The sequence below is a fragment of the Chaetodon auriga genome, chromosome 15, assembly GCF_051107435.1.
Source record: "Chaetodon auriga isolate fChaAug3 chromosome 15, fChaAug3.hap1, whole genome shotgun sequence".
Taxonomy (NCBI): domain Eukaryota; kingdom Metazoa; phylum Chordata; class Actinopteri; order Chaetodontiformes; family Chaetodontidae; genus Chaetodon; species Chaetodon auriga.
Genome location: NC_135088.1, coordinates 7,670,966 through 7,815,144, shown reverse-complemented (window position 1 = coordinate 7,815,144; position 144,179 = coordinate 7,670,966). Strand labels below are relative to the sequence as shown.

Below are 144,179 nucleotides of genomic sequence, written 5' to 3'. Positions count from 1 at the left end.
TGATGATGTCCGTCATCCCTCCTTTTCTTCTTTTCTCTCATCCTTAGTCGCTGCTCTCCATCACGTTTCTGTTTCTACTCACTTGCACTTACTGGCTCATTCTCTGTTTCTTAAATTCTCCTTTCAGCTTGCCCAGCCTTCCCTTCACTTCGCAATTCATCACTGTTGCCTGATGTATGCACCGCTGTGAAACTGTGTGATTGACATATGGAAAGGTCATGTAAAATGTAAGCATGAGGGACAAAACTCAAGAACTAGAGCTCATATTACAAGGTTGGCAACAGCGCCTTGTACAATTACACCTCCAACCTGTAACGTAATGAAATTGCTGAATTTAATTCTGTATTTTTTTATGTTTTTTCTTGAGAAAAAGACATTTTTACAAGTGTGTTATATTTGAAATGACACTGATACCATTGCTTTGTAGCTTATGTTTCTGATTCTTCAGGGAAGCATAACTTGAAAGTTGAAAGTGGCCTTCTTTCATGTTTGAATACACGATAAGCTGCCTTTCAAACATGAAAATGCAAATGACGTACCTGGCTTTTAAACTTTCTCTTTCTACTTTTTCTTTTTCATTATGTGCTTTCATCATGTTCTTACGTATTTGGAACAATAAACTTCAATCACTGCCCTGCATATCTGGTAAATTGAATATGTTTCACGCACCCTGGACACCCTGCAGTTGAAATAATTACAAAAACATTTACACTACAAAGAGGAGGAGGACAGCTGTGTAATACATATCATTCATGTCAAGGCAAATGTGCTTCCTGATGGCGAGTGAACTGCATGACTCCGGCATTGCAGAATTGAAATAGCTCAATTAGTATTACAGCATCTCAGAGTAAAGGAGGATTTGAGTGAGTTTAGGTGTTTTCTTATTTTAAATATCAAAGTCATGGCCTAGCATTTAAAGATGGCAGTGTTTAATTCGCATGGTGAAAACATAATCTTTCTTTTGCTCAGACAGGTATTCTATCTGTTTTGCACAGAGATACTACAGAGAAGAAGAGTATTCCATGTCACATTATCTCACATCATCATCCTATCTGGTCTAATCTCTCCGTGTGTCACGTTTCCATGGGGATCATAGCCAAGCTCTCCGGGACTCCTGTCAGGTAATGGAAACGTCTCTGGCACAAACACGATGCGAGTGCGTTCTGAATGCAAAACAACCCGTCTCAGTGTCCAGCCGTCAAACCGAGGGAGGATCCGAAACAGTGGTTGGCGAGCATCCACGGACTGACAGAGCAAATCAGAGCAGACCTCCTGACGTCCTGGAGACGGCAGGAAAGTGACATTTAGATTTGGCTGCTCGCAGAGTTAAACTGCTTTGGATGTGAGCACATGGTCACACACGACCGTAGATGAGAAACCTCAAATGGCATCATTTTAGGACGAGCGCCAACGATGTAGGCCGTGGAATTAGAAGGGGCTCAGTAAACACATAAATAAGATTCGCAAATATATATGACAACTTCTTTCCGTCCATATTTTCATTCCCTCTACTTAACCGAACTAAAAATCAAATGGAGGCAACTTGAATGAACTTATCTTGTACATTGTTGTCAAGACTTTTATAAATTCTATTCATTTTTCAGAGATAACCGTGTTTATTTGTATTTTCTTCTGCACTATTGTCTATGTATGCTGCATGTCCTCATCTAAACAGCTCACACAAGGCATGAAGTTGTCAGTTATAAATGATGGCAGAGCTTGTGACAGATTGTCAATAATACAACAAACGGTAATTCTGGTAATGGCAGTTGGAGAAAATGTCTGACACACTTATCAGTGGCTCTTAATTTGATACATTGGTCATGACAGGATGCATCTCAAGCTGTGTATTCACCTACTGAGTCATACGTAATTACTCCAATCTTGACATTCAGATGTCATCATCATTTTTGTAAAGACAAATGACCAAATACTTCATCTTGGTTAGGGAAATGGCATGATAATCAACAAGGTATGCACCAGTTAGATGCTACAGTAATACTGTTGTTTTAATCTGAAGTCCATTAAGAATAAATGTTTTTTAACTAATGTACTGCTCCCTTCAGGCTGACTGTGGTGGCACCCTCTGTCCTTTTTTAGCATAGCTTTGCTCTGCACCAGCAAGTGCAGAAGCAGAGACAAGTTAGCGCAGTAAAGATTCATTTCCTGTATCTGTGTCACATGACACTGACTCACCCCTTGAGGTCCTCCGTCTATTCACTCCCTGTCTGGTTCTTTCGCCCCCATGGTCACCAGAGTAATTATTGGACCCATTTTTCATAAGCCACACATCTTCTGCACAATCTGACACTAAAATGGCCTTTTCAGACAGACAAATCAGGGGAAAATTAACTTTGTTCATGACCTTTTTCTGTCCCTGCAACATATTCCTGCAAGATCTGGAGTTAGCATATTAAGCTAGCAAATAACAACAATAAATTTGTATTGTATCTAGTGACAAGCAATAGTCCATCAGTAATGTGTTAGTGTTAAACTTGCCAAAGGGGGATGGTGGAGAGGCAACTGCGCCTACTTAGGAGACATGAAGTGTATACCACTTCATACCATTGGTTTAGCTTGTTGTTATAGAGCATCTTTTGCAGAGGCTAGCTGTTATTTCCATATTCATTAACTTTTCATTCAGTCCCTATAGAACATACTGTACATCTGTGAGTACAAAGTTACATAGTTGATTTACTTACATTAAATATTTAGCTTCAAGCTGTTAATTCCTTTATGACCCTCAACAAGCATAAATATGTTAAGATGCTAATCGCATTCACATGTCAATTGGGTTTTCAATGTTGTGTTAGCATCGCTGCATTCGCCAGCTCGAGTTAAATGCTGAGCAGTTGATGACATTATTATAGATCCCACTGCATTTCTTGACAAGACCCACCCCTCTATGCCTCTGATTCGCCATACCCTGATGTTCTTACCTTAACCCTAACCATTCTCACCCCTCAAACCTAACCAACCCAAACAGCAAAGGCAACCAATCAGAGGCAGAGTGAGATCCATAATAATGTGTTGTAGACACATAGTTTTGAGTTTCATTTCATAAATTGTGCTTTGACCCAAATTTTCTTATTGTTGGTTTTCAGGCAAATGCAACAGCACAGAATTCCTTACATTTCCCACCTCAGTTCATCATTGTTACCCTCACACCTTTCCAAACCACTACACTGATTTTTGAATGAAAACCCACACAAGCTCTTCATTTCTTGCTTTCTCTTTTACCAGATAGACAGATGAGATTGACCACGCCAATGAACTCAAAGTTAAAAAGTATGTCATGTTGTCCATGAGTGACCACTTCCTAGCATTCTGGGCCTTGCAGCTGTCTGTGGCCTGGTCTTAATCAGTCTCTCTTTGGGGTGGAGACAGGTCACTTTAATCTCAGTGGTAAGTCATGCTGACCTTTCATATCTCTGATGCAGACCTCTACATGACCTTTTATGAAGACTGCAGGATGTGTCTCTCACCTGGCAGACATTTCTGGCAAGAACAAGCAAGAGTAGGTCATACCAGGGGCACGACACGATGGAATTTGGCCTTCAAACTGTAGAGAATATAGATGCAACCATCGCAGAAGTGCCAGGTTTTCCTGTCTTTTTGTACTGTCACCATCTCTGCAGTGAAGCCAAAGAAAAGGTTAAAGCAAGGTGTTTCTGACATGCCAGAAATTAATAACGTTGGGGCATCTTACTTCCAAAGCAATTACTTTTTTCTGATTAATTGATTAATTGTTCAGTCTGTGAAATGTCAAAAAGCAAAGAAAAAACGGTCCATCACGAAGCCCCAAGTGACAAATTGCTTGTTATGTCTGATAAATGGCCCAAAACCCAAAGCCATTGAATTTACAATATAAAACTGAGCAAAAGAGCAACTTCAAACACTTCAGAGGCTGGTAAAAGATTAACTAATTGTCAAAACTGTTGTGCCCACTCACTTTGCATTGTAATTTGTCACTTCAAACAACAGTGCAATAAGAAGTGCCCCAAATGAAATTTATTTTTTCACCCAGCCCACTTCACTTTGACAAGCTCATTGCACTAAAGATTACAAACCTTGACTACCTCAACCGTTACAAATTTTCATTGATTTTAATTTTCACACATATAACTGCGGGGCATACAAACTGAAGCACAGGAAACTCAGGAATGTCATACCGTATTACCTTGACCAAGGCGTACATATGGATGAAAGAACCTCGCAGAGCAAGCTAACACAAAACTGCATGGAGCCTTGCGAACGCCGAGATGTGGGGATCTGACAATGACAGGCAGCTAGTAATGGACAAGAGAAGCTTTAGAAAAATTATTTCCACAAACCTCCTTGTTCCTGTGACAATTCGTCTCTCTCATGACCAATGATAGTGTTTACCTTTCCTCCGCTGAGATGAACAACACGGCAACTTTGGGATGTTGTCGTTGATTGACTCTGGCAAGGAGCTGTTATGGTGGTGAATAATGATATGGAGACAAACACAGCAGGAGAAGATAGAATAGAGGAAGTCGGATGCTCTTCCCTGCATACATATATCACTGCATTCATGTGGGTGTGTGTGTGTTGCGTATTTGCAGGACACAAACACATAAGCACAAACGTATGAAAGCAATGTAGAGAAAGAAACTGTTTAAGACGAAAACAAGTATGATATATAGCAGGAGGATTTCTATGCCTCTTACCTTTTACAACCCAGGAACATAGACTGACAGATAAATGGATGGCTGCAGGAGTCAGAGGCAGAGTGTCAGTGAAAGAGCTGGGACATCCACACTCACAGGGTGCCAACTGAAAACGCCGGCATCTGCCAGCCGGCCTCATGTCGGCCTGTCTCTTTTACCCAGGGAGAGGTATTATTTATGAATGCCAGAGTTGTTTATGCACTGCAAAATAACACCCTGAGTGGGTCAAAATGAAACCGACACAAGAGTCTGTGATGGGTACCATATTATTTTCATTACATCTCCCAAAGCCTGAGCTGTAGCTGACAAAGAAAGTGATGTGAAGTTAGACAAACACTGTCTGCAGTTCACATCAAACTGCAACATGCTGTACTTTGACTGTGGTCATAGTTATACAACGCAGAATTGTGGCTATTGAGCTGTGAGCGCTTACATAAATGCCAATAAAATTATATTACCTCTATTACTGATTTCTGGAAGACCGTTCTTCACTGGTTTTCTCACCTTTCCAGGGAGGCCAGGTCAGGGTCCACTGCAGACTCATCTTGGTAAAGCTGCACTTCCATATTAAATGATCCGTGTCTGCAGAAATTCTTGTCAGAAAATGTGCGATGATGAGATATTGCTGAGCCAAAGGCAGAACACTGACAGGCTGTGGTTTTTGAAATAGGATTCTTTCAATCGCCCCTGGAAATGGCAGCTATGGCTGGTTTATTTTCCCAGATAAATACGCTCCTGCAATACAAAAGAATACACGCTAGCTGCAGTTCTAACTTGTATTTTCACTTCCATGAATAATGGCTTTAATCCTCTCCATCTCACTGGCACTCCAATTAAATTTTATTTAAATGCGGTGACATTTGACACCCTTTGAAATCCCTTGCTTAAAGTGTTAATCCTGACTTTTTTCTGCTGGCTTGAACTGAAGCATGTGCACTCTGTATTCCTGTGTCTGTTTATGCTGAGCCCTGACAAGGCCCATTTTTTGGCGGTCAACACATTCAATTATGCTGTTTTGCTTTGCAAAGAGTAAAGGTGTCTGGTTCTGTCAGGGTTTTCTTGTTCGTCTTGTTCCATGTGCGTTTCATTCAGATTTGTCCGCTGAAAATGTGATTGTGGTGAACATTTCTCATGATTAGAAATACAAAACCACTGCACGTACCTCATCACATCACAGTCTGGGCTTATTCTCTGTAGAGTTTGTACAAGTCCAGCTTAATACATGGACTTGCAACTTAGAAACAACCAGAAATCTAATCTTTATGACTAAAGGTGGAGGTCCGAGTGGTGCCCCAACCTGAGAATAGCAATTCTATCTATTCAGCTACAAACACTTGCACGCACAGATGAGCAACGAATTCAGAATGGAATATTTTCACAGTGCAGCAAAGCTTCTATTACTGCCAGAGTGGGCATCTTGATTATTCAGTCTGTTGCATCTGCACAGCAGGGTTCCTCTCGGCAATGCTCCTAATGGGCCACTTATTATCATGCAGTATTCTAACACCAGTTCAACTGGCCTGCACAGATGATTGCAGTGCTTTGTTGCACAGAATGACAATAAAATCTGCCATTTTACATTTGCTGTTGTTTTTCCTTTTGATAAATGGCAAGTTATGCAACGAGACACAATGCAGAGGTCCATAATAACGCTGCCCCTGCTCTAATGTGAACTACAAGGAAACTGTACATCTCATTTGCCCAAAACGTCAAATCGATATCCAGCTACATTTAAAAGTTAGATTTGAACAAAATGTAACAGACCTTTGACGCTTTCTTTCACCAGCAACTCTTTTTAATTATGTCCATGTTTGGCATACTTCTTATTTGATTATCTGACAGCATAGATCCTGATGTCATGCTTTGCGGCAGCCAGTTCCTCATTTTTAGCTGTCAGAGCTTAACACAGAGCTGCTGCAGCCTGTGGCAGGTCTTGTGCTGCCTGGGTCTGTCTCACAAATAAATCATGAGGGAGATCATTGTCACAGTTTATGCATGTATGATTATTTTCATATTTCTTTGCAGACATGACTGGCCTGGTAAAATTCATTACTGCAGTTCTCCCAGAGTGCATTGTTGCAGACGGTTTGGGTTTTGTAGAGCCAGATGACCTTGAAGGTGTCTGGAAGAAGGAAGCGTCTTGCTCATTTCAGACATAAGTAAAACACTATTAAGTGGCCAGTATGTACCTTCAGAAGTGCTTGTCAGGTGGTGAATAGCTTCAGAAACCTCCTCCAACCACAACTTGCTGACACCAGATTATGGGGGGGCTGTATCCAACCATTTCTGTAACTTTCGGACATTTGCACCCACTTCACGCCCTGACCGGCCACTTGTGTGGAGGTGAGAAAGGAGCCAGCGTTTGAACTTCTCTCTCTAGCTCGATTTCTGTCACTTTTAACATGAACTATCAAGTGAACACTCGAATGCTTTCCAGGAGAGACTGTAATCCCCTTATTTAAAGGATATACCATCTCCTCCTGGTCTGCGATGGCTGGTTTTTCACTCCACCTTCCAGTGTGGCTGTTCAGAACAACTAAACCTTAGATGTTGTTAGATAACAAGTCATACAAATTAGTCTTGTTTGAGCATTACCTGACCATGAGCTGTTCCTCTGTACATCCCAAGGTTACTGATAACATGCACTCAGTTTTCATTTTACTAGATCCACCTAGCTATTCCTAAATGCAGTGCACAGCTAATATTGCAGTCCTGCAGGAATCCTACCTTTACGAAAGTATAAGTAGACTTGCTGAAACTGATTTAAAGGGATGTTAGTGCAATTTTATGGTCAATTTGGAGGCTGTAATTGGTGCTGCTGTTAAATTTTATTGTGCTATACTGGGGTTTATATTTGTTATAGTTCAGTGGACTTTTTCTGTGAACCTCTGCACAGCATCAGTGTTACCTCCTGAAGAAGTGAGATTTACAATCCTGCATAAGAATTCCAAGTCAAGTTATCAATTCTTGTCAACACTTCACTGAACCATGCGATGGGAGTTCAGAGTTTCTTTCAAAAGACACACATTATTCATCTCCATATGGTCCGGCAGTTTGTCCCAAGCAGTTGACCACAGGACCAAGGCTCTGTGGCTCAGGCCCCCTCAGTCTGTGCATATGGCCTCTCTGGCTCCGCTGGGCTCAGATGATACACCAGCCACTGCCGCTATCCTGCTCACTGCCAGGTAACACCCACCCACGGACACACTTTCACCGAGGTCGACGATAGCATGGAAACTGTGGTTGTTTTTCAGCAGTTTTGACTCATGCAGTTTCTGTCATGTTTTCGTTTATTTGCCTCAGGCGTCAGCCCCGCAGCAGGTTGTGCAATTGGTGTGAAACACTGTATGACGGAGACACGCTGTAAGAAGCACTGCATGACTGCAGCAGAAGCATCTGTGTTGTTTTCAGGTCAAGTCATTCTGCTTTTGAGTTAAAGAAAGTAAATTTTTCAAGAACTGCCATCCAATAAATGCTATTCTCAACTTTCGCCACTGATCAAAATTCCTCCGCTGAAATCAGCCGTACACATGAAATATGCTGTACCTGACTTTAGTGGACTGTATTGTGTAACTGCTTTATTGACTCAATGAGTCAGGCAAGTACCAAAAATAGTCCTTTATTAACCATCTCCTGCTCAATCCATTTATATAAAGAAATCAGTAAGAAAGGGAAAAGGTGTTCAGCCAGATTCCAGTAAGTTTTTCTAAAGAAAATCAGATGTAAATAGCATAAACATACAAAAACAAAAAAGATGTATGTTTGATGTTATTGTGTTGTATGAATGTGTAATGATGTTTTTGGTACCTCCGTACGCTGCAGGGGCATCAGCAAGCTCTTCATGCTAATTTGAACACACAGCACGGCAAGAGGAAGGGCTGTGAGGTCACCGCGGCCATGGACACATGCTGCATGCCCAGGTGAAGCAAATACCCAGAGAAGAAAGCTAAGGTAAAAGTAGCACTGCTATCAATAAAATCAGCACATGCTGTGAGATGAAGCCTCAAGCTGTTCTCCTCGTGTCAGTCATTGCTTCTAATTAGTGCACATTTACAGGATGTCCTGACACACTTTGACTGAGCCCACGCTGTGCCTTTTGATTACAAACAGCCAGTGCTGATTGCGCTGAAAAAACGAGATCTGACCCATCAGCGCCCTTCTCTCAGCCCAGCTCGCTCACACCTTGCCACACTTTTCATGGATGTTTTTGGAGGTAATGAGGAAACTTCACCAGAGGCAATTAGTGAGTCCATTATAACAAGCACTGTCTCTGCCACTGCTAAGGATTCTAATGCTTCTAATTCAGTTAATTAGTATAAACTTTAATGAGTAATACCCAATTAACTCCTGAGCAAGATCAATAGAGCCAATGAGTTATCAATACCATTAGCTCTTAACCTTTCAGTTGAGAGGTTGTTGAAGCTTAGAGGATAATCAATGAGAGTGCATGTGTGTTTTCTGAGTCTAATACAGGGAATGCAGCAGCTCCTAGTTTATTTTGGAAAACTAACAAGGGCTGTAATGTCTTTTCAAGTTTGGCAACATGCACAGCGTTGAGCAGTTTTGATCATGGTGATTTGAACTCAATATATCCAATCATCCAGCATATAAACATTACCTTCATACAGGGTTTTAAACCCTTTGTTCCTAAATAACTGTTATTGCCATACAATCACTTCCTGCTCCAGAGAGAAGAAAAAAGCTAAATATTACCTTCATTACATCACTAAATATACATATATTACAATGCAGACTCTTATATAATCTATTGGAAAATGTGTTAGAATGAAACCAAAAGTCTGAGACAGAGCACAGTCTCTTTCCTGGATATAAATATTGGTCTCTATGTGGAGTCACTTCAAAAGTGAAAAACAAACTCCACTCTTATCCAATAACATCATGACAGAGTTGAAACAGCTGGAACAATTTGATGGAGGTGGAGGAGTTGCATGATATTAGTAAGTCTTTCAAGTCATGATAAAATGAGCTAAAGGGGATAATTTAGCGCACGTTATTGATGTTTGCCATCAACTCGTAGAGGATGACTGCCACTCTTAATGAATGTCCTCTGAAAAACTGAGCTCCCTGAAGTTCTTCAAACGAGGTGTTAATTTCAGGGCTATCAGGAGAATGATCAGAGAATCCAAAAATGAAAGTCAGTTAATTGACTGAGATCATCGCTGCTCTCCGTTGAATAATATGTATTCATTAACAGAAAGCACACAAAATACTGTATGCACACACATGTAAACACACTGTGAAACAAACTGGTTTCTCCATCTGTAGCTGTCTTCACGCAGTCTGTGCATACGTCCACTTCCAGACCAGGAAGAGATAAATACTCACAGATTTAAGAGATATTTATCCACTAGCTAGATTAAAATAGATGAGGTTCAACATGATGGGAAGATATTAAAGAGACACAAACATAAATACTTTACAGTGTACATGTGTACAGACAAATTGTTTTGGAAGTAACAACTTTACTCTGAAGTCCCCAGTCTACTCCCAAACAAGTCATTATGGCCTTCACCAAATTAAATGTCAATAAGAATTACAGTGCAGAGAGCAATAAAATCATAATAAAATAGGAACAGCACTCATTTTAGTTTTGTCACAGCATTCATCACTGAATGTTGTACTCATGCTAGGCAATGCAGATTTTATTCATTTTGGAATGAATAAGCATAAGTCACACCACCAAGAATACACCCTCTTCAGTACCGTGCAGGCTTGTTAAGTTGCTGCTAAAGCGTTCTCCTTCAGGAGCAGCTGTAGCGAGCTTGCATGTTCATGCTGGTTATAATGTGCTCCAATGGCAAAAAGTTTTCAAAGCTAAAAACCACATGAAACATAGAAACTTCCCAAACTGCTCTTGCACCAGAGTACCTCTTCACTGTCCATTCGTTTGCTCAGTTTGTTCCAAACACCACTGCAAGAAACGGCTAAATACGCCGCTTCTGTCACCTGCTAATGAGCAAGAGTGATTGCCTGAGGAGCGAGCCACAAATGGAAGCTTAATTTTTTAATAGCATAATTTTTTATTTTGACGTGGGAAGGGCCCAAGTGATTTCCAGTCACAAGGCTAAAGTACAAGTGAGGTGACAAGTCCTTGGAGTTAAAGTGAAAGTCCAGTTGCAACACATCAGATTTGTGACTGGTCTGGCACACACACGCAGTCTCACGTTGTTGTGTATGCAGAATTTGGCAGAGATGGAATCTGGTCACGTCCTGTTGTGGCTGCAGTTCAAAGAGATGTAACTGGCTTTGCTTGCTGTGCATGTCTCACTTCGTGCTCCACCTGTTCCTTTGCCCTAACACCACACTACGCTGGCACAGGATGCACGAATACAGTCACACACAAACATGCACTTTCATGCACACACACACAATCTCGTGTGCACAAGCGAACTCCTGCATATGCTCATATAGACAGTACATATGTACTATATACACACACAAACACACTCCCTGTCACAGACACACAAGGTTCCCCTTCCCAACCTTCAACAGCTGCGACAACAGGAGGTTAGAGGAGTAAAATAAATTAACAACATCTGCAGACTGCAGATTAATGGGGGAAATCATCTGTAAATTAGGCATGGAGCTTATTCATCTGCTCATCCATGCATTGAGGGGAGAGAGAGATGCAAAGTCACAACATGTAACAAGGCAGCCAGCTCATCCTCTGGAATATTTTGAGTGTGTTAATTTTGCAGAAGCATTTTTAATGCTTTTAATGTCGCATAAATTCTGATTTGTTTCCCCATGAAGTGGAAATTTTCTCTCAGAGCTGTTTAAATTGACTTGGTTTTATATGAATACACCATGAAGAAATGTACTTACGCTGCGAATAAATGTACTTAGTCAGTATGGAAGAAAAGATGATTTTTCTCATTCAAAGTATTCTGAATTAGAAAACATACAGTGCGTGCAGTGTGATCCAGTTTACTTGAGGATGTGCTGAAATGGACAGCCACATATGGCAAATTAACTCAGAGAAAACATTTTTTACTTCTGTAAAGATATTCACTAGACACCAACCTCCAACATCAAGTACCCTGAGGATGCACATTCATTTCCAAAATGTCCCGCTTTAAATAGCAATAACTGCCAACAGTGTGTCCAAGAAATACTTCAAAAATATGTCTAATATTACCACCATCTATTTGTCCTTGTCTGTTTATGTGTTCGACAGTCCACTGGTACTTAGTGAAAGATCTCAATGCTTTCTTCAACACCGTTGACCCAACTATCCCAATTTCTTCCTCCTCCTCTTAAGCGTTTGAGCAAACAGCCGAAGCTGTGACGTGCAAGGACGTGTTTGTGACGGCACAATCATCCCTCGTCATCATCCACAAAGCTTTTTGCAGCTAGTGGAAATTCAGGGAAATGCATTAAAGGCTGAACAACATTGTGTAACTTTCAGTGCATACTGCAGCACTCAGACTTTATTTCACTCGGAGTTCGCCCTCCTTATGCTTTAGGGGCAAAGACTGATAACCACGACCTCTGCCATTACAACTGTGACTCATAATGTAACTGGAGCAAGCTGCCACTCAGGAAAGGGACTGGAGTAGCATTACTGTCGAGCAGAAATGGGAGATGTCATCTCTTCAAATATCAGTTCCTGAATAAAGTTCTTCACCAAAGTGATGTATCACGCTGAGTAATGCAACTGAAGTAGATAATTTGAAATGACCCTAAAATACATGCAGCCCAGAATCAATGCTGAACACTGCAGATCTCTGTGGAGAGCTCTTCCTCTCTGCAGTTTGATAACAAGACAAGCGTTCTGGTGGTGTGGCTGGCCTTGTTTCACCTTTGTAGCTGTCCAGAGAGGCCTCAGTCAGGCAGTAAATTAAAGCGTTTCTTCATCTGGGGATCCTGCTTTGAAGTCGGGGGGAACATCCACGCCAAACCTCACTCAATGTGGGTCATGTTCAAAGTAAAATGGGGCATCACCAGCAGTAGATAGCATCCATATGCACTGCATAAGAAGTAAATCAATTAAGCTTAGTCTGATTGATTATAGGTGACTGATAAACTAATAAAGAGTAATAAGAGCTGGTGTCAGTCAGTCAGTCAATCAGTCCAGATGAGTTGAATCTCTCTGATGAACTGACTTCGCCCTCCAGGCTCCTGCAGGCAGAGGCCAATGAGTCCTGCTCAGAAAGGGTCGTCACACAGGCTACAAATAGTGACAAACTGACTTTGCCCTCCAGGTCGGAAAGAAGATGGGTCAGGTTACGGTTCATTTTGGGCAGGGGATCAATGTAACAGTGATAAAGACATCTTATGTCTGGAAAAAATAAAATTAAAAGCACAATATCCTACATTAGGTTTGGCAAAGGTTTTCTTTTTCGCTGCATGTGTTGTCTGTCTCTCCCTGTCTTTGTGTGGCTGCGTCATGCAGGTCGCACCAACAGGATTGGCTCCACCTGTCCGCACCTCTTCCTCATCACCTGAGCACACCTGAGACTCATCAGCCAATTACTCACCTGCTCTCCAGTATTTAAACCCTGGCTCTGTCTGTTGTGGGCGGTGGTAACAGTTGTCTCCAGTTTCTGTGTTTTTGCTCGCTTGATCTTGCAGCCTTTGGGCCCCAGCTTGGAAAAACATGACAGCCTAAAACAAATGACACCAAAGCTGTTCGCACCCCAGCAGTGCGTACGTACACTCATTCTTTGAGTTCACTCCTGCAGTCCGGCGTCCCTCAGCACATGTGGACATAGTCCTCATTTGGGCTCTAAACCTTCAGAATCAAAGTCCTGGGCAATGCTCACCTTCACTCAGAGGCAGAAAAACCATCTATGATTCTCAGACTGGTTCTATTCTGATGAATGCATCCATTACTAAAAGATATAATGATCTAGATTTCCCATGTTTTAATATTAACTGTATAAACATTACAGCTGACTATTTAAATAAATATGCGCGGGTTCATTGTGACAAATACAAAACACAATTATCTCACATCACAGGCAGGAATTTGAGGGAAAGTATGCTGAAGATTAATTGGATGAACTAAACTGGTAAGAAGTCAGCACAAAATAGGAAAAATAGTGGTGTTGTTGCTCTTCTGATTAAAAGCTGTTGTGCAGACTTCTTAGCAAAGAGCAATAGATCATCTATCATGAAGAACCAATAATTGTTTAAAAGTTGGAGGTAAAAAGAGTAGAACAAATAATAGAAGATAAAATGAGTTACATCCAGGACACAGAAAAACTGAAATATGCATTTATTTCAGCACGTAAGAAATCCTGATTTTAATTAAATGCTGCTGTTTCAGTTTGTTTCAAAAAGTTCAGCAAATATAACCCCACCCCGTCATCATGCCTTTGTTATAATTGTTATCGTAGAGCTGAATGTGGAATAATATTTTTTTAAAGTGCCAAAGAAAATCATAAAATCATAGGTTTTTGCACATTTTGCTGGTCATCTATCCGGTGTGCGTCGCTTGGGGCTACGATTTGAAGGTGACACTAATGTGCTTTAATTAAAATTTCACACTAAGAGACTTTACCTGACAAAATAAAGACATGGCAAGCACAAAATATACTAACAGGGAGAGAAATTATTCCCCTTGTTTGCATTTTACTCTCCAGCTTTAGTTAGAATCATGACTGCAGATCCCACTGATCATGATTGCACATTATATTTCTATAAAACTATCCTGTTATCTTTGTTGTTTTACTATAGAAAACCGCCACAACACCACCTGGCCATCAATATCGTGAGGTAATGATCCAGCTACGTGCGTACAAGCTGGAAGATTGATTATAGTAACTGGATCAAAGGAGGAAAAGTCAAGATCTCATGGAGTGGCTGAGTGCACACTTGTACAAATAAGACAATTATATCTGACACACAGAAATGATTGCTGTAAAGTGAAGGACAATGTGGACAAGCCAGCCGTCCACAGGACAGAGTCAATGATGTGTTCAGGCAATTACATGCTGTTGAGTGATTTACATTTTCAGGTAATATGGCGGTGGCGTAGAGACGTCAGCTATGTATTTATTGATAAATGTTAAAAATACAGAGAAAACCGAGGCTGCGTTACCTTCCTCTGTTACCTGTAGATGTAAGATGATTCTGTGGATCTCTTCACGGATTGTCATTTAATTCACTTTTTCTTTAAAATGTTTATTATCATTGACAGTATGGCAGCTAGTTTTTTTACTGCTATTCTTCACTTCCATTTTAACTTTATGTAAATAGGTCTGAGAAGTTAGTCCTGAAAAACAGTGGCCTGAAAAAACCTTACAGGATGATCCTAGGATGGTAAAATTGAATTGAATTGGTACTGTGCTGTATTTGAAAGTAGGCCTGTGCAGCATCTCCCACTCAAACTCTAAACTCTTCTAATGACTGCTTTTCACTGTTTTTCACACCCCCAGTCTTACTTGTGCTGAAAAAGACTGACAAGCAAGAGCGCTGAAACTGGAATAGCGCAGTGACTCAGCCTCCACATTAAACTTTCACCATAAAGAAATAGACATATTAGCATAGACCCTAGAAACGGGTACAACTCTTAGGCTTCTATCAGGAAATTCAGCATCATTTGTCTGCAAATCCATCTGCACGTTTGTAAAGCTGGATAGAGGTCCCATCGTCCCAGAGTAATGCATATCGAAACGCGGCCATTTGTCCAGTTTTATTGATTCTGCTGTAGCACCTCAAGTCTTTATTAGTTGGCACATAATTTTCCCCCTGGCTTGGCCTGTGAAAATGAGCCACAAGCTTAGCAATGGCCTGTGGCCAGCCACCGCCTTCTTGCAGAATAGGCAAGTAGCAAGGGGCCAAGCCATTACCATAGCACAAATTGACTTTGACGAAATAATTTCAAACTGAATACCCTATGAGATTTTTTTTTTTTTTTTTTTTTATCACAACATTGTCAGTAAGAATCTGAATGCATTGATAGCAAAATCGGATTACACGTATACAAAGAATATTTTGGGTTCATGTAACAGGGTTTTAGTGGCAGTTTTGTGTTTAGAGCGCATCCTCCTCAGCAGGTCGACTCTTATCGACTGTGGCCATGCAGAGCCAATTATATATGTGGGTCCATCCGTTACAGCAGGTCACACTAGAAGGGTCAACATCATCAGTGTATTCCAACCTGTTCATCTACCCATCTCAGCATGAGTCTAGGCTTTAATACGCTGTTTAGCAGAGAGTGTGATATCATCATTAAATAGAGATTGTGACAGCCATTGCACATTTTGACAGTGTCTTAAAGCATGTCATAATTACTGTTGTAGGCCTCCTCAGTGAAAAAGGTAAGGGCCAAGCTAATTATATGGACCCTGAGCATATTGATCTAGTGGGAGAAGCTTTCTAATCACCGGCCTCATGCTGATAAAGTGTACATGGCGGTTGAAGTCAATCTGTCAATTCCATTTCAGGCAGTATGCTGTTCTTGCTCCACTGAGTTCTCCTTAGGTTTGCTCCTGCAGCAGGAATCTCATTTTAAAGTATGCAATCTCCATGCTTTGCACAAACTTGAGCTGAATCATGTTCTGAAAAATGTCATCTTGATTTAAATCTGTTCTTTTTCATTGTAATGAAAAGTGGTGTTACAACTCCCCCTGTTCCCACTGCTAATGAGAATACATGGCGGGAGTAGTGGAAAACTTTCGTCCTTCAAGCAGGAAACTGAAAAATTCAAATTAATTCACATAAAAATGCATGTAAGAAATGTTCCGCCTTCTTACTCTGTGCCTGGCTGACCTTTATTAAATTCTGTCTGCTGTGGCTCTCTCTCTGTCATCTCTGTTCATTATTTGTCTTGCCCAGCTTTGCCCTCGTTTTTCACTGCTGTGCACTTTCAAATCAAGTTTACTTTGAATGAACTGTTTGACGCTAATAAGCCATCACAAGATTTTGATGAAAAGGAAAACCTGAGCAACTTTGTATTCCCTCGGAGTTCAAAACTAATTGCCTTTTAATTGATGGCTTTCAGCTTTAGTGCAGCTTGTTACATTGTCTGCTTTCTGTCTGTGTTATTCTGAGGCACCTTGGTCTTGTGGGCTTTGAGAGTTTATGACATTTCTGCAACTGTGTTACTATAGCAAACACAGAGGAGAATTTCACATGAGGGTTGCATGGCAGACGTTGGTTTGTGTTTAATGCTTTGGTTTCCATTTCCCATTATCATTTGCGTGAAAATGCACAGATACACAGTGCAGTGTTAGAGTTCACTCAGCCCTTAATATTTTGTTATATGGCTGCAGAAGGTGCTTAGGAAACTTTCCTTTCTTTTCCTTATGTTTAATCATTTCCTCTGAGATTCCTCTGCACTTGAAGACACCTAGACTGTGTCGCTTCTCTTGTGAGAATGTAAAGCCCGGTGACTCCAGGTGTTGTTCTTATTCTCCTTGTTTAACAGTCAGGACACGTCAGAGGAGACATGGCTGATGTCCTGAGGTGACAGGTAAAGGTGTAAATCGGAGGGCGGTTTCAGAGATCATCTCCTTGTTGTTTGTACAGCTGTATAGAAGTGAGCACCAACGCCACACTGTGGCCTCTTTGACTGACTTGTTGTCACTCCCCTGCTGTTGGTGTGGACATAATGTATGGATACACTGGATTAGCGCAGAGCAAATGTTTTCTGAATAAATAATGAGCAAAAATCTCTGTTATTTCTTATTGTCACTGTCACTGATCATTAGAGCACTCTCATGCAAAGACTGCATAAATGGCATCCTGTACAGTTAAACTTTCTTTCAACATTTATGCTGCTAACACTGTATCCTCTTGCATTAGTAAAAGCTCCTACCCTTTCCTGTGTGCCTGCATCTGTCTGAGGTTTACATCTGTTTGACTGAGTGCATACATGATTAGCCTTGTCTTGGCGTGCCGTACTGTGTGCCATGTGTTAGCATATGCAAGTGTGTTGGAAATCATACGCATATGTGCGTGTCTACGAGGACCCTGCGCCCCGTCTCTGCAGGCCGCTGGTACACTGGCTCCAGTGTCTGGTGGCAGCTGTCTCTCTGTGTGTCCCTGTTTCAGGTGACATAGTAGCTTCTCATGTCATATCATTGTTCTGCTTCAGCGCTCAGACACCAGTCTTCTGGCTCAGCTGCTCACAGTGAGACCGGGTGGCTCTCCCCAAAGAAGGAAGGTGCTCCGGAGATAAAAACAAGAATGCTCATTCACACGCCAAGCGTGGGAGATGTTGACTGTGTGTGTATTTGTTGATGTACGGGCGTGCACGTGGGAATTTGCATGCCTGAGTGTGTGTGTGTGTGTGTCTGTGTGTGTGTGCTCTCTCCTGTATCCTCCAGTATTTTGGGATAGCTGTCTCCAAAGCTCACAGCTCACAGTGGGATGAGCCAGAAAAGAAAGGCATTCACTTCTATTTCTATATTATCCTACCCAAGGGCATGTGGATATAATGAATACATCATTCTGTTATCTGGAGTGAGCAGTATACTTGCTGATACTTTTTGCCAAGTGGACTTAAACGATTTCGGGAAAGTTTCACATTTAAAAACATGTACAGTCCTCCCTTTGTACATTTAAGTAGTTTATCTGTGGCCTTCTGAATTTCTTTTGAGGAATTAAACTATGTCAAGGTGATCTCGGCTGATATCCCTCCCAAAGTGTTACGGTGTCCGTGTGTGCGCGCGCGCATGTGTACGTGAGAGAGAGTGCGATGGCAGTCTTTTGAATACAGAGTCATATCAAGGCCCATTCACAGATAAAAAATGAGGGCTTAACTTATTCCTATGCACAGACAAAGTTGTGAGTTCACTAAATTCCTATTAAAATGGATTTTGAGAGGAGGGCACTGGAGATTAAAAATAAAATGGCACTACATTTGCATTGGCAGGTGATGTCCTTGGCACACATTAAAGCTTACACATCACCCCAAAGAAAAAAAAAAGTCCATGATCCCTCCCCACACACGCTCCTGCTTCTCCGTTCATATTCAGTTACCACACGCTAATTTTGCTCAATAGCCCACAAGAGCAAAACACAGCCTCTTCTTGACACGGTCAGTTTACTTTTGAAATTGTTTATTTCTCTGCCTCTCCTAACTTTTTTTGCAAAATACACACTTTATCTTGGGACCCAGAATGTCTATTTCCATACAAATTAAAGTTTGACGGAGGCATTTCAAAGCAAAATAGTGGTGTGGTTGGGGGAGGTGGTGAGGGACAAGCTAAGCCTATGAGAAACTGGCCCTCTCGGTGAGAGAGGACTCGAGATTGGGGCACCCGGCAATTCATCAGTGACTAAGAACGCTGTGATCCATAGCAGCCACCAGCATGCAAATGTTCCTCTCCTGACTGGATCTGTCACTCTTCTTCCTGATGTCGGTGCATGAGGGCGCCAGTTTAATAACAGATGTTTCGAGGAAGACCATCAAATTTAACTTCCTTGTGGCACTGATGAAGAATACATTCTGACAGTTGTATTGCACATCAGTAAAAGCAGCTCCACACTCATAGTCTTGATGCAGAATGTAAATAAATGTAGAAAACACAGAGAAGAAGAAGACTCTGTTCCTCTCATTATTTGATCAGTGACAACGTCGCACTTATAGACTCACATACTTAAAGAAGCGTGTACCTGTGAAGTCTGGAGAAGCTACTGAGGTCCTGTGTTTGATGAAGCCTCAAACAGCTGCCATACTGGTACAGTATTCCCAGTTCTGCCATTATATAACTGCATTAATACTGACTGCTGATTTACATGAGATGAGAATCAGTAAAACATTTGCACTATAGCAGAAACGCTGTGTGTGAGAAACACAAACAGAAGAAAGAAGGTAGGAAATGTCAGGTCTCCATGATGGCTTACAGCATGTGTCGTGATCTTTTTCATATCCTTCTTGTCATATCTCATTCCTGGGAGACTGTCTACTGGAGCCCAGTCCAAGTCAGGAGGTTAGACATTTGGATTCAGCTACAAAGACAGTCAAAAACTATTCGATATCCTATTGTGTCACGTCCCTGTTTTCCACATTAGTGCAAAAAGTAATCAAACCTTTGCAAACTTGCACTACACATTTGCAAAACACCCATCAGCCCCCAAGTGTTCAATGTCAGCATGCATTATGATAAGCTGAAGAAAACAATCAGAATGTGGTTAAGGGCTTTGACTTTGTTGGTCTGTCTCTCCTTATCCAGTTGGCACTTGAAGCTTCTTTTCCTTCATCAAAAGGCCTCTCCTCCCTCTTACTCTGTCTCTCAGGATCTTCTGACAGGCAGATGCCGCTCAAATCCCCAAGGTAAATGTCTTGTGCATTTCCAAGTCAAAGGAAGAGTTCCTGTGCAGAAAATGTTTCCTCTCAAGAGCGGCTTCAATCAAAGCTGCGTTAACTAGAGCACTGATTCAGATCACACTATAAAGACAGTATACTGTCCTGGCGTTGGCTCATATGAAGCTCACAGTGATGACATAGGCTGGGATACTGCTTCTCATATTACTGCATGTTGTATCATCTGCATGTTATATCATCTGAGGAGGTTGAGAACAGAGGTTCAGTTTGTTTTCCATAATTAATTGTGACTGGAAATGCTTATACTTTGGGTTTCACCTAAGCTTGTTCATTACTGCATGTTCCTCATTGCTATTCTGTCCAAGCCTTTGTAAGGGATTTAGGATGCAGGGAGCAAACAAGAGATGGGATTTATGAGAATTGACCATACTTTGCATCACTTGTTTACCCAGCTCCTCTGCAATAATGCAACCTGTAGGAATGTTAGAAAGCACAGCGTCTGTGTTTTGGCCTAGAGCAACGAATCGGCAGGGAAAAGAAGCGCCTACACGATTCATTGACATTCTGCATAGATGATCGTTATCGGTATTATTGTTACTTTTTGCTTCATATTGATTACAGCACAGGACACAGCATGCTGAGAGGTTTGCGCAGATCTAAAATATAATGGCAAACAGGACAATTGAAAATAGACACATTTTATGAAAGATATGAACCTAATGGTAGCTATGGAGAGAGAGAAAAAAAAGAGGCTTCTGTAGACGTGACATGAAGCCTCTTGCTCAAAGACAATGATTTTAAGACTCAATACGAGATTAAATCACATTTCAAGACGGATGCTTGAATGAGGCTGCACGAATGAATGCATGTGTTATTCCTGCCCACATTTACGCTAACCTAGACTGTCACTTTGCTCAGTTCTATGGATTGGGAGTAAATGAAGAGTGGGAGTAATCGGATGGTTCAACCTTTCCAATTAAATGATAAGAAGGCCATCTGCTGACAGGTCTGCATGTTAAGAGACTTTCCACTGACAAATACAACACACATTTCTCCCTTCGTCATTGTTCTTCATCAAAAGTAGCCCAGGGGTGAAGGTTATACGGGAGAACGTCTAATGATGTGTGGACTGAATCAATCTATTTCCCCTCCTTAGTGGCTTTTCTCAACACGATAAATGGAGAGGGCCTTCATTTCCCATCTGTACTCCAGGTGTTATGTTAATGTGTCAAGGAATGTTTGAAACCAAACACATATCAGCACAGAACTTCCAGAAGTTAGCTAACCACTTCGTCCAGGCAAGGCAGATTTATTTATATACGTATAGGTATTACACTTGAACTTTACATTAAAATACTATGGCAGCATGTGTAGAAAAATCTAATCATTGGAAAACAACTCCACAGTTACTTATTAAGAATGGATTATGAGTGCTGGTCAGTGGCAATGAAACTCAGAAAATGAGACTTGCATTCTAACTAACAGAATGTATTTTCAGTCTGTCTGATACTCATGCTGGCACACTCACCCTCACCCTTTATGCTCATAGCTGTGACCTGGCTACAAATCTGTTCTCCAAAAGCATTTTAAAAACATGGTACATCAACAGTACCTCTGCTTTCGCTGCACAGCCAGCACAGATGAGATGAATTCAAATGAGAGGAAAGACGTGAACGTCCAGCCAATCAGTCCACACGGACTCTGACCTCGGTTACAAACGTCACTGTCCAAAGAACCATCTGTCCTACCAGCAGCATAGAAAACTCTGGTTACTTCAATGTATTTGGAAATATATATGGTGCTCTTAAAGGATAAAGTTGGTGATATTTTATTAACTTCATGTAGTGTTGTCTGCAACCAAAGCCTGGTAGAGCTTATTCTTCTGTGCCATAGTGCTCCAGTGTTGTCCAATAGTATTAGAAACACATCAGTGAGTCACATTGTTACACTGGGTGACATGTTCCTTCATTAACATGAAAAATGGGTCTAATATGAGTCAATCCCACATACACTGTCCTGCTGTTTTAAATACTCTGTGGAGCAGTGGTCGTCAACCCATCGATCTTCATCAACTGGTAAGTTTTTGAAACTTTCCCTACAACTCCCTAAAATAATAGAAAAATAAATGCAAAAATGCATTATGTCACATTAATGTTCAGTTTTTCTAAAGGCCACTCTCTGTGTTTTGATCCAGCTGTTGTATTTCTTTAGCATAGCAGCTGCTGCTTTAAAGTGACAGATGAGGTAATAGAAGAGTACCAGTACATTAACATTAATATAGGGCCCATGCTGGTGATAACCTGCGAGGTAGGTAGCTAGCATGGCAGAGTCTCCATGAACGAAGGTAAAAACATACAATTTCCATCAAGAATGGGAAGAAGAATCTATTTTTAGCCTGGTGAAAGACAAGTGTGTACATATGTTGTGCCACCAAACACAAGTACTGTCTACAAGAGAAAATCTGGAGAGGCACCACAACAACAACGATCAGAAATTCAAAGACAGGTACCCCCCAAAGAGCACAATCTGTGCAAAGAAAGTTGACAAGCTAAAATCATGGTTGAAGGCCCAGCAATCACTTTTAACAAAACCTGCTGCACAAAACAAGGCTGCTGCTGAAGCATCATTTCATCCCAGTCACCTTTTGGCCAAACACAAGAAGTCACAGATACCAATTTATTCCAGGAAGTAATGGCCATTACCGACTGTTTTAAACGTCCTCAGAACAAAGACACCATCAAACCGTGCTTCATGGTGTACTGCTTGGCCCTTCAACAGTGAGAAAGAGGATCGAGCCATTGTCAGGAGACAAGCTTTAAAGGACTTGTCACTCTGAGTATTTGTCATTACAGTTCGATGAAGTTTTCTGAGATTCTACAACAAAAGGAGGACTTTCTCGCTCTTTTGCAAAGAGAGTGTGTGCAAAAAGGACATCCCCATTCAATGCGCAGTGTGCCACTGGTTTTATAGCACTGTGCCATAATGATCACGATTTTCTTTGTGAATTATCACTGATTCATCAGGAGCACTTATTCAAGGCATTATTGAATGAGTTGATGCCGCTTACGAAGACCTACTCCTCTGTTTTCTGACAGACGTAAGATTAACACACTTAACAATGAGCTCCATGGAAAAGACCAACATTTGGCCCACATGATGCAGTGAACGCGTTCAAGGCCCACCTCGGTGTATGGACCACACATCTCAAGAATGGGAGATTGACACACTTTCCAAACCTGGAAAAACTGTCACAGGAAATCAAAAACATGCTCACCTGGATAAAGTGGCAACAGAGTTCAATCAGCATTTTGGAGAGTTAGACATCATGGAAGATATTGCTGCATTCATCTGGAAAGCGTTACTTCCCATTGATATAATACAGGTAGCAGCCAAATTCCAGCAAGAATTTTCTTTGCCAAGTGACGTAGAGCTGAAAGGTAGATCAATGGACAGTGATTTTGGGGGACTTGTCAGCAGGGAGAGGTTTCCCCTCCTCACCATGTGCACTTAGAGTGAGTGTCTACTTTGGATCCACTTACCTCTGTGAGATGGCATTTTCACAGATGAAAATAATAAAATCAAAGCTCAGGAGCTGCCTTACAGACATCTCACACACGGCCTCAGACTGGCTGTCTGTAGCTATGTGCCAAACTACAAAGCACTCACAGGCAGCATTCAGTCACAGGCATCGTACCGACTGGAGTGAGTAACACGACTGCAACAGTTTTTCCTTTCCGATGGCATTGTGAAAAGCATTGTGAAAAGCAATGCTGCATAAGATGCAACATAGAACTGCACTTAGATTAATTATTTGCTCACTGAGAATTTTGTTTGCACATCATAGCTCTGCTTTCTAAAATGCTAATGGTAAATGTAACTTGCATGAAGCTTCAGTGGATAAGCATTATTATTCCCTCATACAAACAGAAAATAGACCATATGGCTTTTGTTTGCTATTTCTGAACTGTAAGATTTACATCTTACATACATTTTTAAAAGTATTAGCTTGCAGCCTGCGGAAAGCCTTCTGCTGTATGTTTTGTGCTGGTTTCTAGATGTTTGGTGGGCTACAGGTACAAGTTCAGAGGTTAAGATGACCAGCCTTGAGAATATTCAAAACTGTGATTAAGAAAAGCACTAATGTATCGAGGACATCCAGCCCAGTTTCTGCCTCTGCAGCCAACAAATGTGGCTTGACTCCGGGGCCAAGGACGCATCCTTGGTTTTAAGGTCAGCAGCTCTGTTAGTCTGTCGGCCTTAATCACCTTTCACATTAGCATGTTGGCACTGCTGGGGATCGATCGCCAGCCTACACTCTCCATGTGTTCCGGCCTTTGTTCAATCACACTTGCCTCGTTCGAATCAACTGTAATTTATTTGTCTTACAAGCAGAGGAGATGCATACCAACCCAACTTAATCAGTAACGGATCGATCCCTTACGCTTCCATCACAGGCTTGCCTGCAGGGGAGGCGGTATACAAGCCAGGAACAGATACAGCTAGAGCAACCACGCTTTGTTGTTAATACAGGGAGTTAAAATGCAGACACTCTATATGACCATATTGTCTATGGTGATGATTTCTGTTCAGAAGCATGAGCAATGGTCAGTTGCTGTTAAATTAATGACAGTTCTGCACACCTGCATCAGATGGAGAAGCAGTAAATCTTCTTTTCTGCAGACATGTGACTTTGTGTAATTCATCTACAAGAGTACGCAACCGATATTTTACTGGAAAAGTGAAGCATTAATTTGTTTTTGTATAATGGCATTAAGGTCCTGGATTATGCATTTTGGAAACATGCAGCTTATTCTCAGACTTCCTTGAGAATTCATTTACAAAGTGCTTTCTTTTATGTCTCTACAGATTCCTTGGCTTTCATTTTGACAGTTTCAACGTTTTCGTGTTCCCATATGGATGCCTCACCATCTGCTGCGTCTCCGCTCTGTACCTCAGCCTACATATATCCACCTGTCAAACACGCACAGTGCTTTTGACAGGCGGCCCAATTTATTCTCATACAGCTTCATTCCTAGAAAACTGCTTTTAAGGTACAAGGGAGAAATTGGTCACGCAGTTGAAGTTATGCAGTTATGGCTCTGTTAAATGCTCTTATATGCATATTGTGTGTTGTTCTGCTGTGGACCTATTCTGTGAACGCTACCAAACAGATTCTCCACACAGCATTGCCTTCTCTGTGACACAGGTTACACTTCATTTACACAACATTCATGCTTTTATTTGAGTGTTTTACATAATTATGTGTGTCCTTGTGTTGTGTTTCTCTTTGCACATTCAGAGGAAGTAATTATGCCAGAGAGCCACAGTTCCTCCAGAATGACATTTCATACAGAAAAATGATCAATTTATGTTCATTTTTCTTGAACTTTTTGGTATATATGCATGTGTGTGTGTGTTTGGAGCTCTGTAGATTAACATTTTACATTAGTGCCGCCAACACGTACATCACTACACAAGCAGCATACAAATAAGTTCTTATGTGCGGCACATGTACCATTTCTAGTTGCATCACATGTAAATTAACCAGCATATTGTGTGATGAAGAATTTATGAACTCTTGACATTTTAAAAGCACTTCAATCAGACAGTTGGGATGAGCTCTGATCACATCAGTCCCTGTCCTCCTCTTAAACCCTAAAAATGCAGGAGACCAGGTGACTTTCAGGATACTGAAATGAAAAGAAAAGAAAATATGATATACATAAAATAGAACAGAAATATAAAAATGACTCTAAGAAATGTTGTGTTTATATGGCCATATCTAAACCTAAATCTAAACATGGTGAATAATTAAATGAAGATATCGCCAATAACCTCAGTGGTGATTGTACAGAGACCAAACAGGAGGCACAGCAGTGATAATGGACCAGTATAAAGTGTCTTATGCACATGTGCCAGAAATAACATAATATAGTCCAGAATAATATAAAATAGAACTGTGCAATGTACATGATAGTAAATGATGCCTAACCAGTGATGTCTGTAGTGCAAAGAGGTGGCACAAGGGTGATATGAGGTATGAGTCACAAAGTGTCATAAATACTATGTGAACAGTAATAGTTTGGCCACTTGCATCACACATAAATGGAGAACTCACTCAACTCAGAGTCAGCCATCTTAAAACCTTATATTATTATTATTATTAAATATTTGAAATGAGCAAATAAATTCCCTTTTAAGCACTTTAACAGTACTTATGAAGCAACACAGTATGAAATGAACTCCAAAACTTAGTATATTTTGTATTTTCTTTCCTAATTGGCACCGTCCCAGCCATGCAACACACTCTAGTTCAACACTAGCTTGAGTTAGACAGTGAGACAGATTAAATAAGTAGCCAAGCTGAACTGTTTGGATGCAGTACGTTTGCTTTTGTGATTCAATCGCTGAGTAAATGTGACAGTCTTCTATAGTTTGAGTCAAAGTGTAGTGCGCCAAGCTAGAAAACAACATTGTTAGTGTGAAGCCCGCAGAGCCTGTGTTTCCAAAATCTGGTTGTATCAACCCCCTCAAAGAGGATGCTGTCTGTGTTGGGATAGAAGCAGCAGATCACTTGAATAGGCACAGCAGAGACATCATTTGAATGTCATTGTGTCCAGTTAGGTGACACTGGAACCTAACTGGCCAATTAAAATGTTCAATGGGACTGAGCAGCACGTTATCTTGAATTCATACAGCATTTATGTATTCAAATACATTTACTTTTGTGAGCATGTCTCCAATAGTGCATGTGTTTGTGTGTGTGATTAAGGCTAACTGGCATGCTTGGATGTAGTAAGTGATGGCAATATGGGATGCATGGAAGCATCAATGTTCCCTGTAGAGAACCAATTAGATGGCAGCCTTGGGAACGCTCAGAGCCATACGTTAGCTTGCCAGCATGTAACAGGCCAAACGTAGGAGGGGGGCCTTACTTTCCACTCACACACAAGAACACACACTCCCAAACACACAGAGCGCGGCGCACAAAGGCACACAGAAGAGCACATATGCACCAGCCATAAGCAAATTGCCATTTTCAAGTGTCAGTGCAACTGTTTTCAAGTGGTGGCTTGAGGTGAAACACATTTGCAAGCTGCTCTTCTCATCTCTTTATGTTTTGATGTTTGAGGGGTGCTTAAAATGTCTAAGGCTTTCAAGAACACAGAGTATTCACTGCTCTAAAGTTGTGTTAGAGGAAATGGATCTCAGAGAAGGCTGCAGACCAGGAAAATGTTGTTAAACTCAGGTTGTTCTACTCTTTGCCACAGTAGAAGAAAGACAACTATGTTATCAGATTATTCTGTATGCATTCTGTAGGCGCGATTTAGGCAGGGTGAGAGAAGCAGGGTCATGATGTCACACCTCGGGGATGGTGGGGCTGACTCATTAGCCACCAGGAGTCTCACCTGTGGGGAGAGATTTCTGGTTGAGTTGTTTCAGACACGCCACGAGGAAGACAAAAGCAAGATATGTTGGGGACGAAAGAAAGGCAAAAGACTGAACATCCTCACTGAAGAGCGGGCAGGCCCACTGGACCGTAGGAGAGGCTCCTGAGGAGGGTCGAGACAGAGACAGAAAGCAGGAACTGTGACCTGGTGATGAGTTAACCACACACACACACACACACACACACACACACACACACACACACACACACATCCCTTTGATAGGAAAGGTTACATTCATCCAGGGACGTTTCGGTCACATTTTCACCTCTGATGCAGGACAAAGGGACTCAACACAGCAAAGTAACAATGGAATACAATAGAAACTGATTTATTTAAGTTAGGACGAGGAAAGCTGCTCAGCATGTCGTGTAATGGCTTTCCATACCACAAGCAGAAGTTCGTATAGCATTAGCTTTTACAGACTCAGCTACAGATCTCCTTACATGTGCACATACATCACCTTCTGTAATACATTGTTTGATTGAATATGTACCCTATACTGGCTATCAATGCTGGCCTCAGTCCCATTGAGGCCAACTCAGCCACAGGAAGGAACTCTGGCCATTCTGTGCTTCAGGCAATCTATTCGACTGTAGGATTTTCCCTTAAATCCTCTATAATTGAAATCGCTTAACAGAGTTCTTTAGATTTACACACATGCACAAACACAGTTAAGGAAAAAAATCTGTTAACTAATGTTGGTGTAATTGTACGTGTGACATTTTATAGAACCGACCCTCTCCCCTCTCTGTCCTCCATGCATGCTCAGTTGATTTGTAGTCGGCTGGTAATTAGTCAAGCAGGTGGGAAGTCATTAAGGAACAGACGCTCGGCTCTAACCAGGGGAGAAACCCGAGCAACAGAAAAGAAGTTACTGTTGTATGGAAGATGTATATGGAGTGCAGTCACAATATCTGCTATCCATTTTATTAGGAGCTGTATTTATTGAGGAACTATCAAAGCATAAAACACTCTGGCAAGAGCTATCTATAATCCCAAAATAAACATAGATGTTCAGGTCCAAACAGTATCACCAAGCATCTGTGTTCATTCTCACTGTGTGTTTAGACTGAACGCAGTGAAACGGCACAGCTGCATGCAAAGTCAATGGACAGACGCAAGTGAATGTGAACTAGCTCTAGGCAATGCAAAATGTTCCAGCAGTGAAATGAGTACAGATTTTACAAGATGAAAATTTGCTTCCTGTTCAGTGTACATTCACGTTGAGGAGCTAATGCTCCTTTGCACTGAACAGAGTCAGTCGAGTTAATCCCGGCATCGGATGAGAATGCCCTCTGGATCCCTCTCAGTGGAGTTATCCCAACCATGCGGTAGACCCGCAACACTAAGGAGGGATTACACACCCTACATGGCCTGGGAACACCTCAGGATCCAGGAAGAACATGAGGATGCGGCTGGAGAGATGGACATCGGAGCTCCTTGGCTTTGCCTGACAGTGATGTCATCATTAAATTATACATGAGGATCAGTTAATTAAATTATTTCCTTCTGCAGGCTAACCTTGTCATGCACTGCATTAACAACAGCTGTACGTGGATGTTTGGTAGTCATATATAACACCTGGAAGATCAACGTCGTCTTCCAGGCAAAATGTTGAAAACTACTTTGTAGGATGTCAAATACTGAATCACAGTACGGTACCTGTTGATCGTGACACCCTACAGATACTCAATGGCGTAAATATCGACAGTGCGACTGGTGCAGCAGCAAGAAAATATATTTGAGCAGAGGCACATCGTTTCTCCTCCTGACTGTGACCTTCAACCTTCGCAGCATCAGAACTGAATCTTTCTCAGAACTGAACGCACTTTAGATTCTGCAGCTCACAGCCGCGACCCAACGCTGACTGTGAATCAGTTTACCTCACTGACGTTTCTTTCCTGTGTAACATGCTGCAGGCAGTGAGGGAGATAACGTTAACTCACATTGATCTTCCATTTCAGTTCTTTTGTTGGCTGATTACTGGGGAGGCTTATGACCACGGGCTATTACAATGCAGAGGCCCAATGTCAGGTCTAACTCGAGGCAAGGCAACCACAATTATCTAGAGGGGCTCTGAGTGCAGATCATCTCTGATGTTGCATCGGACTTGAAGGACACTGAAGGCAAGTTGCCTCTGAGGTGATATGAATCAACATTTCACACACAACATTTCATGAGCATTGTCTCTTGTCTCCTGAAATTTTACAGATATGGCCAACAGGAAATATGACCTGGCATTAGAATGCAGCAGGATAAAAACCACACAAAGCCATGCACAAAGCTCACTCGTAGCATATTCATACTTTTATTGAAACTACAGTTAATGTCTCAAGAGAAGCAGCAGTTATGAACTCACAGAGAATTATCATTTAACTTTGCAAGTCCCCTCTACAGAGCATGTATCTTAGACTCTCTGCTAATGCATTCACCATAGCAACTCTATAAGGTGATATTATGTCAGTGTTGTGTTCACAGGTTGTTGTGCCGCTTCTTGGTGGCCAGAAAAATCAGTTAATGCATGTTGAAAGCATTTACGGCATTCAAAAGAATCCCTTTTTCTTCTCCTGGCATCACAACATTTTAGACCTGCCAGGAATGGAACAAAATATTAGAGACAGAGACTACGGCTCTCTCTCTTGTCTGCCTCAGGAATCAAATAGGACACAAGGATATTTAGCTAGAGGGGAATTTAATCTTCCACAGAATGCTCTCAAACTATCACCGAACTCACTTTGCGGGTCAGATGAGGGGATGGAAGCTGTGAATTAAATTTTGGCATAACTTGTTTTTTTCAGGCAGGACATTTGAATGTCATGTTGCTCAGAGCGGCGTTTCCGCTTCACCGCTGCGGAGCATTCAGACAAACACTTTGCTGACGAAGCAGGTGAAACTCTCTGATTCATCAGAGCAGATCTGGCATCGGTTCTTTTCATTAGATTGAATTGGATTCATCAATGAAAGCTCACTCAAACGCAGTTTTGCACATAAAATTATCTGCCTTTGTAACATAGTATAATCATTTTATAATGTCAATCCAGAGACAACAACCAAATCTCCCATCCTCCTCACCACTTCACACACACAAACACACAGTCACATGGCTTGATCCAGATGCTAGTCAGTTACAGTGGTTCCCACTTACCATGTCAGAGGCAGCGCTCATCGCAATCTGTCTCTCAAGATGCGTCATGACAGCTCCTCCAGTCTGCTCTGGACAATGTTCCCTTATGATGTGAGACTGAAGGAGGTGGAGAGTTGCCAGAGTAAAGTAGCACAGAGAGAGATGATGTGAAATAGCTGATACAGAGGCACAGAGATGGAGTTCTCAGTCCTCTATCTGTTCAAAAAAAAAAAAAAAACAGGTGAAAAAATGTTCAACATCACAAGGCTGTATGTCACACCAGCAATACACGTCCAGGCAGGGACATTCTTCTTTCACTTGGGGAGGAAAAGTTTATGGTCTTTGTGCTTGACTGTGGTTTCATTGGAGGAAATTGGTGAGATATTGGACTCTCCATCACGTTATCTATCTTACTTGTGGTTAAAGCTTTCAGACTCACACTTGAGAGATGTGACAAAAATGCACAAACACACACATGCACGCACCCATAAGACTACAATGCACTGTTGGCTGAGACTGTGGACTAACGTCTAGGCACCACGGTGAATGTGGTTTGTGTGATATGACGGAGGATGTTAAAGGATAATTGTGGTTTGTTACAAATTTAGTCTTATTTTCCACCTGACCTCCTTGTTACTCCTTGAACATTACATAAAGAAGTAAAATAGTGAACATGAGTTCTCAATTTACAGGTACAAAACGCGATCCACGGTGACATTTTAAATAGATTAAAATTTAATTCAAAGAACAACAAGTACTTCTTATTCCACTTATGCCAAATTCAGGCTGCACAGTAATGGCCCAGCCTCTCAGATATGGGTGCCTGGAATAAAAACATACAATACAGCCAGTCATTTTCATGCTCATTTTATTTCGTGCAGTGGAAGACAACCGAGGCAGCATCTGGGATCCCTCTCCACTTACGCTGACCCACAGGAGCACAGAGTGCTCTTCACCCACAACTGTAAACATGGCAAAGCAAAAGAGGATTAAAGCTTCGTTTCAGTGCATGCGTAACCATTTGACTATCACGCTCAGGTCAGGAGCATTATACTAAATAAATCACACCTGTGCTTTCACTGCTGAACTCAAAATGAGGTGATAATGTGATAAAGTGCTCTCTCAGGTGCCCTTCCAGTGGAGAAAACATGAGGCAGGGCAGTGTAAGGTGCCTTTCCAGTGGAAAAAACTTAATAAAGTGCATTAATGGGTGCCCTTAAAACACAGAAACACGATACAGTGCACCCTAGGGCGTTCTTCCAGTGGAGAAAACATGACGGCTGCTCTTATAGGCTGCTCTTCATACTACAAAATGAGTTGGCCTCTATGTACCTCTAAAGGGTTAAGTAGTAAAAAGTTCTCCGTGAGCTTTTTGGTGTAGTAGTTATGATTTAAATCTGACTCACATAATAAAACAATTTCTTTCTTAACCAGGGTTTGGGGCAAAGCAAAAGAAGATTAAAGTTTCATTTCAGTGCATGTGTAACCATTTGACTCTCACCCTCAGGTCAGGAACATTATACGAAATAAATCGCACCTGTGCATGCACGGCTCTGCTCAAAATGAGGTGATAACGTGATGAAGCGCTCTCTAGGGTGCCCTGCCGGTAGAGAAAACATGATGCAGTGCCTTATAGGCTGCTCTACATGCTAGAAAATTAGATGGCCTCTATCTACCTCTAAATGGTTAAAAAGTCAATAGTTCCCTGTGCTTTTTGGTGTCGTAGTTATGATTTAAATCTAGCTCGAAATAAAAGTTTCATTCTTAACCAGTGCGCTTGTGCTCCACCACACGCAGCTGCTCCTTTATTGTTTTCACCCTTGCCCCTCAGACACCTTCTGCATACATACAGTTTGTACGCTGCACACCCACATAGTCACCCTCTTTCTACCGACCGGGAAGGACGAAGACATAGCTCACCTTTACTGCTGAGTGACGATGAAAGGTTCATTCATAAAACCCTGATTACATACGTAAGCATTTGTTGTGGCTGCTGTCAGATGGAGCAACAAATTTTTTCGCCCCTGGCACTTTAATGATCACCTATGTATGTACGCCAAGTTGTGAAAGACAGCAAACTATGATCGGGTCAGCCTAGTCACAGTAATTCATCACTGTACTGTTCATAATGTAAATATGATATTATGGCATAGTGCTGCATGGTTTTACTGTTAGATTATTAACAAATGTGGCTTAGTTAAATGCATTGTACAATTAATTTATGAACATTTCACTGGCTTCAGTTTTATTCTTTTATTTGGATCATCACACTGCCATTTATTATATTATTGGTATTTGGTTACATCTCTTTTTACAAGTGGAGTCACAATGCAAACCTCACTCATGAAAAGGTAAAAGCCCTGAGACGTGTGACGGACATTGTGGATGATAATACAGGATTACAGCATACATAAGATTAAATGGGAACAAATTTATAAATCAGGGATTATAGGATAAAGCGAGAAAGCATAAGAGAGGGAGAAAGAAGTTGAGGAGAGAGAACAGAAATGAGAGGTTGTTCGCTGAAAGGAGAGAATAAGGCGAGTAAGAGAAGCTGAAGGGAGTGAAGACACACGACAGAGTAAAGAAAAATGAATGGAAAAGACATTAGAAGAAAGATGGAGATGGAGGTGTGATTGACTAAAGAAATATGTCACCTAAACTACAGGAGTAAGAAAGTGAAAGGAGCCAAATCCCTTTGCTCGCCGTCCTCAGCGAGTGATGAAAGTCATTTCGGTTTTACAGCCGTGATGACATGTCCCCGATGCCCACAGTCAGATCGATCAATGTGCACGGGGGTGCACAAGTGTGTGGTTATGTGTGAATGTAACCCATTTACAGTCAGCGACCGCCCTTGGAGTTTGTGTCTGTAATCCTCTTGGAGTGTGAATCTGTAAATGTGTCTGTAGCATGCATTTATTTTTGTCTCCTTATTTTCATAGGTATTTCTAGACATGCAAGACACAGGTGTCCTCAGGAAAATAGAAAAAAAAATCTATTTTGTTAAAGGTACATTTTTAAGGTGAGGAATTGGGTTTAGGAGGTATATATTTTCTTGACTGCCTTATCTTTGCCTGATGTTCAAGTCTCACATCTTCTGTCTGCAGAGCTTCACCCTGAGAGCTTCAAGCAGGGCTAAAGAAATACACTACAAAACACTTGATGCCTGTAAAGCTTATTGCTGGTCATAATTAAAGCAATGCAGAGCTTGAGCTTATTAACATTTCTGTGAACTCAGAGGACACTTTTCAGGCAGATTTTAGTGAGTGAACCAAATTGAGAGGGAAAGAAATGGAGGTTGCATGGGGAAAGTAAGGTTGACATGTCCCCTCGTCCCGGTGGAGGCGATGCCCTGGTGTGAGGGCTAAGAGAATGCAGTCGATAAAAGTCAAATGTTTGTCTATTTTACAAGCCTGCAGCCAGTCTTGGCTTATGTGTCTTTGTGTGTCTGCTTGTCTACCAGTGTATTCCTTTGTGTGTGTGTGTGTGTGTGTGTGTGTGTGTGTGTGTGTGTACCGTCCCCTCTTTTTTTCTTTCTAGGACGTGTGAATGGACTTGTCATGCTCCTGACAGCCTCCGGTGAGCAAGCCAAGACGAGGGCCCCTTGTCTCTTTGTTTTTTTTTTGCCTTTGATCTGCCCCACTGTCTGGTGAAAGGGTTGACATGAGCTGTCACCCTCCCCTCCATTGCTGCACATGCTCCTCCAGAAGAGCTCCCAAACACCTCAAGGATCACAGAGTGACACAGAAGGACATACGCACAACACAAGGATGCACATTTATATCTACAGAAGCAGCATTCACACATGAAGCAATACAAGGGGACGCACTCACAGGGGTATGTGTTAGGGTGTGTTCAGGCATCAAGCAGCAAAGACAGACACATGCACATACAAACAAAATTAGAACGGAGATGAAGGTAGACAGCTAGGCTGCTGACTGACAGGCTGCCTCGCTGACAGCTGGCGCCATTCAAGATGTTAGTGGGACTCACAACCAGGCTTGTTTTGACTGGTGAGCATCTGTGGCATATTCACTCCCTTGGTCTGCTATGAATGGGAAGCAGGGTGTTGCTGGAAAAGAGCAAGAGAGCTCAGCTGCCTTTTCCTGGGTAAAAGTTCCAATGATCCAACCAAACATCCGGGGGCGTCATGAAAGCCAAAGTTCTGATAAGGGGCAGAATTAGAGCGGCCCTCACTCGGAAAAAAAATAAAATAATGATGCAATTTTTTTGCAATGTATTCCTAAAATGCAATTAAGTGTATATAACTGATTGCATTTCCACAAGTTTGAAAAAGGGATTGATGCTTGACTAACCACTTCAGCCACACACCGTTAAGCTGCAGCCTAAATCTCCTCCAGCATTCATGCGCGACAGAGCGCTGTGTGTGTGTGTGTGTGCACACCTGCTGTTGTGAAGCGATTTCATCCTGCAACTTTTGGAAGAAACCAACGCCATAGAGAGAGGAGGTGTGTGACTTTTTGAGGTATGATCTGTGACATAATTACAAGAATGTGTTTGACTCATAACATAAAATGATCACAAATGCATATTCGGAAAAATAATACTGAATAAATGAGATATAAAATAAAATAGAAGTATAAAAGATATCAAAAATCAGGTGGACCATGTGCCCACCAGCTTTAATGGGCATGATGTGTCTACAAACATCCATTTTCTCCGCATAGCCGCTCATGTAGTGTGTCCAAAAGTGATATGTTTCAAGCTCCAGCATGTCCTTTGGTGTACTCTTCCAATCTGTCTTGCCCAGGCCTTCATCCAAAGGCACTCTCATCACATCTCTATGTGAAGGAACAACCACTTGCCTCACCTTACCTCAACCATTAACGAGGCCTCCATTGACTTTGTCATTTCAATTTTTTGCTTTATTCTCCTTAATTGGAGGTCCCTCATGGTCACAGACATTTGGTGTCACTACCTTGAGTTACCTTCATACTAATGCGAATTTCACTGTTGCATTGCATTCAAAGCTTCATGCACAGTATAACAAAATGAAGCTCTCAACACATGAACATTTTCACGCATACTATGTATTTGACAGCGTCACACTCAATTATTTTAGAGGGAATTGCACTCACTATTTGCCTTTAGTGTATGGCACCAGAATTGACCCCTTTTTATTTGGTGACAAGGACTTCACGGTCAAATAGTTTCCATCTAGCATCTCTGGATGGCGAGGTCAAAGGATAAAAAGCCTCATAAAGTGCTTTCTGCAACGGTGAGCAAGTCAGGCAAAAAAGGATGATTTGCATACAGCTAACCTTTGGTGTAGCAATTCCCGGGAGAGACAGTAACAAGTAAATTGCCTGTTACAACAAGTTAACTATGAAATCACAAACAAATCTCTACATGCACATTTACACCCCTCTCATTGTGTGTCAGTGTCCTCACATTTTCTCCTCTCCTATCATTTCTCTGCAGGAATACATCTGCGGTGTTTACCTGTCGAGCGGTTTGCTCCATTGAGGCTGCGTGTGTTTGCAGCGGGGTGCCGAGTTTAACAAGGTACACACACCGTCGAACTTTTCAACTTTAAACAGAGCAGGTTTGTCTTGTCTCTGCCTCCAATTTTCTAAAATTAAGTAATCATGTGGAGGATAAATGAAGGAATGAAACAATGAATCTATTATTTAACTTTTGTAATAACAAAAAAAAAATCCCTGCAACCATATGCATTGCACAGATGCTTCCCTACCCCAACTACATCGTCCACTAGCAGCGTATAACTTCTGATCATGTGCTGAGAAGATTGTGTTCTGCGCAGGCTGACAGACCCTGAGGGACTCTGAGCTCAGAAGAACTCTGCATAGCCGAAGAGGAATCAAAACTAGATATAGACACAGAACTGCAGCATATGGTCCTCCCTCTTGGGACAAATCTTACACATTACAGGCCCTACTTATGACTCGTGAAAAAAAAAGCATCTTCCTCTGAGAAGCTCACCTTAGGCTCGCGGCACAGCCCTGCACGGGTTCAATTTTGCCAGTGAATCTCTGCACCATGGCCGACTCATTATTCACAGTTATCTTTAAATCAATTCTGCCTCACTTGGAGACATTATCAAATATTTAATGTATGGGTTCAGAGCTAACAGCTATAGGCAATGTGCAGTGGGCAAATGCAAGAGATACCATGGTGCTATAGGAATGCACAATGGCCCTGGGGAAAAAAATTATAAGAATAAATTAAAAGGAGGAGAAATTGCTCTCCATGTTTTCTTTGGATTATGTTCGTTTTCCGTGTTGATTGTTGGCAAAGCCACACTCAAACCTCACTAACATCACACAAAAGCTTTCAGTTATGTTAAAGTTTCACTTTCATTGCCTCTTAAGTCTTTACTGGGATAGAATAATGGCCGATTCTTCCAATAATGCCATTTTACAGTAGTTAGAATAAAAGGCGAGATTGTTAGCTGAGCAGAGCAGAACTCCAGGGGGCTGAAAGGTATCGCCTTACTGTGTGCTAATGTGATTAAAAGTTTGTTTGGGGAAATGAAAAGGCCAATATCAACTGACATGATAAGGGCCTTGAGGTGGGTCCTGCATTATTAGCTTAAGTTGAGGCTCTGCTTTAAGGAGGTCTTTGTATCACAATCTAGTTTTAAGACTTAATCCAGTTAGCACACAGCAAACTAAGTAGTGTTGCAGCATAGATAAACCTAGACATTGCAAGAGGAAGCACAGTTTTGACAGGGGGCCTTTGGCAGGTTAACATGGCCACGGTAGAATGTATTACTTGCACAGTTCGTCTGCAGTCGCACGAAAGAGGCAGCCCCATCGTCGGCGCAGAGGATGTTTGCAGCTGCAGACAAAGGCGAGATATTGGCAGAACTCCAACAATAAGAAAGCAGGAGATGAAGGAGTTAGAGGAGAAGTTGGTCCTCCCTTTACATAGGGAGAAAGAGGGGGAAAAGAGGAGCAGAAGAGGTAATGTTGCATTTTGGCTTTCTTGAAGTAGGTCATGTACACAGTGCTGCATTTGTCATAAGTGACAGCCCTATAAATCATGGAAGGGGCAGTGTCAATGCCCAGTGGCTTTGCTCTGCAGGTGGGTTGTCCCTCTGGATGCCAGGGCTCCAACCTCCTTGTTCTACCCCTGTTCTCCCTACTTTCCGTCTCCTCTTATCCCTCTGTGCTTTAACGCTGTGAAATGGCTCACCTTGCGTGCCCTCTGTGCACATCCGACTCTCACCTCTTTCTTTTTCCAACTCCAATTCCCTCTTTCCCTGACCTTGGAACTTTTTGCTAAATTTCAAGTCCTGCTCTGACTTTGCCATCGAAAGGCTGACACTCTTGCCTCTGAAACATCTCAGGTTTCTCTGACTTTTGCTCACTGTCTTCTTATTCTTTTGTCTCTCCTCCTTTTTCCACTGTCCCACCAGTCACCTTCTTTTCAATCCACCCTATTTCTCCTCTTCTTTTCCCCAGGCAGTGGTTCTGGTTTTTAAGGTACTCAGCAGGACCTGCATCAGCAATCAGCCAGTTTGCGCTCCAAGCACTGACAAGTTTGAGTTCCCAGGTGTTTTGACCAACCTTGTTCCCCTCACACACCTGTCTCCATTCCATCTAGTCCTTTCTGTGTAGAGAGTTGTTAATACAGGCCTTAAGGGAGATGCCTGTGTAACTGTCTGATTGTCTGACAGCTTGTCTGTATACTGTATGTGTGCACGAACATGGGATATGGTGAGATATGTCTCAGGAAGAGTTTTGGGACTTTTGACTTACTTTATCCTGAACACTCTTCAACTGAGATGCAGCATATTTTAATTTGGAATGATAATGAATATAACCTTTAATACGTTTAGTACACAAGGAACTATAAGACTGAATATTATACTGATACACACATAAAGAGAATAGCGCATAAATAACAAGAGGCGGTAAAGATAGAGTATAAAGTAACATACACACATTATGTGATCTGTGATTTTATTTGGCAAACACTGGAAGCTAGTATATGTAAGAATACACACTGCAGAAGGTCTCCTCGAGAAGACTGTTTTTGAGTGTTAAAAAAAGTTGTTTATCCCAAAATGTATTTATGTAATCAATAGGAGATAAGGATTACCACAGCAATAGTCATTGTAGATTACTGAAGTTTTTCTGATTTGGGAAAGAGTCGAGCTGTCCGTTAGCAGAGTCCGTTACTTTGACATTTTGCAAGGTCGGCTTGTTCACTGTCTTACGGGGTTTGATGGATGGTTTATATCAGTTTGCTCGCTCTCCATTTAGCTTGGTATATGTGGGCTTAGCGCAGGGGCTGCAGCTCGGGGGGGAAGGCAGCTAGCCTTGACCAAAAGCTAAGAAATGCGATTCCCGGTGACTCTAAAGTTACTGTTCTTCCAGCAAATGTCATTAAACCATGTCTTTTTTCTACTTCTACACGTGTTAAATGCAGACAATTTGTTATGTGGGTGAAGGGGATTTGGAGTTTTTTAAAGGCACCGTTTGCGAATCTCTGCTGAGTAACAAAAGTAAAGCAACAAGTCACACAGCTAAATATAACTGTATTTTCTACTACGCTTGCAATACTATGGAGACCTCAACCTCAACAATACAACTTATCCCACGACACTCACACAAGGGGTCGTCTCTTCCAACACTTCCCTCTGCATGTTGGTGTGTCTGTGTGTGTGTGATGCGTGTGCCCATCACTGCTGTTGATAGCGTTACATATTTCAGTCAGATTCCACGGTCATATATCTGGGTGCATTTGAGACCCGAGATAAGGAGGGATTTATGAAGGCAGCCCTCTGCTAAGTCAAGGTGAACACCAGAGATATGATGCCTCTGTGTGTGTACGTGTAGTGTGTGTGTGTGAGTCAGTGTTTTGTGCGAGAGAGCACAAATCAGTGATAGGATGTTACACCATACACATGCATGTCTGATTGAGTGTGTGTTTCTGTGTGTGTTCACCATCGACGTATTTTCAACTTACCTATTCCCTCTGTGGAATGCCTGTGAAGGATTTGATGCCTTATGGTGCCTGAAATCCATCCTTTTAATATCTCAGTATCATTTTATTCTTTCATTCATTCTTTTTTCCCGCCAACTTAATCCTTTTCATGGCCACAGGGCTGAAGCCTTTCCCAACTTACATTTGGCAGGAGCATCTGTGATGAACTAGTGACGTGTTTTAGGTGTCTCCCTGCTTTTCACCCAGTGTGTGCCATGAATCCAGTGATCTAATTTGAGTCTTTTAGCAAAGCTTGTTCATCTAATATTTATTCATATAATTTTGCCTGTTTCTGATATTTTCATACGACTGGCACTCATAACTGTAATTGTATACGAAGGCATTGCACCTATGACTTAATCCTGTGGTTAAAGCTAATGCGTAACAATGCAAAGTAGACATGCACATTCAAATACCTTAAAAATACCTTAAAAGGCAGGTGCTCTACCAATAGAAGACAGCAATGAGAACATGAAAAATGGTCTGCAGCTTCCTCCAGTGCAATTTAATAGTACAACCAAGCTAACCTTATGTTTGTGTAGCAGTATAGCCTACACAATATGCCCCAGAACATAAATAAAATAATATCCGTGCATACTGATATCCAGCATGTTGCATGTTTCTATAATTGCCCAGAACAGACAAACCAAACACTGGCTAGCAGCCACCACAGGTTCTCCTACATGCTTGGCTGGTTTTAATGTGCAACCTCACAGTTAGATGCCACTAAATCCTACATACTGGTCCTTTAAGTATTGAAAAGGCATCAAATGCTCACTTGCTGCAACACAACGCAGCAACCAGCAGCTGCCATTAGTGAAGTGTTGCTTTTCCATCTGCTGTTTCTTATTAGTAGATGGAGGCTCATTAGACAGTGCACTGCTGCTAACTTTCGTTTTTCATATGGGTCAGTTGCCACCTTCAGTTTATTTGCCTTCAAAAAATCTCCACCTTCTCTCACCATGCTCTTGGTCATCAATCATGGTCAGGGGTGTTCTACCCCCTGGTCATCCAGCTGTAGTCCACTTATCAGAAAGCTGTTGGTTCAAACCCTGGCCTCGACAGTCCACATGTTGAAGTATTATTGGCCAAGGTACTGAAATTGCTCCCTCCTCGATGCCGTGCCTTTGGTGGGTGTGAATGGTCAATGCTCGTAATGATGAATGCAGAAAAAGCACTTTAAGTGGTCGTCAGGCTAGAAAAGCGTGATATAAACAAAGTCCACTAACCATTTGTCATTTGGACCTGGGCAGAAAATCACTAAGGGCTCTTATGCATTACAGAGATCTATCAACTGTATTTGTGTGTGGGGTTTTTTGAGAAATTACCTGTAGCCAATCAGGTGGCTGTGCCTTGACCACAGATTCAAGGGTGTGCTTTAATGTGACGCTAGCTTATTTCTATTTTCACTTGTGGTCTGATAAACAGTAAATTCATCAAATTTAGCGCCCCATATCGCTATTTTCCAAGCTTCTGTAGCTGCCATGTTTCACGGGACTCACGTGAGTGGGGTTTCCATCATATGGTGGTGGATCTAAAGTGTGTTGGGAAAACAGTGGAAGTGTCAGGCAGAGTGAGGAGGCGTACCTGAGGTGAAATTTTAAGTTCTAAATTGTAGCTGGAGGTCAGAGTCTCTGGGCTCTTTGTCGAGCTGTGGCGCATTTTATTGGGTCATGCAATTTTTGAAAGCATTTCAAGCAATGCCAAAGGAAACCATGGTTTTCAGATTTGGGGACAGCAACTTTCTGGGAAAGTTGGATAGGTGATAGCAGCAAGTAAGTTTTGGGAGAATACGATTGGAGGCATCGCTGCAGAGGAGAGTAGTGTTGGGTGATGTGTGTCACTCTCTATTGCGTGTCTCTCGGCCCGCCGCCCCTTCCACTGGCACACTCCTAACTGAGGAGGATCGGACTGCACAGCACCCAGCGACTCCTGCCTCCTCGCATTTTGTTATGTCATCGAGGAGTCTCTCTCTTTTTTGACTTTTCTCTCAGGTCTCTCAGACACCCTTGTCCTCCCTGTCACATAACTTTCTTCTCTGTCTCTTTTCAACCCCCTACAAAAAAAAAGAACTTTAACGCCTTTATCCACTTTATTTATCACTCCATCACGAGGCAGCAGAGAACTGGGACAGAGAAGATAAAGAGGGGTTTTTTTTAAGGGGGAATACAAATGTGTAACTCTCTTATTCTATTACACTGCATTTTGTGCATATGCTAAATGTCTAAGAAGTGACTATGAGTTGGCTTCATGCATTTCACAATTATCTGTGGTCAGCCGCTCTTTCGACCACAGGAAAGCTCAGACTCCAGGCCATGTGAGCACTGGCCACTGGAACTTTCCATCTCTCTCTGCACTTTGTGATTATGTTTAATTCTACTTAGTGTCAGTCAAGTAACACCGGCAGGAAGTAAGGCGAGTCTCCACGAGGAAATGCATCACGTTCAGCTTCACACTGTCACATTCATGTCTTCTTATGGGGCATGTTTGTTACAACATTTAGTGTCATGCTGGGTTTGACACCTGCAGGACATTTTTATTTTGAAAATCACTGAAATACAGAAGTTAAGAGACTAGAGCACTTCATGAGAACAACATTGTCCTTTAACTGTCCCACGAGTAAAGACTGTGTCTGGCTGCAGGTCTCTAATTAACAGCATGTTGTATTCTTCTGTCACACTGCGTGAATTTTTTGTGCATCACATAATGGATTTTTCAACCTTACTGTACAGTGGCATCCCGGAAAATATGAAACCACCGGTGATTCCAGTGACAAAATACCCTTTTCCTACATGGGTTTAAGGAAAGAACATTGCCACCATGGGAGCGCAGCGTAATTGGAATACACTCTCACCCACACTGAGCTTCTTCAGCAAGTTGGTCAATGCTTTCTGTGCTAAATGGGCAAAAAAAGACGCCCCTGTGTATTTGTGATACTATTTATGTCTCACTGTGGTGACACTAATGACTACTGTTAACAATGTCCATGCTTCTAGCCCATGGTTATTGACTGCAGGCCTGTTAGCACACAGTCAACCTCTCTACCTCATTCTACCTTGTTCTATCTATACATATATCTATCTCTCTGGTGAGGCGTCTGATCTCAGATGGTAGTGATGATGATGTCTTGTCAGAATGGGAAAATCCTCAGGACATACATACTCGAGCTGAAGGAGGTTGTTGTGCCAACTTAGCTTGTTGTTGCTTTGCAGCTCAGTGATCTCTGTCGTAGGTTGTCGGGCACAACAGCTGGTTCCACATTAAACAGCGTATCAAATATGCTCAGTTGTTTACTTTTCATGTCCTGAAACCTCTCGCCAAATGTCTGAAGGAGTTTTCACACTCACCCTCATATTCAGATGTCACAGCAGGCTTTTGTTCTTCCTGGGTAGTTACCTCTTTCCACATACACTTGCTGCGCCTTCAATTTCACTTCAAATGATTTCACACTTGAACACAGAGAGCTGAGAAGCTGGCTGGAGCTTGAGGTTCTTGGTAATGTCCACCATGAAGACTAAATCACACACTTGCTACCATGAGGCTTTGTAAAGGATATTTACACTGCGTTCCAACTTTTTTGGAATTGGGGTTATATCATGTTAATGCTGAAATGAAGCTCTAATGAGACCTATTTCACCCACTTCACTTATGAGCCCCTACCGTTGCAGCTATGGATGAATCTGGACTCATAACACGATGGATCCACCCACAAGCAGCTGATTGCGGTAGGCGTCGGCAGCCCATGGCAGTCATCGCCACATTCGGTCCAGCAGCTGAGCATCAACTTCTTCACTTCATTTCATCTAATCAAGCAACCTTGAAAGCATCTCTCCTCTCGCTGACCCACATAGGTGATAATCACTAATCACCATTGCCTTTTGCATCCAGTTAACTCCACCTGCAGCCAGCTGCTTCCAGCACCTGACAGTAATATCAACCACCCACAAAAACACTCACCACCACTGTGAGAGCTCATAACAGGGCAGCTTCACCTAATTGAGTCTACACCATTAAAATAGTCCCTGAACAAGCCCAAGGTATGTCGAGGTAAGGTGCTTTATTTGTTGTTGTTGTTGTTTTTTTCAAGTTTATCTACTCACAATACTCAGAAGACTTCATGTACTGAATAGTTCCTCTTGTCCATATTGGCCCTGAAGAGATACAAATCAAAAGCCACCGTCCTTTGTAAAAATAGAATCTGAAATGAATATGAGGCCTTAGGAGAGCAAGACTCAAGACTTTTCTGTTTGGGTTAATATAGATATACTGCAGCTCAGCCAGGAAACACTGTTGGGCATGTGAGCCCTAAAAAGAGTGAACCTATCTTTTAAACGATTAGCTGAAATGCTTGAAATATGTACAATTAATATTATTCAAGTCAGCATCATCAAACTCTTATAATCTGCATCTATTTGCTTAACCGGTGTGTTGTTCAGTCCCTGGCATTGGTAGAAAAGTGCATTCAGGCTGTTTTATGTTTAACTCTCACACTGTCACTGCTGCTGTCCCTATGAGCAAGGCACATAATCCTCAGTCTCATTCATGAATGACCCTGTAAAGTGACATTTCTGATTAAACACTTGAGTGCATGTGAGAAATGGGGGGAAAAAACTGAGGCTTTGATCTTCGTTCTGCTTCATTTCTCTCCAGATAGGTTGGTGGTTCTGTCTAAACTGGCCCCACCTGTCAGTATGGGGACAGTGGTAGAAAAAGAGCCACTGCACACTGTAATGACAAATTGAGGTGATGTGTGCAGATTATTAGCGAGCAAACACAATGACACAATTATTAGCAAGCAAGACAAAGATTTCTCTTGTTTTCTCTACCTGACTTCTCTCTCACACAGGTTTTCTTTTCACCTCTCTCTCCCGATCTCTCACTCGGTGCCTCTATCCAGTTAGATACTGTTTGAATGATCACATTCCCTGGCATGAGAGTGCTATGTAATTAACCTATGAGATTCTTGCAGTTGCAACGTGCCTTGTGCCTGCCTCAGTGGCCCCCTCTGGTGGATCATTACTGCCATCTTCTGGCCGAACGAAAACCTGGGTATGCCCACAGTGAGGGAAAGCTGTGACAGAGGAAGCTGTTGACATTTTCAGTCGCAACTATTCCTGAGATGACGGATTACTGTCCGTTCAAAAATGCCTCTCTCTGTCTCTCTGTCTTACGTCTCTTCAGAGGTTATTACGATCTGAAGAGGGAGATCTGATGGGGCCCCTGTGAACTTTACACAGAAAAGGGAGAAAGGGTAAAGCTAAGAGTTTAAGTATAAATAACATAAAATAAACCTGACTAAGGGTTTTATTTAGATAGCTCCATATAAATAAAATTAATAAGAGTGTCTAATGAGTTATTTCTAGCTATGAATATGTTAGCTATGAATTCTTGAAATCAGTCACTTAAAAATGTCTTTGTTATTTGTGTCTGTGTAGAGTTTGTTTGTGGGTTTACTTCAGGTGCTCTGGCTTCCTCAGACATGCAGGAATCGTCCGTAGGTGTGATTCTGAGCATGACTGGTCGTTTGTCTTTATGTGTCAGCCCTGTGATCAACTGATGACTTGTCTAGGGTGTACCCTCTCACCCAGTGTTAGCTGGGATCAGCTCCAGCAAACCCTGTGACGGATAAGCTGGACAGTCACTAAAATAACATGCTAGCTGTCTGAATTAGCAACTATTATTGTTGTTATTATTAAAGTTAAATTGCTAACTTGCTAAGTGCCTCGTAGTGAAAGAAAACAACTTGTGAACCTGCAAAGTTTTAGTCTTTAGGTTTCTGCTCAGTCACTGCACCACCTTTAGTGCAATTCTGTGTCCGTTTCCTCAACTTTTTCCACTTTTTTCTCTTTGTTTTTGTAGCTGCTGGAAGGACAACTCCTCATTGTGCCTGTCAGGATGAAACTTTCTGCTTCAAAACAAACTGAAAGTCACAGCGGGCAGGTGGAGGACCAGAATCAAACAGGGCCCTTTTAGTGAGGTTTGAAGGTTTATATCATGCAGCAGTGCCTTTAAGAAGGCTATTTTGCTGTCGCTGTCAGTACTGTGGATTCAAATCAGTCAATTCTTTGGAAGCCCTCTCAGTTCTTTGGGGGCCCCAAGTAGTTTCCTGCCTTGTTGTCCATATACGTACATATTAACTTATTTCACTGTCACATGACAGGGGCAATCTTTCTCTCACACCTCTCTGTTGAGCAGAGCATTATCTCAGCAGGGTCAACGTGTAACATTCAGTTAAACAATAATCATCCCTGTGAAAAGGTTTATTTTGTGTCTTTGTAGATGCTACGTTTTTCTCTGCCTGGTAGACAGGTGTATTAGTATCAATTTCTCCCTAATTATGTGTGTAGTAGGTGCTTACAAAGGCTAATTATACAATGAAGCTGCATTGAAGGAGTTTTATCTTGGAAGCGTGATATAAAAACACTGTAATTATAGATAATGTGGGTGTAATTAGGTACATCTTAATGAACAGACTTTCAATGAGATGTTGCTTCGATGAGAGCAGGAGCTAGATAGGACTAGGAGACTTCTTGAACTTACTTCTAATGTATTGTCCTCACTTACTGACAACAACAATCTCAGCCTATCTGACCAAAAGATGTAAGATGTTGGTATTGTATTTTTCTACAAATCACCTCAAAGCTTCATACGTATCATATCAACGTTTCCACAAAGGCTTCAAAGCGAGGTCTTTCAGACTGCCGCTACATGTATACGAGTTGACTTTCTCATGAGGAGGAGAAGGCGCGACAGCAGACAAGATGACAGCCAAGCAGCAGACTTCTGTTTGAACCGTGTATTCTTGCGATAAAACCAGGTTTGGTAACACGATTTCAGGGCATATTCCAGCCATCTTTGAGGCAACAAAGCTGGGTTTTTTAAGCCAAAACACATCTTTTCCTAACCCTAACCAAGTGGTTTTGTGCCTGAGCCTAACCAAACCTTAACCACAGCGCTGTCACAACATAAACTTGAAAATTGAAATGTAAAGATACAAAGTTTGAACATAAAGAAGCATAAAGTTTCGACGTATCCGTGGTCTGCAGAAACAATGCCAGCCTTTATTCTGGCGACTGGGTTGACAGTTGATGTAAAAATGGGGGACATCTGTGTTTTTCGCCCATCAACGCGACCTCACAGTGAAGGCTAATCGATGCAGCAGCTGCTGTGTCTGCGCCCACCACATTTAACACCTGGGATGAACTCCATGATATCTTGGCCTTATTTCCCCATCTGCTGATAAACCCTGAACATTGCTGAGTGCCAAACATCATACTGCACTCATGGCTGAAATGCATGAGGATTTTGTGGTGCATGCTCCCTACTCAAACTCTTCTAAGCAAGCAGCAGTTAAAAAAAAAAAAAAAAGTGCTGCTCTCTCATTCTTTGCCCTCCAGCTGGGATCAGATAGTAGTGAGGGTGACACGGCTGACTGCCATGTTTTTCAGCAGTGACTTCGCTCTCTCTTAATTCATTTATTCCCCTGCTCCACTTCATCTCTCGCTGCGTACCTCTGCCTTCTTCCTCATCAAAGCAAAGGGATGTGATTTAGCCACCCTCCCCGCTGTGTTTGATATTCACACTTTCCTCCGCACTGATCCATCAGGAATGAAACCGCACTTTGATCCGTACACGATTGGCCGTGACATGCGCGACATTCATGGTCTTGGCCTATCACATTCACCGCCATCGTTATGTCCACTCCTACGCGCTGCAAGGCCTCGGTCCTTAAACTTTAATCTCTCTCCAACTAACTACTTTTTCCTCAGGTCTCTCCTTCACTCCTCTATTTGTTGTGTCACGGCTTCTACTAATTCTCTCAGAACCAAGGTTGTGATGCAACATTAAGGAAATGTGACAGGTTAAAGTGTCAAATAGAGCCGTTTTGCTTCAACACAAAAGATGCACAGCAGTTATCGTCTTGCAAAAAACTGTTCCAAATATTAACTTTTATTAAAGGACACATTATTATATGATAAAGGCCTGAATAAACATAGATGTTGCTCTTCTCCCTCTGTGCTTCATAGGCCATTTTTGTATTTTTGGGAGTGTAATGGACCTCAAGCTGTGTCAAAAGTACACATCCATAGCATATCATATTATTTAATACTCTGGAATAACATTGCAAGTGGTCTCTTTGAATTGCTGCCGGCTTTGAGGCTGCCTTGAGATTCCAGTCACAGTCAGTCTTCTGCCTCGTTGTCTCTCAGCTTGTTGCTCAGGTTGGCTTTTAACTTGTACTGTAGCTTCATGGGAATTCACAGGAGGGGTGAGGACACAGATTGACATTTGTATATTTTAAAAGATCTGCTCTGCCTAAATGTTGCCGTCCCTGCGGACCCAGAGGGAGACAGTGATGTGTGACCAGACTTCAGTCCATCCACTAACGCCCTTTTGAAAGCCCTCCCTTGGCAGACATGGAAATGCTTTTAGTCGAACACATTATTCAGACTTTGGTGCCCCCTGTCTGCTGCCACCAGAGTCGCAGAGTTCATCCCCTGCCCTGCAGCGCTCTGTTTGTCTGCTCAGGATGGCTAAACACCTGCTTCCCAAACCCCACGAATATGCTTACAAATCAACAGAGCCAAGTGGGTGTGACTGCGTTGAGAAAGCTGATTTAAACCGGCTGAGCAGTTCCGATCCATCAACAGACCACAGAGCCTTTTCACAAGCCTGTTTTTGTGAGGTGTTCCTTTCACCTGAGCAGCAGAAGGAGGCGCAGTAAAAATGAAATGAAAGAGTAAAAGTCAGGCTCATGCCCAGTCGCCGCTCAGCCTGTAAAAGGGTGAAATATCGTTGCATCTTTTGATATTTCGTCTGCCGACAGTTCTCGGTTGCAGTGCCTTCAACCTTCACAAGGCTCGCTGGGTGCTTTTTCTTTACAGATGACAGGGGCCCGAATGTCATTTGATGCAGGCCTGGCGATTTGCTGAAGGGAACAGGAGGGAGAGGGAGGGAGAGTCAGGAGAATTAGAATGTATTTCAGGTCTGAGGCAAGTGGTGCATTGCTGCAACTCGTATCTCAGGGAAGGAGGGAGTTTAAAGCGGGGGGTATGTGGAGGAGAGCAGGTGGGAGGGGGAGGCTTTTGCAGCGAACTGTTGCTAGGAAACACTTGTGGCATCTCGACTCCCTCTCGTTGAAATGCCAGAACTAACTGACAGAGAAGCGGGAGTGAAATGTCAGTCCTATCCTCCCAGGAGTTTGAAGAATGTGCCGCGTGTTTCTATTTAAGTAGCCATGTTTATCAAAGGGTTCTCATAGAGTCAACACCAGCCTTTCTTCTGCCGGAGCACAGAGTGTCTGGGATGCCGGCTGGCTGGAATTTCTCCTGCCTCTTTCTCGTCTTTTGTTTGTCTGGTTGGCTGCCTTTCTTTCTTCGTTTTTTTCCCCCCACTCGTTCTGTCCTTCAAGATTTTTCTGTCTATTTTCTCACTGCTTCAGGTCCTCCTCCCTTCCTTCACTCACTCGCTCTCAGTTGAGCACTATTACTCCATCTCTCATTATTCTCCTCTTATTCTCTGTCTTTTATTGGTCTCTGGCGCTCCCTAATTCCCTCTCTCCTTTTCAAATTCCAAGGCATATGGTCCATCAGTGTAATCCTCTGCCCAGATATTTGATTATCAAAGCTGTCTGGCTGAAAAAAGGCTCAACTCTCCATTGACCACTATTGAGTCCATTCTCCTACACTCAGTAAATTGTAATTCAGAGAGGGTAACAGGCTTGAATTAGTATAAAAGCATTCAAATTCTGCAGCGACCTCATCTGCACCACAGTGCATCAGCAGAGAAAGACACACTTGGACATACAAATCAAGAGAAACTTGAATAAAGAAATAAAAATAATAATCCTTCATTCTGGACTTTCTATGTGGTAAAAGAACAACAGTTTTATATCTGCTATTAATAAACAAAGCAACAACAAAAGTAACGGTGTTGCACATCTGTTAACATAATTACTAACTTCTATCGTACATGAATCATCTTTATGCTCCTGCCAGCAAAGTTTGTTTTCCGCCACCCAGCAAGCTCCCAAACTGTGTTACCACACCTAACCAGAAGGATTGCCTTTACGCAGTACCATCCATGTAACCTTGGAGAAATCTGATTCTCCATCTTTGGCTTTCAGTACACACATAATGCACAAGACAGACTGCTTTATGCTTTATGGCTTCCATCCATGTACCTACCTTTCACTGTCCCACTGGGAGGGGATAAAATTCATACCATTGATTGACTTCTGTTGCATTGTGTGAGGCCTTGAAGCTAATGATCTCATTATAGATGCCAGGCTCATGCAGAATACTGTTTTGGGGGGGGGGGGGGTTGTCTCGTTATGTGACAGCGTGAGGGCACAGAGCGGTGAGACTTGACACAGCAGTCCTATTCCTGCACAGCACACATACTAATGGTTTTGTATGCAGGGGTGTAATTAGAGCTATGAAAGGAGTGTCGGTCTTTACTGTACAGTTGCTGCACCCTCAAGTGAAAATGTCAACAGTTGGAAAAACTCATACAACAGCCATATAGAGCAGGTCAGGACCATGCTCTTTAATCCCGCGGAGACCCAACAATTCCCCCATGAGCAAGCACTTGACAACAGTGGCGTGGAAAAACTTCCTTCATTAGGTTAACTGTGGTGAAAAGAAACGAGGGTAGATGAGAAATGTGTATTGATGAGCATCGACAGCTGCTACCTGGTGTGCAAAGGCACTTTTGGAACAACAGACATTATGCATTTCTGATTTTCAGGGCACATTCTTACCTTCAGTACGTACCTGTTATGTGCATCCCCGAATATAATTGTGTTGCAGCTTTGTAGCAGTTGACACTGTACTAACTGCCCGACACGGCTGTGAACATAATCCAGGCGGTAATTACATTTCTCTCCACACTAGAATTTGGAAAACAAATAAGCATTATGTGAACCTAATTTCTATGACACAGGTTTGCAATATAACAAAATGAGAAATTGTAATAAAATGTCCCTCTAAGTAAGATGAACATCATGATAAAACCTTGAATTCCCCAATAATGTTATAAACATCACATTATTACGTTTCCTGGTGACTGTTCTGAGGACTTTCCACTGAGCTAATTTAGTGCGATATGCTGAAGGAATAAGGAATAACAAATAAGAGCTACAATAAACTGCAAAGTCAAATGAAATGTGTCAAATGTTGCTCAGTTTGTAATAAATAATTTCAGGTGGAGCTAGAAGGTTATTTGTTCAGGCCTTATTTCCAGCTGCTTCCTCTCAGAGGTCAATAACTAGCTCTGTGTAACTTTCAGTATAGCAACAAAAAGTCAATAAAAGTGAGCCTTTTCCAGCGAGTAAATGGGTGTGTTTTCTAAAGGCCAATATCAATATTGACAGTGGGGGGACGTCCTGTGGCCCGGGCCTGCAGCTTCCACAGCAGGCTGCTTTTCCAACAGTCCCTGCTTTGTGTTTCTACCCACAGCGCCAGCCGCCACACTGCAACTTCTCCATGAGACTTGTATGTATAAGTTTCAATTTCTTTCACTTGAAAATCTGAGCAGTGTTCAGTCAGACATTAGTACGGGTCTGCCTCTGTTTTGCACTGGAGATTTCATGTTTGCTACTGTATAAATTGAGTCAGAGTGCAAGAAAATGCTTCAGATTTGATTCAGATGTGAAAATTTGCATGTCTAAATAACCCTAATGCCCATATTAGCCTGCTGCTTTATATACGAATGCTTATATCACTAAATGTATTATATTTTCTGTCGTTGTTCTGCAGACTTTTGAGTTCTGACCTGATCCTCTATTGATGAAAATGCTGTTGAGGGTCTGTCTCATTGCAGCTCTGCTGGTATGCTGTAAGTAGCCTACTACATGCACCAGACAAGTGTTGTGTATCATAACATATACACACATGTATACACAATATGCCTGAAGTATTTCTGTATAATAACAACCAAAACACAAACACAGAGACACAAAATGCCTCCACACAACCATAACCATGCATGTGTAGGCTCACTCACATACACACTCAGCAATCTGACCTTCCAGAGTACACTAATAAGATTCTTATTATAGAAACAATAAATGGTGTAGAAATATCTGCCTGCCTCTGGTGATTACCATGAACTGAGCCCTATTAGCACACTCTAAACTCCTGTAAACATAAACCTTGGGGGGTTCGGGTCTTTTGCTGGAGTGACTGTGTGTTGGCGCAAGTGGATGAGACATTTAAAGCATGATTGAATGCTTAATGCAACATTGCATAATTGCGTCTAACTGCAAAGCTTAAGGCACAGTCTGACTCCGAGGGACTGTTGAGCTACATGAAAATGTGACAGCGATCTTATTGCAGAGAGGCCACACAGTGGACGCAGCGCTCACTCTGCAGTTGCATGAGAGGTACCCAGAATTCAGACAATAATGTTTGTCGCTGTTTGCATCAACCTGTTCTGCTTAAATGTTGATGACGCTTTGACTGAGTGTCCCTCTTTTTGTGAGGTTACGAGGTATCTGTAGTATCCCGCCCATCAACAAAAAGCCTTGCCATCAAAGGTAAAAATCTGAAACAATGCAGCTGCCAAATATACCCTATTTGTCCAAGCAGCAGGTTATATTTCACTCCCTGTCACAAACTTTTCCCAAATTCTTCTTTTGTGACTTCAGTACATAATGCTTGGACCTATTAAAGCTATTCAACTTTGTCTAAAGAAACAGAGAAATAAAAACTCTGTTGGACTCTTTAAAGAGTAATTATAAGATTAACAAAAAACCTAACCATTTTTTCTGATTTTTGCTAATTCTGTGTGTCCTTAATGATGTGCAGCCTGGTCGAAACAGCAGGACGAACAATAATGAATATGCAAATAGCAAAATTTGGCTATGGCCTGCCACAGCAAGCACTCTAATTAAGTATGAGACATAATAGTAGTGTGTGTTGCCTGGCAAGCATGCTAACTATGTGCACAGTATCATGAAAACATGGCCTTGGCTACATCTGGTGCAGTTAACATACTGTGAAAATGCAGTATTTGCTAAGCACTACATTGCTTTTGGTATGTGTGGTTTCAGCATCGTATGGATGTGGACAACGACGCCAAACAGCCCCATAATGCAGCAGTCACCTCGCAATGCAACAGCCATCTAACAAAACACCATTAAAACTCTACTCCAGCGTAAAATTGCTCAGGATACAGGCACACTTTTTTTCTCACAAAATTTTTGGCTTTTTCTGTTTTTTTAAATTCACATGCTGAGGCGAATTGCTTTTCCATGCCGCAGCCAGCTATCCAGCCCGACTGTCTCCCAGTCATTACGGCCTTCTAGTGATAAGCAGCTTCTTTCAATCACTGAGCCCAGCGTGTGTTCCTGTGCCAGGGCAGCGTGATTGAAATATTTTCTGTGCCTCTGAGGTTAATAGAGTTAATGAAGATCAAAGACTTGTGTCTGGGCAGGATAATTAGTATTCTGTCAGAATGAAAACACACTATGAATAACTGAACTATGACTCTGTCTGTCTATATGGACAAGTAACACAGTTCTCAACAAGTGTGCCCAGACGGGGAGCTAAGACGTACCTTGAGACTTTGTTAAAATGTTAAAAAGAAAATGCTACGAACAACCATATTTAACAAAAGTACTTCAAAGACATAATCAAAAGCAAGTTCGGTGAACTCATTAAAGTTTTTCCATTAACATCCATCAGTTGTTAATGTCTAGAAGGTGTCCTTTTTAGCTTTCTTTATTACATTACAGATTTTTATGGTATTTTATAGCAATAGGTGTGACTTGGAAATTTATCAAACTTGCTTCAGGATCAGCAAGTTTTGGGGAATAGTCATTTAGTTGTCTTTCTTTTTGATGATGTGAACTTCTTGTGATTGGTTGGTGATTGGTTTTTGAGCCCTAAAGTGAATCCACTTAACTCCAACCCACCTCAACGTTCTCAATGTCTAATCCCTTAAAATGGTTAGAAATAGGTAGGTGGGCAGATGTCTAGTATGATGCGTGCACTCAGTTGCCAGTTTATTAGGGACACTTTGCTAAAACTAATTCAGTCTTATACAACAGTCCTGCAGTAAAACCTAACTTCCTGAAGGTTATAACGTTCAGTGTTTAGTTGATTCATTTTGGAGGCTACAGTTTGTGGTGCTTTTGAATTGTATTTCAGCTGATGTTTCTATTATTTTGTCCACCACATTTATATCAATGAGGGTGGGCGAAATAGAAACACTTCTCTGTATGATGCAAGACAGTTCAACAACACCACAAACTACACTGCTGAGGGTTGAGTGGGTTGGTCAGGTGAGTACAGACAGTAAAATCATCTCAGAATCCCTGAAGTCTGAAGAAACCAAATCCAAAATTGAAGGTAATCCCAAATACCAATATCACAAAAGTTTGATTTAATCCTTAATCCAGGAGAGTCGTTTCATGCCACATTCTCGTTTTTAATCCTCGCCCCTTAACTCTTAGAGCATTTTTAATCTCTCCTCAAGATGTCCTGTTAAGTTGTGCTTTAGAGCATGACGAGAGGGAAGGTGAAGAATAGCAAAGCCCTGACAAGAGCGCTGACAGCAACATCAAGGTGAAGAGAAATTACACAACAGCAAATGACAGGAGACCTAAGGCTGTTACTCAGAGGAAGAAGGTCAAGAAGACGGGAAATAAAAGAGCTTCAATGGGACCAAGAGGCGACGTCAGCTGCACCAAACTGGGAGGTATCTGCCAGTCTAACCGGTACATCTGCCAAGGCCAGTACCTAAAAGACAAGTGCTCGGGCGCAAAGACTCGGCAGTGTTGTATGCCAGGTATCGTGACACAGTTCCACATGAATGCAAACACATACCAGCAAATTTGCAAATATCACAAGGTTTCCAGCACATGAGCTACTTCATGCAGTCACACAAACATACTTCTGGTTTCTGTCGAGTAGGGATTAAAAGGGTTGTGTACCGCTCTTTCCTATCTGAGTCATGAAAATGTGTTATTGTGGGTGTGAAGCTGTATCAGTGTCTGACACACCGCTGATATAAAACACATCAATACATGACCTTTGAATCGTGTCTTTCTGTTGTAATTGGCCCTATTTCTGCATGAATGGTGCATGAGGTGACTCAGACTCAGTGGATGGTAAAATATCTTTTTTTGAATATGATTTCTATGCTTGGCCTGTTTGAATGCAATGCAGCTGCCTTTAAATACGTAATAAAAGTATTGGCTTAACATATTACTTGTTTTTTACCTGTCTCAGTTGGAGCCTGGAGTATCCTTTGTGCTGGTCACCACAACAACAGAGTGAGGGCGTGTGATGTCCACGGCTGCGGAGCTTTCAACTCCAACAGGTGATTCTTGCAGATCTGATATTTACGCTTTGACATCACTCATGCTGCAACATTAAAGCTTCAAAGTGCAGATGAGTTGATAAAGCAGCATTTCTGGTGTTGCATGTCCTCTTAAACTGTTCACTGTGTGGCCTCTGACGTGTCTTGCTCTGTGGGATCAACCTGTTTATGAGGTAGACATGAGAACAGCCCCGTATCACAGAGAAAATGGATTAGGTGTTAGAACTTAAGTTATCATTTAAGGTGATGTAATTTCAAGGCACAGCTCACTTTTACCACCAAATCCATGATAATGAAGTTTATAGATGACTCCTCTGGGTGGAGATCTGGCCGGACAAGTACAATATTCATAGCCAGACGTTGTTGAAATATGACAAATTGGAACAGGCCTTTTAAGATGGCTATGTAATCCCAATCTTTTCTATCGCTCCTCTTGCAGAGGTAATGACCTACATAAAGCAGTGGACCTGGTGTGTGATGACTACAGTATTATCAACACTCCATTCTCAGGCTCTCTGGCGGGTCCAGTGAGTCGGAAAGACCCCGCTGGGAATCAGTATGATGGGGTGAAACTTCTCAATGATGGTAAGAAGGACGAGATGTCGATACAGTGCTTGAAAGTGAGTGCAGCAAGGGAAATTAACTTTGAAGATTATTAATCATAATTTAAAATTAGTGGACTCAGCCTCTGAAAGTGTTATTTCAATCCACATTTGCATAGGAACCAATGTTAAAGTCAATACTTTTGAGTGCATTAGTCTACTTAATAGAAGATAAGCAAACCATTTATTTTCACTTGATAATAACTGTATAATAAATCAACAAAACTAAGAGTCTACAGCCATGCTAGCAGCCTTGTGAGGCTTTAATATTCATTGTGAAGGATGGAAGGTTAGATAAAAACGTGATGGTGCTTGTTGGAAAGTCAGGGGATAGACAAAGTTCACAAAGACTCATCCAAAAGTTGTTGAGATATTTCACTGAACAGGGGGTTGCCAAAGGATTGATCATCTGGGAACGATGAACGTTTGTCCAAAACTGGTGCCAATCCATGAGGTCCTTGTCAAGATATTTCCTGCTGGTCGTGCCAGACAAAGAGTCAGGGAATAATTAAAGTCAGCAGGATTCATCCTCTGTGCACCATGAGTATCTGCACCAAATGTCATCAATCAATCCAACAGCTGTTGAGATACTTCAATCACGGCCAAAATGATGGACCAGCCAACTAACTGACCAGCATTGCCATCCTTGGTTTTTACACTAGAAGCCATACTGTCATGCACTACAACAGAAAATAATTAAAAAGCAGCACTTGTTCTGTTACCTCTGCAAGTAAATTCCTGTAATCTGCAGTGCATAGGGCCATGACCAGGGCAAAGTCAATGTGAGGTTATTATGGTGTAGGCATTAGGTGGGGATGAAAAAAAGGAGTGATTTAGAGGGATTAGTCAAAGTGTTGGAGAGGGGCGGCTGAAACTCCACTGAACTCCCGATGGCCTCTAACATCCCCACGTAGCTGCATCTGAAGCCCCATCAAAGGCTGTTCATGGGTAATGACCCCCACTAAGGGCCATCATTACAGAACAAAGCAACGCATCAGCATGTGTGTTTGTGTTCGTAGAGCCTGGCAGAGGAGCGGACATATGCCTTCGCAATGTACAGTATGTTCGTGTCTGTATGCTCGTATGAGGGAGTGTATTTTGAGAGCATCCTGCGTGGATAAGGCACTGAAGTGATGAGTAAACATCATTAGTCCTCATTCTGCCTCTCGCCCTAATTGAACTGTATTATCAGAAGAACACATGTACTGTCAGCTCCTTTCATCTCAGGGTAAAGCACAGACATGATTAGACATCACAGAGACACATTACCTCGCCATGATACCCACATTAATGCCGAGACACTCATCATTAGGAGCTAGTAGCATTTAATGATGGTGTCGAGTTGTAGACTAGCCTACTTTTGGGTTGTTTGTTTCTGAGTTGGCAGCTTGCTTGTTTTTGTCTGCAGAATGGTGATAGGGAGATGGTAAAGCAGATGTTATTTAGGGTCTTGAGTGTATGTTGATGCATTTGGAATTATAAATGAGCATTTATGATCCAGCAAGCTCCACGTACCATATTTGTCATCTGTATACAGCACATTAAGAGAAATTCATAGCTTCCAGGGGGAAGCATTGATCATCCATTGATTCCTACTGCATATATCCGTTCACCTGTGTAGGAACATTCACCTCAGCCACATCCACGCTCTCCAGTAACTGGAGTGAGAAAAATGTGATTCATTTCCCACAAAATTACCCCATGAAGGTAAAGTGATGAGACCACCTCACTTCACAGGTATAAATTAGCTTTAACTCCCAGAAATGTTCTTAGATGTGACAGCGAGCTGACCTTACTCAGTCTTGGCATTAGCACCATGTCTTTCTATTACAAAATGTCACTGAAATTCTCAAATTATGAAGGGAAAAGGTGCTGCACAGCAAAAAAAAAAAATCCTTCAGCAGCTCCAAGCAGGAAGTAACGGGGGATTAATGTCCTCAAAACTATTTTTTCTCTCTGTGTGATCCAGTGCACTGTGTTAAGATCTTCAACATCCGTCCTTATCGTTACATCGGCCCGGTGGCTCGGGGAGAAGCCTTGGGTTATCTGTTGCCACTGCAGGAACGCTTCTCCGGCATCACATCACACCTGGAGCTGCAAATGTGTGACGGCACTGACCCGTCACCGTTCATATGACACTGACTTTCATCTTTCATGCAATTTGTTACCCTTCACTTTTTGCAGCTCTTAATATTTGACCCTTGACCCTGCAGATACAATCCTTGATTTTTTGACTGGCCAATGATACGACAGTCCCAATTCTTTGTCCTCCCAGCAGAATACATCCTTATAAAACTTTGCTCTCTCTAATGACAGCAGTTCAAAAAAATTGATGTCTTGTATTATGGTAACTACATTTTCCCCTAATGACAAGCTCATGGTGGCCAGCTTTTATGTGACTCATGATCCTTTGTGTCCATTTCTCCATTTTATTTTTATTTTTACTTTTGTATTATCATTTTTCCACCTACTGAATACTACGTTCTATCTTAAGTTAACTGGAAAAGCTAAATATGCCCTAATGATACTGACTCTTGCATACTTTTTTCCTTCTCCTTTCTTATGAAAATCCCACGGACGTGGACTCAGATGACCTCCTTTACATAATCTCTTTATATTTGAATGATGCAATAAATTCTTCCTTTCATTTCTGCTTTTGATTTGAGTGATTTTTATTTCCCATAACCCAGCTGGAAGTAAAATGTACACTGTACGTATGCAGAGTCACATAGTTTCATTATTTGTCATAAAAATGAATTGCTTACTTTATTCTAAACTTGCTATGACAATTTTGACCCTTGACATTTTTTTCCATAATGCAGCCATCATTTCATATTAATATCTGCATGTCTGCAAGAGCTGCACCTCCTCCTCAGACAGGGGAAAACTGCCACATATGCAGTATTGATGTAATGATTACAAAACACCAAAAGATGGCGCTGTCTTGCAACAAACCTGCCAGTCAACTCTGAACCTTGGTCATTTGTCTTCTTAAAATCTGTAAACCTTACAGTAAGTACATACAGTAGTATGTTACAAGTATCAAGTGTGATATCAACAGGGAGGAAATCTACTTAATAAGCACATTTGAGAGGCAAAATTAGCCAATTTCCAGTCTAACCCACCACAGCTTTAACTACCCCATGACTCTTAGAAAGACATTAACCACATACACAGGATAACATCATGTGATGCAGTCTCAGTGAGTCAAGCTCAATGGTTCCTTCACCCCATCGCTATACAAGTGTTCAAGTTTTATATAGAGTTTCTATACAAGTGTACAAATTTTCCACCATTACCAGCATTATAGGAACCGATAATACCCACAGTGAGGACAGGAAACCTGTGGTGGATTTAGACTGAAATGCAGTTTGGTACACATGTGAGCAAATTACAAAATGATCCACAATTCCCATATGTACTGCAATTATCCACTTATCTTGGATAATATAATAAACTTGGAACACGGTTCCCAAATGCACGCACTTTTATCAGTCTGGTGGGTTTTATCTCAGGTCATATAGCCCAAAATCACACAGTCGCCTTGAAGGACTGTACAATCTGTATAGCAGATACCAACCACGGGTGTTTGTACGTCAAGGGTGTGTGGAAGGATTTTGAATAACTAGCTCAACTAAAAAAAAAGAGAGTATGATTTGATTAAACAGTATAACCTGTGTACATACAGTCAGATACCTGTAAAACATCACAGGTGTGTGTGTGTGTGTGTGTGTGTGTGTGTGTGTGTGTGTGTGTGTGTGTGTGTGTGAACTAGCATTGCTATTAGCAACCGAGCATAACGGATGAAACGTTTGCTAGCTAAATGTTAATGTTAGCTAAGCCTGAAGGTTTAAATAGCTCGACAGGTAAAAGTAACTAATGGTTAAATGGTTGAAATAGTTAGTTAAAAGTAACAGCTAAATAGTTTAAATGGTTAACTATAATTTGAGTTACCTTATTCAGCCAAATTAATGACTAAATGGGCGACATTATGGATGAAATGGATAGCTTGGCTAACTAGTTGAATACTAGCTGAACAGTTTAAATAGTTAGCTAAAGTAATGCTAAATGATGAACAATATCCACTTTTATAACATTATTAACAATAATGCTATATTCTTTACCTAAATACCCTTGAGTTTGATGCTGCCTTTGAGTGCTGCCTGAAAGGTTGTCAACAATTGTTTCGTCAATATACTTTATAATGTTTCACTCTCCATTCACCTTTTCCAATCTGAGTATTTCTGTGAATCGTGTACATTCAAGCTATTTGATACATGTGGATCAAAATATTCACAGTAAGGTCGGTACAACTTTAAGTCAATGGATTGAACCCGTGGCTGAGCGATCCTTCAGCCTGTGGTTTGCTCTGACGCTGGAGGGTTGGTCCACGGAGCATAATGGAGCGTCCCAGTCCCTCAAATGGGAGTGGGCGAGCTGGGATAGGCTGGGAGTTTGGTCGGAGCCGTCAGCGGAACAGGACCAGGCACAAGAAAAACGAAGAACCGACTGGTTGTTAACTTCTGGCCTGTGAGCGGCTGAATGTTGGACAGGAAATTTGACGCCGACAGCTTTACGGAAAATAGCATTTGTTGCATTCAGAGGTTCACGGATCTGAGCGGCGCGGATGACAAAGAAGCGTCGCCGTGCAAACTTTCTCAACCGGGTTTGATCGCTCGTAAAAACCCAACAGGGATCTCTGTTTTTCTCTCTGACGGAGGCGTAAAGAAGAGGACATCATGCCACGGCGCACCGTGCAAGAAGTAACCGTGCAAGATGTCCAGAAGCGGAGAAATCCGAACAAACACTACGTAAGCCTGATTTAATTCTCCTTAAAATGAGCAGCAGACCGAGGTTGCATTGCAGTTCTTCTCCCTTTCCTGTCGGGCAAAGTAAAAACAAAGAGAGTATCAAATTACAGTTTTACCAAGCCAGCCGAAAAGCAGTTAGACTTAGACTCTTTAGACACAGTAAATGGCGAAACCCCCTCATTAGGGCCCAACAAACCATACAGTAAGGAAAAGACGATAAACGCTAAAGTTTGCCTCCCTGAGATTAACTGTTGGCTTTATCAGCTCTTTGTTGGGTGTTTGATTAACCAGCAGCTTTTATATTTTACTCCTTACAGGGATTGTGGTCAGTATAGTTGTTTTGGGTAACCCTAAGGAGCTCAGATGGATCAGACTCATGTGATTTTGAATGCATACCTTTGAGTGACTGTCAGCAATTCAGTGTCACATGTATATATGTGAATATTGACATTGTACTATCAATACCAGAGTCTGCAGTCTAACAAAAATTTTCTCCAGTCTTTCCATATGCCTGCTGCCATGTGTGAGCCAGATTAAGGTCCCAGAAAACATCTTAATAGGCAAATCACTCCAGTCCACACAGCATCCAGACTAATCCCCACGAGGGTAGAGTTCAAATGGAGCATCGCAGCTTTGTCTCGCCTCAGGCTTTCCAATTTACTCAGAAAAACATAGCTATAGGCACCAGTAACCAGGAAGTATAACTGACAGAGTTTCTAAGGTCATCACAGTGAACAAACAGCTATGTTTGAGCAAGGGAAGGGCCAAAACATTACATACCATAAGTCACGTGCCATGTTTTCAATCAGGCATGTCTACTTATAGCCAGATGTATTGATAATTTGACTGCTTACACAGAATAGCTCTTGTTCTGTGGTGTTTAGTTGATGGAGACAGTCACTTGATAATATCCTGATGTCTGTAAGAGATGTCCGGTGATAATGCTGCCATTAACTTAAGTGTCTCCCTGTTGCCATACAGTATCTGTGCCAATTTAGTTGATCTGTTCAAGTCCCACTACTGTGTGCGTGGGTCAGGAGAAACGTAGGGATAGAAAACCATCATTCCCCGCTGCTACTGGAAAGCTTGTGTGGGAGACAAGAATGTCAAAAAGACAAAGGCCCATTGCTTGCTTTTCTGCAATTTGTAAACAGCGGAGCTTTCGCTCTTGTCTGGAAATATATTCAGGGATACATCGGGGGGGGGATTTGTCGGTGAAAGTGCACACAGTCAGTTTAACACATCGATGACATCATAGGATGGAGAGGGCCAAGAGTGCGAGCCAGTGCCAAGGCCTTAGTAGGTGTTAGCGTTAGTTCCGTGTACATGGTGCGTGGCTCCATGTGCACTCGTACACATATGTTGGTTTGCATCCATCTATGTGTGAAAATGACGCCTGGGTTGAGGGACCAACAGACCTTATACCACTGCGAATGTTGGTGGTCAAGGACACAGAGTTCTAGAGGTCCTGTGTCTTCTCCATCTGTCTTGTTTGCTCTCTGGTGGAGGCCATGTGGTTCAGGGCCTCTGGTACTCTCTCCATACAACCCTGGAGGTTTGGGTTAAGAGTGCAAAAAGCAGCTTATTTCTCTGCTGCTCATCGGAGAGGAACCTGTAATGTAGACAGGAAAAAAGAGGCCCTATAAGAGCTTTTTATTGCCAGTATCAGTGTTTCAGTTTCAGCTTCCCTTTTCTTCTTCAGAGGTACGCCTTCAGCCTTATTTGGCATTGTAGTGATAGTATTTGTAGTTTCAGAGCTTATTTGTCTGCCTGTGTCATTTTTACTGACTTTACCAATGAGAAAAGGTCCTCACACACCCTTTTGCATATAATCATTCTCCCTCTTAATTGTTGAGAATTTAGTAGCTGGGAAATAGTAGTTGGCCACAGACAAATAAATATATACTGTTTTGAATGAAGACGGCCTCCCTGTGGGCCTGAGTTGGTCTGACCATGGCCATATCTGACTCTAGTGCCCTGAAAGAGACAGTGAGAAGGTCTGGGACTGGGGCCAGCAGCTTTCAGCCAGACACAGCGAGCCACCGGGGAGTTTCCAATCACCTTCTTGCCTCTCCCTGCTTCTTCTTTAGCGAACAACTTAAAGAACTGTGTCTGTTTCCTCTAGACTCTCAGTGAGTAGATAGTTTTTAACACAGTGCCACAAATGAAACAAAGGTATCAACAACTTATCTGTATTGTAAAGGTGTTTGTAGCACCTGGCATACATTTACAGTGTGATGTTACACAGCATTAAAGACCCCACATCAAACTCATTAACAGTTGTTTCCATTGTTGCTGCTCCGTTCTTCTTGGCAGTACCTGCCACAGCAAAGTGTCTCAAAGAGCTGCAATTTTGGAAATACGGCATAATCAAATCTGCTGCTTTCATGCAGGATAATGACTTCCTCTTGGGCAGGAAGTGATGCAAATGGACTGGGAAATGAAATAATAGGATATCCCTTTAGCGTTCCTGTGAACGGATGATGACACTGACTCCTGCTTCATGTTGCCTGATAAGTGTGCTGTCTGCCTTTCCTCATGATATCCTCTCTAGGAGTGCTGCCCTGGGTGGTTTGGGCTGTTTATTAGCTTGAATGTTCCAGTTATTTTTGTCTCTCGCTTTTCCAGGTTTACATTATCAAAGTGTCCTGGAGCGATGGCAGCACAGAAATCATTTACAGACGCTACAGCAAGTTCTTCGACCTGCAGGTGAGTAAGTGTGTTAGCATGTCTTGGTATTTGATTGTCTTTCAATACTGTAGCTGTGTGCAGTTGCACGTTTTAGAGGGCAGGCAGTGTGACGAGCTCTAACTTTTCCACCAGCCAAGACTAGTGTGGTTCAGTAAGTGAATGGAAGTACTCTCAATACAGCACTGTCCCCCTGTAGACCTACTGCTTGTAGCCAAGCTCTGCCTGCTCCACCCATGTGACATTGGTAATTATATTGTGCGAGAGGAGTCGGAAAATGTCCCAATGAAGTTAATAGAGGACAGTGATGAATGCGACGACCACACTGATGACCACAGAAATGTCTGAATCATTCTCGAACGTCATGCTGGCAGTGTGTGTTGCACAAGGAGGGAATCTCATTAGTATCCTAGTTTCCCTTCCTCTTTCGAAGGTAATGGATCTGGGGCCCTGGCCACGTCTGAGCTTAGAGAGCATGGACTCAAGGAAATCCAGAAAGGCAACCGCTTTTAATGAGCACATAGTCGATTTAGGCGAAGCATACTGTCATTCCTAATTGGATTAAATTCCTTTTAATTGATTAGGGTGGTCAAAGCATGAGCAATGAAGTAAAAAATGATATTGCTCCACAGAGGTTTCTCTTAGCCTGCAATTGTATGTTAACCAGAATAATGCAAAGTTTTTCACAGCTAATTTCATTTGTTTGACTTAAGTAAGCCTACAAAAGCTGCCAATAGCGTTTCTTATAGATCAGCTCAAATCACACTTAATCATGGCACCCTCCTGTCGTTGCAGCCATGCCAAAATAAAAGTGCAAGTGTAGCTATGAACGGTAATCTTTGTAGTGTAATGAACACAGATTGGCTACAAACACTGACTAAGGGTTGGTGTCTGGTCATTACTGATAACATTGAAAGGTGTATTAAGTCATCGGTGCCCATTGTTGAACTATTGTCGATCAGCAAGAACAGGAACAACAGCTAAAGAACTTGTCGCCTCCCACACAAGCACAAACCCCATCCCTCTTTCCCATTATTACTGTAGTCTATAATGACACAAATGATAAGATTTCATTAAAGAGACAAGAAAAATTAATAATCTGGAAGTGTACTGTGACATGTGTGTAGTCAAGATTTTATATCGGTGCTAAATTTATCTAACAGTGCTACTAACTAACAGTGCTTATCTAAAATCTATATCACAATCAATTGTCACACATTGGAAAATTGTCTCTAAAGTAAGTCAAGTTCAGTCAGAGCTCTCCCAGTGTTGGTTTTACAGTAAGTTTGGTGTCATCATTCAGCCGTGGCACTGCTTTGCTTTTGATGTTTTTGGCCCAAGAACAAGGCTTTTTAGACTTTGTGAGTGGTGTGACCAAGTGAGAGGAGGAGACTGGGAGACCTTCAAATATCAGCGAGGGGAGTTTTCTTTCCAGCATAGGCTGCAACGTGAGTTTTGACAGTCAGACATCTTAACATGGGATGATGTAATTCCTGTATCAGATTTGATTGCCTTAACATGTTGTCATATGTTTGCAAGGAAGCACAAAAACTCTCTTGTTGCACCCACAAATCCACAAAACAACAAAATCATTCCATGCTTGTTTCATCGTAGATTACCAGTACAAATTACTAGTTGCATCACTAAAGACCTAGAGTGTTGGATCAATGGGATTGAATCCGGTGAGCATGTGTGACATATTTGCAGCAGTGGCATTCCCCGCTGGCGTTTCCCCCCGCCGTGCCATTCAGCTGCTTCCTGCTGTGCTGACAGCCTGTGGGTGGGCTCTCACTGCTGAAGGAGATGTAGATAAACCCAGCTGGAAAGATTACAAGCCAATCTCTTATCTCCTGTAAGGTTTGGCATTGAGGTATCATAAGCCACCTTGAGGCTGTGGTATTTCTTACAGAAAAGTGGCGAGTTGGAATGATCATCAGCTCCAGTGTGATGAAGAGATTACACATGTTTCATCTGCTGGCATTGTTCAGAGAACTTGTAGAAGTTGTTTTTAAATGGTCATTTGATTGTTTTGACCTCTTATACTGTGGGCTGTGATGATGAATAAGGCGGTGGTTTGACATCATCAGGCGTCATCCCAGGTGCCCGGCCGGGACGGAGACATAGAGCTGAGTCATTCAGCTCGTCTCGTTCACGTTTCTTCATTTCCTGTCATCCTCCTTTGCTTTTTTACATCTCACCCTGCCTTTTGCCCGTCTGCTCTGGTCATCCCTCATGTGGCTTGACGCTGTTGTTATGTAAATAGGGATTATACTGTTTGAAAAAAACAAAATGACACGTTAAGTGTCTCTGGTCATTCCAAAGCCTCAGAGCCAGACAGGAAGTATTATTCACCCCCTCAACGCAGCTGGCCCGAGCAGCGGATGCCTTAGTTCAACCAAGGCATCCTGCTTTTTCTGTGATCACAGACTGTTTACTCACTCGGTCTGACTTCAGTATCATTTCTACATATATGAGCGGAATTTCTATCCCTCCAGACCTGTTTGGGTATTATCATTTAAACACATATGTATGTATTTTAGATTTGGGTGAGACATTATCAACCATCTCTCTTTCATATAAGAGGTAAAATTCAGAGCAGGTTGTGTTTAACAGACAGCCCGATGTCAAGGAGAATCACACACACACACACACACACACACACACCGCGTTTCATTAGATAATTATTATCTTAATACTAATTTGCATTCCTTCACCTTCTTAAATGTTGCTCTGTTGTTTTAACTTGTCCGGGAACGATTCTCCTGCCAGGTCTCCACCACATCAAACGCACAGTCTGCTTTGCAACACGACTGACATCATGGCTCAGACATGTCTCTGATTACCGATGTCTTACACGTCTGACAGGATTCACGTCTTGAGGATAGTTGACAAAGAGCCAGATGTTATTCTCACCCTAGATATTTCTGCTACTGTTACTACTAACACCCAAAGCAGTCTGTAACTGCTCCCCCTAGATAGCATCAGGGAGTTCAGTGTCCATTTCTGCATGCTAGTGAAGGACTCAGTGGTGAGATAGAATTATTGCCTGCGCTTATGCATAAATGTATGTAATGCAAAGTGTATGTTTAGTCCCGCAAGCTGTTGAATACTGAGAGAATGAATTGAGCAATTAGCATTTTAACAGGAAACCTCTGTGGGTTTTTTTCTCCCCTCTTGTCAGTGTTAAATCGCGAACAAAAATAGACTGATCTGTTGCTTCAGACACATGGAAAGTGCAGAGATTTTTTTGCCATGGGGTCATCTTAGTAGCTTTGCAATTTTATTTCCATGTCACTGAGAACAGTTTCCATGCTGCACACGTGTCCACTCGACTTCACAAGCTTCGTCTCCCAGCGCTCCCGCTCGCTTTGGATACAGGATACACTTAATATATCACTGCTTGCTTATTCAGAGTTGCACAGCTGTCATTTTTTCCATCTGCAGTAAGCAAGTAACAAAACTTTTCGAGGGAGGCAGTTTGTTTTGCTTAGAGCGGTGGGGCTGCGTGTTGTGCACATTTCGCCAAGCAGCAACAATGTGCTCATTTCCTTCTTGTGCCCAGTAACTCTGGCCTTTTTCAGAATAAAATGCGCTTTAGATGTGAGACAGGGAAGTTGTGCTTCACGTCTTGTGATTAACTGGTGATCTGTCTGGGGTGCACCCTGCCACTTGTCCAGTGCATGCTGGGATAGCCTCCAGATCCAGTGACTAAGAATAGAGTAAGTGGGTATAGAAAACTGATGTATGCATGGCAATTGTGTCTTAGCAACAAGTGGGTGTGGGGCAGTGTGTGACACCCGATAAACTCTGTCAGATGCCTCCAGAGAGACAAGGAGTCCAGAAATAAAGTATGTGATTAAACCAAGGCTTTTCAGTGTGGTAGCTGCCCGCCAAAGCAGTAACTCATGTAAGTCAGGCCTTAGATGGCATTTAAGAAGCACAAGTTAAACACATTAATAATTACTGTATTTGTTTTCTCACATTTACTGTAGTATATAACAATATATATCATGGTAGAAGATTGGATTGAAATTGCCCACTCTTACCAAGTCCTCTGTGCTCATTGAGGATCCAGGGTCAGACGCCTTTTTATTTATTGAAGTGTACTTGAGAAACACGGAGCCACAACTGTACCCTTGTGTGCTGTTGTTAAACTGACCCTCTGCTGTGACCTCAAAGGAGTAGACATATGAAAAGACAATGGCCCTAAAGGGACTAACTAAAAAGAAGATTATCTTGACGATATTTAGACTGAACACTCTAAGTACCAGTATCATCTTGTGCAAACAGGAAAAGTAGTCAGCATAAAGCATTACATTGATAATCAACCCTCGGCTTTATGCAGTATAGTATGTTCACCTGATAACATTGAGAGCTACAGCCGATGCAGGATCTCTTTGTTCTCACTGCTTAAGAAGTGAACAAATAGCTCAGCCTTGCACAAATGAAGGGTGCTTCAGTTGTCTCTCTGTCTGGCTCTCTGCAAAGGGTTAAAAATGACCTCAGGCATGAATGTGTAGTAGACTGAGAGAGAATCAGAGGTCTACTGAGATAGGCATGTGGTAGAGAGAGTAGCCATTGTTCTCTGGCCTTTTATACTCTCATTCAAGAGAGTCCCGGGCGTCTTAGATCTTCTTTATTAGGCCTTTATTTGAAAGCTGATGATGTGGTTAAAGCGGATATGGAGTAGACAAATTATAGCCCCTTGGACCATTACGTTAGTCTCTGAATCAGCAAGAATTTGGTAAATGAAATAACAGTGCTTAAAAGTTTACAGTATTACAACAGACTGGTAACGTGACAGTGGATCTATTTGTTCTTCTTCCTTACATCCTGTCAAACAGTTTTTTTTTTAATTATAGCAAGTGGCTAACTTTGACACAGCACAGTTAGTTTTAACAGTTTTTGTTCAAAGTCTATTCACTCTTTCCATTAGTTTCCCAGGCAGATTATAGCTTTGCTGACTGTTTCTTAATCTATTGCAGGAATCTCGGTATTTTACAAGCATTGTGTAGAATAATAGCAATATGACTTGATCAGGCTTTGGTCAAGGGTTTGAACTCAACTTTCAACACTGTTTTGACAACTGAGGAGTTCATAGACTGAAATCAGCACATTTTTTTCAGCCGTTGTTTGAGGTGATCACTGTGTAGTGTCCACAGTTACTATCTGTATCTGTCATCATGCATGTCCTTCTAACTAAATGAACTGAGCAGGACACAGTCTCTGATAACGTACTTCAGAATAGCCTTGCAAAGTCGTGTGGAGCTTGACCGTGGTCCGCCCTGGCCTGTCATCCTCATGCCTGTAGAGCATGAATATTTGATGTTGGGCGCATGATGTAAGTGGTATTTTGAAGAGACAGCTTTACTCTCTCCAGATGCCTTTTCTTGTGTGAGTGGCTCTGATTACAGAGTAGATACAAGGTTTGGAGTAGACACAGAGGCTGGGTGTGTCTGCACTCACAGTCAGGCACATGGGAACAATTACAGTGTGTGGGGTATTGGCTCTTCTGTGTTTGTCTCTCTCGGTCTGCCTGTGTCTTTGCGCATGCCGTCTCTCTTAAGGTGACACTGCGTCCGTGTTGAAGCGTCTGACTCTTAAGCCGAGCAGACTGTCGTTTAGTGAGTTTAGTGCTCCTCTTCCGTCCTTTTCTGAAGTCCCTCTGTGCCTTCTGCTGTATGTGAGACTAAAGTGGACTGACTCACCTCTGTCCTTGTCTTTATTTTGCAGACAAAGAGGGTTCATGGCTCACTTTCCTGTCCTCTGTCATCCTGTTCACTCTTTTTTTTTTTTGTTTCAAGGGAAATTATGGCTTTAGCTTATGATGGTTAGCATTAGCAGTCAGAGCCAATTACAAGTCATTTAAGTGCAACCATATCTGGCTTAATATTCAAGCCATCCCTGATCTCTGGCCTCATTGGACACAGTTTTAAACATAACCACCAAACACCAGTTTTCTGAGATGCAATTAATACCATAACCCATGTCTGTCAGGAATGAAAGTATTATTGGATTATATGTTGGATAGCTCGTAATATATCTAATTTTAAATGGAGATAAATTATAAGCCCTTTGAGGTGAGAGAGGTTGAGTTCATCAAACATATATAAGATTCCAAAGCAAAGCAAAGTGTCTTTTTTCTCTTGGCATGCTTGAAGATTTGAGTCTTGCAAAACGATTAGGCTGAAATGAAGTTATTGAACTTCCTTGTATACGGAATAAGGATTCTGCACAAAGTGCTCAAAGTGAAACAAATGGACATTTAGAAGCACGAGCTCTGAGCAAGTGTTAGTGAAGAATTGGAGTGAGCCAGAGAAAACAAAGGGCCAGGAGGGTCTGTGTGTAGAGCTAAAGATCTGTAGACACTCACCTGTAAAACATGTGTCCTCTTGTATACGTGAACATATATCATCTTTCTTCCTTTTTTTTGACTGGTGTTTTTCCATCCAGATGCCTGTAGCTATCCAGGAGCTGTCAGGCTTCTGGCTCTAGTGCCGCTGAGGCGCTGTTGCGACTTCAGCCTACTGCTATATTTCAATTAGAACTAAAATACCTGTTTAAATTATGAATGCTCATTCATTAGGGACATCTGATGCAGTTTTGCAGTCTCTCTCGTCATTAAATCTATTCTTCCGACTGTCTTGGTTCGGAGCGCAGTGGAAAGAAGGCAAACTGTCCAAAAAATGCATCTGTGTTTTACCCAAAATAGAAAGTGATCAAGCCCTATCCACTTAAGTGATTTGAAGCTGTCTAAACATTATGCCACTCATTGTTTTATGGCAACAACACCTCTTTGGCGCCTGACTAGACTGAGGCTGTCCATATAAAGCAACATAAAATACTATCTGGCACAGGCCTCTGCCTTTCCCATAACCTCTCCATCACCTCACCTCATATTATACCTTCCCCTGTCTCTGTCTATTAGTTTTGGCTCAATCCAACTTATTGTTTCTTTCCAATTCACCAGAGGACTTTCTGTGACAGCTGAACTTAATTTATGTCGTTTGAAAACTGCATTAATACACTGGAACAAGCTTAGCAAGATAACATTTAATGGCACTTTGTATCACTCAATCTCAACTATGAACTTCAGTGGATGATACTGACCTCGTATGAAAAATAATGTCTGGTGAGCAGATAAAAAGCAGCACTCTGCATCCTCCACGTTTCATGACCCACACCTTTAAAATTAGATTCAAGAGTAGGCGGCTCAGAGGAGGCCGATCAGTGATGTAACAGTTTATGTTCAAAGTATAGTTTGCAGTATAATATTAATGGGATGCTGCTTATCGTCCAATATGAGTGGTATTAACAAACCAAAGCCAAAATCTATTACACATCAGATGTCTTTGTTAAGATTGTGCATACAGAGACACACACACACCCACTGTGACATCTGAAATTGAGCCACTGAGGGTAAACATAGCCGAACCTTCCTGTTTGGGTATTGCCAATGCTGCATGTTCAAGAAATGAGTCACACCAGTGAAGGTACAGAGCTATGAGACGGTGGGGAATTAAAAAAAATCCCCGTTTCGTACAGCCTTGACAGCGATATCATTTTACCAGGTTGTCATTGAACAGAACCCGGTCAGAAATCTCATTAATCTCATCATGTTAAAGCTCTGTCCCTGATCTCAGTTGAAGCTTAACTAACTTTGGAGTGCCTTCAAATGAGGAAGTCTGCATAGTAGCACGTTTGGCCATCTGTCACTCATTTGCTAATAATGACAGCTTGAACATCAAAGGTAATCTGATCCAGAAGTGCATAAGAATGTTTTAGATCAGGAGGATTATCTCAGCGCTCAGTACTTTCTGAAGATCAAAGAATGAAGGTTTTAGTTTCAGCTTGTGATTTCGTTAATAGATCGCTGAACTGAGAGGAGACACTCAGCAGCGAACCCCCCGGTGTCGTCTTTTTTTTGGCCCATAATGCAACCACAGCAGTGATCAAATAATCCGATAATTAATTGAAGAAATGGTATATCCCTTTATATCATTGGGTCACACTTTGGCTGGTTCTGCAGAGCCATGCAACACTTGCTCGAATCCCCGTAAACATGTTTTTCTGTAGCCGAATAAAATTTGCCGTGGAACGTGAAAGTCTTCCCTTAATGTTTTTGAACTCTTACATTCTTAAATTTGAGTGAAATATCAAAGAAACGTCCAAACACGCTCCTGTCAAGCTCTCAGCTGAGTCAAGTGTTTTTACTCCTCGCCCTAAATCTTATGGTTGGAGGTTTCGTGTGGGTTTACCTCAAGCAGCATGCAAGGATCCATAAGTGAAGACATTTTGGGGTTCGTTGACATCTGTTTTCAGTTTTTCCGGATTCTCCTCCATTTTCTTTTCCTGTGTTTTCGGTTTGGACTTTTCTGAATTCTTTGTTTATGATTGAAGCACATTTTTGTCAGAAATGATCAGAATCAGGAAGTGTCTCACCATGTGATAGATGAATACAACGTCAGCAATTCAGTCAGAAAATAATCAGAATTTTAAATATCGAGGATTTGATGTAACACCCGGACAGCCTCCATGTGTCTCCATATGCAGCTCAAACACAGCAGGTGACGTTGGTCTGACCGAGGCTGTTCTCACATATGGGCGACGCTCCTCCTTGTTTACGTGCTTGACCAGAAACAGACTCAGATTTAGCATTTTTTCCAACAGAATATCTGACTCTGTGTGCAGATATGAAGTCTTCAATGAACTCTTGCATCTGCTAATGTGGTTGCCCTTCTGAGCGTTCGCTCTCTCTCACTCTCAGTGGGTGTCTGCACTGTGTTTGTGTGTGTGTGTGTGTGTGTGTGTGTGTGTGAGACACACCAAAACATAGCAGTGTTGTTGTTGTTCTTCCCTGCTCACTCAGCTCAGATTCCCTGAAGAAAAATCACCTATAATGGTCGGGAAAACCCTAAGCTGCAGCCACATTTTGGCCACATTGATTCCATTTCTACTGTCAAATTCTGCTAATTTGTTCGTGTTTTCTGCATCATGGAAATCACAGGGCTCTACAATATGTACATCCACTATCAGAAAAGAGCATAAGAACAAGAGAGAGTCCACCTGGAGTTCACTGGCCAGGTGTTGTTTTATTGGCCTCAGCTGCATGGAGAAGGAGGTCGTGCACAGACACATGCGCACAAGTATTTACTTATACATGAACAACCATACATGTGGAAGAGCAAAGAAGACGTTAGCGGGCAAAAAGAGAAACTGTAAATCAGACCGAAGGAGCCGCTGATCTCCGGCCTTTGAAAACGATAGAAACAGGAAAGTTCCACCATGTCAGTGGTGCCTTGCTGCTAATAGCCACTTTGCTGCAGCAGCACATGAACTAGAAGGGAAAAACCATACCATCTGCGCAGGACGTTCCTAATCATTGGCAGGTTTTACTTTATTGGCCGAATTCCTTGTAGGAACTGCTGATTTGTAAAAATGTGAACCCTTACTCTCCAGCCTCAGCTGTCCTGTTGTGTGTACTGTTAGGTGCATGTTTATGTGTGTGTGTGTGTGTGTGAGCGTAAATTCCTTTGTGTGCTAATTGGTTTGAACTCATTGTGGCGTTTCAGATGGAACTGCTGGATAAATTCCCAGTGGAAGGAGGCCAGAAAGACCCAAAGCGCAGGATCATTCCATTCCTACCAGGTAAGAGTTAACACATGTCCCCAAGGCCCTTTCACACACACACACACACACACACACACACACACACACACGCACACACACAACTGTGGCTTGTTTGAAATGAATAGAGGAAGAATTATTTTCATATTCATTTGATTAGTATCAAGAAAAATGCCAAACGTTTGCTGGTTCCAGCTTCTGATACATTAGCGTTTGCTGTTTTCTCCCGTTCATATCAACAAATCAAGCAAACTGAAGAGGTCATCTTCATTATTTTCTGAAATTTCAAAGGCAAAAGATGGACCAGCTAAGCTAAAAAAAAAAGATAATGAAAATCATTGTTAGTGGCAGCCCTTTTTATGATAAGATGCTGCCATAACAATACACAAAGAAGAGCGAACTCGTGCATTATCACTTCAATTCCTCCTCCCTCCTCTCTGTATTGTCGTGTCTCCACCTCATTCCTGCTCCTTTTGACTTCTCCATCAAAAACATTTGCAGGCATCGGGTTAAAATGGGGACAACAATGACTCAGATGATAGGCTGCGAATGAACACAGCAGAATGAGCCAGAACAATCTGCTGCAGCCATAAGTGGTCATAACCACACTGTTCCTGTGTTTTCCATCTACTCCTTAGACATTCGGCTGACTCAGCTGATCTCTCAGCATATAGCCAACAGGCATACATGTATTAAACAAGTACACAGATTAGTGTTGGAGCCTTTGGCTGATACATTTAATATTTGCCAAGTTGACAAAAGATCATAAAATTGAGAGGTTACGATGCGTAACGCTCACGACGAGCTGTCGTCTCGGCCTCGCTGCACCGTTGTCCCGGCTGAATCATCATCTTGTGTAAAACCTGACTCGCCAAAATTATGCTTTCTTCTTCTTTGTTTCCATTACTCTCCTACAAGGACAAATGGCAATGCAGCTTGTTTGGAATAAGGACTTTGGGTGTGCTCGACCAACTTTTTTTTAGATTTAGATCCTGCTGAAAGTAATCCTTTATGAGAGTTTGGAAGAAAGCCTCACCCAAAGACCCCACCCACATCTCCCCTACCAGGTTTGGGACGAGTGGGGGATAGGACTTTTTTTTTTTTTTTTTTTTTTTTTTCTTTTTTCGTGGCCTTGCAGGTCTGGAACTCATTGAAAGAATACACACACACGGACACACATGCGTGCACACACACACACACACACACACACACACTCAGACTGTTTGATGAACTCTGAGTAGGAGGAGGGGGAGGGGGAGGGGGAAGAAAGATAGAAAAATACTGCTTTTCATACTATCCCTGTACACAGTCTCTACTACATTAAACTGTTAACTTCCTTCCTGCTTTTACAGTTTTACCCTGAAATGAGAGGTTTTCATCTACTTCCCATGAAGGATCTTTGCTTTTTCTTCCTGTCTTCAAGTGAAGCTCAGAGTGGTGTTCGACTTTCACTCGTCCTTTTTTTTTTCTGTGGAAGAAAAAGACGACTGAAATGCCCCCAGAGGAAGGCACTAAACTCCCATCTGCTCCTCTGGAACTGTTTGCTTTTGTGGTACAGTGTTGTTGACAAAAAAAAATGTTTATCCTCAGTGCCTGCGTATATTAAGGTTTAAGAGAATGACCATTACTAGTCTTAGATCCCAGATCAGCGTACATCTTTGAGATGGATTCCAAGCTTACAGTTACTTCACAGTTGTAGAGCAAAAATCTGGACTGTGGGCTGAGACCAGCATAACAAGACCCGGAAGTGGTTTTCCCTTCTTGGTTTGGTTTGTCAAGGCCCCGAGCTGTTTTTACTTGTTTGGTATCTCAACATCAGCAAAGTGGCTCGTCTGAATGTGTGCATAGTGCAGAATTTATGCTGTGTTTTTGCCAGGTGTACACGCAAAAAGCTTGACTGCTGCATTTTGTTCTGAGTCCACCCTTTGAGGTCCAAAAACTTGGCCATTTGATATATATATATATATACAGGAGGTCGACTCTTGCTGTTTCAACATTGCGTGGTATCTATAGGCCATATGTCGTCTGCGTACGTCTCCTGGTGCTAAATTCCTGTGATACGTTCATATGACATTTAGATAAAAGCAATACATTCGATCCATTTACTGCAGAGCCCCGAACGATGCTCTTCAAGGCACTGACAGCAGGTCAGCCTTTGAAAACAATCTGATATGCTCTTGAGCAGTTATCTAAAGTTGGGCTTGTTTAACTATAATCAGATCCCAAGAATGCGGATCTGTTTCTTTAGGGCCCCTGCATGATAAAAGAGCGGATATTCTTTCATGAACTTCCAGAAGTACGATATGAATTTGTAATTTGGCTCGACTTTTTTTTATTCCTTTTCCCCTTGATGATGGATATAGTCCTACTTTTTTCACATAGTGCGGTCGGCTGGGGATCTCTGGCTGCCACAGCAGGATGCACAGTATGTCAGGCATGTTAAAGAAGTACATAATGTTTCTGTGGATCCGAATAACACATTCCGCAGTCAGTCCTCTGTGAAGGGCAGAAAAGCACAAAATAACAGAACAGTTCCAACGACCTTGTTGCTCATGCCTCATTCATATCACGTTCATCTCTCGTCCGCAGAGGGAAAGCAGTCGCTGAACTGTCTGCTCGAATGTGGTGCAACAGTACCAAACTTGTCTTTTACGTTAGCTTATGAGGTTGCGTCTGCCCTTAGTCAGCAAGTTACCCAAGAACACAGTAATTACAACTCACACACCGCTCATTCTTTCACACTTTGAAGCTCCACACATGCCTTGTTACAGTGATATGTAGAGCCTTTTGGGGCAAGTCGTTTTTCAGTCAAGTCTCAGAACAAGGCTTAAATCAAGTTTCAGCTCTGTCTGCAGCTTTGTAACTGAAGGTCTGACGTAAAGTTGTCAGTCTTATCTTGTGTAATGCAGAGTTGACTTGTGACTTCTTAGTGCAAGACCTGAGACTTAACTTGAGACTGTTATTAAACTTAACAGTTGACTTTGACTTGTCTTAAATGACTAGAGCGTCCAAGTTCAAGTCTCATGTTAAGTCTCATGTTTGTAATAGTGAGTTATTAAAGTCCTCGATTTTTGTGACCAGTCTGAACAGAGTCTGTGCTTTAAATCTACGACTTTGGTCTTATGTCAAGGTTTTAATTAGTCAAGGTCCATCTGAAGAGCTTAAGTAGGGGGAAAAAACAGGAGGAATTCATGTGTGGTGGTCAGCCTGGTGATTAAGAGGTGAGTGCTGAGAGCAGCTTTCTGTGGACCCTCTCTGCGTTCCCGTCTACCTCCCTCACTCTCCCCAGGAAACAAAAGTTGTTTGATACCCTTGGTCAATGCCGGCACTGAGATTTACCATAAAGTCTGCCTCAGCCGTAGCTCCGAGGCAGCAGCTTTCCTTCCCTCCCTCCCTCCTCAAAACAAGCCCTTTTCTCAGCCTCGCTCATGAGCTGCCGTGCATACAGAGTGGGCAGTGTTGAGTCAGAGCTTCTCTCCTGACCCCTGAGAGCTTTGGAAAACCGTCAAGAAAGCTTTCTGTTTGAGGAGTGACGAGGAGAGGAGGGGAAGAAAGAGGCCGAGCTGGAGGAGGAGGAGGAGGAGGAGGAGGAGGAGATGTACCGTAGGCGTCCAGGGGTTGACTTTCAAATCTCTTTAGTTTTCATGAGCGGTCCAGACACCGTGTCCTCTCGGCTGCTCTGGCAAGATGTTGCCAACGCCTTAGAGACTTGGAATGTCTTCTCTCATTCTTCATCTAGTTAATCTCCTTTTTAATAGTCTCCACGTAGTACAGGCCCAGTTCCCAAAAAATTGGGACGCTGAGTGAAACATAAATAAAAACAGAATGCAATCATTTGCAAACGAACTGTTCACGGACCACAGTTTAACCAAGCCTTCCTTTGGACATGCAGTAATGTCTTTGGTTCAGGCGTGTCTCTCAAAGCGCTGAATCTCGCCCCGTCCTTGTTTGTGAGCGACCGAGCCTTTTGAGTTTCAAGTCCTTTCGTGTTCTTTAAGCACACTTTGCTCACGTCCCAACTTGTTTGAAACGTGCTGCCGCCATCAAATTCGGAACAAGCAGATCGAGTTTTTACAAAAATCAATGAAGTTGATGAGGTGAAACTTTGAATGTATTGTCTTTGTGCTGTTTTCAGTTGAGTATATGTCAGTACGATCACCAAGGATTCATCGAGGTACCATGAATGTCTATACAAAATCCATTCAACAGTCAACAAAATGGCTAAACTGAATGACTTTTCTCTCCTATTCAAAACGCATTCCTTATTCACTGACTATGTGAAGTGAAGGTGATTTCCTGCCTTTTTTGTTTTTGTCACACATCTGAGTCAGCTAGCAGGCTGCCGTCAGAGATGGCTCGGTTGGAGAGGGCAGAGGTGGGGTCTTTTGGAAGTGGGTTGTTGGTGGTTGTGGTTATTGTGTGAAATGTGTGAGATCTGAAGTCTGTCAAGGAAGTTGTTTATTTCCTCTAGTGTTTATCACAAGATGAGCAGAAGTCACAAACAGCCTCTGTCTCTCTCCACCAATAAACAAACACATATGGTTTTGTGTTGTCAAGGAAGCACAAAGGCATTTTTAGTAACCTGGAAGAAACGGTGGAGATGTCGGGGGGTTCACTGCTCAGAGACGATCTCCTGTGAGATAGATTCATGTTTCAGCAAGTCTGCTTTAGATTCTCTGAAAACAAATACCATAACCCCGTGATGGAGGTGATTCAGGAACTTCTCAAAACATGTCCCCTTTTGTGTCGAGGATCGCGTTACGGCCTTGACTTCCTGCCCAGTTTATATGTTTGCATTAGAGCTGTCTCAGTGAATTTATTAGAGAAACTTCAGCAGCTAAAACGAGGAGAAAATAAATGCTGGCTCTGAAATTTCCTGCATACCGTTAAGTTAGAGGAGTGTTTTAAAAGGCCTATTTGTAGCCGTTTCTTGTTATTGTTATGGCGACACAGCTCGTCTGTGCCTGTGGTTATTCGTGCTTGGAGATAAGGGCACTGGAGTAGCATTTAAGCTGTCATGCAGACATAATTTGCTTTCCCAAAATCATTTATTCATGACTTGGAAAGGCCAGCTATTCACCTAGCTCCTTACCCACCTCATTGTGCTGTCAGTGTTATTGATGACGTGACTGTATTGTGTCTGCATGATAATTCACCAGCCATGTTTTGGAAAAGCAGCTGTGTCCTTATTGTCCTTCAGTGGACGTCTAACTTTTTGAAGTTGCTCTTGACAAGAGCATCATCCAAATTACAGAACAATTCAGCATGTTTTTACTAGGAAATATTGCTTTTTTTCCTATATGACATACATATACATGCTCAGTATAAAGGATGATGAGTAGAAAATGTAATTTTGCTGTGAAATACTGATGAATATTCTATTACTTTAGCATCACAGACATGTGCGTCTGCTAAGTTAATGATAAGTTTGGCTTTTCTGACTTCTAAGTCTGTTTTTCCTTCTTTGTTACAGGCAAGATCCTGTTTAGGAGGAGCCATATCAGAGATGTGGCCATGAAAAGGCTGAGGCCCATCAACGAGTACTGCAGGGTAAGTGTCTCGACCAGAACTCGCCTTCAACCTGGAAATCTGCTGTGGTCTTTTTTTGGTCTAGTTCATGAAAGCTACAGTCACGAGTGCGCACTTCCATCTTCAGTACAAAGAACTAAAATCAAGGCAGAAAGCGCAGTGGTCAGAGGAAAAGAAAAACAAGCATCCCACCCACGATGCATTAACTTAGTCATGAACAGGAAAATGGAAAATAATCTTTTGGTGCCCTCTGCGTACAAGTCGCTGTTTCTCTTCAGCACATTCAGGCTTATGCTGACTGACCTGAACATCTGATTTCAGGAGAACTTACTGAATGTTTGACTACGTGTCTTCTTGTGTGATTTTCAGCGTGACAACATGTCAGTGTCCCAAATTTATAAGCCGCCACCGTCGTCTGTCAAACAGACGCGCAGACACTGTAGTTGTTAAAAATTCAAACACGTCCTTATGTTCATTAAAGTTAAGCTCATAGCCGCACTGCGAGATTTGCATAACAACCAGATTTATAGGATTACATTGTTCCAAGAACAGCTGTATGAATAATGCCAGTGCCCTTGCCTTCTAAATTGGCACTGTATGGTTTGTGCCATGCTAAATTCCCCGGAGCAGGCCTTCGCGACAGCAGGCATCCACCACGCTGAGGTGTCCTAAGAGCTCCCCAGGTGCTCTGTAGCTGACAGTGACCTCCCTGCCAAAGGATGCAAACTAAAGTGGAATTGCTCTTAAGGGATCAATAGTGTATGAGCAAAAAAAAAAGTGGGAAGAAGACGTTGTTGGAGCTCCCAAATATACAGTAAACTCCCATGATCCCTCTGGACAAGAGCAATTATAAATGTACTTAACGTGTTAATGCTGTTTTGTTGCTGTCAGTGGCAGAAGAAAGGCAGGGTGGGCGTAGAGTGTGTCGTAGCGTTGGTGGTGTCTGCTTTTCCATTTGAAATACAGCGTTTTTCCACCAGTTAAAAGGGAGATAATGTAAAACCTGTGCATTATCCAGTCCATTACATGGCTTTTTACCAAAGAGATTAATCACTTGGCCACAAGAAAGGGGGAAAAAATGTAACTGTGCATTCTCGGGCTCTGCTGTAGCAGAGCTGCAGGCGTAAAACTGCCAATAGCTAGCAACTAATCGCAACCGTTTGACAGAAATGGAACCACAGCAACCTCAATGAATACATTATGATTGATGTTCAGCATCTTAGCAGCAAGACGAAGTGGTTTGCCCTTGAAGTAAATTCAAAGCAATATCTTAAAAAATTTCCATTTCTCTAATTTAACTTGCCAGTTGTTTATCTACAGTAACCAAGGAGTGAGTCTGTTTTGCAACCAGGGGTCATTACTTTTTATGATGAGACATTTCCAAATGGGTATCTTGGCCACAAAGTCACATGATTTAGGTGTGAAACACTGCTCTGGTATTCAGAAACACCGGGCAGGATGAGCTGTTGTTGTATCTCATTTAGTGGCGGTAACTATCAGCAGAGAGTTGTGCCAAAGGCAGAGAGCTGGCTGGTGCTGAGCTTGCTCCAGTCAGCACATCCACATCCCATAGGCTGTGTTTTTGTTACATTTTACAGGCTTGCCTTAGGGCCTCTAAACCATACACACCCCCATCTGTCTCTCAGAGAGAGGGGAAACTTGAGGGTGTTTTTACAAGTTTGTTCTGACTTAGCCTTTGCTCACGTCTTCTTGTATTTCCAACTGTATTATTTCATCATGCGACCGCTTCTCGTCTCCATAAAGAGCCTCGTGAAACGGTCACTGTACAAATCAGCTTCTGATGTGGTGCTGATGGGCCTTTTGTCACTTCTTCCATTGGGAATGAGAAATAACAATTCTCAAGGCCTCAGAGTGAAGAGGAGAAAAGTTTCATGAATAATAAACAGTGTTGAGGACTGGCGTGGCGCGGTGACTGTGCAGCTACTCCACCAAGTGTCGTCTGGGGTTAAAGGAATGTACAGCTTGTGTAGGCAACATCTTTAACCACTTATGTGAAAAATAAGAGTTTGGGGGAGGAATGGATGGAGTTGTTGGTTCGTGTCAGTGGGTGTGGATGTTTATGGGAATAGCTTAGGCACACCAGTGGCATTGCTGCAGTCGAAGTTGTTTGTGCGGAAAAAAAAATGAAAAAAATGAAAATAGTGGCTGGGGTCCTAAGCTCCTGTCTTCAAGTAGTTTGAGGACAAAATGCCTCTGAGCATGTGAGAGCATTACGTGGAGTGGAAGGGAATCCGATCCTGTTGGACTGCCTTTAAATCTGAGCAGCTGGATGTCGCAACTCCAGCAGGCCAGTGAGCCAAACGCCGTCTCACACATCAGTAGTGTCAGTCACACATACCTGAAAATGATTTGAAGCATTCAGACCTGTGATAGCGTCACGGCGTGTTGGATCGCAGAACGCGGCGTTGGCAGTGTATCCTGCATATTATGATAACCGCTGAAACTAATTTGAACTTGACTGGAAGCAAAAAATAAAAACTGGCATTTTCATCCACCCCCGTAGGCAGTCAGGTTGACAAGGTGAAACTTCGTGTTTTTCTCGGGGAAGAGCTTAGTCAGCCCTTCTGTAGCACAGCTGAGGCTTTAACCTGACTCATATGGAATTTCCCTGGTTGTAAAGTCTTATGTTTTTATTCACATCAGGAAACACAGTCGGTTAAGAAAGAAAGAAAGAAAGAAAGAGAGAAAGAAACATGGAGGTTGTTTGCATAAACCAAGTGTAAGACTGCTGAGGATGACTAGAAAGGTCACACACATTGTTGAAATGCATCACATCAAAAGTTGCTGTAAAAGCAGTTTTCACCTGACCTTCATCAGCCGGTGGGATGTGGGAGCGAAGTACATTCATAATCCCTTTGTTTGTGAATAATAGACTTATTTTTAGTGGATGATGCCTTTTTCAGACGTAGCCAATGCAATAATCTGACCTCTTAAACCTCTGTTGTTGTTTGTGTTCGTCCAGACTGAGGCTTCCCATTGGCCGTGTGTGTCCACGTGTGAAAAGATACTGTGCACAGATATAGTCACAGCGTACTGCACCGTATGGAAGAGCACATGTAGATCTGTCATTCCCATTACCTATTTTTCATTGGAGAAAACACATGTGTGCGCGCACACACACATACACACACACACACACACACAAAGGCACACACAATTACCTTAATGCTGCCTGCTGTAAAGAACGGCCATAAAGTCCATTTGCTGTAATGTACCCTGAGGCCCCCCCCCCCCCCCCCCCCCCCCCCGTCTCTTCCCTGGGGAGAATTGTAATGAGTGGACGAGCCACAGTCTGACACGAGGAGGGGAATAAATCCAAGGAGACGATAGCCAGTTCAGGATGCTCTCTGACCTCGGGCACAGTGCAGCGTTCTGGGCCGCAGGAGTAGAGAGGGGGGGGTCCCCTGGAGGTCATCAGTTAAGACCTTAAATCAGCTGCTTGGCTTCGGTGTCTCAGGATGTGAATGAAACCACTGTACGAAGGGAGATTATGTTGATGCAAAATAATATCACACTGTATGTATCGTGAATCAACAAACACCTAAGCGGGCTCCCTCACGCTCCATGCGATTTTGCAGCTAATGGAAAACACCAGTTACACTTTGTTCATGGCAGCAGTCCCACTCCTTTCTTACAACACAAGCTGCTGGCATGAACTTGTGGCCATAACTATGACAAGGCAAATGTTGCACATGGGACAAGGGCACCTTGGTCGGGTCTTTGGCTTCCATTCTGTATCTGTCAGAGTATGAGAGGCAGACAGGACTGAACTGAAACACTTACGAGTATTAAAATCAGAGGTAGAGGCCAGCAGAGGAAGCTTGATGGATAGCATTGAGCCTTGCCTGCCAGCAGAAGGAGGAGGAGTGGCCTTGCTCCCTTAGCTGTAAGAGAAATAGTCACCGTGGGGTCGTTGGCAACAGTTATTCTGTCTGTTGGTTTGGGGCATCAAGCTGTGGAGGTGATTATCTGTTCCACAGCTGCCCTTTAGTGGGTAGCTTGAAAGAGTAGGAGAAGCAGATAAAACCGACTCAGGAGAGAACAGAAAGAGGGGCCAGAAACAGAGCGAGCGATAGCACGACGGGCCGTGTGTGCGAGGGAGAGCTCACACCAACGAAGACAAAGACGAATGTGGCCGTTTTGTCTTTCATCTCTGGCCGCGTTGTCAGGATCCATCTCCGTGTTGCTGGTGATCCTCCACAGAGGCACAAGATTAGGGAGGAAGGTCGGCAAGACCGATCAATGAACTGAGCTCAGAACCAGAGAAGAGATGAGCTGGTGTGATTGGGAAGCACTGCGAGAAGAGAAGGGGAAATGACTCATTTTACTTATCATTTTTTATTTCAAAGTACTTTGTTTTTGCTCTTTATATTAAAACAGAACACCAACGGGGACAACAATACATATTAAGAGACTAGAAGAAATGGTGGAAACTTTATTTCCGTGTGAAATGAAGGAAAGACAGTTAACTGTGTAGCTTCCATGTCTGAGAGAAAAGTCTACACAGGCAGTTGATCGGACACAAGTATGAAAAACTTATGAAAACGAACATTAGACAAACATGTTGCTCCACGCCTTGTGTCCATTGTAGTATTTATACCTGCCGTACTTGCATACAACCGATGATTGAACGCTATATTTAACCTCTGGTTGACTTCTGAGTGCTCTGAAGTGACTGTACTTGTCAGAGTGTGTGATTAACCAAGTTTCCTGCTGTCTTTTGTGCCTGCAGGCCCTCATTCAGCTGCCAGTCTACATCTCGCAGTGCGAGGAAGTCAGAGTGTTTTTTGAGACCAGACCTGAAGACCTCAACCCGCCCAAGGAGTAAGTCCCACACATGTGCGCGCACATAGACACCCACACACGGGCACATTTGTCAGAAACCCCCAGGCTCATATACAGTGGCAAACAGCCGTCATTGTTCTCCTGACTGTCATGTCACGTCCTGCCAACATCTACCCCCAGCCTGCCGGTAATGAGCGTTCATTACACCCTCTAATGGATATGATTTCATACTGTTGCACTACTTCCTGTTGGATTTATCAAGCAGAAACATACGCAGTGGGCCTTTTAAATGCTGACTTAGCACTTAAGCATGTCGCTGCGGCTCGGTTCAGCCACCAGGCTGCAGACATGGTTGCTCTGGAGGCGTGCAGACCTGTTCGGCAGTCTCTTGTAAATCTCACTCAACACATTATCGTCGTATCCAGCGCTGACAGTTGCAATGTGCCGAAACTAAGGCGTCAGCAGGCAATGAATGCCAGCGTCCAACACACACAAGCAAGTGTTGACGCACACATAACTTCACACGCGGGCCTCAGTTACAGATGTGTTGTTATTAAGGTTACCAGCACCTTCGGGGCAGTGGAGGTTACGGGTGGCTGGTTTCATAGACACCGTAATGCGAGGCTCACATTTTGACCCTGGAGATGGTTTTTACACCAGCGGCTGTCAGCTGACTTATTAGTTTTAACCTCTCTGTCATCACGTACTGATGTGTGGCACCGGGCGTTGAGAAGTTGTCTCAGTTGGCAGGAAATTGAGTTGATAAGTCCTGTGATATATGCTGGGAGTGCATGTAAGGCCAGCAGTAAGCCAGCAGAAAGTGGGTTATTCAATTGGCAGACTTTGTTGTAAAATCTGGGTCATGGAGACAATCACTGTGTCCGAATCCCTTACTTAATGCTAATAGTATAATAAAATACTAATAATAGTGTTCACCGAGACAGATGGATGCACCACATACACAGAAACATGGTTAGATTATGATCATTATTATTATTATTATTATATCAGGGATCCTTGTACTATTTTGCATATGAGTAATACAGTACAATAGGTGTCAACTTTTTGGTCCGTCGCCATCCATTAAGTTTGTGTTTTGGCCCTCTGATGGACAACCCTGGTCTGTATAGTCACATCCAATTTGGACACAGCTTAAGATTTTTCACTTTTCACTTATTGTAATGACAGTTTATCTGGCACAGCTCGGTTCAGGCAGCGACAGTCGTGCACCTGCCTCGTGCAGGTGTGAGCGTGTCTTTCTCACATGCCCATCGTCCCGCCGGTCACCTTGACATTTAAAACTCGCCTAAACTGTTGAGGCGGTGAAATTGCAAAATGTTGCTCCGCTTTTGGATTAATTTTTGATGCCGCAGCTCCTGGTTGATTTGACCCAGAGGCCGCTCAGTCTGTATTTTTTGTGATGATAGCGTCTTGTGAAATGTTCTGTTTTGTGTTGGTACAAAAACGAGACGATGCCTGTGCAGCCTGCTTTCATTTCACTGTGGGTCAGCACGCATCCGCTGTCGCCACGGTGCTTTGATACTGCAGCAAGAGTTTTCAACTTCGAGCCACAAAGTGCATCGAAGTTTTATAAACTTATTCTTTTGCAATGTTGAGTGAATACGGTTATGTAAGGCAGCGCAGTATCTACATTCATATTCTTGGTATCAGGAGTGACTTACACTGAGTGAGCAGCTGGGGGTTCTTGCTCAAGGACAATTAACAGGACACATTGCTGTTACAGGGACTGAGTATGTAACGGGTACTTGCACCAGCCCGCCATATTGTCATCTATAATATAGATGGATTTAATGTCACTTTGAAGTGTGCTGTCTGTTGCGGTCAGATGGTTTACCGAGGCTGTGTTGCTCTCAATGCTCAAGCCTGTGATAACATAAACAGAATTCTGTGAATGTGTCGGTCAGCATCTCTCATTCCAACATTTTGACCAGCGTGATAATAACCATAACCCTCTGAAACTCCCCCATAAAAACAAACGTCCTTATATCTGTGTTTGATCGATGCCTGAACACACATGCACACATTTTGTCTCCTGTCCTCCCTCAGAGGAGGTTGCCAAAGACACATACCTCCTTACTCCTCATACAAAACCCCCAAGCATGCGTTGGGAGAGGCAGGAAAGAGACGGAGCCTTTACTCAAGGCGGATGAACATAGGAAAGACCTTGGTTTGTCTTTATTGAAATTGGATTACTGCTTTCTGCCAGTGCAGCCTGTTGTTTGGCTGACTGTCAACGGGGCCGGTGTACAGACACAGCAGCCAGTGTGGGAGAAGATTTATCATGGACTATAAATCTGCTGCACCGAAAGGGACATCTTAGACTACCAGAAAAGATGGGTAAGAAGCGAAGGAGTCTGAGGAAAAGAGGAAGCGTTGGGGCAAGGAAAGGAAAGTGGAAAGTAAGGGGCATCACAGGGGAAGAAAAGAGAGGAGATGAAGGGTCGGTTTGAGGTGAAACAAAGAGGGGTGGGGAGAGATTACGAGTGGGGGGATTTCATTAATCATTCAAATGTATGAGCTCTCTGTGGAATGGCACCTGTTCGCTGTAAGGTTTGGCTCCAGGTGTAGAAACCTGATGGCTTTTGTTTTAAAGGGTCTGCAAGAGTCAGAGCCCACAGCGAATATATCCACACAAGCTCCAGCAGCAGCAGGTTTGATACATGTCTCATCATTTGCCTTTTCTCCTGTAAGAGCAGACGCGTGCACTGCGTTCTCACGAGTCCTCTAATTGTCCCATTCATCACGTTAGGGGCCACCGTACAGCACGCCTGAGCCGTGGCTGCTTGATGCCAACGCTCCCAGGGAAGCTGAAATTTAAGTTAATGTTTTGTCTTTAAGTAACATGAAAACTTGGACGTAGGTACAAAAAAAATAATCATATTAATGAGGTGTAATATGAGCGGCTGTGTCTGGGGCATTACATGACCCTGATTTCACCTCAGTTCAAAACAAGCAAACATTACGCACACACACATTCCTGCTCTATAATAATCCACAGCACTGGTACTGCTTTGGTTGGCCCGGCCAGGGATTTCTTTTTATAGTGCGTTAATGGGCACGCTTATGGGTAAAGATTTATCGAGACTAAAGCCTCTGCAATTAACAGTTCTGCCGATCGAACGGTGCTTTATGTGGCTGAGAGCGTTCATGTTGATGCGGGGAAACGAACAAGCAGTAGTTGCCAAGGGAGATGAAGGAGTGAGTGAAGGAGACGTGGAAGATGTGGGATGGAAAAAGGAAGGCTGTAACGTAAGGGAGTGATATTTAGATAACGAAGAGGGCGAAATGCTTAGATTCAGTCACCGCTGACTTATCGGGGCATCTGGACATCGAATCAGCTCCTGACTGCTGCTGTGGAGTGATGGTCTATTTATCTGGCTAATGTCTAAAGCAGACACAGCAGATGCTGTATTGAATTTAACATCAGACTGAATTTCAGAGATGGGCTATGTAAAGGCTTTCTATTCACATCGGCCTGGAATAAAGAGACGGCCAGACAGACGTATTCCTCTCTCGTGCGTCTGGAGCATATAAATAGATCTAACCGATACGTCAACATTAGCAATTATTGTTGATTCTTTGCTGGAGTAATCAGCGTAAGTGTTGTGCGGCATGACAAATTCAAAAATCAAACGAAACAAATCAAAATCAGATCAAATTAAATCGACTCAAAGTTTATTTAAAAAGCATCGTTAGTGCCAGTTTGCCAGGCGCAGTTAATAACCGAAAACATCAACAGTGACAGATAGTGCCAACGGCGGTAGATGCATAATGGAAGAAAAGCAAACATCGAACGGTGAAGCACAAAAACACAGCCTTCTGTTCTGTACTGCAAAGTCTAGATTAAACATAACAGATCACTGTCTTGTCTCCTTTCACGTTTTAAGACATTTTGTGATATCCACGAGATGACGTGAGCTGTTATGAATCCTGAAAACGGTGAGTGAGGAATGCCTCCACAGCTCTGTTATCTGGAAGTAACGTGATGATTTCCTCTCTTCGACAGGGAGCCCATCGGAAAGAAGAAATCAGGTATGTGTTTGAGATGAAAGCGGGGTTGGGAGGCTTTGGCTGTGGTGTGTTGTTTTTATTTTATTTATTAATTTTTCATGAAAAAAAAATAGTTTAGAGGAGAAATTAAAAAAAAAAAGTCAGGTGCTCTATTGTTACTGCTTTAATGGGGCTCCACCTTTTATGACATCTCTTCATAACAAATCCTCCACAAGCCGTCTGTAGTATATAACATGACATTATCTCCATCTAGTGGTCACTTAGTTTCACACAGGTAAACGCAGGATTCCACCATCCCAAAAGTTTCATTAACAAAGACGTTTTCTGTCTGTATCCTCATGTTTTCCTGGAGGTGAAGAAACCACCTCTGCCATTGTTTTTCCTCTCCATTCATCTAATATTCTGAACTTGCATCAATGTCACTGTTTTCAGTTTTCTTCTCCATCCGTTTTCCTTTCCATTAGGGATTGTGGAGAGAGCGACTACTTTCCTAAAGCGAGGTAGTAAACACTTGGTGTGTGTGTGAGACCCAGCGGGTTGCTAGCGGCCTGCTCCCCCCTCTCCTCCCCCGGCCTGGGCAGGTGGGATGTGGCTCTGATGAAGGCTTGGGGCTTGCATTGGTTCCGTAAAGAAGGCATAGCTGGTGATCTTTAAACCCTGAGTGGCTCACGTCTTGGGTGTTTTTAAGTGTGTTGTCTTGGGAGAGAAAAGACCGTTTCTGTCCCAGTAGAGAAGGTCTTTATTTCTGCCTGTGTGTGTTTTTACTTGATAAGTAGCGTTACACTAAGTTTAACATTATGGACTAGTGATTTAAAAGTTAACCTGGGTTATTTGGGTTAGCTTGTCAGTCCATCTGATCATCCCAGTTCAAACTAGCCTCGATTAGCTTCCCTGACGATCTGCTTCTGAATTGATTTTCATGTGCCCTCAGTCTTTTGCTCTTACGTTAGCTAACTGTGGTGCTTTGCTTAAAATTAAACTCAACCTGATTTTAGTTTCCCTGCTTTTTGAGATATGTTTGCATTACTAATATCCACATTTCTGATTCTGAAATGAGAATCTATTACAGATTTGCTGCTGCTCACTGAAGGATGCATACACGCAGACAAAACGAAGCTGTTTTAGGAGCCATCTGATCAGAGTTTTACCACATCTGTACTTTTCAGATCTTTTACAGTATATTGAACTGCGCTGAGACCTGTTTCCTGTCGGCCTGTTGAAAACGTGTTCATCCGTACCTTCAGTGATCTGCATGCTATGCTGGATTTTTAATGTCCCCTCACCACTCGTGCACTTAATGCAAAGGCATAATCATTGTTAAAATGGCAGCGTGCTACGTGTCAACCAAAGTATTTTGTTTTGAATTATTTCAACATGAACCTTAAATACAATCTCTCAGGGTTTTTTTTTTTTTTTTTTTTTTAGAAAAGTAGTGCTACTGGGTGTGTTGTGAGCCCTCATGTGATGAAGATGATTTTTCTCAGGCTGGCTTGGTGCTAACATTGGTGGTGGGTCCTCGTGGTGCTGGTTTGTTTCTGTGTGGAAGCCACAGCCATGTTGATGATTGACTTAACCCTCGACACTTCTGAAACCCCCGCCTCTCACTCCCGTCCTCTGAATCTCCAGTTATTCCTCTGCCAGCTCATTGTTTCCCCTCACGCCGTCTCTCCAATCACGTCCACCACCTCCTCTGCTTCGTGTCTGGGTGAATCTCCATACTCCAAATAAGCCTCCTCTCACTTTTTACTTAAAAGCTTTTACACAAATTGTGACCTTGGACTTGTAATTGGCATTTCATCAAAAACGAACTGTTCGCTTATTATAGCTCTCCTGATGCATTTGGGCTGTTTTGTAAAGACCGTGGTTAAATTGGATTTTCGGCCAAGTTCCTTAAAGTGCCTATAAAATCTGACATTTTAAAAGGTCACGTTCCCTCAAGTCAGTGAGATGCAAGGACTTTAAAGGTCAATATCTCTTATCTCCTAATGATTCCAAGTTCAGGAGCATTCCTTGAATATCACATTAACAAATATTACCACACATCCTCAGTGAAGAGCAGCGGGTGATGAGTGGAGGCTTATTTACATTATTGAGATTTCGTCCTGAGCCTGTCTAACAACAGAGAGCAGGAGTGAGCACGGAGCTAACCGAGCCTCCGTTCTGACCTCAACAGGAGATTCCGCCTCAGCAGACCCTCTCCTCCTCGACCAGTACGTGGCAGTAACGGACTATGAGAAGCAGGAGAGCTCTGAGATCAGCCTGCACGTGGGTCAGGTGGTGGAGGTCATTGAGAAAAATGAGTCCGGTACGTTCTGCACAGCATCCAGTATACTCCTCAGTTATTTTTGCAGACTGAATATATGTATAACAGTAATGGATGGAAACGTGCTTTAATTGCCATTTTCTTCAGCCAAAATTTGAGCGACATTACATGAAATATGAAATTTAAAGAGCACAAATCCGTCATGTATTTCAACAGTGAACAACCACAAACTCAGTCGAGATATCTTGTTTATCGATGGTTTTCTGTTCTGCTCCTTTAGGGTGGTGGTTTGTCAGTTCAGAAGATGCTCAGGGCTGGGTCCCTGCCACCTGCCTTGAGGCACAGGATGACCCTGATGACTTCACTTTTCCAGGGGAAGAAGGTACATAAAGCTTTCCATCTGGGTGCTATTGTTGAGATTCAGTGTCCTCTCAAGGAAGATTTAATAATGTAAAGAGGCCATTTAGTATTTACTCTCGAACTCAGCTGTAGGTGGCTGGGGTACTGGGATCAAGTTAAACTGTACTTGTATGCAATTTGGACAAAAATGTTTTGTGCAGTTGTCTTTCTGTTGCCTTCTAAAGGGCAACACACACCAGACTCTCTATATAAATAGAAAATAAGTAGTCATAGCTCCGTGATGTGCAGATCCAAGCAGCAAATGTGACTAAATTTATGCTGAAGGTGAAGGTGTGCATTATATTCCCCTGGTGTGTGTTCCCCCTAAGAACAGCAACACAAATATGTTGAAATACCTGAATTACAGAGCACTCATGAACACAAATAATACATGGAAAGAAAACATTAAAAGGTGAAACTTGAACAAAAATAAGAACAAATAGGTAAAGAAATGCTATCTGTGACATAAATATGAGTGAAATTCCATAAAAAAAGCCAGATTTAGACGATACTGTAATGATACTTCACAGCACATAGTAGCGGCCCTGCTAAGCAAAGAAGAGTACCCAGCCAGTATGTAAATTACAGACCATATTTCAGGTCTTGGCAAGCCGAAGAAGTATGTGGTTTTAAAGTGGACATTGAGCTGGCTGCCCTGTCTTCGTCGGGCAGGTCACTCCTTACAGCCCTGGAATTAGACTCATCCACATCTGACATTCACATGCGCAGACATGTAGAACTATGATACAAAAATAGAAGCAAATAAATTAGCAACTGAGCACATCACACACAAGAAAGTAAGGTCAAGCTGTCCATATGCTAGTCAGCATTAGTTTAGCAAGTTCTCCAGTAATGACAAAGATTTAATTAAATAGCCGAAAGACCACGTTCATCCTACGGACCCTAATTAACCATGAAATATATGGTCCATAACCTAGTATTAACAGAACAAGTTATAAATTGAGCTGCCTTCTGTGGCAGTAGCATGGTACAGCAGCATACTGCTAAGGAGAGCAGATGGGGTTTGAGGGTTTTGGGGTTTGAAAAGAAATAGTTCATCTAGCATGGATGGAACCTGTAACACTAAAATGATTGAAATGTACACAAACCTGGAGGGATTATTCGTCAGTGAGAAACTTTGACTCCCACCAGGCCCACCAATGCTGACAGTGCTTTCATTTAGGATGAAAACATCCTCCAGATGGCTTATGTAATGTTCACTTCCTATTTTGCCCCACGTACTGTGCTGGGATGTCAGTGCCTCGGAGATTCTGGTCACTGCCAAGGCACATGGGTCGTCGCAGAACTTTAGGGGATCTATTCAGCACAGGCTTTGGGCAAGGTGGAGCGCACGCCTTTCTTCTCCCCCTATTCTAAATGTGTGTGTGCACACATGCATACACAACTGTATGCATGTCTGTCCATGTGTATGCATGCATCGTTTGCTGCATGACAGATCCAAGCATGTCAATTAAATCCTTGCATGCAGAGTGGATTGTGCATTTTGTCTGATAGAAATAAATATTATGTACTGTACCATTTCAATTAACCAGCATTAAACACTTGGTAGATCTGTAGTATTACACAGAGTAACTGTAATATAGAATAACAGCAGGAGTAGCTACTATTTTTCTAGTAGAGTAACAAGTTTGTCCTGTTTGTGGTCAGTATTTGTGGAGGATGAATGTGTGTTTTATGTGTTGTACATGTGTGTATCTTACATCTTCTCACTCCATAAGATGCTGCTCAAGCCTTGCCTCATTTTATCACTCAGCTGATGTAAAACCAATGACAGTATCTCATCCTAAACCACTAATGAAAGGTGTCGTGATAGAGAAATGATTTTGAACCCTTTCATTAAAAGGTTGCAGACATTTTTAGCGCACACCAACCACAGGAAGCTAAAACAGTTTCATAAACACAACACTACACACCGTCATGTTACAGATTACAAGCGAGAGTCTGCAAGCCATTGTAATCCAAGTGGGCCACTGTGCACTTTGTCTCCCATGCTATTACCCTACATCAGCATTTAATGTGCTCCCCTATTTGTGAGCCTATACACAGTCATCTTCAGGCATTGTGTCCTTATGTTTAACAATGCTGCATTTTTCTGACTCCAGAAGAGAAGTATACAGTGATTTACCCGTACTCGGCCAGGGACGAGGATGAGATTGACCTGGAGAGAGGCATGGTTGTGGAGGTGATTCAGAAGAACTTGGAGGGCTGGTGGAAGATCAGGTAATAACATTGATGACGTTAACTTTGGAAAAGCAAATATCACAAATATAAAGAAAAATCTGTATTTGTGAAAGAAACCAGTAATCTTAATCTATTCTTAATTTTATTTTATAAACATTTACATTTATTTTAGCTAATTAATTCTATTTATCTGTACTTACTTCTGAACTCCTGCTGCCTTAACACCCAATCTTTCCTTGTGGGGGATCAATAAAGGATTATTACAATGATTGTACATCTGTCCTCCACTCAGGTACCAGGGCCGTGAGGGCTGGGCCCCAGCCTCCTACCTGAAGAAGTCTGACATCCAGAGCCAGAAGCAGTCAGCAGGGGCTGCTGCTCATGCCAGTACCAACGACCTAGACGGGGGTTCTAAACACAACCAGCAAAACAATGCCGCCAGAGAGAACCGAGACAACGGCCATAAAGAAAACCGACTCTCATTTTTTTCAGACAAAAGTAGGCAGTGAATTTCAAATCCAGTGAACTGTTGTTTATCTGTTTTGCTGCTGCAACACTTATTATCTTCCAAAACTTTCTATCTATAAAGTAACTTGAACATAAATAATGGAGGGATATGTGAAGACACTAAAACTATACAAAAATACAGTGTTCTTGTATGTTAAGTAACCTTCGATCATTTGACAAGGTATTGATTTGCTATAGGCTACAGTCTTATTGTCCACCCACAGTCAGCACTCAACACCAACAACAAACTGTTCGATTACTTAATGTTTTCTTTCCTCGACAGAAGTGGGATCGAGACACAGACCTCCTCCACGCAGAGATCTTACCATTGTAAGAGATCCTGTTCAAATCTCCATTTGACAAAGATGTGATTCTGCTGTATTGTAACTGTAAGACTCCATTTTTCATGAACTTAACCTCCATGTGTCTTTCTCACATTCCTCAGCCACGTGGTACAAACCTACCCAAGCCCCCAGTTCCTCCTCAGGTTGAGGAGGAGTTCTACACCATAGCAGACTTCCAGACCACCATCCCTGATGGTATTAGCTTCCAAGCTGGAGTCAAAGTTGAGGTGGGTCGATTACTTTCCTCAGCTGTGTTAAAATAAAGAATACAGTGAAACATTTGCTTTGAATAAAAATTTGTCTTTTCGTTTATTTCCAGTATTAATTTTAAAGTGTTTTTTTAACCTACCAGGTGATTGAGAAGAATGCAAGTGGTTGGTGGTACATCCAGATAGATGACAAAGAGGGCTGGGCCCCCGCCACCTTTATTGACAAGTACAAGAAGACCAGTAATGCCGTGCGACCTAATTTCCTTGCCCCTCTTCCCAATGAGATGGAGAAGCTGAGGCTGGAAGATGGTGGTTCTTCAAATGTTTCAGGCACAGATGAAAGCTGGTCCAAGCCTTTACCAGATGAGCCAGCCTCTGAGTCCCGGCCTAAGTTGAGAGATTGGAAGTCCAGCGCCGGCAAAGGGGCATCTGGGCCTTTACCTCCAGCCCCAGCTGCCCCTCCAGTTGAAGAGAAACCAGCTCTGCCACCACGAAGGGAGTCCATTAATAAGAGCTTTGAATTAGAGGTAGCAGAGAAACCAAGACCTGATCATTCCAAACCTTTGCCCCCAAAACCCCCAGCTCCTGGGGTCATCATGCCATTGGTTCCACCCAAGGCAGCCCCCTTCAAACCGGACAAACCACAAGATACCAAGAAAGAAGACAAGAGCAAACCTCTTCTCCTTCGGAATGAGATGGGTCTTGAATGTGGTCACAAGGTCTCTGCCAAAGAGGTGAAGAAGTTTAATCTGAAACCAGTACCCAAACATCCACCAAAACCCAAATCAGATGCACAGGAGGAGAAAGCAGAGGCCGCTGGCCCAGCAGTGTTTATGAAGGCAAAGCCAGTGATCCGACCTAAACCTGTTCCAGCTGCCAAGCCAGATCCTCCGGCAGAAAACAAACTAGACATCACCAACCTGAGAAGCAAACTGAGGCCATCAAAACCTGCAGACGCCGGCTCTGCATCTGATGCCTCTGCAGCAGTGAATAGTTCTCAACCCAGTCAACCTCCGAGCTCTTCCCCCATCCACATCCCTACTCTCAATAATGGAAAGCACTTTGAGGAGCCAAAACTCCCCCCAAAACACATCAATGGCAGCCATAGCCAGGAGAGCTCATCACCCCCTGCAAAACCAGCAGTGCCTCCACACAAGGAACCCCCCCAGAGACCCCCCTCCATGGCTCCAAGGAGACCTCCTCCTCCAAAGAAGGAGAACCCATCCAGCCCAACTGAACTCAAACCTCCTCCTGCACAGGATATGCCCAAGGGCGCACCACCGCAACTCAGCAGACCCCCACCCCCGAAACCCAAAGGGTTTGCTATGCCACCTCCAAACAAAGAGAAAGAAGAGCCCAAAGTGAACAAAGTCCCGATTCCTCCCAAGCCCATGGTGAAGAGCGAGAAGCCCGGCCCGCCCAAGGACAAGCTTCCACCTTTACTCAAGGATCCCGGTAAGGATGAGCTGTACCTCGCTGTGGCAGACTTTGAAGGGGATGAAAACACATCCAGCTTCAAGGTGGGTACAGTGTTCGAGGTGCTGGAAAAAACCGGCAGCGGCTGGTGGTTCTGTAAAAATGTACGAGAAGAAGTCGAGGGCTGGATCCCCTCGAATTACCTGAGCAAGAAACCTTAGTGCGAACATGCTCTCGAAAACCATCGCCATATGAATAAATAAACTAAGGATTTAAATGAACAAAATATCACTAGTTTGTAGCTTATTAGCATTTTTTTTATTTATAGGTACCTTTTTTTTTTTTAAATTGACACATTTTTTGTTATGTTTCATTTTGATAAAAATATTCTACCTAAACTGAACCAGCAATAACACATGACCGTGTGTGGGGTCTTGTGATGTTTACTTCTTTTAGTTTTTATCTAAATATTACATGAACTCTTAGGTAAAAAGGTTAGATGCTAGAACAGCAGCAAATGTATCTCCACCCATGCCTTCTATGATACGGTGCCTCTATATTATATGCAAAGTGCTTCAGTGCTTAATATACTGTATGCAACTGTAGACATAGTCCTTCTCTCTGAAAAAACTCAATCTGAAATGTGCATTGCAGGAGAATACACTAGATGTTCAAATCCAGCCAGTCTTTCCCCAGCAGTAGACTAAAAACCTCTTAGACAAAGACTGCACAGGAACTCACTGGGGGGGTTCAGTGACTATATCAGAGCTTACAAGTGCTATTAGCAATTACTAAAAGAGATGTCTTTGCCAAGTAGAAGTGCTGTTTGTTATACTAGAAACATGCATATTAGTTTTCCGCGCTATTGTAATGCTTTCTTCGTTGACTGCGTAATTAATGTTGCAGTGACTTGTAACAGATGTGCACTTTGTCCGTCATTTCAGATGAGGTAAGTTTAAGGTTTGCACACGCTGAAGGAAGGGGAGGAATGCCACAGTGCATTTTATTTCTTAGTTTTAGTAGTCATTTTAGTAGCTATGTTTCGTTTTATACTCACTGTAACAAATATCCGCCAGTGTAAAAGATGAGGCTAGAACATCCAAACGGCCGAGGTGAAAGGAAGCTCTCTGTCAAAGAGTCGTGACGCCTGACTTGCAGAGCATGTCTGCATATCTGTACCAGATGCCTAAGGAATAAGAAATTGGAGATCTACAGTGATTTGTGCAATGATTTACAGTATTGTAAGTGTACAGTCTGTTCTTAACCGAAGTTTGGTGCTCAAATAACAGCAAAGTATGACCATTGTATAAAAATAATGTTTTACATTAATGCTTGACTGGTCTCAAGCATGGTCAGTATAGCAAATTATTTTTTATTGTACAGAAATGAGAGGCATATCTTAGCTGTTGTCACTTTTCTTTGATGGCCCATCTGTTCTTTTACTCTGTACTGATGAAGGGATTAGAAGGAGAAAAGAGCCAAGGAGGAGTTTGGTTGGGTGATTTATGGGATTTGCCAATGAGCGGAAATACAGAAGGTTGTGTTGTTTCTGTCAAGAGACAAATGAAAACTAAGTATGTGAAAGAACTGGCTGCTAATTTCCCAAGTGGTCCAGAAATGATTGTCTTCTATACAAGTGTTAGTTTACTAAATAAGCAAAATTGGAAAATAGAATTGTATGTTCATGGTTGTTAATACAATCAGACAAGGCTTAAAGCTGTAACACGGATTCTGTTCTGCTTCTAGTCGCTATAATGTTATTCAATCTTCCACCGACGTTTTAGAAAGAAATGACAGCAACTAGAAACAAAAGGGCAAGTTTTCAACACGCTGTACCTGAAATCATCGTTCAGGTATGTTAGACGGATGAATGCAAGAAGGTACAGTACAGTGTGAGACAAATGGGTTGATGGTGTCGTCATTTCAGTATTGTAATCTTATTTACTTTTTTTGCTATGTATTTTTCATTACATTGAGTCTCCTTTTACTTAAGTCAATAAAAGTTTCTGATTTTTCAGTTCAGCTGTCACATTGTGTCTCAATCTATTTATATAGCTGATGGTATGAATTAATAGTTTTAAAAAAAATCCCAGAGAAATCAGGTAAAGACAATATTCTCTCTTGTTATTAATCAAAACTTTTATGCTAAAACGGTAGATTTCTTTGACCACTTGTTGCACTGAAATGCTTTGTCTTACACAAGCGGATCCTCTCCCAGCACAGCCAGTGTAGACAACGTTGCGTTGATTCCAAGTGGCCAAAAACCAAACAAAAGCAGGTGTGTGGTGACCCACCTCTCATACCGTGTGCCGGTCCAGTTCTTGCAGGTGTTGAGGGAGCTGGTAGCTTCTACAGTGAGAGAACGAACACATGATTGGCTACGGCAGTGTAGAGCTCGCTCACGACAAAAGGTCTGTGCGAGTACTTGAAACTTACTCTAACGTACCGGTGATCCTCCTCTTGCCTCTTCTTCACTCAGACTGAGAAAACTGGAGCATTATATGTATTTTATAAAACATATTTTTTTAAATCGAAGACTCTGCCATCATGTTAGTCTTCGTAATGTGTGCTCTGATCATGTCACTGCTGTTAGAAAGAGCCTATGCCACAATCCTGTAATTAGAAAATCTGCCTTTATTAAGAGTTATTTACAACAGTGGTTCCTTCTGATACAGTTTCATTCACACTCACAACACCTCCATACAAACAATGTCATGTAAACTGAGGCAGAGAGGAAGGCATAGACGGAGCCATGAAACATGACAGGAGAGAGAATTTGTACAAGAAATTTAAATACTTTTGAGAGAGTTTTTGGGTGAGAGGGAGAGAGAGATTTAGCCGTACCTGATTGTTGACCTGCTTCAGTGTAAACCTGCAGGCCAAACAGCTTTTAAAAAAACAACACGTTCTCTCATCAAGGCAACAAGTTCCTCAGCTGCAAACTGTAGGTTTCAGTTAAACATTGAACGTCCAGCGGACTAAATTATTGCTTTCCAAGTACTAAAAACGATGGAGATGGAATCACTTTTAAACAAGGCGGTATCTTTCCAAACTCCATTTTTGGAGTTTAACTCTTCATATTATTCCCCCTCTCAGTGCAAAAGAAAGCAAAGTTTCAGAAAAAATAAACCTCTTTAAGCTGAAGACATACATGTAATATTGCACTTTGGTTAGCAGGCAGTACATTTACTGCACACGGTATAACAATTATACATTTTTTAAATTCAAATTATATATATCCCCTATCGAACATCCTTCAAACAACAACAGTATTTTTGCTTTGGCTTTGTCAGTTCCCATCCAGTGTGACTGATTTTACAGTAAAAAAAAAAAAAAAAAACACAACAGAAAAACACAACAGCTCCACTTTGTGATAACGATTAGTCTTCCCTTGTCTGTTAAAATCTCACTCCTACAGAATCATTAAAAAAGAAACTAGTAAATCTGATCTCGATTCAGCCTCATCCCCCATTTCAAACACGATACAAAATAATAAGCACATCCTTCATACCATGGGTGTGTTGATTAAAAAAAGAGAAAGACGATACTTAAATTAGCTTTTACAGTGATGAATCTCGGTAAGGTTGTTCTCTTTCAGTAAAAATAAATAAAGGCAGACTTGAGCTGCTGTAAGACATGCATCTGACAAAACAGGTCGATTAGCCAAGGCACACGGAGATGGGGACAAAATAGAGAGAAGCTTGCAAATGATGACGTTTTGGGTGTCTTTTTTTTTTTTTGGTCATGCTGTTTGGAAGACGGCACTCATAATTTGGGGTCAGCAAAAAGTGCTCAGTTACTGGCTCACCAGCTTTCATAGGAACAAAGATTCAGCCTCCTCATGCAAAAAGAAACGACTGCGCTGGGTGCGAAGACACCACAAACTACTGCTATTACTCAACAAAAAAGTGTGTTTTTCTTCAGTATTGACTCATTACGACTAAAAATTACTTTGGCTTCTTCAGCTTGTGGCCGATAAGAAACGGAAGTTAAAGAAATTAAAACACTGTATGGGAGCCGATACTCTAATCGATTCATATGAAGCAGGCGATGAGTTTTAAATCAAATACTACGACACTTTTTTCAAAGAAAAACCTTAGAACATGAGCTAAAACATAAATATTCACTAAAACTATTAAGGAACCTAATGGAGGGATAAGTACGCTGCCATTACAGGCGAAGCCAATTAAAACGGAGGCAGCAGGCACTTGTAACGCCTGTGGGTGTGTGTGTGTGTGTGTGTGTGTGTGTCTGCGGTCATGAGTTGGCCAGGAGAGGGTGGACCATCACAGCGGATGGTTTTATGAGGCGGAAGTATCTTGGTAAGGCACAAACTTGGAGAGTTTGTTGGGAGAACTTGGGTTTGGGCAATCAGAAATCTCGCTCATCCTGAAGAAGGCCTCCTGCTCCCTTTTCTTCATGTTGAGCTCCTCCTCAAGGGCCTAAGAGGTGGAAACCAAACCGCATGTTAGATTTTGTGACTGAGTTTACTGATTACTGGTCTACAGATTACACAAAAATGTGACTTACTGAGCTTCATGTGCTTGAACTCTGAGAAGAGCCAGGCTAGCTGTTTCCCCCTGCTTCCACTCTTTATGCTAGGCTAAGCTAATCACCTCCTGGCTCTAGTTCCACACTTAATGCAGATGTAAGAGATGCTATCGATCTTCTCATCCAACTAGTACGCATATTTCCCAAATTGTTGAACTACTCCTTTAACTAGCCGACTCAGCTCTGTTTTTAAATTGCTCCTTTGTGCACATTTGTGTACAAACAGTCACTTCCTGATTCCATATTCTTACATGTAGAAAGAAGCTTAAGACTATCTGGTCACTTGAAGTCTGTCATAAGCACATGAACGATCTCAGTACACGTATGATGTACACTTATATTTTCTAACATGTTGTGACAGGAGACGTACCTTCTTCCTGGGTTTCAGCTGATCCCTCCAGGTCTTCAGCAGGTGGTTGTGTTGTTCGTCCAGATGTTTGAGCTTCTGAGTCTCGTTCTCGATCAGCAGGTGGCATTTTTCATTCTGGAGCACAACACACTCTTGTTAACAACTGCAGGCCATTTATCCGGCCACATTTAGTGCTTTAGGCTTCGATGGCGCCGTGACACAAGCACGCGGGATCGAAAAGCGATGCCCCTCATTCACCTGCAGCTGCTGCAGCTCTCTGATGTTGCTCTCGCACTGGCCGACCATCTCTCTCATCTGGCTCTCGTGTTTCTGCTGCTGATGCAGCCTCTCGCCCTTCTGCCGCTTATCCTCCTGCTGGGAAAACTGAGAAGAGACGACGAGAGTGAGGCGCTGCTTCATTAACTTCCTGCTTAAAGACGGCGTGAGATGAACTCCCGCTACCTGTTTGATCTTCTCTCTGTCCTCGGACGAGCTGCCCGTTGAGTTGATGCGGAGGCTCTTCTTGAACATGGCCATGCGGGTCTTGGCCTCGCCGCGCTGGATCTTAGGCAGCCGGTTCTTCTCCTGCTGCTGCCGAGCTTTCAGAATCTCGATCATTCGCAGATTGTAGCACTGCATCTGTTCCTGCTCCTGAAGTGACACAGGAAATAGAAACATTCGTGTGTGCAGGCCAATGTGGAATATATATACAGACAAGTCAATTCTGGGCAAATGTAACTGAGATCAATTTGACAACCTCAGTGCGAACATCTTGAGCTGCAATGCACTGATTTACCTTCTCGTGTTTCTTGAGGAGCTGGTGCCTCTGGAGGAAGGACTTGTCTTTCAGCTGCTGCTTCAATAAGTGGTGTCTCTCGTAAAGGTTCTTCTCCTCCATGTCCCATATCGTAGCTTCACGCTCTAATCACAGCAAAGAGGGCAGAAGACATGTCCAAGCGTTACTGAATGTTCCACAAATGTAGCATCAGCGCAGCAGGGACGGGCTGAGAACAGTAAGACTCAGGGGTCTGCACCTCTGATTAGTTGGTGTTTCTTGTTAAGGCATTCCCTCTCCATCTCTGCAATCTCTCTCTTGTTGTTGGAGATGATCCTTAGAAGAGTGGTGTCAAGGTAGCTCTTCTGCCCTGCCAAGAATTTGTTCTCCTACAGCACAGACAAGAGAAACAGCTGGTTTGAAAACCAGTCCAGTCACATGAAAGCACCATGAGCCCAGATGACCAAACAGCTCACCTCTCTGATCTTCATTTCCTGGAAAGAACTCATCCTCTGCTTCAACGATTCTTTACGCTGACTCCTGGGCAGCTTATCGACAGCTTGTTTTACCTGAACATATTAAAAGAAGGTGAATTTCAGCGAGAATGACTTTACCAAGACACAAAGTACGCGAAAACTGAAAGACATCCTTTCCCCACAGCCTGGTTATGATTTAACTGAACATGTCAGACGTACCTCCTTTTTCTTGTGTTTGAGCTGATCCTGGAACCGGTGGTGGTCGCGCTCCTGCTCCGCTTTGATGCGTTTGGTCTCGTCCTTGAGTTTAACGTTGTGATCTGCCTCCATCTTCTCAATAGTCTGCTTCTGGTGCTTCTCCAGGTTCTCCAGCTCCACGTCATAGTGCTTCTTCTTGGCCTGCGACGCACCCAGGAGGAAACAAGCACGCTGTGAGCTTCGTAAAACTAAACAACAGGCCGACAGCGTTTTGTAGCGCACTGTGCCGCGAACATATTACACATGATTAAGACTCAAAAAATACATTACAGCTCTGTCCTGCTCCTGCCAAGAGTAAAACAATAAAATCTAATAAGACTAATTCAACAGCATCACAAACAGAGACTCCTAAATCACAGCAGACTGAAAGCAACAACTTTCTGTCTCAGCAAAACTCATCATCTTCTCAGCTGTAGGAGTTGCTGCATAAGTTGCAAGTGGCAGCTCAGCATGCGTGTGTGTGTGTGTGTGTGTGAGACTCACATTCATCTCCTGGTCAAAACGTCGCTGCATCTGTTCTTTCTGTGTCTCCAGTTTGGTGTTCAGGACAGACAGAGCGCGGTGCTCCTCCTTCTGCAGCAAACGCAGCTCACGCAGCTCCTGACGTCTAAACACACACGTAATTATTTTTTAACACGTATACAACTTCAGTTTATGACTTCAACATACTGTTTAAAAAAAAAAAAGTATATGGGGGGGGGGGGATATCAGAAATGTTCCTTTTTCCTCTCAGACTTTACTTTTGAAGTCTGTGGCTCTTGTGTTCAAAAATTAAGCTGAAATACATTTTTACCCTTACAGGTACTGATTTTGTTCTCATGGAGAAGAAATTTACAAAGCAAAATGACAAGCTGTAGCAGAAATAAACATGTTTTTTAATGTCAGCTGGACTTTGAGTCTTTGCAAACTGAAATAATTTGTCAAAAGTAGACCCAAGTCACAAGGTGGTCACACATGCAATGTCATATTCTCACCACTAGATGGCAAGAGTCATGCACCAGGGACTTGTAGCACTTCAAATCAGTGTGTTTAACTGGTGTAACTGTGCAAACTGTTGATTTAAAAAGCATCAGGTAATTTATGTCATCAGACCATGATTGTAAAAGTGTATGGATCCTTTGATGAGACATCTAGACTCCCTGCATCAAATACAGCAAACCTAATCTACACCTACATCTAAAAGTAACTCCATTTTTCTCTCAAACCATAAACTATATATAAAGAAACAACTCCCTAAATGAGTCTTTTTCCATAACCGTTTGGATATTTGTGAAACTCAAATCTCGGGGGGCTAAAACCCAAAAGAGCAAGATTCCTGAAATAGTACTAGCGGTAACAGCAACATCCAAAAGGCCCCTTATCGCTGCACAGACGTCACTCTGAACTGAGGAATGAGCAGTTCATGGCCCTCGTTCACAGATAACGAAGACGGATTTTCATTCTCTGTGAATGAGCGATGGGGACACGGGCAGCACATATGTCTCACTCTGCTTGTCCAAATGGTGAGTGGAGACAGAAGCGTGTGTGATCTGTCGACGGGCCGAGTCATCCACGTACCTCAGGAATCTCATCTCCTCATCCTTCTTCTCATCGTCCCTGATGATCTTGGAGGTGGTCACGCTCACCTCTACGCCGTCAATAACAAACCTCCTGGTTCGCTTCAGAGTCTTGCTCGAGAAGTCCTGAGAGGACGAAGGTCACCAAAAAAAAAAAAAAAAAAAAAAATCAGAGTTTAAGCATAAGACAAAAACAAGACAGTTTAGAGACATTTTGGGAGGAAAGAGCAGAACTAAGAAATGAAACACAACATTTTTTAAGAGTCCTCCCCCCAACCAACAGAACCGTTTCACATATCTTACTTCCCCGTCAAAACCTGCCACCTATGTTACCCACAATGCAACTCCACCACCAACAACTCAGAGATTCATGTGTTATGCTAATAGTGGCTAACGTTAGCCTCAAGCAGAGATGAGGATGAGGAGCGGGCTGCAGAGGTCTATCAAGCTCACTTCTTTCAGAGTCTTCAGCTCCAACTGATGCTGCCTCGAATGACATCACTTGAGGCAATTCGCCAGACTTTATAAAACTTTTTTCATATCGTTTGTCACATGTATAGGACTCCCCAAGACCTGTAAACGGACTGTGATGTGTATTAAATTGGAGTTCCTTGTCTTCAGGAGGAGAGGCAGCTGAGTGTGACTGTGTGTTGACAAAGGCATTAACATTCCTGTCAATCTGGTTTTACTGTAACAAGACGCAAGATGCTCCATCTGTCAGTGTGCTGGGGAGCGCCATGCAGGAAGTTCACTCTATCCATCAACAGTACAGCACAATGTGACTTGGCTTTTTTTTTTTTTTAACTCTTTACAACAACACTGGGTGGAAGCCTGTTTTATTCCACAGTAAATTTAGTTGTTTTTCACATTAGGATTTATACGTGTGCTGGATGAGAAACTCGCAACCAGTTAAACAGCTTTCCTAGTTGCAGGAGCAGTCGCTTTTTGGGAGATTCAAGGTTTTAACCAAACACGGTCGGTCTATTTTTGATCATGGGTCTAGCAAAAACCCAGATCCCAGATCAAAGTCGAACAAACTCAGTCTAATTTAGGAGGTATGAGACAGACAGTACATGGCAAATTAAAAATGTCTAGAGACGTCACACTATATGACACATTACATCTTTAACGTGACTCAGAGGGTCACCCCACCTTATAATTGTACAGAAAATTGTTATGGCTGACAAAGCACATGCTCTTCAATGGTTACATTACATCTAAATCAGCCTCCGTGGCCAATATTTACAAGACTGATATGGTAGAGTTTACTCTGCAAACACTGGCTCAAACCCTGGATGTCGTCATTTCCTAGTTTATAAATAGTTTATACATAAGGAGAGGAAAAGAGGAAACTGAACCAAAGAGCAGGCATTAATTTGGGTTGTGCAAGCTGTCGTCCACTCTTTGACAAAGCTTCCTCATGAAGCCTCCACAGCTGAGCAAACAGACAACATGTGAGGCTGCTGGATGCTACTTTTACGCTGTTCTGTACTGTTGATTCCCTTTCGACACCTCTGACACACTGACAATACATCTATGCGCTTGTGTGTTTGAGTGTGTTATTAAGCGCACGCTGGCACTATAATCAGAGGTCATCCTGTGGCTCGGCTGCCTTGTTTGCGTTCGAGGCTCGACGTGACAGCGCTGACTTCCTATCGCTCGTCATTCACAAAAATCACACACACACACACACAGAGCTCTCCTGTAACACACAGAGGCACACAGTGCACAGTCAACCGTTCAGAAGCACACGCTCACATGAACGAGAGCGTCCTCCTGTCCAAAAAACAAAGACAGCCCATTCACTGTCCCTGCAGGCTGCTGGCCGAGGCGCCTGCTGAATAATCTGTTCTGGAAAAACTTAACGGACCACAAACAGACACTACTCCACGCGCAGTCAATAGGATTTCAATCATGGTCAGTCCATAAGCCTCCAGAAGCAGCAGAGTGACAATGAGCTGCATAGAAACGTCCATTCACGCTGGTGAATGCTGAGCCGTGCCCACACAAAGGGCACTGTTGCGCCTAATGAATGGAAAATGTTGCATATTTCGCTTCAGAAAGACTCGGTGTCTGATGATAAAATGGTCTCTCTCTTCTCTCCTCTCAGCTTCCTAACTTCCTCCCTCGCTGGGATCGTCAGGCAAAACACAAAATCTGTCAAGACGTCTGTGGGTTACGGGAATTCTGCTTTAATTTTAGGCAAATAAACCTTTAAAAACCCATTGGATTATATCAAAAATGCATCGCCATGAGTTTTTAAATGCGACCCACATCTGGCAGTTTGGTTTTCACCTTTCATAGAGATCTTTTAGAACACTAGAAGTGTTTTTCCACCAATTAGATTCACCAAATATCCACATTCACCACAAATCATAACCAATGAATAAGAAAAGGTTAGGGTTTAAGAGCATTCACTAGTATCCCTCTCTGTATCCACCCAAAAAGCAATGTGCAGTGCAAGCCTAATGGAAGACAGGCTATCCACTGTTTCAGATGTTTAACACCCACACCCCAAAACACAACACAATGCAGTTTCAGTTCCTCTGTGGGTGCCGAGAAGCAGTTTTTCCAAGGAGGGGTTTTCCTCCGGCCTCCGTACGATGGAGACCTAAGCTTTACTCATGTAAGCGGTTCAGCAGAAACGATAGCTCTGTATCTCTGGGTTCACTGCTCTTCCCTGCATCAACAAACCATTACGTAAAGCCATTTCAATGATGGTGCCTTAAATAATAACATGTTCAAACAGGACAGATCAAGCTGCTCACTAGACACTTGGAAGAGTTTTGCTTCCTGTTGACTTGACTCACCCTTGCAGACATGGACATGTTCTCCCTGGGGATGGACAGGTCCATGCTCTCCGACGCCATGCTGCCTGAGTAAGAGTACCGTTTGTTGAAAATCCCTCCATTGATATAAGGCGAGACGGTCTCAGCGCTTCCTCCCGTCGACGTCCGCTCTGGGGTACCTTTGGTTAGGCTGCCGTTGGGTCCAGAACGGGATGCGGGCACTGGGGTAGGAGCAGAGGAGGGAGCGGGAGTGACGGTGGGACTTGAGGTTGGAGTTGTCTGCGGGTGAGACGGGTCTATGATGATGTCAACATGTTCCTCAGATGCCACGGGCTGGGGGAGAGACGGCGGCTGTTCTGTCTCTGGGGTCTCAACAGCAACCTTAAAATGAATTTTAGTACCATAATTAAAACAATCTTTGAATGCACCACTTGAACGTCCATCAGTCGATGCAGTAATATTTCAGGATTTAAATTTTCGAAGAGCACCTTTTCCTCCTCCGATGTTGGGGTACTCTTGCCATCCTCAATGCCTGAATCTGAGCTGGACGTCTTGGTCGAGGCCTCACTCTCCGATTTCTTAGACTCCTTAGGGTGACTGACTTCTGCGCCCAGCTCCTCTGGACCTTTTGGAGGGAGATTCTGCCGTGGTAGGGGAACAGGGACCACCGTGACGGAGCCCTGCTGCTCCTCTGTTGGTGTGTCTGGCTCGGCCTCCTTCCTGGGTAACGGTGTTGGTGTAGTTGGGGAGGGCGTGCTGGGACTCGGGGTGTCCGGAGGCTGGTCTGCCTCCAAACTGGTCTGACTGGTCTGGCATGGCTCCTTGCCTGAAGACTGAGGGAATGAGGAGGGGGGAGAGGGGAAGTATTGTTAAGAACAAAATAGCAAAACATCTGATTGCCATTGGTGGTCTCCTCAATGTTAAAGTCTGATTAAAATCACATTTTCATCTTTTCTTCGTCAAAAATAACAAGAGACAAAAACAAACAAACTTTCACTGTGGCCTACACATCATGGGCAGACAGTGTTTTAGTGGTGCTGAAGGGAAAGGACCACACCGGCATCCAACTAGACCAGAGAGACATCTGCAGATGCGTTTACATGCTGTTTAATGTGCTACAGCTGAGCAGCTAATCAGCTGTCTAAGCCTGTGAACTGATGCTAGCAGTGCACTTTTCCCCCACTGAATGTGTGTTTGGTCGTTTATTCGACAGGCTGAGGTGCAGGACAAGACGTTCATGTTCGTCAGTTGGAGAAAAAACAGACTTTAGCAGAAAAGCTAAATGTGGATCAAAGTCCGTGGCTGAGTGCGACCGTCTGCTCCACCTATGACAGGACGTTGACATTACTGCTTTATGCAACATTTACTGTTTTCAACCTTTGGTTTAGCCCAAATGCCAGTGGCTAAAGTCCTTCAGGCGTGCCACCGTCAGTGAAGTTCAGCCTTAGCTCTGGTAGGAATGCGGTCATTCCTGCCCAGACTCCTGCACTGCTGCCTCTCACAGTGGCTGAGGTGGTTATGTAAATTGTAATTAGCACGCTAATAATTACAGAGGTGAAAAGCATGTGGAAATCATGGCTGATGAACAGGGACAAAGAGTTCTTAATGGCATTATTACCAAGATTTATGTGTGATTCTTGATGAGCACTTGGCAAAACAAAGCAGTCTTGGATTGCAGGTTTGCATGCAACAACGCATTTTTAAAAATCTCTTTACGTAATGTTCACCAAGTTAAAAGGAAGATTTTTTTTATTACCACATAGAATGAAATTTAATACCTCTTTTACAGCAGCCAAAGTTTGAAAGATATCTATATGGAAACAAGCAGGGACGATAAGGCCTGGACTTATTTACCAAGTTACCAAGTGTTAACCTGCAGACACGCTGCAGAAGGAAAGTCTGACCGAGATTAACAATCTTTTACATGAGCTGACAGACTAACGTAACACAACTCGCACAAAATACAGCGTACAAAAACGCAAATCCTGAATAAGATCACCAAAAGGAATCATACAAAGGCCACATCCTAAAAGCAGCTCTAAAATTAATAACAATAACTAACTGAGCGTAATATACCCTAAAACCTCGGCAGCAATTATCTAAATTCACAGCTTTAAATCTAAATAAAGAAGGTTCCAGACATGCATTAGACATGGGAATTCTATGGTCCGTAATCCTAAACACTACTGAGCATGTTATGTCAGAATAATGTGCACAGCTATCTGTCAAACTGAGCGATTCTGCTTCCTGAAACACTTCTCCGCTGTCTTCCACTGGAGGTAAACAAAGCTATCAGACATCTTTATGGTCAGGTTCAGCCATTCTAATGTCTCAGCAAACATCTCTGTCTGGCTGTGTATGATATATAGGAAGAGATAAATGGGCAGGCACCTGCTTGGCTGGCTTTCAGAGCCTCATAACTGCATGTGTCAAAATATTGCTGTGTGCAGACAACAATGTCCTTGCTTGAAGAGATGTGACGATATCGTGGTCAACTCAGCACAGGGATGAGAAAGATGATGCTTGGACTTAGTCGGCCAATTGCAGCCATTTACAGTGAAGTGCTGTCCTGTATGTATAAAATTTCCCTATAAGTAAATGTCTATCTTGCAAGCTGGAAATCCAGACTAAAGTAGCGCAGAAGCAGTTAAGCAAATTCATGGAAATGATGAGTTGTAAGTCTTCCTTTCGTGCCAACTGTGGACATTAAAGGGGGCAAACTTTCATCTTCATTGAGAGACATTTTTCAGCTCAGAGCTTCCTGTCAGAGAGAGTATTTCTGGGGTCTTCTATCACTGGTGTACAGCAAATCGTCTGTCTTTCGTTAAGGGTCAGAGTATAGAAAACAGAACAATGTGCGACCTTAAATAATTTACTCCATCGGGGGTTGTGAGGTAGCAGTGCTTCTACTCAGGATGGAGGCTGAATGCAGCACCTATATTTAACCACATGTGGGTGTGGGTGAATGCCAGGATTCCGGTTTCTGTTCCTTTGTTTGTGCTGAGGGCAGACGCTGAACTGCGCTCGCGCTCTGTTACTTTCTAATCTTATACCCTCGGCGGATTTATGAATGGCCTCTGCAGAACGGACCTTCAGTGCTTTGGCAGGAAGGTCGTGTTTACAGAAGAAATGCTGTTCAAAGCGGTCAACAAGCAGAGAGACTTCAGAAGCAGGGGAAGTGGACAGAATGCATGTGCGTTTCGGGATAGGGCTGCATGTGCAGGCGAGCATGCCTTTGTGCGACTATGTGCATGAGTTTCCATTTCATTTCACTGAATGTTCCATAATTGACCTTGTAAGCCCAGATCACGTGCATGCGAGCTGCCCACTCTCCCCCCGGAAGCAAACAATGACACAAGAAAATGAAAGGAGAGAAAAGATCAAGGGTCGGTACCACAGTCAGCTCCATGGCGTCGTCCTCCTCTCCTTCCTCTCTATTGTCCTCTATTTCCTCCATTTCCTCCATGACCTCAGCCTTGGCCTCGGCCACCAGCTCCAGCAGCGGACGGTTCGACGTCACCGATCTCACGAAAGGGTGCTGTGGACAGAGGAGAGGTGGTTAATTGGCTATCAGTAAAAAAACATACACAGATCAACTTCTTGTTTTTCTCCCACTTATTTCATTTCATGCATCATATTCTGAGCGTGAATGAGCATGTAACCATCACCCATAACATCCAGAGCGAGTGAGACTAAAAGGCTTGATGTGACCACAGGATAAACACTCCTACAACCGTAAAACAACATTTGCTGGAAGAAAACACATTATCCTTGGATCTGAGCGCTGTTAGACCATCAGAGTATCGCTTGAGGGATGTTGCAAGTACTGGACTTAGAATGACGAGGCAAGAGCAACATCTGATACGTGTGATGTCTGTCCTTTTAATAAGTCACCACATTAGCTGTAGAGGTCTTGAGCAAAACACAACAAATAAGCCTTTAGGTAAGAGACAACAGTGAGATGAAGGCAGGCTATAGCGGCGACGCACATGAGAAGCTGGACTTTCACTGCGGGGGAAACTCTATCTGCCAGCTGCCAGGTCCTGAACAGCTCCAAACAATACAAACTCTCTCCTTAACGGCACACTGATGTAACGGTGTTCAATCTAACCTAATGTTCTTAAAATAGCGAGCCGTGTTTACTTCTACGACTGCCAGACCGAATGTGTGCTTTGCCAGGGTGCAGATAAGGCAGTGATAGGTTGAGTGTGAGGAGACTGAAAAGCTAAATTAAAAGTTGAGTGCAGCTGGACTACAACGCTGATCATCAATTATTCAGATGCTTTGCACTGCTGTGTAATTTAATTGGAACAGCTGACAAAGGGAAAAGGCTATAAAGTTGTGCTGGAGCATGAAGTGTGTATAAGTCAAGGTGTGTGTGTGCGCGCATTTGTCGTGGGTGATCACAGTTGTTTGTGTGCAGGAGCTTGTCCTCATAGACTGCATTAGGCTTCAGCTTTTAACTTCTCCAATGACTAACAACAGTCAGCTATTGTCTAATGAGTCAGGTAGTGTAACTGCTGAGTGCCATCGAACCACTTATTAGACCACAGTGGAGACAGTGGAGGATGAAGAGCATTCGATTTTTAAAATGCTATATACACACATCAATTTTTGTATTTTTTTTTTTTTTTTTTTTTTTACAAATGTCTGAATCAGAGAGTGAACACTGTTGGATGCAAATGATCTAATTATTCTCCCATTCACCTGTCGGACAGATTTTGGGGAAGTTTTTAAAAGGGATATTTCAGGCCCCAGTTTGGAGAAGCAGACAGGAGCACCAGCATGGAAGCTAAGCAATGTACTGATGTAGAGAAGGGTTAGCTAAAAGTGTTTAAGCCACCTTAGAAATCAATATATAAAGTCTACGCTATATTTAGAACATTTACACCGCGTTGCCTTGCCGTCAGACGGAAGCCACTTTATCCATCAACGCTCCCTTCAAAAGCCACCGGACTCCTTTAACAAAAACAGTAATTTTGCCTCACAGAACACAGGAGTTGCTGGTCTACCACTGCCTCAATCAGTTAGTTTGTTTGTGTTATTGTGTGACTTTGGTGCTTTAAGGGATTGATTCAGATTCACCGCAGTCACACAATAACACAAACAAACTAACCAATGGAGGCAGCGGTAGCTTAGCAACTTCCGTGTCCCGCGAGGTAAAATGACTGTTTTTGGTGAAGGAGTCTGGTGGCTTTGAAACTAGTAATGTATTGCTATTAAGTGTGTTTCAAGTTCAAGCTAATAAAGGGACGTCCTGCAGAAAATTAGAACACGAGTCCACGGCAAAAACATCCTAGAATTGGATGCAGGATACCTTCATGATTGAGTATTTCAACATAAACTCAGCAACTGCTGTACAGGAGAGACGCGCTGAAGAGACACTCTGGTTGATTCAACACGCGCAGCTCAATTGATATGATTCATACTGCAACAACCACACCACCACACCCTGAGCACACGCCAACAGGCTGAGAGATCAGCCGTCAGCTTGTTAAAACCCAAGGAACGTGTGGTGGTACGGAGTGAGATGAACAAACGCTGGGACTTCAAGTCTGCAGCTGCACTGAATGATGCAATAATACTTAAAAAATTCTTGATGCTTGGAGGAGGGTGTGCCGGCTGAACAGTGTTGCAGGGGGTATATGCATTCAAGGGCAAAAGTCAATAAATAATCCAGTTCCTGTGTGTACCTCATCTACTCTTCAGCTATCTCTATAGTACTACGCTTTACTCAAAAGGAATTCCTGCAATACTAATAGGTTCCCCAGATTAATTAAGATATTTTGTCCACTACTGCTCTACACTTAATTACTACATCAAACTGAAATACTACCTGTGTAGCAGCTTTTTCCCCCTCAGGCACCATTAGAAGTCTGCCTACAGTAGTGAACATCTGAGATTTCAGCTTCAAACTCAGGTTCCTTGAGGCATATCAAAGGAAAAAAGGCAAACAGTGTAGTACTGCTGCCCTGGTAAATCTGTTTTGGAGCTGTGCATCAGTGGAGCTGATGTCCTCTTCTAGGTTTCACGTTGCCTTAGAGCCAGAGAGGCTGCTGATTCTGGGTCTTACATGCATGGCTGGGCATGAAAAGGTTAAATGTGAACAATCTGGCCCATTAGGGGACCGGAGCAGGGGGGGCTGCACCTGTGTAGCAATGACAGTGGAGTGTGTGTGTTCGTACTTCTGTCTGACTTGTGCTGGATAACTTCGAGTTTTAGACAGTGAGCGAGGACATTTTAGGGAACATGAGGGCCTTCTGGTCCTCGTTTCTTCAGAGCGTTTCGGAGGTTAAGACTTGTTTTTAGGGTTAAGGTTATAATTAGGTTTAGGTTAAGTTTGGGGTTAGGCATGTAGCAATTTTGGTGCGCATAAATAAAAGTGACTTGACTTTTATTTGCTGAAATTTTGTAATATCAGTCTGAGATTTGTGCTTCACTTGTGGTGCTCACGGCATTGAAAAGTTAGATTTTTTTAAATGCGTTGTCCTTGAAAAAACATATAATCCACAGACGTAACAGGAACTACTTTCTAGTGAAAAATAGCTCGTATGAAAACTGTTGACAGCTTGCTCTGTGGTTTATCCAGAGAAGCAGAGAGCTATTTCTAAAAAGAGATGTTGTTATTGACTTGTTAAAATGTCATTCTTCAACGCTTTAAGTACCGCAGACAAAATTTCATTCAAAAAAGCTGTGATCCTCAGGCATCATATGGAGTTATAAGCCTCTTTGTTCTCTGTCCTCTGACCTGATCTTTGGAGGCTCTCTGCAACAGACATGGAAGATAATGACATCCTCAGAAAGTTAAGTCACTACAATTATGTCTATGACGTCTGTGTGTTCAGATTTGACCGAATTATGACTTTGAGAGGGAGTACAAATTTAATTTGCTGCAATCAGGCACCATTAAGTCGTGCTGCTGCAGCTGTTGACCATGTTGATGAGCTGCAAATCGCAAGAACAAACTGTGATAACTACCTTCCTGTTGTTTTTAAAACATTATGCACCTGTCCCTTTCACCTTGATGTCTTTTGCCTCGCCCCATCTGTGCTTCACAGTCTGAAAAATTTGGGTGAACTGACCCTTTAATGTTTGAATTAGACGAGCAAGAGTTTAGAGCAAGGTCACATTAAGGGTTGGGCTTACAGCATACAGCTATGATAGCGTTATGGTTCAGGGCTATGGAATGCATAGTTCCCATAGTTCCCACAAGTATAAAAGTATAAATACGAGTGTGTGTGTGTCTGTGTGTGTGTGTGTGTGTGTGCCAACATGTGTCAATATTGCAAAACCACTACAAAGCCCTGGCTCAGAGATAAAATAGCCGCATGGAGTACATGAAAAAACTACCCAACATACAGACACACCATGATCAGAAACAGAAAAGCAAAAAATATTAGACAGGAATGAAGGCTACTCCGAAAAAAACACTCAACAATCCTGACCATGAGAAACTATGTGGGAGGACAGGCTATGTCGAGTATAATGAGCACAAGTCATCCAGATGGTCCCCTGCCAGCCACACAGCCACAGTGACTGATACTGTGTCATGTTGTTTTGTATACATTCTTTGGAAGCACACATGTGGGACAGACCCAAGGCGAGAGGCTCAGACGTGTTCAAAACTAAAAGAAAAGACTTTCTGCAGCACCGTGCTTTCATTTCCTCTGCTGATACAGTCACACACACCTCATACAGTTTAGCACCGTCATTCCAGACACTTATCTATGATTCAGTATTATCCTCCTGTACTCTTACTACATCTGTTTTCCACATCCTTATACTCCAATGAATAACCACATCACACAGTCTGACCTAAAAGTCTGATACACTTCATATAAACTGACATTCAACATCCATTCCACAGCAGCCATCATTGCACAACTATGTACAATAAATACTATGTGACAGCCGTTAGGAGCAGCAGGCATGATAAACATCTAAAACCTCTAACACGGCACCAAAAACCGGACCGCGCCCGTCTCTTTTTCCCCCCACTGGAGAGCACATGCAGAATTCCCAGCGGGCCTGGGTCTAGGAGTTTCATCTCTGCTTCTCTCTAATTGGCCAGAGGTGGCGAGCTCAGGGTAATCCAGCCATACCATTGGTTGAGGGTGGGAATGTAAATAGTTGGCATTCCCTCAGCTGTGGGATACAGACAGGAAACCGTGGCTCTGAATTTTAATAGACGCTGCGCTCGTGCTTTAATCCACACCCTGTTCACTTTTTCTCTCATTTTTCTGGCTCGGGTTTCTGGATGCTGAGAGGTGTTTGTTAAAGCTCGTCCTCAGATATTAACGTTTTGCTGTCATCAGCCTCTCCACAGCAATATCCTAGCTGTGCCAAAGTGCACTTAGATGTAAACATTGGAGTTGTGTTTTCCTGCCTGAATTTCTGTTTTTCTTGCCCACTCTTGTACACCTTCTCTGCCTCTCCCACCCACATGTCAGTGCCCTCTACAGGGCACCACTCACTTCCCTGGCTTGGATCACTCCATTGAGGCCTTAAAATAGAAGATAATGTGTGTTGGTGCAAGATAAGGACAGAGCGAGGACAATGTTCCGTCATATATCAAAGCGCAGCATTGTTTCACGTTTGCTAGGTTATAATTGCACATTGCACATCAGGACCTACCTCCAAGAGTTGTGTTGCCGTCGGGCGAGTCTCTGGGTTTTTGTCCAAAGCTTTCTTCAGGAAATCTTTAAACTCCTGTGACCTTGGGTGAACACAAGAAAACAGCATTAATTAACAACAAGGTGAATGGAGGAAGGGTGAGAGGGAGGGAAGTGACGAAGGGAGAGTCACAACATGAGACATTTGAACGCAACATTTCCAGAAATGCGCTGTCGGTACATGTGGATCATCTTTGTGCACAGCTGTGCTTCGTAAAACAAAGCTTTCAACGGGGATGGTGAGTCAGCTCCCCATCCCGAATCTCCTTTCAGCACCTGATAACTTTGCTTTTGCTGTATTAAATTTGCTGCTGTGGAACATTCGGCTGGAAAAAAGTTAAAGACATAGTTTGGCGCTCGCTGAGGTGCTGCCTCCGCTGAGTTGTTGCTGTAATTCTGGAAAGGGCAAAAGGGACTGCGGGCGGAGAAAGGGAGGACAATGTGATACATTAAGTGTCTACAGTCGATTACAGGACAAAAACTTGTGAAAAATGTGGTTAACACAGTGGAATTAAATGAGCCTGTGGAATCGAGACAGGGAGATATGAGCCTCTGCTGAGTCCACCCATCATATTCTATGCCGAAACTAATAAATCATGGATTGTGTAAGAGGCTCAGAACACCAATCTTCTGGGTCAGACATTCCTGCTCTCCCTCTTCCCAATTTGCACAAATCATGCGATACATTTACAGCAACAGCAGGCTTTTTGGATGCATCCTCACCATTTGTGTGGCTGCTCCAGGGTGGGAGGCTCCGACTTGGCGATCTTCAGCAGCACCCTCATGGGGTTGAGCTCGTGGTGCGGGGGTTCGATCTGGGCGAGCTCGATCAGAGTGATTCCCAGGGACCAGATGTCAGCCTTGTAGTCATATGGAGCGTCCTTCATGGTCTCACACATCACCACCTCCGGGGCCATCCTGGGAAGACGAAAGATTTACAGGAAACCATTACGTAGCGAGGGACACTGAATCCTCCATCAAACTTAAGCAGCATCAAGTCGAGGCATACTGCACATTAATAGCGTTTATCCTTAAAATATCCTCAGAGTGGAGAGCTTTCCCTCTGCTGATGCCATTTAGTCTATGATTAACTTTCTTGTGTAAATGATAGAATCTATGGAATTTGTAGTATGTGACCTGACAGTGATATGGTGCTGGATAATACCGACGTGTTTTAAGTCTAAGTTCATGATTGGTGCTACTAATCATCAAGCAACTCAGCTTGTAAAGATTTAATTTTGCCAAACCAACACAGCTCGTCACAGAGACGTCAGTCCGAACATGATTCCGCGATCATAAAGCTACACCTGCAGTGTTTACAACAGCGACCTCTGAGCGGCGGCAGGAAGTGACTAACTGATGATTACTGTGGGGGGGGGGGGGCGTTTCTCCTCTCTCTTACTCACTGCTTTGCCTGTGTCAACATCGGGCGCACTTCTCCGGTCAGCGTGTTTGCTAACAATCTGCAAAATCGCTCTCATAAGCCGGAGCACTCAGATTTACTCAAGTGCAAAGAAACAAATGTTTGCTCGCTGTTGCCAGTTGCTTATCAGTGCACTCAGAGGGAAAAGGTGTACGACAAATCTGCCTGCAGTATTCTTTCAGGACTAATTGTGCAAAATGAGGGCACGGTCATGTTTCTCGAGCGGGGAGGGTATTCCTGATGGGTCATAACCTGTTCTTGTCAATGGTTAACTGGCTGCAAGCACACTCAGGCAGAGGATAACAATATGGAACAAGGTTCATGGATTTCAAAGGGGAGCTTTCCAATTTGTTCAGGTATAGAATAGAGAGCTGCACTATTGTGACAACAGTGGAGGATTAAAGCAGAGTTGAGGTATTGGGTTGAGTGTGTGTGTACACAACATCATGCTCTATCGAGTATTATGGAAGAGTTGTGGGCAGCAGGAAATTTGTTCTCGACAAGCAATAATCTCCTGCTTATACAGCTCACGTAGGGATGCCGGATGTCTCCAGTCAGAGATTTTGCTGTGTGGTTTGAACCAAGTTAAATATCCTTCTAGTAGCTCAGGTTGTGTTGATACATTGCAGGCAATGTTCATGCATTTTTTAAAGGATGTTGCATACTCACCAGTATGGCGTTCCGATGAAAGAATCTCTTCTTTGCAGGGTTTTGGTGTTTTTTGCAGATACGCCAAAATCAGCTAAAAGAATGAAGAGACAAAGAGAAGGATGACGTGAGATAGTTGAAAAGTTCCCCAGAAGCATTTCTCAGTACGAGGGACTGAGGCCACTTCAAAAAACTTGGATCCCTTTCTTTCCACCCTCGCAGAAGCTTGTAAAGCTGTCAGGACATTGCGATGGACAGCGACACAAAGCCAGAATTTATCGCAGTCCCGCTTCCAAAACAAGCTGCCCCCATTTCCCCGACGCGACCCTCAGATTACAGGGGTGTTTGTTTTCACTTTGGCTGAACACGTTTTCCCCTGCAAGTCAGAATACTACGTGTGGGCCAGGGCTGAGAAGTGTTTGGCAGAGGCCTGAGGATTTTACTCACAAGGCAGCAAGCTGGCCGCTTCAATTACAAACGGGCATGTTCTATTACGGGCACTTAAGTGACTGTCTTGGTTTTGCAGACTACAATTCAAATATCTTTGACTTCCCAGTCAAACATATCATTTGGACTGTTGCAGCCTAAACTTTTGCAGAAAGAATTTTTACTTCCTACAGAGACAAATAGCGCTACTGCTTTTACTGTGCATCCAATACGAGTTTACACATTCATATCCCAGAGGATGGTAACATATTATAGAGTCATCTGGCCCTGTGTTCCCCTCAAGAAGCATTATTATGATTATATGCACATATTTCTACCCTACACATCTGAAAGCTCCCATAATGCACTACACTATCAGGGGCTGAATGAGGGCCAAGGAACAGAATTCAGTGTTTTCATCTTAATAATTTTAAGAGGAGAAATCCAGATGGTGTGTAAAATTATGAGTGTAACTACACAAAGGTATGTTGTCGCCTACTCCGCACTGATTTGCTGCTGGTATGTAGCTCTTGAAACAGGCCAAATTGCTAAACGCACCTAGAGATCAACAGTCGCTGCAGAGTTTACAACAAGAGTTTACAACAGGCTGTGCTGCATGGAAGAGCATGATGTTTAATGTCATGTATCATAGGTGGATTTAATGCATTTTGGCTGACCTCAATGGCAGTTAATTGGTGCCTTCTTTGAATTAACAAGTAGTTAGATAAGTTTGGAGACTGTAAATGAGTCAGTGTCATGACTTAATGAGTTTAAAGAGGCAACTCCCAGTGATTATATCTAAGTGTGGAGTCTTAGGGAGGAAGGTATGGCAACAGAAAAGCACAAGTGCTGCTCAGTGCGCACAGCAGCTGACAAAGTGCCTCATTTGAATTAAAAAAGAGAGAAATTGCAATAAAAACGTTGATCAATAAACCATTTGGAATTAAATTAAACTGAACAAAAAGGGCAGGACACAAAAATGAAGCTCTGCGCCGCTCATAGTCACTCTCTATTCAGTGATTTTGGTTTGTTGGTCATCGAGTGCAAAACGACAGAGAGCCAAGGAGACGAAAGGAAGTGAAACATCATGCACGAAAAACAGACTATTTTTGTTTTTGTTTCAAAGTTTTATGTCCGAGGATCCAAATGTCAGGCAGCCAATAAAAAATAAAGAAAAATCAACACTTCCTTCACTCGCACTGACACAAAGCACGTTAAACTTTCCCGTTTCTGGAAACTGCCCTTCAATCCAAAACACACTGGCGATTGGTTTGGATCCACAACATCAGCTGTGCAATGCGAAGAATGTGGAGAACTCTTCAAAAAGCCAATAAATGAAAATATGCAAAACTCCTGAGAATGCAGTTTTCCCACACAATGCTCACTTATGATCCTCCTACAGCGCCACAGGAGGGGCACAGGGCCTCTAACTCTGTGTGTGTGCGTGCGTGCGTGCGTGCGTGCATGTAAGCCAAAGAAACAACAGATACAACAGATAACCTGTAATGTGCAACAGGAATGTGTGGTTGATGTTAGAATTAGCTGCACTTGCATCATTTAAGCAGTGAAATGTATTTTTCCGTGTGAATGATGGGATGTAAAGAGAAACAGATTCCTCCTTATAAATATGGTCCAAATTCAATGTGCGTGTTTAAACTCTTCTTCTGCTCTGCAATGATCTGCAGGACTCCTGCCTCTCTTGATTTCAGGGATATTTCATTGCTTTTGGACTTTACATCCAGTGCATGTCTTGTGTATTTCTTCGACATTAACATTATTTCTAATGGTATATTTGTGGATTCGACTAATTTAAGAAGCATGGCTTCATGTGCAACAGGTACAAATCCCCAGTTCTCCCTGTGTAAACACTTAATATTTGCATCAGCTAAGCACCATTTAAACTCACAAAATCCTAAAATTTCTCTAGCTGTGATCTATTTGTGCACCAGATAACTGGCATTTTCCAACAACTAAAACGCAACATTTTGCATCGTCTGTATAAATACAGTGATGGAAATATTGTTGTTCTAAATGAGACTGTCCTCAGAAAACACCATGTTGCATTTTCAGACTGTGCATTTGTGTGACCACTTGGACAGATGGTGTTTACACAGTGAACAAAGTTCAGTGTATATAACCACATCCAGCAAAAACCAGCAGTGATGTGATAAATATCTAAACCCTCACCCAGTTTGATTTCCCCATCCAGCATGAGGAGGATGTTCCCGGCCTTCAGGTCTCTGTGGATGATCTTCATGCTGTGGAGGTAGACCAGCGCTTCCAGCATCTGGCGACAAACCACCTTAATCTGCGGCTCCGTCAGCCCACGATCCAACTCTGATAAGGGAGGGAGAAGCGGAGGCAGGAGACAGGAGGTGGAGGGGTTAAATATGGGGAAGGGGAGAGAGCAAAACGAGAGGGTTCAACACCCTTTATGTGTGCACACCTTGCACATTCCATATTCTGCATGCATACCAACATGGCAAAACAAAGTCTTGAGGACTAATCTCATGTGTGAGAAAACAGAGAAAGGTAAACCCGTGATGATATCAATGAAGTCTCTCAGATAGTGTTGCTGGTTAAGTAATCCCAGATCAGAGAGGCTTTCACACGTCCAAGCTAGTCCTGCCCTGCAGACTTTACTCTACTGTGTCTGTGTTTGGATAGCTGCAGTGGGGGTACAGACAGTTATGAGGATGTGGATTACCAAGTAAAAACAGACCAGGGGGGTTTCCCACACCGGAGGACTCCACTATGTCTAGAGCATTCAAGGCCAGACTGGCGAAGCTGCAGTGCAGGATCATGTTCAGAGCAAATCAACAGTATTGTCATAAAATGCTGGTTTTCCAGCTTTTTCTTATAGAAAATAAACATGGCAGGAGCTTTAAAACAAGCCTTTTTGACCTTTTATCAGGTTTCTACACTTCCTACTGTCACAGCTGAAGGACAGGTGTAGTCACAGCGCTGCCGCAGGGTTGGAGGACAGGTGACTGGGAGGAAGGTGGAGCGCTTATAGAAAGAGAGAGAGGCCTACCGAGCATCGTGGCATCCACAGCTCCTCCGGGGCAGAACTCGATCATGATCTGGGGAATGAAGAGGAGGGGAGGAGGGGGGAGGTTAAACTTGACCCAGCTTAATGAGTACACAGCTGTAATCTCCCTTTTCAGGGATTTATGTGTAGCAACAGGAGGAAGACATCACACTTCATCAGCAGCACATGCACCAGTTATGCAACTAACACTATCAAACAAGTTTGCGGTAATTTGCAACACCTGAAAGTAAAATGAGCTTAAGTTAATAAGTAACACACACACAACACTCCACAAGTGACAGAGACCACAAAAGGTAACAACAACAACAACAACAAACTGGCAACATTCCCAGTCACCAGCATTCACACTATTGTGTCACCTGCCAAAGAAAAGAAGGAGAGGAGATGAGATGACTCTTCGCTGCTGACTGTGAGAGCGAAGCGCCGCTAATATTTTCTTAAAATATGTGGAATATATTCCCGTAACACCAGCAGAGTTTGACATGCAATTGCTTTGAAAAACTGTGATTTTATCCTGACAGCAAATTATCCTTTTTCACAGAAGCTACTTAGAATACAGAGTGGAGACAAACTGAGTTCCACCTGTTTGAGGTTTCATTGTCTTTAGTGGAAGCTGTTAAAAGTGTTTCAGGCTGTGGCATTTATATTCTTTCATACACACACACTGAAAAAACAAACGCTTTCCCCAACCATCTGCTGAGTACCCGGTGAACCCAGGGGGGAATCAAGGTGAGTTTTTACATTTGCTGCACTTGGACGAAGAGAGGAAAGAGATAAATTCCTTCATGGTTTTTAATGCAGCCAAGCAGCTGAGTCCTCAGTGTGGGCTGCACAGACAGACAGACAGCTAATGTTTTATGTCATCGCTCCCACTGCCATGCATCACTCAAACACCCTTTGACATCTTTGGTGAAAGCACTGGAATACACACACTTTGCAAAGCGAACAGCTGGATTCTAGTCTCGCAGAGGCAGACCTGACTCTGACTTTAATCATTTCTGTAAACCGCTCACAACCATCTTGGGCAGTGCTAAACCCCTGCATGCAGCGACGGTGCCCTTGCAAAACAGCGTAGGGGGAACTTGTTTAAGTGGCACACTTGCAACATTAAAATCCCTGCAAAAGAAGAGGCAGCAGCTGCTAGCTTCTTCACGTTCATACTGTTAGCAACCAGGTCACACACAGACAGCGGAAGGTGAAGAGAATGTCAACCGGAGCCGCCGACCAATGGCAGGCTACTTCCTGTGAGTCTCACTAGCTGGAGTCAGACTGAAGTGTGTGATAAACTGCCCGGCTGTGACTACACACACTTCCTGAGACACACTGCCAAATGTATAATACCACTTAGGCAGTGAAGCAAAAACAGAGAGAGACACACGGAAGAGAAAAAACAACGGTTCTGGGAACACACTGCCTAAATGGTGAATTGTTGGCCAATAGCAACTTCCAACAATTACCTTTCATTTCCTCTCCTTAGATAGTCAGACATACACACACACGACTGTCAGAAAACCTCACTCAAGTGGGACCAAACAAAATAAAGACACCACGGGATTTCATGAGAATCCTGCGAGTCCAAGCGGTCCCAGATCAGCCCGAGGTGCTGCGCAGCATACCCGCCGAGCGACGTCATTCTTCTTTCAATGACCGAGTCCCGCCTGCTGTGACGAGACCGTCAAAGCCTCAACCTGGGACTGGACAGGGTGCGGAGTTTCAGTCCAGACAAAAGGTGGAAACACACCACGCGCAGATGAACTATGCAGAGCTCCAGTCACACGCAGAGGCATGAAGACACACGTACACTTTGAGGAAGATGAGGAATCTTGGCGCGCAGCTCCAAGTGAGACAATGTTCCTTTGTGACGTTTAGATTGACAAAGGCCTTTAGTTCAGGGCTTTGTCAAGTGTCATCAAGGATGTTTCACTTTGTTCTGGTCTCTTTAACATCTTACCTGTCCTCTTAAATGAAGGTCCACTGATTCAAACTTTTATATCTCCTTAAACATCTGCACACATTTGTCTGTCACGTTAAAGATTTGAGTCTAAATGAGCAAAAATCAAAGTTACGGATATAAACAGTATAAAATTTGAACACTAAAACTCTGCTAATCTGATTTCTAGGATGTTGTTTGTGTGCAGTTTCAGATTCTGGCTGGCCTTTAAAATTAACATTTGGATGTCAGATTCTTGCAGAAATACTCAATTTGTGACATATCGGAAGATGAAACGATTGTTAGAATGTGTTTCAACTGTATCTCCACGCAGTGCTGACTTAATGCTGATTAATGATGAGGGACGTTTCCACATTTTGGACCAAACCACTTCCTTATTCCTGCTCACCGCTAACCACACATTCATTATATTTATTTCTCTTCTGTTCAACACAAAAGAGAAACCCCTTCCAATTAATCAAACGAGCCACTCCTCAGGGGTAACACACCAAACTGCCTCCCGAGCGACTGGCCTGTGCTTCCATCAGCGCCTCTGCTGCCAGACCTCCGGATGACATGTTGCGCTGCGGTGAAGAATGTGCCCCGACTGGTCAAGCTACATGCAAAACATACCCGCTATGGGCTGAACACACATGCAGACACAAGCTTTCTCTATCACGCACACACAGGCACACTTATTTATGTCCACATAAAAGAGAGCAGAACAAGGATGCCAACGCTGGCGGAGTACATTCACAGGATCCTGAAGTGCTAAACATGCAGCACTTCTCAGGGGTATAAGTAGCAGCATCTTGGCCAAATTGACCAAACAGTCAGTGTATCACATGCCACCTGTTTGGAGAAGCCAGCATTTCAGTTTTAACAGGAAATAAGAGAGCTATCTATCTAAATAATGTCTCTTTTTGAGCACCTCTTTTATCCTTTTAAGACAAGATAAACCAAATTGGACGCAGCCTACAAAATCCACAAAGCTTTAAAACAAATGGAGCAGGCCTCGCTGACGTCACAGTGTTCCTGTACTTTCACAGTGATTTCCCACCTCACTTTGTCAGGAGTCGAAAGGCCATTTGCCTGCTTAGAAACTGCATAAAACCTGAACCACAGACGCACTGTTACACCGTGTCACTCTCCGAACTGACTAATGCTTCAGCGATGCGTGTATCTGAGGTGGCGCCAACAAAAGGCACAACATACTGACGCCTATCGATTCCCTTTCCAGTGTCATCAAAGACCTCCTAGCAACCACATGATGGTGACCTCACTGCATGCAAATAATGGCGACTGCATAACAACCAGACAATCTAAAAATATAAAACGTCGAAGCAACATGACTTCACAGCAGGGGCCGAATCTTCTTGTCCTTCTTTGCCAAACTACAGCCTCTGGGTACAAAATGCACAAACACAGAAATTCCATATTCATAGGAATAAGGAAAACTCCGTGACCTGTTGCTTGCTCTGTAAGATCGCACTGTATTTAACGCATTGAACCAAAATATCTCATCTTAAATCTAGAAACAGTATATTCTTAATTTTGGTCTAGAAAAGCTGCAGCTGTTAATACTCTATAGTTATGGTGGAGGTGATATACAGGTCTATTAATCAGAACATGCAATAAGTCAAGAAAAGGGCAGTTTTGAGGGTGGAGGAGGCGTAAGGAAACAAGTTCCACTGATGCTGCTGGCAGCGGTTGATGAGATCCCTCAAAAAAGGTGCATCAGCTTCTGTAACCTCCACCAGGCTCTGAAGGAATGATTGGAACCAACCCTTTAAACAGCCAGGCTTAAGCAGGCTGTTTAACGTCTTTCTTTTTCCTTTTCCTCCTCCCTTCTTTCCCTCCGTTCGCTCTCCTCGGCGTGCCGATGTCAGCAGTCCCGTCCCCATGTTAAAGGCCCTCTTTTTCTCACGCTGTGGGCCTGGCTGCCCCGCTGTAGCCTCAAGACCAGATTGTTCCTGGAAGCGAACAAACAGCCCTTCTCTCACTGTCTCTCTTTCTTTCTTCCTCTATCCCTCTCTTGCTCTGTAGAGAGCAGAACGGGTGGGTCGGCACTGGAATGCATCACCTCACCCCTGCCCAGTCCACCCAACCGGAGGTTACTGAGGCCTGACCGCCAACCACCGGGCTAATTGTTGAGATCCTGAGGCCGAGGCTGGTGCGCACACTCAAAGCAATGAGGTGCAGAGCTTGTTCACTGTTGTATATAATTATTCTACTGCCGGTCGGATGCTCGTATGTCCATTTTGGCTGTGAGTTTCTATACTAACCCAGAAAAAGATGGCTGCTCTTAAAATAGAGGCTGAACAAGAGACTGAGAGTAAATATGTGTAAGATCTGAAAGAGGAGAATACATTAGTGTCTGAACACTGCTTGGTAGTGAGACAGTAAAGTGAAAGCTGACAGTCTGAAGACACACACACACACACACACACACACACACACACACACACACACACACACACACACACACACACGCAGGAAGCATGTGGTTTGAATGCAGCAGGAGGAGACGTTTGTATATGAGACTTCTCATCACAAACTAACACTGTCACAGTCCAGCTTTGACTGATGGGAGCGTTCACCTTCCACGCTCAGGAATTCCAGCTATGGTCAACCATGACTGACTGCTCTGATGTGGCAAAGCTGTGCGTGTGTGTGTGTGGGGGGGGTCATAACCAGGGATGGAAAGCTGGGTGGCAGTCTTTAGTACTGAGATTTGGACTCTGGTTCTAAAATACTGTGCACCACACAAATGGAACAACCTGCAGAAACTCTTTAAACTAGACAAGCTGATCCCTTTTAATCAGTGTAAACCTCTTTTCATTGACACAGAGCTGTGTGAATGTGTCTAGAGTTTACTGGTGGTGGCGGGGTCCGCCGTTCCTGTGCAGGATTCACATTCTTTAGGCAAACACCAACACTAGCATTCATGTAGTCCAGCATAATTTCATCTCATTGAAAAACAGCCTTACTGTTTCCTGTTTGTTTCTGCTTATGCAAACTGAACATCCTACTCCTACTTCATATTTAAAGTGCTCAACAGGTGAGATGTGAGGTAACCTGCTGTGCCACGTCAGACTGCTCTGTGCTCAGCGTGAAATCAGATCATGGCTGCTAAATACTGTTGACCAACTTTTTTAATTTTTTTTATCAAACCAATGCGACTTTGTTTGGCTGAGCTGTAAACAGATACACCAGTTGCTCTACTGTTGCATCTTTGTCACAGCAGCTGCTCAGCGAGTGTTTACTGTAGTATTAAATTGCACTTGCTGTTACCACAGTAACCACGGGTGTTGCCAAATCAGCCAGGACTGAAATCTGAAGTATTTCAACTGAACAATGCGCTTAACAATTACCAATTGTTCAGATAATTGATGGCAGAAAGGCCACTGGAAAACAAAAGACAATGAATGTGTCTCATTCACTCATTCTTAAGCACATTTCTGTGTAAAAATACACTTGAGATAAATCCAAACTTTAAATCTTAAGTTTGTAATAACATAACAAGTAGAGAGGTTAAAAAAAATAAATAAATTACTAACACAACTATCTTTAGTCTTAAAGCTGCCTTGTAATTCCTCAGATATTCAAGGTCGTGCCCCCACATGAGGTCACTATTATTTTCCTTGGCCAGACAGACTGAGAGATTACAGAGGGAGGTGAAAAGTTTACACTTGACCCAGTGAGCCAGAGTGGAGAGGAAAAATAACTGGAGAGCAGGAAACACCAAACTGAAACTGATCCTCGCTCTTGCAGTAACATCAGGATGAGGACTGGGGCATTTCTGATGCATTATGTCACCCTGGGGGGGTTTGTGTCATCCCCATTTAGGCAATCCACTCTTCTTCTCTTTATTTTTCAACAGGGTTTTCATATGTGGGAGAAATTTACTCTGGATGAGATACTGTTGCAATGAAATAACAACATCCCATGAGCCTGCCAACATTAGACGGTTAAAAGGTGTGTTTTTCCACTTCCCCGCAGATTTGTGTGTTGTGGCTCTGTTTGGAAAGGCTGCAAAGAAAACTGGGCGGACGGACGCAGAAACTCCTCGACGCAGTGAAAACAATACATCTTGTGAGGAAGGTAACAGCGTGGACAGAAGATTAGGTCCTGTAGGTACATTATGATCACGGTGATCCCATGCAGCAGCAGCTTACTGTCTGTCAGTTCATTTAAATAAAATGTGTGAGCTTTGCACAAAACCTGGGTGGATCATTTCCACCTTTGCTTCTTCACTGCTACAATGTGCAAACACACAAAACAGAAAGAGAGACGGGCTGTCAAGTCTGTGGTTTACACTTATAGCTGGTTGTCTTGACCAGATGCCTGTGTCACCTACCCACAGTTTGTTGTCATGGTAAAATGCATCAAGCAGCTTGACAATGTAGCGGTGATCACATTTAGCCAGGATGTCAATCTCGACCATGTAGTCCTCCAGCTCCTCTTCACATTTTGTCTCGATCTGCTTGGCGGCAGCCAGAGCTCCCGTCTCTTTGTTCCTGACCTGAAAAACAGAGACATAGAGGAATATTAAATTCAGCACGGATGAGTAACGGCAGGCCTCAATCCTACAAACTCGACAGTTTCACTTCTCCAGAGAGAGCGTGTTTCAACCACTCAAACTGCCACAGAAAATATTAACAATGGGGGAGATACAGGGTGTGGCTGCGCGATGTTAAGAGGGTGTAAAGAAACACACTGTTGCTGTATGCCAGAAGAAACAGAGTAAATGAAACTATTAAAAAATACAGACATCCAATACTAAGACTCTACCAGTTTTCCTCAAAGATGGGTTTTCTGTGCTTCCATGTGCCTATCACTCTGCCAGCCGGACTCTCCTGACTTAGCTGTAGCCAAAGAGAATCCAAAACGTCAAAAAAAAAAACACGGGCCAGCAATTAAAATGTTGACTAACTAACATTTAGGGACAAAACAGGAAACTCCACACCCTCCTTGAGCAACTGGGGGAAAGGAGGAACCACAAAAACCATCGAGTGTCCGTATGGCTAAACTAAGACAGACGCATGGACGTAGAATTCCTAGAATTTCTGAGTAACAAAGGGAAGTGAATGTAAACATGAGCAGATTGTTCAGGGCCTTTCTGGAAGGCATCAAAACAAGCGAACCGTAGGGTGACTCAGGGTGAAGCACAAGGCGCCCGACACATGATGTTCAGCCTTCGCTAAGAGACAGAATGTTGTGAATGTTGACTGATGGGATTCTGTGGGTAAACGCGGCATTAATGTGCGCCTGCAGACAGAACCACAAGTTCAGCGCTGCAAGAGCCGAGCACGAGGCCAGGTTTAAAATAGAGCTGAAAACAAGAGGTGAACGCTGGCGATCCACGCTGCACCTTTGGCAAGAACCTCCAATGCTAATTTTTCAGACAATTACACAGTTGCACCTCTCCGGAGGCGATCCCACTGTGCACATGTGTATTTACATCCACCCACTGACCTGCAGAACACGGCAGACTAAACAGCCTGGTGGGGTCTGATGCCTCCACGCTTTACAGGGGCTGTGGGAAAACATCTGAATAAACAGAGCAGGCTCACAGCAAAACACACTCTCAAACTCATCTCACTTTGCTGTGACTGTGTGTGTGTGTGTGTGTGTGTGTGTGTGTGTGTGTGTGTGAGTTTGTGTTTGTCAAACACAGCTCCAGAGAAGCCATGGTGCCCCCACCAGACTAACCCACAGTGTGAGTCAACAGGACGTCTCCTCCCGCCATCAAACCATCAATCAGTTCGTTAACAAGCCGAGACATCAGACACTTTCACTTCTCTGCTAACATCTCAGCTCCTCGCTACTCGCCCCCCTCCTGCACCAAACACAACGACAGCCTCAACAAACTCACCACCTTTGGCCTGATTTCCAGTTGAAGACCTACACCTGTGTGCACCACACACACAACACCAGACTACAGCTCCACCTTTGATAGTTTCATCTGGTCCCTTATCGTCCCGCTGCAGAGGAAGAGGCAGAGTGACACATGCAATTACACAAACCCACACAGACACAACACACACACAGTCATCTGCAGTTTGACTGTAGCAAAGCAAAGCTAACAGGACATTAGCAAAATCTGTCAACTCCTCTTATTCTCTTAAAAAAAAAACACAACACCGACTTCAGCACTGCACTTGTGTAACGCTGCCAAACTCATGACAGACAGTTTTAAAAAGGAGAAGAATCAAAACAAACTGATTGGATTCATTCTTCGTGTTACCCACAATGCAGCTCGACCGCCGACAGTTCAGTCAGAAATGTGATGCTAGTAGCGGCTAATGCAGCCTCAAGCCGCCAGCCTGAGGCAGAGATGAGGAGTGGGCTCTCTAACTCCACACATCCAGATTTGTTCACTTTCAAACTTCTAGTCTTCACCGCCAGCTGACACTAACTCAAGTGACATCACTCGAGGCGATTCATTGGACTTCATGCATCTCCCCCCAGGAGCCACAAAAAGGCAATGTTAGCTGTATCTAGTCTCTGTTTATCTCTCTACTAAACAAATGTCCTCCTCGGCGCAACAAGGGCATTCTCACACGCACACACACACACACACACACACACACACACACACACACACACACACCTCTACATCTCAGTGGGAACAAGGCTGAGGAATGCACCTCTGGCCTTCAGATGGTTGAGGGAGCAGACAAAGAAGGTGGACTGAGAGAACTGAGCCTCGTGCATTAATGTGGTGCAGTGCTGCACGAGGGTCCTCAAGTATAGTACGCAAACATGCGTGTGCACCTCACCAACTGTACACGCCGCACAGAGAGGAAATTACACCGAAACGCCTCATTGTGTCTCACATGGGACCCCTGACTTCCCTCAAGCTAGTGTGACATCAACGCACAGGCGTGTGTAGATGTTTGAGATGAGGAAATAATTGCAGGAGGAGGCATCATCCTTTCACACTCTTTAATCTCAGCAACCTTCAAAGACCAGCAGCTGCCTCTCCCATCAAACACAAATTCCTGTCTGACTGACTGACATCTTCACTTGATTTACAGTCGGTTCTGTCAGACTGGTGACATTTAAGGTTAATTCCTTTTCAGAAACTTTCTACCATTGCTGTTACTACATATAATACATACCGTTCATGTACTGATTGCATCTCAACTTCGCGGATACAATATGTAACAAGTTCTGCACAACTTAAGAACGCTGGACACACAAATGCATTGTGAAAAATATATATGCATTCTTGTCTGACTTTGAAACCTGGAATCAATGATGCATCTTCACAATGTCTTTCAGCAGTTGTAGGAGTTGTAAAATTTAGCGTTTTTTGAATATATATACTTCATATATTAACACTGCATGGGGGGGATGATGCATTTTCTGTGCTTTTAACATTAACATTTGCTTTTTGGAGCAAATTTTCCAAAAACAACTGTTAGTCCCACACAAACCATCGAAGTAACACTGGAATTACACTTTGCAGAAGACACTTGTAAACATGCCTGCAAACCTGAGGGGTGTTATTGGTAACTGCAGGTCACAAAGGAACCAACACACACCTTCAGACTGTCAACAACATGCTGCTCGGACCTGCTAGTCAAGCAAGTTGATTGGTTGAAACTCCAGTCTGGAATAAATGATGCAAACATACATATAGTGTAATTATAAAGAAAGACCTCAGAGGGACCCCAGGGCAGATTCGCCCACATGCAGCCCAGAGAGGCATAATTCAAGGTTTAAGGAGACAACACGAATTGTTACCAGTTGGCCCAGGAGGCATCTCCATCATACTCAATTTGTTTACAAATGTCAAAATAAAGCGACGAGTAGACAAAAGAAAAAAGCACAGAGATGCCAAATGTCAGAGGGAAACCTCTGTGAATTATTACATAATAACAGTTCACCGCCACAGGACTGAGGAACACAGTCAACTGCATACTGCAGCTCCTGCAGCCACACCGAGGGAAAACACCGCTTCACTGACTCCTCACCGCCTCAAACTCTCCTCCAGAGCAGAGCAACAGTCTTGGGCTTTGTTTGGGACTGGTTTCCATGGAGATCAGATGGACTCGTTTCTGCTAAATCTCGCAGCTCGTCTCATTAGACCTCTGCCCGGCCGTTTTCCTGGTCACCGGCGGCTTGGCTTTCATGTAGGCTAAGTGCAAATGGATTATCACGAGGACCCAACAGGGCAGAAATCTTGCTCTTCTATGGTTTGAACAAATGGCCAAAAAGGACCAAAATATTCATGTCTTATTAGACCACATGTACTCTGAGACACAGACCAGCGGACGCACCGACTTCCACCTAAATGCCAAAATACTTTCCTCTATCCTATCTAAATGAACACAATGGGAACACAAATGCAGATCACACAGTAGTGCTAGTGCTGCTTCACCCCTCCCAAAATCCCCTGAGGACACAACTACACACAACAGATTGTACAAAACTAACAGTGGGAGTCCAGCAGTGATTCGTATCGTTCATTTCACTGCAAACTGGACGGAAAAGTTACAGAAACAAAAAGGAGAGATGTGCACCTCCACCCTTACAAGTGATTAATTGGTTTGAGCAATTGAATTGAAACTGAACATCTTTGGGTTGTGGACCCAACAGGACATTTGAGGACATCATCTTGGGCTTTTATAGGCCAAACAACTAATTGATCAATTAAGAAAATAATCGCTAGTCACAGCCAGAATCCATTTCCCATTTTCTCTATTTTCATGATACTTTTCTCTCAGTCGTCCTCCGGTTCTACTCCTCCATCTCCTGAAGTATGATCTAACTTTTCTAACATCCTGCATCTTGTTTTTCCTGTTCTTAAATCCTCTTACTGTAGCGTATGTGCAGCACACCTCTCCACCCTCCTCCCTCATGATTCACTGTCTGCCACATTCTCCAGCTTTTGTCTCCCTCACAAAATGTGTCTGTCATCCCTGCCTGTATATCTCCCCCCATCTGTCCCGTATATTTATCCATCTGTTTTCACCAACACTGTGTCCGAAGGCCACAATGCATGACCGAGAGGCACGCCGGCTGCTGCTCGAGAGGAGCTTCAGAAAAGGCGAAGCTGTAAACGCAGATGTTACAGCCCCACGTGTTGGTATACAAAGACACTGTACTGCATGTACTCGTAGGCTAAGTAAACACATGCATAAAAGCACACACTCCCGGCCTGGTGTGTGTGTGTGTATCAGTTAACATTCAGGCACGGTCTTTTCAAAATGAATCAAGCTGGGAATAATAACGTTTAATACTGTGCCTGTGTTGACGAAGGTATTAATGATTACTGTGGGCGTGTTTGCTTAAAAGCACAGCGCTGGCCCACACTCAAAATGGAAATGAAGCCCACGGTGAGTTACAAGCGTGAAAATAACCTAAAAAGCAATAACTCCCACCATCAACTCCTTCACATTTTTTTACAGCACAATTAAGAGCCTTTGTCCATTTAGACTACTGGCTGAAAAGAATGAGGAATAATTAATCACAGTGTCAGAGGCCCAGATGGTCCCCCTGTAACCGACGACACAGAGAACCTTCCCTGAGGTCAATCACCTCCAGGCTGAATGAACATACCACATGTTGACGTGAATTTTCAGCGTGTATTCTGTGTTACAGTCTTTACTAACACAACACACACACGGCTCCCTCCAGGGGAATGTGTGTGTTAGACCTTTGCCCCTTCATAAACCTGTAACCCAGCCCTCCTCTGAAGGCACCCCACCATGTGTCTGTGAACAGGAATGTGGTTCTCAGCTCCTACATAATGACGGCAGCTAATAAAAGCTCACCTCTGACAGCGGACGCCTGTGGAGGTGATGATCTCTCATTCAGACCAACAAGGCCCACGAGCAAAGCGTGATAAACAGCCACATGTAGGCTAATGATTTGTTTTGGAGCAGAAGTTGGACAAAGACAAGAAGCTGTCCAATTACAGTCGTGTCAGGGAAGAAACTTTCAGAGTAAATCTTTGTCAAGTTTCAGGACCCCAGGGCAAAATTTCCCCTGGGAATGGAGGGGCATGCTGCCTTCACTTTCACAGTTTGGTTGATTCATTCATAATAAAAAAAGACTTAAATTTGAAAAAAAAAATATTCAATTTCTCATCTGTGTCACCTTCAGTTATTACCTTGCACTCAAGAACTAGAGAGTAGCTTTTTTGCCCTGGATTTTGCCTCTCAGGCAAAGCACACGCTGCTCTACCTTCTTGGCAGCTCGTGATGAAGACTGCAGAGATGGAAAATTAAGAAAATTATATTTATATGACTTACACTAGTCTGAAACCAAACCTACACACTTGCTAATACCAACACTTCTTGATTAGAAGATCACCATGTTTTTCTACAGCAAGGCCCATTCACTTCTATGCATTTATGCAAAAAACACAAATGTAACAGTGTAAAATGTATCATAAAAAGTCCTTTTTCCCATGTAAACTTTAACACCAGGGTAGCAAAGCACGCATTCATGCCTGTGGGCGCGTTGTTAAACATGGATGTGATAATATTTTTATGGAGAGGTTGTGAGAAGCAGCCTTGACTGCAGTCACTATTTATTCTGTTCACGGACAGGCCTGATCTGGGGTCTGTTTTTGATGCTTAGGGTTGCAACTGTCAGTTATTAAAATGATCTTGATTCACTGAATATCTACTGTGCATGAAAGTGACTAAAATACTGTTTCAAGGCTGCAAAGCAGGGACTTGCTTTATCATCACTAACCCCAGCCTTGAAGAGACAAAGTAATGCGTGTATCTGTTTTCCAGAAAATGCCAATATTTTAAAATGCTGATGACTCTGGCAGACGAAAGGCACTCACATTTAAGTTTGCCACATTTTCTTCTATCAGCTGTCTTACAGAACCTGCTGACTGCATGAAAGCAGGATTTTATGAACTCACGTAATCCAACTGGGCGTGTTCAAACTAAAAACACCCCCGGATGGAGCAATGACTCTTTTCAGGATGTGAAAGTTTTGATCAACATTGCAAAATGTTCCACATTCAAAACCTTGAAGTCATCAAAGGCAGGAGCACAAAGCAGGTCAGTGAGGCAGGAAATCACGTTATGCCACAGAGAGCCTTCAATCATTCATACTCACTCAAGCCTCGAACAACATCTCAAAAGCATGAATCTCATGACGGATGAGCTGCACTTCCTGAATGCAGCATACAGGACGACACAGAAGTAACAACAGATTGGAGGGTTTACAAGCTCACAGCTAGAGCGTGCTGCTCAAACCAAGCTCAGACGGGTGTTGCAACTATTTAGAGGAACCCTATCTAGAACTGATCTGAAATAACTTGAATGGCACAATTGCACATTGTTACTTCAGTGCTAAATTCAAAAGGACACCCAAGAAAGAAAAGTGAAACAAAAATGCCAAGACAGACAACACTTCATACTTTACTGCACATCCAAGTCTCTGAGAGCAAGCAAAGGTATGTGGGGACAAGTGCGACATTCTGCTTTAGTGGGAATGGACTCCACGAGACTAAAAATTAGCGTCATAAATTCTCATGAAAGTCCTCGACCTCCAGCTTGTCACTGATCCATAACTGCCAGCAGTTAAAGGATGTACTGAAGAGGCTTTTCTGTAAGTGGCAGTAACAGTGTCATCAAGAAGGACGAAGGGGACTCCCAGCGTGCTGAGCCGACACCCACCCAGCAGGGCTCTTATCAGTCGCCGTGGGCCCAGCTGGTCCCTGAGATTAGACCCCGAGTTCCCAACTAGCGTCTCAGTGAAGGCACTTCAACACACGTCTTTGTGGCACTGCCATAATCTAAATTAAGACGATAGCATTTCACACGCAACCCTTGTGGTTTTTCTGCACAAAGAGGATGTTGCAACCTGTGACCCCCCCCTCCCCCCTCCCCCCTCGCTGATGACACCCAGTGTGTTTCTCTTTCACTTAACTGAAGAGGATAATCATGTTTGAAGTGATTTTTCCATAAGCCTTTCACTTGCGTTCCACCATCTGTCATTGCAAGTCAGACCAGCACAATGCATGTCCTATTTTGTGCCATTAAGCAACACAGTTGTCCTTCAACATCTGTCCCGGCAGCGTCTTCACAGGCCCAATAACCCAGACCTGTTCTGGAATTACACATTATTCAAACCTAATGTGCATAAATTAACTTTCAAAAAACAAATACTGGAGCCAAAATGGATTACGGATTTCCAAAAAGGCCCCAGGGACAATTCTGTCCTTTCCTTGGCTGAAGGACAATCAGACCCGTTAGGCCCAACCTGATTATACCCAACAGTACTGAATGAATTAACTCTGTTAAAAAGAGAAAGAGAAACCCACACTGTATCTTAAGTGTGTGCTCACTTGCAAAACACACTTTTGTTGTCATCTTTTCACATGCCACTCACAGTTCACACTCTTTGACTCCAATAAGTCCAAACCCAAAAGAAATTGTGCTCATTAAAGTGTTTTCCCATTTTTGACATGAGCCACATTGTTCAAGTGAAATTGTACTTGAACACATCTCTATTAAAAGTACTACAATACTTATAAGTGACAGGGCTAAATCCAGAGTTTAAGTCCAGCTCAGCACACCGGCTGGGATAAGATGCATTGCGGTTTTCATGGCGCAGTGAGACTCTGACGGAGTGTAACCTCACAGCCTGCGCGTGCCCATGGAAACGTTTCACCAGCGGCAGCAGGGCAATGCACTCAGCAGCACGTGGCCCGTTAATTAGCGAGGGGAGCCATACAACTCCTCTTCTTCATGCTTCAGTTGCGGCTGCACACCTTCACGCACACGCTCTTTCCAACAAGTGCAAGCATGCGTCGGCAGACTGCACAGAAAACAAAGAACACAACCTATGACACAATGGGTGGACAGGAAGTGAGACATTCTGCTGTCATTTAAGCAGAGAGGCTTAAGTGGTTATGGTGAGAATGAAGCCCCGACAGAGAGAGAGACACAGACATCCTATTGTGCTATTTTGTTATTTTAGGTCTGCATAAAATGGAGCAACTTTTCGAGGAGGATGTTAAGAACTTACAACAGGGCATCAAACATGGGACAGTTAAATCAAACAGCGATTTGAATCTAAAAATAGCACCAACTGCACTTCAAAAAAACACTGATTATATGGTCAGTCTCTCACACGTTCACTTAAAGACAAACTCCAGCAGGTTATAGTAAAGTTTGAAAAGATGTTAGACCATTTGTTGATCCATGACAAGAGTGCTAAATGTGTTCCTTTAACTGGGTCCAAGGGTAAAGCTGTTACTCTAAGTCCTGGCCTGAACCAATCAGAGTGTACCAGGATGTAGCAAAAACTGGTAACAACTCATTGTTAAAAACACAGTCTTCACGTCTCCATGTCTAACTGCTGTATGACACCGTCGCGCTGATGGCGGACAGTGATACTGTGACGCAGTGACACAGAAAACCTGAGAATGTCAACAGCAGTTTGTTTGTGCACACGTGTCTCCTTCAGCGTGGCTCTGACAGCATGAACCTGCAAATGAACACTCTGCGTCGGCTCTGTCTATTTTGTCAAATTGTGTGCTTAAGCTGCCTGGTTAAACACATCTGTAGGTTGGTTCTTTTTTTATACACAAGTGAACAGAATATCAACCGTGAATTACACTTCATGACCTTCTCATCTGAATTCTTTGTGAGTTAATTAAAAAATGCATAAAACTTTAAATCACTTTAACCTTTCATGCAAATTAACGTGTTAGAAGTCTATGCAATATTTTACTAAGAAAGAAAAGGACAAAAATCAAAAGGTTACAAACACAAATCTGGTCTTGGGCCAGAAAAGAAAAGCACAGTCGCACCTGCAGGTAATTGCATTTCATGAGATTCTTCTTTCAAAGTGTTCCTGCGACACACACCCACCCACCCACACACACAAGCTTGATTTGTCCTCAACAGTCGCCTTAAGGAACAAAGTGAGTTGTTATTCTCCCAGCGGTGACATTAACCTTTCGAGAGTCAGTTTGACAGGAGCACTCTGTACTCTGAACCAACGCGGCGCGATCACACAGGTCTGCGCTCGATCTCAAAGACAGATGTTGGAAACAAAAAGGAGCTGCCTGTGCAGCGCCGCTTGCCACGCACACACGGCAAGAGCTCATCTTCTTATGAGGAGACGATCAGTAAGCTCCTCTTCTGCCTGTCACACATTCAAAACCGGCTTTTTCTATTTGACTCTTGCCTCCAAGAGTCTGAAAAACAGCTGATTGAACTTGTGACAGAGATATGGGGTCTCCTCCCCCTCACGCCTGCTCTATCAAACACTTTAACAACGGAAAACATGTGCAATTTGCCACTTGAGGCCTTTCACTCCCACAGACGAGCTGATTATTCTGAGGTTCGGGAGCTGCGAGAGGAAGCTGTCCCCTGACGGAGTCCCACCACTTCCTCTCTTGGCTGTCGTCTGCTCCCTCTCTGCCTGACAGATGCAGGTGTGGAGCTGTCCTCCTCCGGCCCTCTCAAGGAGAGGAAACAGAAGCCAACTAAGAGGTTTGACATTTGTATATGAAAGACATAGTTGGGAGGCATAACATTTCAGAAAGCTTGCCAGTTATTCAAGTGGGGCGATGTTCAACACACCGATAAGCCAGAAATCAACGGAGCCTTTTGGTTCGGCTTCAGTTTGAACAACTCTGGAGCTGAAATTTGAGCGTCTGCATCTGCACTGTAAAAACAATTCCTGTATTTACCATAAGCGACGTCTAAGAGGCGTCTTTAAACTTAAAGCACTTTGTGTTCAGCCAGTCGAAGCAAAATGAAAGCACTGCTTGTTTATACTGCGTTGTTTTCTCTGTGTTGTCCACAGGACGTCTCACATGCTCGCTCTGCTCAAAAGATACATTATAGGAGGACAACGTATGCAATGTTTGATTCAGACCTGTGGCTACATAAGCAAGGCTGAACTGATGAACTTTCAAAACCTCGCCCTCCTATGTCTACACTCGCTTCATTGCTCCACTGCGTGTATACAGTCCTGTGCTGCAAAAGCAAAATACCTAAATAAGGTGGAGTCCTCTAAAAAGACTACATTTTCTGTTTGGTGCAGCCCTCTGGTAAGGCATCACTTCTTCCACTGAGGCCCCCGATGTGTCAAAGACTTTCACTGTGCTCTGCTGGGCAGTGCAGACACAGAGCGCCTGTGCCATGCTTCTCGGAGGTGACCGACCAGCGAACAGATCCAGATTAAATAACTCCTCTGAGCCAAAAGTGCTGCTGAGGTTTGAGAGGAAAGGACAGAACTAATGAAGAGGGCTTTCATTGTCACTGCGGCTGCTTCACACTGGGTTGGAGGAGTCGGGTGGGTGACTGAGGACTCCTCTACACCTCCTGTACTGCAGATGTTTGCAGCAAATGAGATTTGGGTCGTCTCTTTTGCACGCGCTTCAGTAAAACTATGACTTAAAACTGCAGCACGTTACTCCAGGAGGACACCAACATAAGAACAGTTAATGATTATTCCAAAGTTTCATCCTCTGGTTGTGTTGCAAAACACTTCCGTGGTACCCAGAGCTACAGTGTGTGACTACCTGAGTTTGATTTACAGGGGAACTCTGGAACAGCGACATAGCTGAGATATTAGTCACAATCCCAACAATGGTGGGATGGTGAAGCGTCCGCAGGTGATCAGAAGCGATTCACACCTCAATTACAGGCTTAATTCCAAGAAAAGAGGGATATATGAGGTGTGTTCATCACAATAGAGAGACTATAACTTACAATGGAAGTGGATGACTTTTAGCTTATAATTGGCAATATTTCATCATGGTGTGGCGCAGACAAGCTGATAATCTTTATGGGAGAACGTAAGAGTGACTGGACATGGGAGGAGATGACAGGGCTGCGTTTAAACCTTTACACTGTCCAAAAAGTGTTAGTGAACTTGGCAACAGGTGCGCAAATTACCAGAAAAAAAGTGTGAGAGGATTAGGAAGTTGTTCACTTCACTAGTACGACTGCTTTGCAGGTGCCTCGATACTTTGAAATCTTACCTTGTAGACTTTTCCAAACGCGCCGTCGCCCAGCTCGCCAAGTATTTCCCATATGTCGTTCGGATTGATGTCTCGATGGACGTGCTCGTACTGCTTGACCTTCTTCTTGATTTCAAGAGTGGGCAGACGGAGTATTTTGCTGAATCTAGCCAGTGCCATTATTTACAACGCAACGACATTCAAGGAAAGAAAAACGCCAGGTATCAGAAGGCTCTACGCGGAGAGCATTACGCACGCGAAACCCGTGAAAAAATAAAAACTTATCTACCGATGTACCTATCCTCACTGTCTGCTTCTTCAAGAAAAGAAAAAGAAATCAGCTCTGATTCAAAGAAGTTATTCTACTCCGTCCATCTCAGCTCTGAAGGCTCTGCGCTCGTAATCCCATTCACAAACCGCGGTGAGTGCCGGACGCGCGGTGACCACCTGCCGCTGGAAACACGATGGAGTAGCCTCCTGCCTTCCTGTCTGTCAGGGCAACTTGTTGCTTCACACTGCTCGAAAACGCCCCACCTTGTTACTCAACAACCCTCCCGCTGCCGTCATGGAAATGTAGTTTCTTTGACAGAGCGCGTCGTCGTCAGTGTGGCGCTGATGAGGTAAAGAGGACTTCATGTCCGGGTTGGCGCTGGGCGGGTCCTCTGACAGCTCCAACAGCTGTGCCATCAGCAACGCCGCTCAACTTCTGCTGTGACACTAATTTACACCCAGCTGCATCACCACCATGTCTGATATTATTGATCCTAGCTTTGTTTGGGTTTTTTTTTTTTTTTAGAGAAAGACTCAGCCTTTTGGCGAGAGTTCATCAATGAAAATCCTAAATGTGTCGATCAGTAGTTTTAAAATCATGCTGTGGTTTCTATTCTCCTACACGCTGGCTCGGCTCTCTTGCTCCTCACCTGTACAGGCGGTGCTGTGGCGCCCTCTAGTGGCGCCTTCAGCTCGGTGAGCCAGGAGTCAGAGGAGCAGCTGCAGAGGATGAAGATATTAGTGGAGCTGAAATGATTATCGATCAACAAAGAATCAACTGACACTTATCTGGAGGACTGAACTATCAAACATTAATGCCAAACAAGTTCTTCTATCAGCTTCTCACATTTGCTGCTTTTATGTTGGATATTAGGCTCTTTGTAAGACATTTTTCATTATTTTATAGAATAAACATTGAATTAATGAATCAATAACATAGTAGATGACGCAATTATGAATTCATTTTGCAGCCCTATGAGATCACAAGGCTGCTGTCTGTGTGTTTGAATTGTGCCTGCTGGCTCTACACTACATGCAGTTGCTCGTCTTTAGGCTGATCCACTGCTCTCTGGGCAAATGACTGTTGTCCTTAAAATGAAACTCAAGTCTCATTAACGCTGATCTACATTTAAACACAATGCTGACGTTGATGGAGGATGTACCCACCGACAGCTCTGAGATATTTGTCAGTGAACGTCAGGTGACGTCTTCCTTCATAATGCATAAATCATCTCACAGTGAAACTCACTGACCTTCATTCACTTTGTCGTTGAGTCATTTTCACTCTCAGTTCTAAGGAAAGATTAGCCGAACAGTTAACTGCTGAATTGGCGATTATGGACAGGAAGCTTGGTGGCAGTGGGGTGGTGTCATGCTTTGCTTTGCTTTGAGCTGGAAAACATAATTTGTCATGTTGTGTTGATGATGTCTTGTCTATATTTTCTGGAAATACTGAAGTACACGTATCTTAAAATTGTACTTAAACACAGTACTTGAGTAAATGCACTTTTCACCATAAACGCTCCCTTATATCACTTCGCATTCTTGATACTTTGCGAAAGAGATCCTAAAGATCCAAAGTCCAGCTGCCCCAGATTCAACCATCCTTGGATCACCTTGACCTGGATGACTGAGAATCTTCAGACATTGTGAAAGAGAGATTTCATCACATCTCTTCCTGTAAATCCCTACAGAACAGATGCAAGTGCATACAAGCCCACAGAGGTTCACAGAAATCTCTTCACACTAATGACGTCACCATTATATATGTGTGTGTGTACGCTTTGTACAGTTCCTATGACTACGAGAGCATACTACAAAATATATACCAGATAGATAGATAGACCATGATTTCATATATTTGACATGAATGGACATTTTCTGCTTTACTGGCAGAGGGAGAGAGAGAGGGAGATGACAGTCGACAAGGAACCAAGCCCACAGTCCAACACATGGAGCCACCAATAAGCCTTTGACTCATCATTTGTTTAATGAGAATTTATGTTTGATAAATCAGATTCATTGGAAACCCCATTACAGTTAGAAAACAGATGGTCAAAGTCCATTTTTTAGGAACAAAACCAGTTACCGTAGCTTTAAAATCAACATCAGTCTTGTGTCTTTGAATCATTTTGCTGACTCTTGAAAAAAAGCACATAGAGGACGAGCATTGGTGTGTCTTCACTCTCCAGCGTTTCGGCGCTCCAACGCAGCACAGTCGTGGATCGTGAACACCAAGTCCTGCAAAAAAAAGACAGGTGAAATAGACGTCTTTTAGTAAATGTGCAAATGATTGAGATCCTTATTCAGGATCTCTTCATGCACCAACAAAATCCACTGGAACATAATCACCTGTATGACATGTGCATACTCGCACTCCACTTACTCTATTTCCAGTCTATAATTAGAGCTCAGCCTTTCCCTGTTATTGAAGCTGAACTCAGATGACCGTAGTGAAAGTGAATTAACTGTCACCTTTTGTGGAGACATCGTGGCCTGGTCTGCAGCAAACCAGGCCCACATGTGTCTGCCTTCGCTGTTCAGGTGAGCAGGATCAAACATCCACAGAGTACGGAACGTTTTTCATAATCTGCATCATAAACCCCGTTTAATCCCGTGAAATGACCCACTGAGAGATCCATTAAGCGGCAGTCAGTCAGAATGCATCTCATCAGTGTTAGTCTGTTTTCCCTTTTCTGTTTCATGCTGGGCTGCGGCGGCTCAGACGACGTACAGCAGATAGTTCTTTTATTTATCAAAGACTCCATTATGGAAAGTCTGTGTATAGTAGCCTTAATCAAACTCAGTGCTGGATTACAGCTGTATTCTACTTGACAATCAACAATGTAGCTCAAGTATTTCGGACTGAAAACAACCTGGAATGATTTAAGAAAGTAGGTTTCAGGGTAATGCCTTTGTCATAATAACTATCACTCAGTGGGTGTGTTTACATGAGCACAGGTATCCTGATTATAATCAGGCTTTTAGGGTATCCAAAAACACATTATCCTGGTTCACGAAACCTGGATAAGATCACATCCTGGTTAGAGAGAGCTGGAAATGCTACCTGGAGAAACCAGGACACTGTGGCATGAAAGCATCTCATGCAGGTTTCTCAACATTATTTGTTGATCAGATATCAAGAGACAAGTGCAGACATGTGACCAGAAACCTGGACACTGTTAGGACCATGTAAACAGGGATATGAATAAACTGTAAAGACCTCCAGATGGAACAACACAACTTCTACTAACATTTCTCCTGCAACCTCCCTGCAACAAAGGTTCAACCCTGCACTCTACCTGTAACATCTTCATGGCACAAATAGAGACATCTTTATGGTTCTACAGCAGTAGTATTGATTGTGTTGTGCTTATTTCGACCATCTGTCTTGTCTTACCCCGTGACATTTCTCTGACATGATGATGAAGAGCTGTCTCAGAGTGACACCCAGCTTCCTCACTTCTCTGGTGTAAGCGCAGCGGCGCTGTCGCAGGCCCTCCACCAGGGAGATGTAGGTCGTCATTTTGTGCATCACGCAAGAATTCTGACGGCATGAGTAGCAATTAGTGTCCCTGTGTGCCGTTATGATTTACAGCTGAGGCGTTCGGTCAAAGCACCACAGATGTCAGTGTAGAAAGGTTTGGGACGGCCAGATAACTCACAACAGTGTGGAGGAAGGAATTTGAAAGGAAGGCAAGGAATGGCAATTTCATTTGTTTGGCACATTTCGAACACCAGGACATTTCAATCTGCTTTACAGGGCAATAAAAATACAGCAAATGGGAGAAATGTGCAATTCAAGAAGTGCAAAAATACAAGCAAGCACAAGAGGTACACAATTTAATAGTAAGCTAGCGCTGTTTAAATCAAGTGAGAATAAAAGATAAAAGAATGCAGCAAATACTCCGCATTTAAATGCACAATTAATTTAAACAAAAAACAAACTAACTAAAAAGTCATACTTACATGGACATCAAGGTAGAGATCTGGCATGTTTGCCATGCAGAAACTCTGGATGGGGAAAAAAACCCAATATGAGACAAGAAGTTCAAAACTGGCAGAATAATCTAATACACTTTAAATACCCACATACTAAAATTAGCCCACATTTAGCCTGCTGTGTTTTTATTTGATGGAATTAAACTAAATTGATGCATTCATGCACATCTGTAAAAGACAGAATAACTATTACTTCCATTAGTATAATGATATATAACATTCAAAAATAGATCCAAAACACAATTTAAGAGTCAATTGTAATCCATGCAGAGCAGAAATGTAGAGGAGTGACAACACTGACTTACAGTTTCATGGTCCCTCTTCAAATCTGCAGCCCACTGCGTGAGCTCTCTGGCCATGATCAGCACCTTGGTGTAGCATGTTGGTGGGTAGAAAGGGTAGCTCAGCGCCAGCGGCACCAAGGACCAAACAAGCAACAAGTGGTTAAAGATCGCCATGATTCACCGACACCTCTGCACATACAGAACCTTTGTTTGTTTGTGTCACACACGCAGCCACGTATGCATGCTGACAGTTTTTAACACACCCCTCTGTTTACTCCAAAGTCATTATGCAACTGCAGAGGAATGACCGGTGACAGCCCAGCGTGTCAGATAAGACAGCACTGATGTCTACGGAAGAATCAAAACAGGCCTGGGAGGCGTTAATGCTGAGGAGCCATAAATCAGTCATTTTCAGGAATAGTCAGATCTTTTCCTTAAGTGAAAGCTGTAATACCACAATGTAGAAATACCTGTTGAGTCAAGTTTCACTTAAGTACCTTGTCTTTGAACTGTAGTACAGTAGAATTGCAGCAGAAAATGGAAATACTCAAGTTGGGTTCAAATGCTTGATATCTTATGCATCAACTGCATGATGGCTTACAAAGCATGACAGTGACTTCAGCTTCACCGTCCCAAGATCCCAACTCAATACATGCAGAAGCACCTTTGGAATGAAACTGATCCATGCTTTTACTGTTTTGTTTTTCTTTTCCTCTGCACATGTAGCTGGATCCTTTGTAATGCACACACAGACTGTCCTGAGGCCAACAAGAGAGCAGATAATTTAAATGTTTGACCCGAAGGAACCACAGAAGGTATGTGGACCTTTACTGCACTGGGGCAGGTGTGCTGCTACAGTGTATGGTTATTACTTCAACGTATGACTACCAGAGAATTTAATATGTTGATATATGAACATTACATTTCTTCCGTTTATCTTCATTTTACCAAGAAGCTAAAACACTGAGCATTTAAGCAAGTATCATTATGTGTGTAAAACAATCTCAATCGAAAAACCACATAAACTTCCTGCACTAAGTTAAGCGTCAGGTGTGAAACATGTCTGTTGAAATGTGTACAGCTCCAATAGAAAAGCTTAATTACCTGTACTGATGAAGCATGTTTGTATTGGGATAACTGCTGATTATTGCCTGTTAGACTGATCAAGACCTTTACTGTAACTTCTGTTCCCATAAGACTCCTGCTGTCTTCTTTATCCACCAGATGGGGCTAATTTCACAGACTTAAACTTGAAGACTCACAGTCAGTGTCTTAAAGCGTCATGTTGAAGTGCTCCAAACAGTTTTCATTCATTAAAATAAATCTGTATCTAACATAACCAGTCCTTATATACGACTGATTCTCTTTACAGGCACAAACACGTCCACACTTCCAAAAGTAGGACAACCCTGGCACATGTCGAGGCCTCCCGCGTGTCAAGTAGCTTTACTCCGTCTCTGTCCAGGTGTGATATGACACCGTCATCACTCATCTCATCTAAAAGAGCAGTGCACTTCCTGGTGCTGCCAAACGCCCAACAGGACATTGTCCTACTTTTGAGGGATGCTCGTCACCTCTCATGGCGTGTGTTGAGAGTTGGGGGTCCGTCTCCTCCCTCTGTATGAAGATGGATGGCCCACACTGAGCGTGTCTTGGCATGACGGAGAGGCATAAAAAGGAGGAAAATGTGCTGTGTGCGCCGTAAGCATATCTCTGCTCCCACAGTCCCACCACTCAGCCATCCTTCTCTCGACCTTGGCCTGCTCAATTAACAGGGGACACAAGTAACCGCGCCGTCCTCATAATGGACGGATGTGTCTTACAGTTAGTACTTAATGGCCAGAGAACTTCATGTATAAAGAGAGCTTGTACTGCAGAAACCTGCCCAAAAAACAGCAAACTCCACTGCAGCAAACACAAATTCTAGTTTTCACTTCAGGTTTTCACTCACTTCTATATGTGGGTTGTCCAGAACAGCCACGATCCTCTAATGCAAGCCTGTGGGGGTTACGTGCCTTGCTCAACAGGACCCCAAACAGAAAGAGTAGTGATCGGGGTAAGTGAGGAAAATGCAAGTCATTCAGGAGAAGGAGAAGATTCTGGAGAAGTCACCTTCTACTGATGTATTTTTTCAGCTATTCCAGAAATTTAGGCCACAAACCGCTTTGAAAATGTGTCATTATGTACGGCAGTAATCTAAGATTTCAGATTTGCTACATTACATTATCTGTGGTATGCTATTTTAATAAAAGTGCATGATGTGATCAAGACCTTTATGAGACGATATGTAAATTTAGGCAACATTCACTGTATGTCTGTGCTCACAGGCTGCTCAAATGAAAAAGGCCTATATGTTTCAGTACACATTTTACTATGTAAGAATATTATACTGATGCCAAAGGAAATTTATAAAATAAAGTACAATAAAGTCAGTATAGACTCTGAGTGGAACACCAGAGAGACGTTAGTGTCCATTATGCCGCCTGTATAATGATTATTTCCATATAAC

At 42.9% G+C, this 144,179-nt stretch overlaps 4 protein-coding genes across 10 annotated transcripts; 2 read left to right on the top strand and 2 right to left on the bottom strand.

Annotated features, from left to right (window-relative positions):
• The first annotated feature begins 54,146 nt into the window (after positions 1 to 54,146).
• LOC143333082 (leukocyte cell-derived chemotaxin-2) lies at positions 54,147 to 57,548 on the top strand. Its single transcript, XM_076751015.1, has 4 exons — positions 54,147 to 54,276; positions 54,720 to 54,810; positions 55,250 to 55,395; positions 57,382 to 57,548. The coding sequence occupies exons 1-4, from the start codon at positions 54,147 to 54,149 to the stop codon at positions 57,546 to 57,548; spliced, it is 534 nt and encodes a 177-aa protein (XP_076607130.1).
• Positions 57,549 to 59,766: 2,218 nt separating this feature from the next.
• sh3pxd2b (SH3 and PX domains 2B) lies at positions 59,767 to 127,069 on the top strand. 7 transcript variants are annotated; one of them, XM_076750321.1, is made up of 17 exons: positions 59,784 to 60,223; positions 62,852 to 62,932; positions 72,484 to 72,559; positions 78,012 to 78,088; positions 82,821 to 82,912; positions 86,901 to 86,926; positions 87,370 to 87,405; positions 89,079 to 89,210; positions 89,449 to 89,550; positions 90,826 to 90,909; positions 91,691 to 91,808; positions 92,062 to 92,267; positions 92,560 to 92,606; positions 92,722 to 92,847; positions 92,973 to 94,284; positions 123,197 to 123,346; positions 125,153 to 125,270. In XM_076750321.1, exons 1-16 carry the CDS (start codon positions 60,152 to 60,154, stop codon positions 123,295 to 123,297), a joined length of 2,688 nt encoding a protein of 895 aa, XP_076606436.1. In that variant the 5' UTR covers positions 59,784 to 60,151; the 3' UTR covers positions 123,298 to 123,346; positions 125,153 to 125,270. The 7 variants fall into 7 exon arrangements, with proteins under 7 accessions (XP_076606432.1, XP_076606439.1, XP_076606434.1 ...); XM_076750317.1 differs by lacking the exons at positions 87,370 to 87,405; positions 123,197 to 123,346 and adding an exon at positions 126,837 to 127,069 and having other exon boundaries at positions 59,767 to 60,223; positions 125,153 to 125,262; XM_076750324.1 differs by lacking the exon at positions 87,370 to 87,405 and having other exon boundaries at positions 59,767 to 60,223; positions 125,153 to 125,369.
• On the bottom strand, positions 96,862 to 137,608 carry stk10 (serine/threonine kinase 10). Its single transcript, XM_076750316.1, has 20 exons — positions 137,136 to 137,608; positions 125,511 to 125,675; positions 119,203 to 119,251; positions 118,356 to 118,505; positions 115,764 to 115,836; positions 114,395 to 114,589; positions 113,634 to 113,715; positions 108,394 to 108,537; positions 105,488 to 105,832; positions 105,021 to 105,380; positions 102,212 to 102,336; positions 101,138 to 101,261; positions 100,616 to 100,795; positions 100,397 to 100,489; positions 100,180 to 100,309; positions 99,942 to 100,066; positions 99,608 to 99,796; positions 99,404 to 99,529; positions 99,167 to 99,280; positions 96,862 to 98,687 (listed from the first exon to the last, which is right to left on the bottom strand). Exons 1-20 carry the CDS (start codon positions 137,292 to 137,294, stop codon positions 98,547 to 98,549), a joined length of 3,069 nt encoding a protein of 1,022 aa, XP_076606431.1. The 5' UTR covers positions 137,295 to 137,608; the 3' UTR covers positions 96,862 to 98,546.
• A 1,957-nt stretch (positions 137,609 to 139,565) lies between these two features.
• cytl1 (cytokine like 1) lies at positions 139,566 to 141,844 on the bottom strand. The gene is made up of 4 exons (XM_076750978.1): positions 141,692 to 141,844; positions 141,354 to 141,398; positions 140,785 to 140,931; positions 139,566 to 139,625 (listed from the first exon to the last, which is right to left on the bottom strand). Exons 1-4 carry the CDS (start codon positions 141,842 to 141,844, stop codon positions 139,566 to 139,568), a joined length of 405 nt encoding a protein of 134 aa, XP_076607093.1.
• Positions 141,845 to 144,179: the final 2,335 nt, after the last annotated feature.

Bases quoted from the DNA above. Each gene is read 5' to 3' on its own strand.
- LOC143333082 (XM_076751015.1), top strand. From the start codon at position 54,147: ATGGGACCAAGAGGCGACGTCAGCTGCACCAAACTGGGAGGTATCTGC. The intron at 54,277-54,719 runs GTATCGTGACAC...TACCTGTCTCAG, and splicing joins TCGGCAGTGTTGTATGCCAG to TTGGAGCCTGGAGTATCCTT. The intron at 55,396-57,381 runs GTAAGAAGGACG...TGTGTGATCCAG, and splicing joins GGTGAAACTTCTCAATGATG to TGCACTGTGTTAAGATCTTC.
- sh3pxd2b (XM_076750317.1), top strand. From the start codon at position 60,152: ATGCCACGGCGCACCGTGCAAGAAGTAACCGTGCAAGATGTCCAGAAG. The intron at 86,927-89,078 runs GTATGTGTTTGA...TGACCTCAACAG, and splicing joins CATCGGAAAGAAGAAATCAG to GAGATTCCGCCTCAGCAGAC. The intron at 89,551-90,825 runs GTACATAAAGCT...CTGGGATGTCAG, and splicing joins CACTTTTCCAGGGGAAGAAG to TGCCTCGGAGATTCTGGTCA.
- stk10 (XM_076750316.1), bottom strand. From the start codon at position 137,294: ATGGCACTGGCTAGATTCAGCAAAATACTCCGTCTGCCCACTCTTGAA. The intron at 114,590-115,763 runs GTGAGTATGCAA...TCGTCTTCCCAG, and splicing joins TTCATCGGAACGCCATACTG to GATGGCCCCGGAGGTGGTGA. The intron at 100,310-100,396 runs GTGAGCTGTTTG...TCTGTGCTGTAG, and splicing joins AGGAAATGAAGATCAGAGAG to GAGAACAAATTCTTGGCAGG.
- cytl1 (XM_076750978.1), bottom strand. From the start codon at position 141,844: ATGGCGATCTTTAACCACTTGTTGCTTGTTTGGTCCTTGGTGCCGCTG. The intron at 140,932-141,353 runs GTAAGTATGACT...TCATGCCGTCAG, and splicing joins ATCTCTACCTTGATGTCCAT to AATTCTTGCGTGATGCACAA. The intron at 139,626-140,784 runs GTAAGACAAGAC...TTTTTTTTGCAG, and splicing joins TGTCAGAGAAATGTCACGGG to GACTTGGTGTTCACGATCCA.